At 38.6% G+C, this 133410-nt stretch overlaps 1 protein-coding gene, 1 non-coding gene and 1 pseudogene across 3 annotated transcripts; 1 reads left to right on the forward strand and 2 right to left on the reverse strand.

Annotated features, from left to right (window-relative positions):
* Window positions 1-8429: 8429 nt before the first annotated feature.
* On the reverse strand, window positions 8430-9158 carry LOC122240781 (annotated as a pseudogene).
* Window positions 9159-36503: 27345 nt separating this feature from the next.
* Window positions 36504-111543, forward strand: ABCD3 (ATP binding cassette subfamily D member 3). Of its 2 annotated transcripts, XM_042997937.1 has the most exons (23): window positions 36504-36694; window positions 61411-61447; window positions 68411-68509; window positions 72331-72419; window positions 79196-79265; window positions 80602-80699; window positions 81044-81167; window positions 81709-81765; window positions 83717-83859; window positions 87202-87271; window positions 89317-89386; window positions 89476-89573; window positions 89690-89781; window positions 91357-91448; window positions 91530-91605; window positions 91732-91795; window positions 97639-97716; window positions 97823-97888; window positions 97985-98074; window positions 98554-98673; window positions 104922-105026; window positions 107980-108036; window positions 109999-111543. In XM_042997937.1, exons 1-23 carry the CDS (start codon window positions 36585-36587, stop codon window positions 110074-110076), a joined length of 1983 nt encoding a protein of 660 aa, XP_042853871.1. In that variant the 5' UTR covers window positions 36504-36584; the 3' UTR covers window positions 110077-111543. The 2 variants fall into 2 exon arrangements, with proteins under 2 accessions (XP_042853871.1, XP_042853872.1); XM_042997938.1 differs by lacking the exons at window positions 36504-36694; window positions 61411-61447; window positions 72331-72419 and having other exon boundaries at window positions 68429-68509.
* On the reverse strand, window positions 52073-52183 carry LOC122241710. Its single transcript, XR_006221941.1, has one exon. It is a non-coding gene; the product is annotated as a U6 spliceosomal RNA (small nuclear RNA).
* Window positions 111544-133410: the final 21867 nt, after the last annotated feature.

Raw genomic sequence — 133410 nt, forward strand, 5'->3', positions numbered from 1 at the left:
TCAAGCCCTTGGGTAAGACAGTGTGGTCATGCTACTGATGCGACCGCTTACCACTGTCACCTTGGATGGGTCACTTACTTCATTTTTCTGAGCCTTTATTTAACAATAGGCCTTGAGTGGTTGCAATAGTGTATGTCATCTACTACTCATTGTTAGTTTGCCAGAGACTAGAAGAGGTGGTCTGCAAAAAAAAAAAAAAAAAAAAAAAAAAAAGACACTGAAAGTTAGTCATTTCTGTTCTTATAAGTTCTTGGAGCCTCTGTTCCACCAAGCATGACAGCAGGCTCTTATCTTGTCTCTCTTGCATTCTTGCTCCTCCTAGCTCTCCCTTTCACTCCACCCCTTCCCTTCAGGGTTCCCTGAAGATTTCCAAACTTTACCATTATGAAGAACAATTCCATTTCTTGAACCCTTTTCACAAACTCAGTTTTTGGTTTACTTTTGCAAAGCCTTACCAATTAAGATACTCAATTCACAATGCAAATATAGGATCAGGTATTCATCAAACGTTATAGGATAAAAAATAGCAACTTGTATTTTGCATGGATGAAGGTGTCAACTGGACATTGTCAAAGGTATGTGATATTCACTTTTTGTAGATAATCCATGTTCATACAAAGGTAGCTGCAAAATAATTTGTAAGCAATTTATTCTGGGTGTATGCTAAGTTTTTCTAAAGATGTTTTGCATTTTAAAATAATTTTTAGGGAAGAACTTATTAGTAAAATACTGATTTGTGAAGTATATGTTGGCATATTATATTTTTTACAAGATCTTCCTCAGATTTTTATAAAAAAAGAATGTGTGGAATGACTTTAACTTTCCGTCTTACAGCTCGTCATACTTTTGTTTTAAGATTTATTTATTTAGTTTGAGAGGGAGAGAGTGGGAGCATTAACGGGGGAGGGGCAGAGAGAGGCAGAGAGAATCCCCAGCAGGCTCCATGCTATCAGCTCACATGGGACTTGATCTCATGAACTGTGAGGTCATGACCTGAGCCAAAATCAAGAGGCAGATGCTTAACCAACTGAGCCACTTAGGCACCTCATCACCACGTTTATTTGAAAGTACAGTCCATGTACAGAGCAAGAATTTGATCTCAGGTGTTTACACAACCTACATTTCCTCATTTGATGATCTGGGGTTATTTATTCTAGTGACACAGTTTCGATTATATCTTCCACCTGAATCATGCACAAGTAGGTATTTCTGATTTATCCCCTAAAGGCAGCATCTGCTGGCTTCCTGCTGAACATTTTCCCTTGGTGTACATGCATCTCCAAACCAAACCATCCAGAGCAGAAGTCATCTTTTGACCCCAGACACCCCCACCTAGCGTTCCTATTCTACTCTGCCTCTTGTGGCCATCACCTTGAGTAATTACCATCCTCTCAGTCAATCAAACTTGAAATCTGTGTAATCTCCAGGTTTCTCTAAAATCTCTTGTCAACTTGTTGATTCCATCTCCAAAATGCCTTTTGAATTTTTTCCCTTCTTTCTACTCTTAACCACTATAGCAACTACCCTCACGCAGGCCTCATGCATAGATCTCCTTTCACCTTTGGTCCTCTCCCACACATGGTGCCTAGGAAAGTGTTTCCATAGATTCCACAGTATGGTTGTTCTCTTTGCAATCCTCATATGACTTCCTATCACATATAGAATGAAGTTCAAACCTTGTATTCAAAGCCCTTTAAATCTTTTTTTTAAATTTTTTTTAATTTTTTTTTTAACGTTTATTTATTTTTGAGACAGAGAGAGACAGAGCATGAACGGGGGAGGGTCAGAGAGAGGGAGACACAGAATCTGAAACAGGCTCCAGGCTCTGAGCTGTCAGCACAGAGCCCGACGCGGGGCTCGAACTCACAGACTGCGAAATCATGACCTGAGCCGAAGTTGGCCGCTTAACCAACTGAGCCACCCAGGCGCCCCCAAAGCCCTTTAAATCTTGACCTCAGCCATGTTTTCAGACTCATCTTCAATTTATTCAAAAATATTAAGTCCACTATGTGCAAGGTGCTCTGCTGGGCCCTAATGGTGAGCAACACCAGACATAATTGCTGGTTTCACTGGGCTTCCTCGGGAATATGTTCCCCTGCATCTCTGAATTCAGTAGCCCCGAATCACTCATCGCTAGCCAGGTATGCTTTAGGCTTTCCTCTCTATAGGCTTGTCCTCCACCTGGAATGTCTTTTCCTTCCCCATAGTCACCTGTTGAATTCTTCAAAGACCTAAATCTTGCTTCTTCCAAAATGCTTCCCGGATTTCCTCTTCTGTTTATTCATTATGGTACAGAGTAAAAACTACAAACCTTGTAGCCAAAAAACAGTAGGTTCAAGGCCTGTTTCTGCTACTTATTGACCATGTAAACTGGAGCAGATGACATAGTTCTGCAAAGCCTGTTTCTGCATCTATAAAATGGAGGCAACAGTATCTATCTCACATGGTTGTTCTATAGATTAAGTAATACAGATAAAATAATATAATGGCAGACAAGATGGTCTCAGTCTATCTTTTATGTTATACATGTGTAGAAATGAATGGTTATTCTATCCCCGTAGAGGTGTTAATAATAAACAGTCCAGATAGATCACAGTTTTTCACCATGGCAGTATCACTTTACCTGTTTTTTGAGTTGAATATTGCTATCATATATTTAATCCTTACTCTGACCCAGTCATTGTATGGAATCTCATTTAATTATCGCCAATCCTATGAAGTATGCATTATCCCCTGTGTTTGATATTGCTTATTAGCAAAACAACATCTATTTCCACCCTCTTCTGTGCTTTCCCTGGCATTAAAGGGACTGGAGATTACGAACTACATTTCTGGATGCAATTTAAATTCTGCCAATAAGATACACTCAAGATAATTTGGAAATGGTAGAGAAGGTTGAGGGAATTCACCCAAAAGAGAGGCAGATACGATGGCTTGGGCAAATGTGAGTTTTTGCAGATCTGGTCAGACTCTCTGTTCTACCAGTAGTGCCCAGCCTTGGAGGCTATTTTTTCCAATAGCTCCACATAAAGAAAATTTGGAGAAGCACTCTACTTGGCTCATTTTGTGTGCCTTAACTAACTACTTTGTTTATCCCATAACTGACCACTGTGGCCAAGGAAAGAAAGCTCCCTAAGAATATGCAGCTCCATTTGGATCAAGTGGCCATAGAAGATAGAGGTACAGTTCCTCTAAATAAGTGGAGTAACACAGATACGGCCACTGAAGAATCATCTTGGCCTGAGTTTCCGAAAAAACAGTCTTGCAAACAGGTTGTTTGTTTAAGAAGGGATCCTAAGGAGTAGGAGTGAGAGTCTGGAGGAATAAGACAGGGAAGGGGAAAAAAAATAACCCTAAAATTCCATGACGCATTATTGATTTGGCGATCACTGTGGGTAACTGGTACTCAATTCTACCAGCATGTATTATTACTTTGATTTGTTAACTTGGCTGAAGGAAGAAACCTAGAGATTCTTACTTCACAGGTTGGGGGACCAATGTGAAGGCACTGTCAGCTACTAAGTATATGTGTCCCAAATATACGCTCATAAATGAGAGAAATAACCACAGGGTGGATCCAACAGATCTGCTGAACCCATAGTGAGACATATTTGAGCTAGGACTCCATTTATCACTTGGCCTCCCTATGACCCCATTTTAAGCGGAGAATAACAAAGGTACTTCAGGTCTCTTGATTCAGTACGAACACATAGCCCTGGTCCCTATATTCAACAGTTCTTAAAAAGTCTGACAATTCCTTTTTGCCAGTGCATATTTACCCGATGAACAGTCTTATATCCCTCTGGGAAAGGATCATGGTAGTGTTTATCATATATACTTGCAGTAGCATTGCATTGTCTTTCCTCAAAGGGATCTGCCTCTCCCTCAATGAATGGGCTTTGGGTCTGGGAAGTGACATACTTAGAAACTGGGTAAAGGGCTCTTTTTCTCTGAAGTAAGAGCTGGTGAAGATTTCTGTTCTCTAGCTCTCAATTTTTCTGTTTTATTATATAAGTCAAGTAACATTCTGGTTGGCTCTCCATCTGGCTCACCCCTAGGAACACCATGGTTTGTTGGCTAATTCCTGAAGGTCAAAGTATACTGAGTACTACTTACTATAGCCTTGCTGCCCATTAGGACGTATGCCCCCTTTATTCTAACAGGTAAACACTGCCATTGGTCTCTGCCATTCCAGAATCCTACCATTTCCTCGATAGTAGGAATCTCAGTTTCATGGCAACATCTTCTGTCAACCCCAGCCTATACAAGACAGCTGTCACAGAGCTTCTCAAATTAACTGGTATCCCTTAGCAATGTGTTCCTCACCGCGTTAGTGAGAGAAGTGTCCTCTGGTTCCTCCTGGGGAACGCTATCAAGTATCGGTTTCTCTGATCACAGATAATAACCTCATTCTAATATTTTTATATCCCCCAATCTTCAGACCCCTTCCTCAGTACTATGCCAAGTCAGTTTCAGCACCTCCATCTCATTTATCCTAGGCTATCAGAGTGTGCAAGCTTCAAAGAGCCTTCTCAGCAGCATGTTGAACACATTACTGGTGTCCTTGACAGAACACTGAGCTCCAAGTCATGGAGAAGTACTCCCAATGTCAATAAGCTATAATCCACCCAGCTTTCTATTCCTGCCTCCCACCACCATCCTCAATCCAGTATGCTCAAGATCCCTGCACATGTGTCCCCCAGATTCCTAAAATATTCCTATTAACTAGGTCCTGCAATTTTGGGGGTGCATAAGCCCTTCTTCTTGGCACAAGAACAGTATTTCTGCTCAGGGGGTTATGAAGTCTTACTGTAGTAGTCAGCCTGAGGAAGAAAAGTATTATCTAGAGAAAAACCTGCCTCAGGTGTGATCTTTCAAATGTCTCCAGACCGGGAGAAGTTGCTCTCTTCTACAAAGGTCAAGAGCTAGTGAATAGAGAGCTGGTCTCAGTTGCCACTATGGAAGAAGGTAGTCCACTTCATTTATTGTAGATCTGTGAGAAGCTAGCTCTCCTCCAATGGACTGACATTGGCAGGGATGGTCTATATACCTTCTGGCCAGGTTTGTGCCATGTGGGAAGTTCATAAAAGGATATAAAATCCTGGGGCACATGGCTGGCTCAGTTGGTGAAGTGTGTGACTCTTGATCTTGGAGTAGTTGTGAGTTCAAGCCCACAACTACTGTGGGTGTAGAGATCATTTTAAAAAATAAAATCTTAGGGAAAAAAAAATATAAAATTCTAACATAAGAACAAAGGAAATATTTATATTCAAGTTTATTAAATACTCCCCCCAAAAAAGAGGATACCAAACTTATAGGACTAAGTACACCTTGAAGCAGAGTTCATACTGGTCACATTTTATTCAGAACACGTAGCCTGAAGTCAGGACACAATACAGGGAGACAAGGAGAAGGCCTTGAGTAAGCAGAGGAGCTTAGATGCATTTTTTTAGATTTTTGGCTAAGGAAAAAAGAAAACTTAGAAATGGATCTTTAGTGCTTTTCATTGAAATGATAGTCACAGTTGCCTTGCCTCCACTGTAGCACTGAAAAAGTCCTCCAACCTGTGGTAATTCCCAAACATGTGCAGACGCTGTGATTGGTCTGTGTATGTGAACAGGTGAGCGGCTATGAAAAAAATTTAGTGAATTTAGAATTCTGTGTGTGTGATGATTTTTTTGAAATCTTCTTATTTAAAATCTAGCTTAGGGAAGAAAACCATCATTTGTATTTTAATTGAAAATATTCAGGACTGAGGAATTTGCGGAATTTGCCCCAAAATATTCTTTTCAATAATTTAGTTGTACTGCAAGCAGTTTAAGCAAAGCTATTTGGATTTACTGTTTTGAGAACAGTTAGGCCCTCTACAGAAAGAATCCAGTAATTGTGACACCATCTTAAGCATTTTCCTGATGAGAGGGAATCAGATCCCTAAGGCTTGACCCTGGGCGAGAACTTACCCAGGTAGTTAAATTCTTTGCTTGGAATAGGGATGGGGTGAAATAACCCTTACCTTAAGAAATTTGGAACAAAGAGGGGACTGATACAGTATCTGGAACAAAGGTGGGCCTAAGATTCAAAGGAAAGACGTAAGTGTAATTACAGGGTAATATATAGTACAAAGTAAATATTGTCTTTTCTTTTAGTGAAAGCAGTTTAATAGGTGATCAATCATGGATCTAATCACTGGCATCTGCAAAGGGTGAGGAGTTCAAAGATAATCAGCATTTGCCTTATAATCTTGTGTATTTTTGTAATATGTTTTATATGCATTTTTCATGGTTCACAAATGTGAGGCCAGACACCTGCTTTCTTGACCTGCTTTGAAAACATAAGCAGAACTATAGTTGTATTAGTTGCATTATTAACTTAGCTCCACACACCATTTTGTTCCCAACTTATCTAGTATCTGATCTTATCAGGCCCCAAATAGCCTCATTGTCCAGAAGAATGCATACTTCCAGATTGTTTGAGGCCCTCCTTCTAAGGTTTCAAGAAGTCCTCTCATGTGGATAAGCTGTCCTTAAGCACAACAAAGCAAAGCAGCTTTGGCAATGATCCCCTGTCTTCTTATTGGGCTGCCTTTCTGATAATAAAGCTTCCTTTGGCTTCAAAACCAGTGTCTCAGCCATTGGCTTACTGCACATTGAGTGCCTGGACAAGTTTAAATTAGGCAACATACGCACAACGTTTTTCTCAGCTAAAAGGTAAGTCCTTCCAACGGGAGGCCGAAGTACTAATTATTCAATAAATAACACAATACCAATTACTATATCTTACAAAACAGTCAATGACTAAATGTTTTCCATAATTCAGAATACCATAACAATGTTCTGGTTTTGTTTTTAAAGTTGATCCCGTCTCTAAGAATTTTAACAGATACTCTGTTGAAATTAGTTTGCTTTATGTATTAGAAAGTGTGCCTTAACTTTGGAGCAGACAGATCCTGGTACTCTTATTAGGCATGTAAATTCAACCTCTATAAGATCATCTTACTCTGGAGGATGATCATGACTATTCAGTGAATTGAATTTTGATTATCAAGCACTTATTAAATGCCTATTATGTACTAATATTATCATGCTGGCCACTGGGGCTAGAATGAAGCAAATATTTTATAAGGCAATTCATGTTCCACAGTACAGGGATTTAGGACCCTTGTACCTCATGTGGCCTAAAGAATTTTGGAACTCAGAGGAAATGAAAAAGATCATCTTGATCAATATCTTCACTTCTCAGATGACTACACAAGGCCAAGGGAGGTTAAATGAATAAAACAAAATCCCAAACCAGTTAGCTGTAGAGTCAGAATTACAAACTAGGTCTCCTTGTTCTTGGCCCTCTGTTTGTCCTGCTATACCTGACAGAGGATGTCCTCTCCCTGGGGATAATAGATGGATGCTTTTCCAGAAATAAAGGTAGAGCTTGAAAATAACATTTCCTCCATACTTTCTGCCCTATTCTTTTCTTTTTTTTTAAGTTTATTTATTTATTTTGAGAGAGAGAAGGAGAGAGAGAGAGAGAGAGAAAGTGACAGAGCACACAAGTGAGGGAAGAGCAGAGAGAATCTTAAGCAGGCTCTGCACAGCCAGCACAGAACCCAACACGGGGCTCAAAACCCACAAACTGAGATCATGATCTGAGCCAAGATCAAGAGTCAGATGCTTAACTGACTGAGCAACCCATGCACCCTTATTTATTTTACATTTAAAAATAAAAAAGGGGCACCTGGCTGGCTCAGTCAGAGGAGCATGTGAAACTTTTTTAAATAAATAAATAAATAAATAAATAAATAAAAGCTGTGGAGTTTTAAAATTCATCAAAATACAGCCAGTCTAACATTAAAAAAAAATTTTTTTAATGTTTATTCATCCTTGAGAGAGAAAGAGACAGAACACAAGTGGGGGAGGGGCAGAGAGAGAGGGAGACACAGAACCCGAAGCAGGCTCCAGGCTCCGAGCTGTCAGCACAGAGCCCGATGTGGGGCTCGAACTCACAAACCGTGAGATCATGACCTGAGCTTACGTCAGATGCCCAACCAACTGAGCCACCCAGGCGCCCCCAGACAGTCTAACATTTTACCTATTTCTTTTGTCCCTGACCACAGATATATGTATCAACATAGATGCAATTGTATGTATTAATTTTTTCACTAAAAAATCATAAGCATCTTTTCTAAGTTATTATAGTCTCATAAACATACTTTACACAATTAAGTTTATTGGTGGTTTCCATTATAAAAGATGCTACTTGGTCACTCTAGGAAATTCACAAGTCAGAAAAGTAAAAAATTAGAAGAAAAGAAAAAAGCACCTATAGTTTCACTGTGTATAAATTCACCCCCTATGTGTATTTTGGAACCATCATTATAATATTTAATGACTGAATAATTTTTAATATTTTTTCCAACATCTACAATCAATTTTATTCTAATATAATCTAAACACATCCCATTTAGGAAATACCAAGAAAAATTTATGTACAAGAGTTGACGCTATTTCATTTGGATAAAGCTGACAAATTCTTGCTATGAGTATAGTCCAGGAAACATCTCCGAGGAAACCTAAAATATTGGAATAGATGCTGTGGCCCCCAGTTTGATAGCTCTCAGAGACAACTGAAGTCGTCAATGTTTGGTACTAGATGTAAAATTTCATTGGTTACCCTGCAACTGTTAAGGCTTCTTATGCATCTTATATCTAAATTCTTAAGCAGATTGTCATCTCATAAATCCAAGTCTTCTGGAATAGCCTGCAGTGCTAAACCTGCAAACCAAATACAAATCTCTATTCCATCAAAACACAGTTTGATGCTTCTTCAACAGCCTTTTGTATGTACTCAACCTGTGAGATCCCAATGTAACAATTTTTCCTCCAACATTTTCAATTACAGATTGTGGAAGATTCTTGCTTTCACTGATTCCTCGGATCCACCCTTTTACCAGATTATTTAATTTTCACAAATTAAAATCCTGCGCTGCAGTTCCTTTTCCTCTTCAAAAACCCCAAAGGGCTTCACAGTCTCAATTAATTTCTGAGTAAGTTGGCAGTCAGTCTCTTTGGGGGCTGCTAAGAGGTGATGTCACGGCGCCTCTGTGGTCCCTGTGTTTGCTGTGATTCCTGAGGTTTTATCTGGAAACAGCACACGGTCCAGCGGCCGCAGCTCCGGGTCACTTCTCCGCCCCACCCCGCTCCTCACCTCGCCCCGCCCCTCACCTCGCCCCGCCCCGCACCACCCTCCCACCGCGCAGCCCGCCGCTGCCGCCGCCCCCCAACTCAGGATCCTCCAGCTCCCAGGAGAGAGGGAGGTAGGGACGCCACAGGTCTGGGTCCAACTTCACTCCCGCAGGGCCCCCGCCGCTTTAAGTGTTTCTCCTTCCTCCCCCTTGTCCTAACACGGCAACGCGAGTAATGTTCTATCTTGACAGAAATATTTTTTATTATATTTAGGTGATTGCATTCAGAATCCTGGAGGGAAGTAGGGGCTGAATGGGTTGTTGAGTTGGTTTGTGATGTTGTGTAATGCTGTTGTACAATATTTCTCCTTCAAAACATATGGCAGAATTCTATTTCTCCACCCTCTTGAAGTCAACCATAGCTTTAACCAATGGGACAGGAGTGGAAATGACTTGTGTTTGTTGCAAGTGGAAGCCTTTAAAAGTCAGTGCACGGTTGGCTATGTCTCTTTCCTCCTGCCGCAGTGACATGCAAAGTACCAGATGGTGGAAGTTACATCAGCCTGAGTCTTTGTGTAAGGAGAACAGTGCCCACAGCAGGACAAAAAAAAAAAAAAAAAAAAAAAAAAAAAAGGACCTCAGCAAGAAATTATATTTGTTATTTTGAGACAGTGAGATCTTACTACTGCAGTCTATCCAGTTTAATGTTTTGCTTTAATCTCAGAAGCATTCTATCCATCTCACATTGAAAAGACTGCTGGTTTGTCATGTGATTGGACTTTGACATCTGCAACTCCCCTCATCACCTCATGTGATTGTACCTTCCCTCTGTTTCTGTTCCATATATATCTTTCCCAAAGACAAGATAATCTCAGATAGAAGAGGACCACTTTTTAATTGTGATAAAAATAGTTGCACTCTGGCCTAAAACCTGAAAACAAAGCAAATTTGGTTTTTATAAAGAGAATTGTGCTGCTTTGAGAAAAGAATCTGTCTCTAAGAGTCCAGATGGTTGTCATAATTCTTTGACTAAAGAACTTGAAGACTAGGAGCACCTGGGTCACTCAGTTGGCTGGGCAACCAACTCTTGATTTTGGCTCAGGTCATGATCTTAGGGTTCGTGGAATCAAGCCCCACCTCTGGGCTTGCACTGACAGCTCAGAGCCTGTGTAGGATTCTCTCTCTCTCTCTTTCTGCCCCTCCTCTGCTTGCTCTCTCTCAAAATAAATAAATAAACTTTTTAAAAAAAAGAACTTAAAGACTAGAATGCCTAGCACAATCTGATAGATGTTCAATATATACTTATTTGGAAAGACAGTCAAGTGAAAGAGGGAGAAGGAAGAGTATGTGGAGTTTTAAAATTCATAAAGTGTATCGACTATATATATATATATATATATATATATATATATAATCAGAATAGTTTAATTTGCAGAAAGAAAGTGTATCTATCTTAACCAGGAGGCTCCTTACAACATCCATCTGATAGAGACATTTCCAACACCGTTGGGCCTATGAGATCATAAGGTCCAAGTAGCCTGAACCTAATACGGAGCCTTTTCTTGATCTGGATGCCACTCAGGACTGGATGCCTCATGTGCTACTACTAAAAGAGTCAGAAAACCATGCTTAAATATGGTATGTCCAAAAAGGTCTTGTCCTTGTGGTGGGACATTCCAGGTACAACTTGTCTATAACATTTTGAGGTGATATCTTAACATTGGACCCACAGAAACTCACTGGTGTGCCAGAGCCCTGAACTCTCAGAATTTAGCTCCATCTTTAGCATCCATGTTTTTCATTAAAGCATCTATCTGTGATGCTTTATTTTTCTAATGCTTTCTTTTTCCCACTCACCAGGCACGATTAGCACAATGTAACCAATGTAATGGACCGATGTGATAATGTGTGAGATATTAAGATTGAAATTTTACTAATAGCGAATGAATAAAAGCATTTTCTAGGTCAGTATCTGCATGGTAGAGCCAGACTGCAAATGACATCATTACCTAATTAAGGCTTGCAAAATTCCACAGTTATCCTCTGAGACTTGGGTTTTGCCACCAACTAGATGGACAGTGAGTGGGAAACTGAAGCCATTGGTAGGTTTTTATGCAGGGGCAGTCTGGTTCCCTTGGAGCAAGGGGAGGTGATGTTGCTGCTGGCAGTGAAAACTCAGAGGCTATGGGGATTTGAAGTTCTCAGCCCCATCTCTTCTGCTTAAAAGTCTTAGGTTCCTACTCCTTTCCTATTAGTGTCTTAACTGAGCATAAGAGCCTTAATGGTATTGTGCATTTAACGGACACTGAAACTCTGCAACTTTTACAGTTAGGTTCTGTGTTTAATTCTCAGCTGCATCTGCCCCGTGCCTATAGGATCCAAGGGATTACTTTAAAAATGTGATGCTTTCTGATTATCCACCCATGCCCTGCATTGGGCTTTAAATGCCTTAAATTTTACCCTTTTTTTCTATATATGCTCTCCAGGGTTGTAAGACATGGCCATCCCAATCCACACAATCTTTGTACCTACCATTGCCACTAAATGCCATTCCCACTTGGTCTTCTAGTGCCTCGCTTTTAACCTTTCTGTCCCATGCTATGAGTGATCTGTGTCCCCATTTCTCCCTAGCAGGAAGGTTATTTATGTGTTCCATTTCCTGGAGCCATCCCACTCCCCTTTAATTGCTTGATCAGTCAGGGGCCTGGCAGGAAAGAGATGGAACCCTCAAAAAGATGACTAAAGAAAATTTAATGACATTACTACTTACAATGTGTGACAAGATATAGGGAAACTATACAGGCTGGAGGAGTTCTACAGGGCTGGCAACAGCAGGAAGCCTACGGTCTCTAAACTGGAGAAAGCAAGAAGAGGGAGGGATGGCTGAAACCAGTGAGAATGCAGTAGTAGCAGGGAGCGAGGGAGCTGTGGCCTTAGGTGTAGGAATGCATAACCTGTCACTTCACAAGCAGGCAGTCAAGGGAATCGACCCATCACACTTTCACTGCCCTCTCATTTTCTGGTCTCCGGCCCATCCCAGTTGGAAATCTGGTTAATGCTGTTGATAAAAGTCAGGGGCACAGAGCAGAGTGTGAAAAGATGGTGAATGGATATGAAAGAGCAAATAAAGACTCTGCCCTCAGTCAACCCTCTTCCCTTTTCCCCATCAGCATCCACCATTAGTCTTTTTTTTTTTTTTTTCTCCCCTAGGTGAAAAATTCATTTCCCCCAAACAGGGTGCATACCCAGAGTCCCATCAGCTAGTATAGCATTCCTGGGTGTTAACAATGCAGTCATATTCTCACCCGAAACCTAAGACATTGGCCACCACCAGCCATCGGTGCTCTTCATATAAAACTGTAGATCTTTTAGGGCACTTGGGTGGCTCAGTCGGTTGAGTGTCTGACTTTGGCTTGGGTCACGATCTCAAGGTTGGTGAGTTTGAGCCCTGCGCATTGGGCTCTGTGCTGACAGTTTGGAGTCTGAAGCCTGCTTCAGATTCTGTCTTCATCTCTCTCTGCCCCTCCCCTGCTTACATTCTGTCTCTCTCAAAAATAAATAAACATTAAAAAAATTGAAATTTATTTTTTTTGTAAATTTTTTAAAATGTTTTTATTTACTTCTGAGACACAAAGAGACAGAGCATGAGAGGGGGAGGGGCAGAGAGGGAGGGAGACACAGAATCCCAAGCAGGCTCCAGGCTCTGAGCTGTCAGCACAGAGCCCGACGCGGGGCTCGAACTCACAAACCGTGAGATCATGACCTGAGCTGAAGTTGGACACTCAACCAACTGAGCCACCCAGGCACCCCCAAAATTAAAATATTTAATAAAAAAACCCCTGTAGATCTTTTAAAAAGAAGAGAAATAACCAATTAGCATAGAACATTGTTGCTACCATCTAACATGGACAATATCCAGCATAGTATGGTCCTCTGGCCCCTTAGCATCTATGTGACTCATAACATGTGTGCTCTAAGAGGCAGTTGGAGCTCCTTGGAGGAAAATGGTTCTCAGGTAAGAGACAATTTGATACCAGGGTAGCAAGGGCAGAAGGACAAATCAAGAGCTTCTGAGCTGAGTTGTTTTCATCATCAGGATCCAATTATCAGTCTTGATCAGCATGCTTTGATCACCATTTTTAGAGGAAAGCAGGATCCACGTTCAGAGAAGGGACTTAGTAGAAAAGTAGTGAGGTGGTGGTAAGAACTTCAACCTGTTAGGCTGGTGTTCAGGACTGGGTACTACTTCTATCTGGTAACAGTACAGAAGGTGAAGGAGATGAGCCTCTTCCAGCCAATGGTTAGATAGACAGAAAGCAGCCCACTGCTCATGTAGCACACTGTCAATCCACAAATACTGAGCGTTACCATGTGTCAAGTATTGTCTTGAAAACTGGAGGTATGGTGTTTGAAAAAAAGAAAAAAAAAATCCCTGTCTTTACGGAGCTTGGGTAGAAGCGAGGAAGGCAGAGGTCAGATACATTCATTCAAATGGTTAATTAGTTAGGGGCGCCTGGGTGGCTCGGTAGGCTAAGCATCCACCTCTTGATCTCTGCTCAGGTCATGATCTTATGGGTAGTGAGATAAAGCCCCAGGTGGGGCTCTGTGCTGACAGTGTGGAGCCTGCTTGGGATTCTCTCTCCCTCGCTCTCTGTCCCTGCCCCACTCGCATGCATGCTCTCTCTCAAAATAAATAAATAAAAAGGGGCGCCTGGGTGGCTCAGTTGGTCAGGCGTCTGAATTTGGCTCAGGTCATGATCTCATGGTTCCCGAGTTCAAGCCCTGCGTCAGGCTCTGGGCTAACAGTTCAGAGCCTGGAGCCTGTATCAGATTCGGTGTCTCCCTCTCTGTCTCTGCCCCTCCCCAGCTCATGCTCTTCTCTCTCTCTCAAAAATAAATAAACATTAAGAAAATAAATAAATAAGCTTAAAAAAGAAAAACCAAACGGTTAATTAATTAATACAGTAAAATGTGCCATGGACAACTCTTTGGCAATATCAGAGCACATACCAGGGCCCTACCTAATCTGGAGAGGCGGGGAAGACTTCTCAGGGAAACAAATGTATCTCACGATCATTAGTGGGCAGGTGTGAGGGCAGCAGACCACTTCCAGATACCACACCTGTGAAAGGGCACCTAATCACTAGCCCACCAGCCTTGACTCTGCCGAGTTCTAGGCCCACACAGGATAGAGCTAGATGGAAAACCGGCCCCAGAAGAGTCCAGAAGAGACATAGCTGTGAGTGGTCACATGTAGTGGCTCCAATTCCATTTCCTCCGTGAGTCTAATATTTCTCTGTTTGTGTTTGTGTGGGTGTATGTGTGAGAGAGAGAGAGAGAGAGAGAGGGACAGAGAGAGGGAGAGAGAACACTTTCATGTCTTTGTCTCCATTGCTATTTCCTTGTTTGCTCCATTGTTGGGTCTTTAAACCTGGAAACCGACCCCAGCAACCATTAAAAGTGACTCTCAGGTACTTGAGGTAAATGCTAAGCTTTCTCACATTATCCCTGCCTTCCTTTCTCTCCGTGGTTCCTGCGTCTGCTCAGATTTTACTCTTTCTGTGTTGTGGCTAAGAACTCTGAAGTCCTATAAACCTGGGTCCCAATGCTGGCTTCGCCAGTCACCAGCTGTGAGACCTGGGACAAGTTCCTTAGTGTCCCTTAACTTCAATTTCCCCAGTTAGAATCGGAGGCTAGTAACAGTACCTCCCTCACAGAGCTCGTGTGAGAATAGAACGGGATATGCCACTGTAGGTGGAAGTTCTAGTTGTTAATTCAGTTTTTCCTTTTTCACCACTTGGACCTGACAGCAAAGTCTCGATACCGAACTTTGACACTCATCCTCCACTGGGACGCCGACTGCAGTTACTCTCAGGTGCTTCTCATGCTGGGCCGCTTCCCATGAACCCCTCATCCAGCCTCGTGCTCTAGGACGCCATGACAGGTTTAGCCATGAAGTCAATGGCCCCGCAGGAGTATCAGGCAGCTCCTCCTCATCTCGCTTCTCATCTTTAACCTCTCTCATTCCTTAAACTGTTCCAAATGAGGAAACAAATTTCTGTGGATTTTTCCCATATTTATGGAACAATTTTACGTAAATTCTTAATTTTAAAGTCACACAAATATAATGATACACATTTCACTATATGAAAAAAACTCCCAACAACTGAAATGGCATGAAGTTGCTTTGTACTAATGCTAATGTTTTCTATGTGTCTGTGAGCCTGGATGGGGAAGAAATGGTTCCCCAGCCCAGGACTAGATGATCTCTTGAGGTTCTTTTAGAGATATGAACAGGAAACTAATGACGAAATAATGAGTTCTAGTCTTACATGATGTGCAAGGTGTATGCCCGGGCTTTGTTGATAGGTTCAAGATGTTGTTGGCCGGTATTTCAAGAAAAAAAGAGTGTTGTGGTCTATAATTCTTTATTTACATTTTTTAAAAGGAGTTATTTGTTTATACTAGTTTCTTACTTGATCTCTGGATGCAACAATAAGGCTCCTGACTGGGCAAATATATTTTTAACTGCAACACTAAATGTATTAAAAAAATTTTTTTTTAATGTTTATTTATTTTTGAGAGAGAGAGAGACAGAGAGAGAGTAGGGAGGGGCAGAGAGAAAGGGGGACACAGAATCCAAAGCAGGCCCCAGGCTCTGTGCTGGGGCTCTGTTCTGTCAGCACAGAGCCTGATGCGGGGCTTGAACTCACGAACTCCAAGATCATGACCCGAGGCGAAGTCAGACGTTTAACTGACTGAGCGACCCAGGTGCCCCAACACTGAATGCATTGAATCCTAACATTTTTCTAAACTTTTTTTTTTTTTAAAACAATTTAGATTTACAGATGTTTCAAAGATACTACACTGTGCACTATTTGGGCACCTGGGTGGCTCAGTCGGTTGAGTATCCAAATCTTGACTTTGGCTTAGGTTATGATCTCATGGTTCCCAGGATCAAGCCCATGCTGGGCTCTGCACTGATGGAGTGGAGCCTGCCTGGGATTCTCTCTCTGCCTTTCTCTCAGCCTCTCCCTCCCTCACGTCTGTGCACATGCTTTTTTTCTCTCTCTCAAAATAAACATTAAAAAAAAGATAGTACAAAGATAAGTTAGAAAGATAGCACAGAGATGGGTTACAAAGATAGTTTAGAGAATTAATTCTTATATGTACATTTCTTGGAGATCCTGAGGGTTTGGTTCTGGATCTACCAAAATAAAGTGAATATCACAGTAAAGCAAGTCAAATGAATGTTTTGGTGTCCCAGTGCATGTAAAAGCTATGTTTATACTGTACTGCAGTCTATTAAGTGTATAATAGCATTACATATAAAAAAAAAAGAATGTATATACCTTGATTAAAAAATACTGCTAAAAAATGCTAACCAATCATCAGAGCTACCAGTGAGTTGTAATCTTCTTGCTGGTGGAGGGTCTTGCCTCGATGTTGATGGCTGCTGACTGATCAGGGAGGTGGTTGCTGAATGGTAGGTGGCAGTGGTAAAATACAACAGTGGGGCAACTGGGTGGCTCAGTCAGTTAAGCATCAAAGTCTTGAGATTGAGCCCCACCTTGAGCATTGGGCTTCCTGCTGGGAGTGGAGCCTGCTTAAGATTCTGTCTCCCCATCTCCTTCTGCCCCTCCCCCACTCATTAGCACACACACATAATCCACCCCCCCTCTCAAAAAAAGAGACAACAATGAAGTTTATTGCACCAGTCAACTCCTCCTTTCACAATTTGTCTGTAGCATGCGGTGCTGTTTGATAACACTTTACTGAAAGTAGAACTTCTTTCAAAATTTGAATCAATCATCTCAAACCTTGCCTTTGCTTAATCAGCTAAGTTGATATAACACAGAATCCTAAATCCTAAATCCTTTCTTAAATCCTTTGTTATTGTTTCAACTTCAAAAAGGTCTTCACAGCATCTTTGCCAGGAGTAGATGCCATCACAGGAAACTACTATGTTTGCTCATCCATAAGAAACAACTCCTCATCCGTGAAAGTTTTATCATGAGATTGCAGCCATTCAGTCACATATTCACCATGTTGTAAACATGGTTGTCATTCAGGCTTTATTGTTCCATTTACAGAGCACAGGAAGACCGAATTTAGCAAAATTCTTGAGGCCCTAGGACTTTCAGAATGGTAAGTGAGCAATGGCTTCAACTTAAAGTTAGCAGCTGCGTCAGCCCCTGACAAGAGAGTCAGCCTATCTTTTGAAGCTTTGAGGCCAGGCGTTGACATCTCCTCTCTGGTGATGAAAGTCCTACATGGCAGCTTCTTCCAATAGACAGCTGTTTCATGTACATTGAAAATATGTTGTGTAGTGTAGCCACCTTTACGAATTCTCTTAGCTGGATCTTCTGGATAACTTGCTTCAGCTTCTATATCAGCACTTGCTGCTTCACCTTGCACTTCTATGTTATGGAAATGGCTTCTTTCCTTAAGCCTCATGACAGAACCTCTACTAGCTTCAAATTCTTCTGCACCTTCCTCACCTCTCTCAGACTTCATAGAATTGAGGAGTTAGGGCCTTGCTCTAGATTAGGCTTTGGCTTAAGCGAATATTGTGGCTGGTTTGCTCTTCCATCCAGACCACTAAAACTGTCTCCAAATCAGTAATAAGGCTGTTTTGTTTTCTTATATTCATGTGTTCACTGGAGTAGCACTTTCAATTTCCTTCAAGAACTTTTCTTTTGCATTCAAACTTTGGCTACCAGTTTGGTGCAAGAGGCCTAGCTTTTGGCCTGTCTCAGCTTTTGACGTGCCTTCCTCACTAAGCCTAGTCATCATTAGCTTTTGATTTAAAGTGAGAGATGTGCAACTCTTTCCTTCACTTGAACACTTGGAGGCCACTGTAGGGTTATTAATTGGCCTAATTTCAATATTGTTGTGTGTTAGGGAATAGGGAGGCCTGAAGAGGGGAAGAAAGATGGGGGAATGGTCCATCGGTGGAGCAGTGAGAACACACACAAAATTTATCACTTAAGTCTGCTATCTTATATGGGTGCGGTTTGTGGCAGCCCGGAACAATTACAATAGTAACAGATCATTGCTTTGTTCATCAGAGATCATTGATCACAGATCACCATAACAAATGGAATAATAATGAAAAGTTTGAAATATTGTAAGAATTACCAAAATGTGACATAGAGACATGAAGTGAACAAATGCAGTTTGAAAAATGGTGCCAGTAGATTTGTTTAAAACAGGGTTGCCACAAGCCTCCAATTTGTAAAAACAAAAACAAAAGCAAAAACGCAAGATCTGTGAAGTATAAGGAAGTTAGATATACCTAGATAGTTTTCATGCATCTTCTTTTAATGTTATTACATTGCATGTAAGCAGGTACCTTTATCAAACCTAAGGAATCAACATTGGTACAGCACTATTAACTAAACTTCAGACTTCATTGAACTTTCACCAGTTTTTCACTTACTTTTTTTTTCTGCTCCAGGGTTCAGTAGGTTACCACATTGCATTTGATTACCATATCTCTCTTGTCTCCTCCAAACTGTGACAGTTTCTCAGTCTTTCCTTGTTTTTCATGAACTTGACACATTTGAGGAGCACTAGCCAGATATTTTGTAGAACGTCCCTCAATTTGGGTTTGTCTGATGTATTGTAATGACCAGACTGGAGTTATGGGTGTTTTAGAATGTCACAGAGATGAAATGCCTCTCTCATTTCATCATATGAGGGATATGTGATATCAACATGTGCTAATCAACTTATTACAGTGCTGTAAACCTTGACCACTTGGTTAAGATGGTATGTGTCTGTCAGTTTTCTCTACTGTAATATTACTGGGTTCCCCCCTCCCCCTTTTAATACTCTGTCCATTAGAAGTCACTTACTAAATCCAGTTAACACTCAAGAGCCGGGAAAATAAATGACTCCTCCTAGAGGTAGGATTATCAAAACATTTGTGAACATACATTAAAAACACCAAAACATTTAATAAATATTTTGGGGGAGATGCTTTGAGGCTATGCAACTATTCGGTTCCTCCTTAAAGTTTCACCCACTAATTTTAGCATTCATCCCAAATCTTGCCCATAATAATTATTGCCGTGGTGCTCAAATGGTAACTTTTCTATTTCCCTCATTCCTTCTATATTTATTATTCAGAACTTTGGAATTTTTCACCCACTAATTTTAGCATTCATCCCAAATCTTGCCCACAATAATTATTGCCGTGGTGCTCAAATGGTAACTTTTCTATTGCCCTCATTCTTTCTATATTTATTATTCAGAACTTTGGAATTTTTCTGTAAGGAAGGATTTTGCTTCTCCCCCATTTATTTGTTTCATCATTTGTTTATATCAGTTAAGGACTAATAGATACTTATTCTATTCTTGGGTCATAATCAAATACTATTGTCATTACTTTTTGTTGTTCAAATTGTTCCGAGTTTCGCCAATGAAAACTCCTTATTATTTCTGTACCATCCATCTATCTACATGGGTTCATACTGATATCTTTGACTCATTCAACTCCGCAGGGTTCTTTCTAGCCTTCCTGTCTTTACTTGTTTGTAATTTACTCTCCCTGACAGCAAGACATATGACTTCCATCATCTGTAATTTATTTACATATTTGTTCAACCCTGGTATCCTTGTAAAGCAGTATCAGAATTGCTAACCTGTCCTCTCGTGTGAAACATGGTTACTAAGTAGACTACAGTGTTTTTTGTCCATTCTTTTTGTCTTTAGTCTTACAGTTTCCAATAAAAATTACTTAGGTCAACTCTTCCTCCCCACTCCCATGCAGTTATGTCATACTTTCTCATATAGTTAGATTCATTTGTTGTGGTTGGTCTTCATTCTATCTTGGGATTCCCCAACAATCCTGTGTTAGCTTTTCAAACTGCATGCAGTAAAGTTTACTCTTTGTGGTGTATAGTTCAGTGGGTTTTACCAAACACAAAGGGTCATGTATTCACCACCACAGTACCACATAGAATAGTCTTGTCATCATAAAATTCCCTTGTGCTTCTCCTTGTACTGAACTCCTTTCCCCTGCCCTAACACCCTATGATAGTGTTTTCAAAAATAAGCATTTTTAAGTGATAAAGAATATTAGGAACCAACTTGTCCTAAACTTTTCCATTTTATAATTTTTGGTATTTAAAAAATTTATGAAAGTACTGTATACACATTTCTGTTTACAGGTAGAGAAAGCCACAATATAAAAAACAATCCTCCTTCAGTAGTTAGCATGTGTGAAGATGTAAGAGCTTGTCTATCGGTATGTTTTTGGCACAGTCTTGGACCTTTAAATCTGAAGTCTTTCATGGTAGTAATAGTTCCAAGCCCCAATCTCAGAAGTAACCAGTGTGAAGCCCTTTATTTCCCATATGAGAAAGTTGAGAACCAGAAATTAAGGTCATGCAGTTATTTATGACAACACATGAGGTGGAACTCACACTCAAGGCTCCCAGTCCATTGTTCTTTCCACATCCTGGTGTTTTTTCAAAGGCACGAGCTCGGATCAACCTGCCACCCAAATGCAGATGAATGTGAACCGGATAACTTGAAAACACCCATGAGGTAGTAAGTAGGCGGCTTTGACGTCAGTTGCTGCTGCTGTAGACAAAGGGACACTTGTGTGTGTGTCTAAATCCAGATGATTTTTATTTTCTAAGTTATGCCATGGAGGACTATAAAAAAAAATCTTTCCACTCTGGCCACAGCAGGTATGTGATAGGGATTTGTAGAGAAGCTCATAGACAGAAGGCATCGGCAAAGATTCTCTTATGGAAGTCCCTGTTTTGCAAAGATTTAAGCAGTAGCAATTAGAAGCACAGATTCTAGAACAATAAAAGAATCATTGATAAAATCTGTGCCCTTGAAACTGGACTTGGAGGAACTGAAGAGAATGAGAAACTCTGGAATATGTATAACTGTGAAAACGGAAGCACGCCCCTCCCCCACCCACCCCACCAAAGGACCAATGTGGCACTCTGGAGCGAAAGGAGTCAAGGAGTGAATGAGCAGAACCAACCTGACCAAAAACATAGAGCTGCTTGCCACAGGACCAGCACAGGACGTCAGTCACCCTAGTGCTACCTGGCTGAAGGCTCCACCAGCATCTAGAGCACGGGAGCTGTGCAACACTAAAATTATACTGTGATTATAATACGTGTACTTGAAATATGGCACAGCTATCTCAACTTACATTATTTCCATTGTGTAATTTAGTTGCCTTGAACTAATCCTTCTATTGCTTGAGTAAAGAGAACTCCTTAAAAAAAAAAGAGAGAACTCCTTTATTCTGTTGAAGATAGATGTCTGAACTGGGTGGAACTCACTAACGTGTGCTTACAGCCCTGATTGTTGCCCAGCGTCGGCAGACCAAGACAACACCCCCAGGAGAGGATGGTGCCCAAACAGGCCCCAGTTCCATGGAGATATGCCACTTCTTACATATATGAAACAAAAGCTCCAGGCAGCAAAATCCAGAAATCCTTCCAAGTGTAGAAATATATACATTTTTCAGGATTACAAATTTACTATTTTATGTGTGAAATTAACTGTACATCTCACAGGGCATTCTTAAATATTCTAAAGGTTATCTGAGTGAATGGCAAGATAAATTATTTCCCTTGAATGTTTTTAAACACCCTAGGTCTTCATAAAATAAATTATGTCCCATTCATATTTTTAGATATTCCACGTCTTTCTCAGGACACGACAGCCTTAACACTGGAACAAATTCCAAGGACATTTAAGTGGATGCAACTTCTCTTTCAACCTGAATTTACCTTTAGATATCTCCTTTAAAAAAATAGCTTGTTTGTTTATTCATCATTTAATTGGAGTTACAATTTAAGGCACAGATCTAAAATGTTCAGTTTGATGAGTTTTTGCATTTGTAAATATCCATGAAACCACCACCCCAAACAAAATATGGAACATTTTCATCATCAGAAATTTCCCTTATGCTATCTTCCAGTCAGTTTTACCCCACTTCTAAATCCAACCACTTTCTGACTTCCATCATAAATTTATTTTGCCTGTTCTTACATTTCATATTCATTCAATCAAGTAGTGTGTTGTGTGTGTGTGTGTGTGTGTGTGTGTGTGTATTCTTTCATTCAGTGTTTTTGAGATTCATCCATGTTGCTGTACTTACCAGAAGTTCTTCCTTTTTACTGCTGAATAGTGTCCCATCATGTGGCTATGCCATAATCTGTTTACACATTCTGTTGTTGACACTGGAGTTTTCCAGTTTAAGGCTGTTATGGGAAAGGCTGCTATAGATATTCTTGAATTAGTCTTTCTTTTTTCCTTTTTCTTTTTTAAGAGTTTATTTTTTAAAGTTTATTTATTTATTTTGAGAGAGAGAGAGAAAGAGTGAGGAAGTGTGTGTGTGTGTGTGTGTGTGTGTGAGAGAGAGAGGGGGGGGGGGGAGGGGCACAGAGAGAGGGAGAGAGAATCCCAAGCAGGCTCTGAGCTGTCAGCACAGAGACTGATGTGGGGCTCAAACTCATGAACTGTGAGATCATGACCTGAGTTGAAGTCAGAAGCTTAGCCAACTGAGCCACCCAGGAGCCCCTATATTTTTCTTTTTTAAAAAGTCTTATTTTGAAATAATTTCAAAATTATTCAAATAATTTCATAATTGAAATAATTTCAAAAATTATTTTTGCAACTACCAAAGTTACAAAAATTAAAATGACACAAAATCACACATATACCCTTTATCCAGATTTATTGATTGTAAATATCTAACTTTTGTTTTATCATTTGTGTGTGTGCTATTTTGTGTGTGTGTGTGTGTGTGTGTGTGTGTGTTCTTGAATCATGTGAAGGCCCTTTACCCCAAAATGATGGCCCTTTACTCCTACAAAGTTCAGTGTAGGTTTCCTTAAAATATGGATATTCTCTAATATAATCACAGTACAGATCTTCCTTGACTTATAATGGGGTTACATTCTGATAAGCCCATCAGAAGTAGAAAATATTGTAGGGGCATCTGGGTGGCTCAGTCGGTTAAGCGTCTGACTTCACCTCAGGTCATGATCTCATGGTTCGTGAGTTGGAGCCCCACGTCGGGGTCTGTGCTGACAGCTCGGAGCCTGGAGCCTGCTTCGGATTCTGTGTCTCCCTCTCTCTCTGCCCCTCCCCCACTCCTGCTCGCTCTCTCTCTCAAAAATAAATAAATCAAAAAAATTAAAAAACAAAAAAGAAGTTGAAAATATTGTAAATTGAAAATGCATTTAATACCCCATGACCTACTGAACACTATAGCTTAGCCTAGCCTACCTTGATCATGCTTAGAACACTCACATTAGCCCACAGCTGAGCAACATCATCTCACACACAAAGCCTATTTTATAATAAAGTGTTGAAAATCTTATGTAATTTATCGAGTACTGTACTGAAAGTGAAAACCAAAATGGTTGTATGGTTACAGAATGGTTGTCAGTGTATCTGTCGTTGCCCTTGTGATCGCATGGCTGATGAAACCTTGGTGGCCACTGCCCAGCCTCCCAAGAGAGGATTGTACCGCATATCACTAGGCCAGGAGAAGATCAAAATTCAAAACTCAAAGAACAGTTTCTACTGAATGTGTACTGCTTTTACATCATAAAGTTGAAGAATTGTAAGTCAAACCATCATAAGTCAGGGACCATTTACATAGTTAGCAATTTCGGTGAATTTTACATTGATATAATACTCTAAGCCATCAATCATATTCCAATTTTATCAGTTACTGACCCAATTATTGACCCAATAACATCTTTAAGGAAATCCTCTGCTGTCCCTCATCCCACCAACAACAAAATCCAGTTTAGGGTTAGCTACTGCTTTAATTGTCACCTCTTTTTAGCCTCCTTTAATCTGGAATGTTTTTAAAGCCTTTCTTTTTATGACACTGACATTTTTCACAACAACAGTACTCCTCTCTTGTTTAAAAAATGTTCTTCATTTTGGGTTGTTCTGATGTATCTTCATGGTTAGATTCACATTATGCATTCTAGACCAAAATACTGCATAGGGATGTTGTATCCTCAGAATAGCACATTTAGAGGCATAAGATATCTATCTGTCCCACCCTGGTGATGTTGATTTGAATTGCCTAGTCAAGGTGTTGTCCAATTTATTCACTAAAATCACCATTTTTTACTGTTGTAATTAATAGGTGGTCTATGGGAAGATAATTTAGGATTATGAAAATATCCTGTTCCTTATCAAAATTTCCTCCTGGATTCAGCATCCATTGGTGGTTTTTGCCTGATTCAATATTTACTATGATTATTGCAAAATAGTAATCTTTCAACTTGTGTACTCCTCCACATTTACCAGTTTGTCCTCAGCATTGAACTATAATTAAGAGCTCTCTCCTCTGCTTCCTTATTTATTTATTATAGATATGAACTCATTAATTTCTGTTTCTTCACTGGCTTATAATTCGTTACTGTGCTTATTTTGGTGCCCAAATTATCCCAGATTTGGCCAAGAGGAGTCTCTTCAAGAGGGCTCTTGTGTTTTTGTGACATGCTTCATCTTTTTTTTTAACCACTTCTTATTTTCTGGCATTAGTAGCGCTTTCAGACTTGTAGTCACTTTGTTCCATGCCTAGAATTAGCCATGTCTTTGAGGAGCCCTCGTTCATTTTAGTGAAGAATGATATTAAAGACCAAGATCTTTAATAGGTACTAGGCATGATCGTTGCTACCAGCGTCTTTGCTTCTTGGTCCTTTCAGTGGACAGAATTAAGAAATACACAAATGTATACACATATATACGAATGTACACCTGCAAAAACATACACATACATGTCGCGACCAGCGCAACAAACACCGAGATCAGGGTCCTGAGGGTAGGGGAATGTAAGAAAGAAAAGAAGAGAAGCCAGTTTGGGAACAGGAGGGTCCCCTGGGCTGATGGCCCAAGTGACGGCTTTATTGTTGCTGTACACAATCTTTTATATCAAGACTCTTATGGATCAGGTCATTCTAAGAATAAACAGGTTTCACATGATTGCTGCCAGCCAAAACATTTAGTTCTGTGTACCTTGTGAACTTTCTAAACAGGTCACAACAAGACCTTGTTGATAGATTGCTAGCAAAACACAGTTCCCATGTTTGTTTCTCTTTGACCCCGGGTAGAAAAAGGGGGGTAACATTACTGCCAACACCCACAGACCACAGGCTTCAGGAATTAGCTTTCTCAGCCTTGACAAGGCTTTCGTATGCCTTTGCAAGTGGGGGAATGAGAGGGGGAACCACCGGGTTGGCTGAGTCAACAGGGAGCCATTGCTTGACCCGGTCTCAGCCTGGCACCGGGGTCCGGCCTCCCACACATACATACTTATACACACACACCATATACATATTTTAGAAGTCATAAATTCATGCCTGAGATCTCCAATTCCAATCCATCCCCTCAGCATCCTTTTCTCGTTTTCTTCCATTCTTTATTTGTATGCTCCCTCTCTCCACAAGATATCTAGCTCCCAACAACATCTGTATGTTGCTCAGTCCTGTAATACACTCTAACATAACTTAGAATCACTAAGTTGATACTGATACTTAGAATCACTAAGCTGATACTACTATAATAAACGAATCTCTAAAAAGAGTCCAAGATTCACTTGTAATTCTTTTCTACTCCCCACCTTGCCCAAGACTAAGGGTGTACAGTCAAACATTTATCTGTAAGTTACTTGGCTTCCTTCCATCTTTCCTTCCTTGGTTCTTTTCTTCCTTAATCTTTTTCCTTCCAGTATGGTTATGGTATTCATTTGAAATACAGTTAGGTTCGTGTCTTTTCTTTTGCTTAGAGTTTTTTATTTTCCTCCCATTCTTAGCGTTTGAATTTAATTTTTGAATGTGTAGAACATAAATATGCTTTCAAGATCCAAAATTTTGCAAAAAGATATTCTCAGAAAAGTGATACTTCCTTCACATCCCTTCCCATCCTCTTTCTTCCCACCCTTTGTATGCCACCAATTTCATTGTTATCTGGTTTGCTGGTTAGCGTTTCTTTTTGTAAAGATAAGCAAATATACGTATATATCCCATTTTCTCTTCTTTTGTATGTAAAATGTAGGACCTGTTTAAGCTCTTATGCTTTATTTTTTTTTAAGCTTATTTATTTATTTTGGGGTGGGAGGGGCAGAGAGAGGGAGAGAGAGAGAGAATTCCAAGCAGACTCTGCACTGTCCGCATGGAGCCCAATGTGGGGCTCAAACCCATGAGCCATGCAATCATAACCCAAAACAAAACCAAGGGCTGCAATCATAACCCAATACAAAACCAAGGGCTGGATGCTTAATTGACTGAGCCACCTAGGCTCCTGTCTTATGCTTTTTTAAAATCTTAAGGGTACCTCCTGAAATAACTTCCTTGCAGTTTTTAGAGATCTGCTCTGTTATTTTTTACAGCTGCATAGAATTCATTGTGTGTCTGTGCCAAAGATTTTTCAATCCATATCCTATATTTGTCTTTGATTAGTTTCCATTATTTCATAACTTCAAATCATGCTTCAAGAAGAAGTAATCCTGTGCCTATATGTTTTTTTGTTTTGTTTTGTTTAAATTTCTGGAGTGTACCTACTTCCTTGTGTATCTAAATTCCTAGAAGTAAGATTGCTGGGTTGAGGCATATATGCATGTATGGTTTTGTATTTGTTTCCATATTGCCAAATTACCCATACTTTTTTCATTCTCACAGTGATGTATGAGGGTGTCTGTTTTCCCCATAGTCTTCTCACAGAGTAACATTGTCAAGCTTTTCAATTTTTGCCGATGTTACAGGTAAGAAATGTATATCAGTAGAGTTTTTCATTTATCTTATGAGTGAATTGAACATCTTTCAATATATCTAAAGGCCATTTTTTTATATCTCTTTTTGTGAATTGTCTTTTTTTGTCATTTGTCCATTTTTCTTTGTTTTTTTCCCCAAGTTTTATAAATTCTTTATAAATTAGGGAGATTAGCCCATTATCTGCAAAACAGTTTGCAAATATGTTCTGCTAGTTTGTCATTTATCTTTTGACATTGCTTACAGTGTTTTTTGACATATCAAAGCTTAAAAATTTTCATTACTTATATATATTTTTTTCTTTTACTGCATCAGGATTTGTTAGTCATAGTTAGAACACCTTTTCTGATACATAGGTTATAGAAGAATTCACCCACCTTTTCCTATAGATTCCCCATACACGTGTAGCAGGATAATTTCTTAAGATATCAGTTTTTGTTTTCTCTCATCAGTTTTCCCTTTCCCTTCTCCTACTCAGGGAGCAAGTTCTATGCATCATTGCCTCAGCTGGGCTCTGTACGAGGGCTGCATGACTTTTGATCATCAAAGCTTAAAGGGAGCCTGGGGTTTGAGGAGAATGAAAAGGTCCTGCCAGAGACTGCAGGAGACAGGGGTTCTTTAACTGTATAGTGTACCAGCTCCAGCTGGAGGCTAGGTCAGAACACCTAGCCTCATCCAAGATCTCCTGACTTGAAGGGAACTGTGCAGGCTGAGACAATGACACTCCAGTCACAGTGAGTGCAGACAGAGGACTGATAAATGGAGGGGCCTCTACAAAGCCTTTGTGAAGTGTTAGACTCCAGAACTTTGACACCCTCCATCCCAAAAGGAAAAAAGACTAAGCTTATCTATTTGTTTTATATTTCAATTTCATTTTAAAGATATAACAGTTTCAAAATAGTTCTGGGATAACTGGAGATCCACATGCAAATGAGACAAATGAAATGAGAATGAAATTAGACAAATACTTCACATCATATGCAAAAATTAACTGTAGGGGTGCCTGGGTGGCTCATTCAGTTAAGCGTCTGCCTTTGGCTCAGGTCATGATCTCAAGGTTTGTGAGTTTGAGCCCCTCATCAGGCTCTGTGCTGACAGCTCAGAGCCTAGAGCCTGCTTCGGATTCAGTGTCTCCCTCTCTCTATGCTCCACACTCCTGCTTGTGTTCTGTCTGTCTCTCAAAAATAAACAAAGGGGTGACTGGGTGGCTCAGTCGGTTGACTTCTGGCTTTGGCTCATGTCATGATCTTGTGGTTCATGGGTTTGAGCCCTGCATCGGACTCTGTGCTGACAGCTCAGAGCCTGGATCCCATTTTGGATTCTGTGTCTCCCTCTCTCTCTGTCCCTCCCTCGCGCTTAGTCTGTCTCTCTCTCTCTTAAAAATAAATATTTAAAAATTTTTTTAATTAAAAAAATTAAAAAACATTAACTCCAAATGGATCAAAGATCCAAATGTAAGAGCTAAAACTATAAAACACTTAGGAAGAAACACAGGGGATACATTTTCATAACCTTAGATTTGGCAGTGGATCCTTTGATATGTCATTAAAAGCACAAGCAACAAAGGAAAAAATAGATAAATTTGACTTGAACAAAATTAAAAACTTTTGTGCATTAAGGGACATTATCAAGAAAGTGAAAAGACAGCCTAAAGAATGGAAAAAACTATATGCAAATCATGTATCTGATAAGGATCTAATGACCAGAATACATAAAGAACTTTACTTGACTTGAAAAGACATTTCTCCAGAGAAGGTGCGCAAATGACCAGCAAGCACATGAAAAGATACTCAGCATTAGGGAGATGCCAATCATTACCACAATTCACATTCACTAAGATTGCTATAATAAAAACAAACGAACAAATAATAGGTGTTGATGAGAACAGGGAGAAGTTGAAACCCTCATTCACTGTTGGTGGGAATGTAAAATAATTCAGTTGATGTGAAAAGGAGTTTGGTGCCTCCTCAAAAAATTTAACATAGATAGGACATCTAGCTGGCTCAGTCAGTAGAGTATGTGACTCTTGATTTCTGGGTTGTGAGTTCAAGACTCACGTTACATGAAAAGCTTATGTAAAAAAAAAATTATCATAGAATTACCATATGTCCAAGTAATTATATTTCTAGGTATATATCCCAAAGAATTGAAAACAGGTGTTCAAGCAAATACTTCAACATATCTGTTAATAGCAGCACTATTAACAATGTCCAAATGTCCATTAGCTGATGAGTGGGTAAATAAAAAAAGTGGCTGATTCATAACATAGACTATTATTCAGCCATAAAAAGATTGAAGTACTAATAGATGCTACAATGTGGATAAACCTTGAAAACATTATGCTATGTAAAATAATCCAGACACAAAATGTCACACAATGGATGATTTCGTTTATTTGAAATGTCTGGAATAGATAAATCCATAGAGATGGAGAGCAGATTGGTAGTTGCTGGGGCTGGGATCAAGGGAGAGTGGGGAGCAACTGCTTAATAGGTATGGGGTTTTCTTTTGGAACGATGAAAATATTTTAGATCTAGGCAGAGGTGGTAGTTGCATAATCTCGTGAGTGTTCTAAATGCCGCTGAATTGTTGACTTTAAAAGACTTAATTTTAGGGGTGCTTGGGTGGCTCAGTTGGTTAAGTATCCGCCTTTGGCTCAGGTCATGATGTTCAAGCCCAGTGTTGGAATCTATGCTGACAGCTCAGAGCCTGGAGCCCGTTTTTGGATTCTGTGTCTCCCTCTTTCTCTGGCCCCTCCCTGCTTGAGCTCTCTCTCTTTTGTTCTCTCTCTTTCTGAAAAATAAACATTAAAAAAGTTTTTAAAAAGATTAAAATATTTAATTTTGTTATGTGAACTTCACCTCATTAGAATTTTTCTTAAATGTAATATATGATGTATTTACATGGTTAAAAGCTTAAAGATACAAATTTATTCAGTGTAAATATTTCTTTCTGCATCTTACCCCCACTCAGTTACCTTTCCTACAGTCAATATTATCAACCTCATGAATATCCTTCTAAAGATATTATATTTGCCCATAAGCAAATAAGTATATGTTATTTCCTTTCTACTCTTTTTATGAATGGTAACATATTTAACATACTTTTCTGCTCCTGGCTCTTTCTTCTGCTTAATGTTATATTTTGAGATCATTTCATATTAGTACATATAATCAATATTCCATCACATTCATCTAACCTGTCCTTCACTTGTGGGACTTAAAGAATGTTCCTAATTCTTTGCTTTTACAAAGGTACCTTATATCTATGATATTTCACTGCCTGAGAGTACATTTAAAGAGTCAATTCCCTGAAGTAATTTACTGAGTCATAGGATGTGTGCATTTCTAACTATTTTTAAGCTATTGATCAATTGTTCTACAATTTGTACTAATTTACATGCCTCCCAGAAATGTTAATAAAAAATTACATAATGTGTTATCAAACTTTGGATCTTTGTCATTTTGATAGGTGAGAGTAGTATCTAAGTGAGGCTTTATTTTCTCTATGTGTGAGAAAAACATCTTTTCCTATTAATTTTAATTTTTTATTATGTGAACTATATTTCTCATATTATTTACCCATTTTTTAAATTCAGATTATGGCCTTTTTCTTACAGATTTGAAGGTACTTTTAGGAAAATAACCACTGGTCTATGAAATGAAGTACAATTTTTTTTCCTACAGTTTTCTTTCTGCTCTGTTTGCAGTGTTTTTTGTCACGAAAAAAAAATTTTTAAAGTAGGCTTCATGCCAAGCATGGAGCCCAATGTGGGGCTGAACTCATGACCCTGAGATCAAGAGATGGACACTTAACCAACTGAGACACTCAGGTACCCCAAGAAATTATTTTTAAGAGGCCAAATTTATTAATTTTTTTCTTTGATAGCTTCTGGATTTTAATATTTGTGGTATGGTCTTCCCCATACCAAGATTATAAGATAATTATTTCATGAAGAATTCTTTCCTCTCTTTTTTTCTCATAGTTTTATGGTTTCTTTAACTTTTTTTTCTTTTTGTTCATTCTTTGAGCAATTTGGAAATTATTCTGTTTGGAGAATGAAGTATGTATGGATCATAGTCATTTTTCAGATGATTCGGGATTAGAGAAAAATAAGACTTGGTTTCTTCCCTTGTGATGGTTCCTTCCATTTAAATAAATAAGCATTATAGAAGCTGTGACAGAAATCTGAACAGAGTGCTTTGGGGACATCAAGGGAAGGAAAACAGAGTCCAGAAAAGGCTTCATAAAGAAATAGATATCCAATACTTACTGACAATCTCAATGACCATTCCTATACCCTTCTGGAAACTCTTCCATTGTGACTTCTGTGATCCTCATGACTCCAGATTCCCATATTGCCTCTTTAATTATTCTCACTGTCCTGGATTGTTTTCTTTCCTCCATTGATCAAATATATGTGTTCTACAGGATTATATTTCACTTCCCAACTGCCCATTCTTCTTTCTAATTCTTTTTCAGTTCCAAATATTCTCTTTTTTGTATATGAAGACCTCTAAGTCCATATACATTTTTTTCTGAGTGTATAACTAAAACTGTTTATTATATCTGGGATTTTATATTTGTGAGTATTTGATTAGTATGTATTCCCCTACTAGACTGTTCTGCATAAAGACTGTTTTGTTTTTATCACCACTGGTCCCAGTTCCTGGCATATAGTAAGTCGTTAATAAATATTTTCATATAAATAAATGTTTAGTACTGATCTTTTTTCCTAAAAACTAGTTCTTAATTTTTTGATTACTTGCTGAGCATTTCCACCAGGTATTCCTTTTAGCTCCTCAAAATCAATTTGCTCAGTGTAACAAACACTGAGATTCTGGCTAACACTGTATAGGACCTGAGGATATATTTACTCTAAATAACAGAAAACACAATAGTAAGTGCATATGGTTTTAATCCATGTGACTTAGGGCAGCACTCTGCTGTAAGTTAAGTTCTATTTTTAACTTTTTGTTGAAACTCCACACTGTTTTCCACAGTGGCTGCACCAGTTTGCATTCCTACAAACAATGCAACTTACCAACAAGTGATTCTTTTTTAAGCAAAGATGAAAATGATGAATTTTTCCTGGTGACTTGAGGTGTTTACCTTGTTAGAGAAATGAATGCTAGTTTCTCTTAAAAAACATGCAACCATTCATTAATAGAATTATATATGAGACAGAGGTAGCACAAAGGGAATGATTAACTTGCCAGGAGGTGGGGAGTTGGGGAATGTGGTCAGAAAAGACAGTTTGCAGGAGGAGACCATCAAAGCTTTATTTTAAAGGATGAACTGAGTGGGGAGTGAGGATATTAGGGGAGAAAGGGGTTGGTATTTCAGGTAGAAGGAATAGAATATTCTAAGGAAGACCACAGAGGGGGAATATCAGTGTGTATTTATCTCCTAGGGCAGAGGTGGAATATGTCTTTTCCAGGAGAGTGCCAGGGTAGGAATTCAGAGAGGTAGGCAGGGCTTATGTCATAACTAGCTTTGTGTAAGGTGCTTCACGGCGGATTTGGAATTTACCTTGGTGATTAGGAACTAGTGAGGAATCAGTCATCTGCATCTAATTATCTTCCCTGGCAAGAATGTTCCATTTCTGTGCTCCTGACTTCAGGTAACTAATGTCATCCTCTCAGGCACTCAACCAGGAAATATCGAAGTAAATTTAAAACTTTCCTTTCCATTAAATAACAATCTCACCATCCCCATCCAATTTGAACCCACAAAGTGTTTTCCTTCCTGTTTGCTCTGTGCTGCCTGACTCAGGTGCTTACAACCTTTCACCTAGATTATTTCAAGAGTGTTCAGACTGGATTCTCTGCTTGGTATTTCTTCCTGCAATCCATCCTACACGCTGCCACTGGCATAGTCTTTTTAAATGAAAGCTGAGATCATAACTCTTCCCCCAAACCTGGACTCCTCCCTCTTACATGCAGAATAAAATTCTACCTGGTTGAATGGGTGTTTTAGATCTTCCACCTTGACCTCCATTAAACATTTCAAGCTTTTTTCTTATTTCACACCCTTTCATGAACCTCCACCCAACACCAGACTTAATCATCTTGCTTTGTGCCTTCTTGTCTTGGTATCTTTGCTTCTGTTATATCTTCTCCTTTTTAAAAAAGTTTATTTATTTTGAGAGAGACGTAAGAGGGGCAGACAGAGAAGGAGAGAGAGAGAATCCCAAGCAGGCACTGTGCCATCAACGCAAAAGCCTGAGGCAAGGCTCAAACTTACAAACTGTGAAGTCATGACCTGAGCTGAAACCAAGAGTCGGACGCTTAATCCACTGAGCCACCCAGGCAGTTCTTCTCCTGAAGCCCCTTCCTTCCATCTGTTTTTCAAGGCTTGGCCCCAATCACATCAGCTGCATAACAAATTACCCCCAAACTTAGTGGCATAAAACAATGGTAAACATTTATTGTCTCTCACAGTTTTTATGGGTTATTTTGGAGCATCTTGGTGGAGCGTTCTGGCTCTGGATCGTTCATAAGGCTGCATTCACCCGTGGGGGTGGAAGATTCTGCTTCCAAGGCTGGTAAGCAGGTACTGGCTCTTGGTGGGAATCCATAATTCTTCTCTAGAGCTGTTTGAGTGTGCTTCGTAGTTTCCCTGAGAGCAAGCAATCCAAGAGACCAAGGTGGAAGCCACAATGCCTTTTATGATCTGGTCTCAGGAGTCACATGCTGTCATCTTCACCACATTCTTTCTGTCACAAAGACTAATCCTGATGTGAGGGAGATTACACAAGGGCATGAATACTGGAAAGCAAGGATCATTGGGGAGGATAATGGAGGATGGCTAACATAACAACTCTTCAAGAGGCTTTCCAGATTCTCTAACTCCCTGTGCCCTTCTTTTCTCTGTCTGCTATCCTGTGCATACCAAATTGCCTGATTGTTAACGGAGATGTAAAAATCAGAGCTCTTGGATAGCTTCCAATAAAGTCACATTTTTCTTAATTATTAACTATTATAAAGTGTGGACCTGAAAAATTGCTTTGGTTAATTATCAGAGGGCATGTACTGAGGAAATTTGTTCTGTAAAATCTTAAGTTGTCAGAAACTCTGTTGTTTCAAACTCATATTAGAGAGAGGGAGATGTAAACCATCGAAGTAAGTCACTTTGACTTGGAGAAGCTGCCTCTGAGTTTCAGAAAAGGGGTTTTTGGACACAACATTCTACATTGCTCTTAAATTTAAGTTACTAAGGGAATAGAACCCAGAGTAGACTTCTCAACTCAGGTCTAATTATTAACTCTACAGATCTGATTTGCTCTGAGTCTATTAAAAACTGTTTCATTTAGATTTTATCTAAACTCCTTTCTTCTAAAAGTATAATGACCCCCATTTCTTCCTTTTTTTTTTTTTGAGGCACACCCATAATTCCTCTGCTGTGTGGCATCCTCTCTGTAGCAAGTTAATAAACTTAACTTTGTTGGGTTACAGGTTTGTCCTTTGTGGTTTTACCTGATGGGCTTTATGAACAGCTAAAATTATTTGAACACACATTAACTAATTTCATTTTTTTAGAATCGCTTATGCTTTTTGAACAAGGGTACCTTTTAGAATATCTTGCCCAATGAGTCATTTTTATCTTTCCTCTGATCTGTAGTCTATTTCCTAAATATATCTTTCCTCTAAACTTGCATGCCCTTCCTTCATTGCTACAAACTTCAAGATAATATGTCACTTTCTCTCATGGTTCCTAACACTTTTATATTACTATGTAATTTATTGGTGAATTAATAATATTCCCTCTTGTCCTCTTGCATGGCTCTTTCTCTGGTCCTTTAGGATTCAGCTACAAAATCATTTTCTGTCAAGCCCTAATTGAAAGTCCTAGTCAAAACTAAACATTTTCCTTTTTCATGCTGTCATAGTGCTTTGTCCATATCTTTAATGTGACACTTACATATTTATAATTTTTTTTCAGGGGCACCTGGTGTCTCAGTCGGTTAAGCATCCAACATCAGCTCAGGTCATGATCTCACCATTTGTGGGTTCGAACCCCACGTCAGGCTCTGTGCTGACAGCTGAGGATCTAGAGCCTGCTTCTGATTCTGTCTCCAAATCTGTCTGCCCTCTCCTGTTCACACTCTGTCTCTCTCTCTCTCAAAAATAAATAAAACATTAAAAAAGATTAAAAAAATATTTTTTTTCATATTTTTTCCTCCTCTACCAGCCTTTGGAGAACAGGGATTGTGATCTGTTTATCTTTGTATCCTCTGTGCGTACCAAATTGCCTAATTGTTGAATGAGGTAATGAAAATGTCTACATGCCAAATGGAGAATTTAGTAGAAAGCTCCACCTTCGAAAAATGTAAACAGTTACCCCCCCCCCCCCCCCCCCGCATTGTGATTCTTGTAATCTGTATTAGGTTATCTCCCAGTTTATACTGGGAAAACACCTAGGAAAAGTTTTGTGGGCTACTTTAACACGTAGGCTACTTCAATATGTGTTTTTATTATGCAAGGTTTTATGCATTTATTTTCTGACTCCAGCTTCTTCAGCCGAAGACAAGGATTCACTAAGTTACTGTACATATGCCAGTCTAAATGCTAGGGATAATGATTTCTGCAGCATAGTGCCAGCCAGAAGAATGCTGTAATCTGTAATGCCCTTCTGATTCTGGGAGTAAGGCCAACGCTCCCACAACGCACGATTGTTATTTCTGAATGTCCCTTTGCAAAGAACAGTGTTTCTCAAACTTTTTGTTTGATCAGACCCACATTAAAGAAATACACTTTATCACTGCTTGGGACACATGGATACAAGACTGGAATAAAAATTTCTCAAAACAACTCGTTTACATGTGATGCACTATGAGATTTTTCTGTCGTCTATCCTTACCGATCTCTCTCTCCAACACACATAGACACACAGATGGTCTCAATCTACCAAACTGATTCCACAGTCCCCTAGAGATTATAACCCTTGGCTTAGAAAAACTGGCTTGTAAAAAGGTTCTTGATTTGTAGTCATTCTTCCCACATTTTCCTATATCTCTTCGGAGTTTCCGACGGTTATTTTCGTCTGAATAATTACGGTGACTTCGGTTTTGTGTAAATGTTCTGTGATGGGGCCATTCTTCTTCTTCCTGCGCTCCTTTAAGAGGGTGGTAACGGCCCTTCACAGTGCAGGGGGGGAAAAGGGGAGGTGGAGTGGCAGGTCCCACCAGGTTCGGTGCAGGGCAGGCTCGCTTTTCCAGTTCTTGGGAAAGGTCGGTGTGCGCGGAGGTGGGGGTAGAGGTGAGGCAAGGGAAGCAACCAGGCCGGGGAGAACTAACGAGCACCAGACCAAGGACCCACAGCGTCTCCGCGCCGGCAATCCCGGCGACTCTGCGGGGGTCCGCGCGTGCGCAGAAAGCATCCCAGGACTGTTCCGGCCTCCGTGGCGCCCGCGCGCGCTCCCGCCGAGCTGAAGTCAGTGGTGGGCTCCAGCGCGCGGACGACGCGGCGGCGCGCGCTAGGGGGCGGTCCTGCGCGGCCGGCACCGCCCTCCCTCCGCGCGCCCCTCTCCTCCCAGTCTGCCCCGCGCTTCCTGCACTAGGGTATCCGCTGCCGCCGCCGTCGCTGCCGCCGCGTCCCCGTTCCCGGCTCGCTTGCACTGGCGGTGCTATGGCGGCCTTCAGCAAGTACTTGACGGCGCGAAACTCCACGCTGGCCGGGGCCGCGCTCCTTTTGCTCTGCCTGCTTCACAAGAGGCGCCGCGCCCTCGGCCTGCACGGGTAAGAAGGCCCCTGGCCGCGCCGCCTTCCCGGGCCCGAGCGGGCGCGCCCCGCGCGCTCTCCCTTCTCTCCTGGCGCCGGGTGGCGGGTCCCTTTGCCCGGCGGGGTCAAGCGTAGAGGCCGGCCACGGCTGCTGCCAGGTTCCAATGTCAGGGTGTCTGGGTTTCCCTGCGGCGCCGTTGTCCCCAGTGTTCCCTGCGCCCCGCACTCTGCCTCCGGGATGTGACTCCCCACACCCTCTAGCAAACCTGTGCCTCTGCCCCGGGGCCTCGTTTCCAGTGCTCTCTGTGCCTTTTCACTGCCTCCAGGAGTGTGAATCTTTCTCCAGCGCCCGCTGGCATTCTTGTGCCCCGGCCGCGAGGCTGTTGCCCCCAGCCCACCTGCTGTGCCAACTTTCTGGGTATGTTCTAGTTTTGTCATCTCGTTTCCTGAGAGACCGTGGGTTTGCCTTGTGGACGTGTATGTATGATTTGAGACTGAGGATTGTACTCGCCAGGCTGGAGGCTGTTGTCTCAGTCACTTGGCTGGGGTTTGACACGATTCCCTAGTAGTTGTTGTTGAAAGTCGTGATGATGGTTCCTGCCAACTATCCTGGGTCCATTTGGCAAGATTGCTTTTGTAAAGTGGTTTCCCCATGGAGGTGGGTCAGTGAACTCCCTGGCATTTCATCCGGAAAGGCTCAAGTGGTTCCGTAGTTATTTGGAAAGCAAGTTTCCCTCCCCTGGCTCTTGAGGTGGAAGGTCAAAGTGTGATTTAGCTGAGGATCAAGATCCTTTTTGATTATATTCCGCTGCTTTCTCCTCGAGAGAATCTTAAGGTTTAGCTTTAACTTTGGGCGATTGTAAGTTAAGAGGAAGGAAAAGAGTATTGAGTTACTGTTGTGGGGTTACAGACATAATTTTTTATTAACTGGGAGACACTTGGCTTCAGCAAATGAATGAGGGAAGGTTACTTCCCAAGCTTTCTTGCCATTCATTGGATATTCCATGTTAAATCTTGGCATACCGCTTTCATGTATTTTATTTCATTCATCTCCCTGGGCAGGTACTGTTGCCTCTTGTTTTTGTTTTGCTTAAAATGTCTGACTAGTAGTAGACTTAGGACTAAATCACTAAGAAGTGACCTTCCTTTCATGAAGTGTTTACTAACGTTCTCCTAGAAGTCTTCCCTATCTTACTAAGGTTTGAAGTGATGGTCTTTCTTTTCCTTTCTAAATTTGATTAACAAAGTTGAAAATGATCTGCATCTTTGTCCAGACAATACAGCCCCAATTTACTTTTTTTCTATTCAATTTGCTTTTAAAATGATTTATTCTGGAAAATATAAACAGTTTTTTTTTTCTATTGGATTGTATGCTTTCTGAGCTCCCAGTTGGAAATGGAAGTTATTTGTTAACCTGGAATATGTCAAAATGTTAAATGCTATAAAATAGCGTTGAATTTTATTAGAGAAATGTTTCAGTGCATAGAACAGGTATTTTAGTGTCAGGTAAGGGATTTGAGGACAGCTCTAACAGATCTGGCTTACTTTGTTTTATCAGAGTATTACATGTGTAATGTGTTTGTCTGTAATATAGAAAAGTACACGTAAGTGGAGAGCTTCAAGATTTTTACAGATAGAAGTCACCCATGTAATCAGCCTTCAGATCTGTACCCAGATAAGAATATTATCAGCATCTCAGCATCTCTTCATGTCCTTTACAGTTACAGTTTAGGTGGCTCCTGATTTATAAGACCATAGATTATTAAGGAAAGTTTTATTTTATTTTATGTTATGTTATTTTATTTTACATTTACTTATTTTTTGAGACAGAGAGAGAGAGAGAGAGACAGAGGGAGACACAGAATCAGAAACAGGCTCCAGGCTCTGAGCTGTCAGCACAGAGCCTGAGGCGGGGCTTGAGCTCACGTGCAGTGAGATGATGACCTGAGCTGAAGTTGGAAGATTAACCGACTGAGCCACCCAGGGGCCCCGAGTAAGGAAAGTTTTAAATATAATCTCCTGGGAAATAGTAGCAAAACAATACAACAGAAATGGTTTTACTGAATTTTAGGTGTTTTTATCATTTACATTTTATTGTAAAATGCGTTAAAACTATCTTTTTTGAGAAACTTAGTAAACTTTTTGGGGGATTAAATTATGCAACAGTTATTTTACTGAACAGAAGATTGTTAACCTTGTGTATTGGCATGAGTAAGGAAAATCTTTATTTTCCACATTAAATATTTTGTGGGAGGAGAATGCAAATTAAGAGCAGATAAGCATGATGTTTAAATTACTGAGATAAAGTAAGTGAATTACTTTAAAACCATTAAGAATGGCATTGAGTCTATTTTTGTAGATGTTATATTTCCAGAAACTTTTGGAGATCTTTCAGATGCTATCTTTGGCTGCACAGTTTGAAGATTAGAAGATTAGAAGATTAGAAAATTCTGACTTTATATTTTACTGGCTTTTTGGGCATCGTTTGTAACAGGGCTAATTAATTTTCCTATCTGGTGCTTAATTAAGGAACCTGTGGCTGCTTGACCTTTTTTCATCTGTGCTTTTATTTTTTTTTTTATTTAAAAAAAAATTTTTTTTTTTATTTAAAAAAAAAAATTTTTTTTTTTTAACATTTATTTATTTTTGAGACAGAGAGAGACAGAGCATGAGCAGAGGAGGGTCAGAGAGAGAGGGAGACACAGAATCTGAAACAGGTTCCAGGCTCCGAGCTGTCAGCCCAGAGCCCGATGCGGGTCTCGAACTCAGGGACCGCGAGGTCATGACCTGAGCGGAAGTCGGACGCCCAACCGACTGAGCCACCCAGGCGTCCCTCATCTGTGCTTTTAATAATAAGTTTGTCTTAGAAGATATCCCTTAGAATCAAATAGATAATAGAGCTAGAAAAGCCACTTTAAAAGTTATAATGTCACATTATTCCAAACATTAGGAGAACAAGTAATTTAACTTCCTGAGTTATTTTTTAGTTTTGTTAATGCAGTTTTTTCAAAGTAAGCAGAATAACTACCTATATATACACTTCACTGAAGAAGTACCATCAACATTCTGCCATTCATGTTTCATCTATAGCCCCTTGCCTCCCACTCCTTATTTTTACAGATTTTTAGGTAAATTTATATATTGAACAGTATAAATCTTGCTTATACATTTTTTACGTAAATGCAGTACAACAATGTAACATACCCCTATCATAAATGAGAACATTTTCATCTTCCTAGAAAGTTGCCTTGTGTTCATTCCTCACTACAGTATGCTAACTTTTTTCACCTTAATTTTGCTTAGTCATACATTTTATTTTATTTATTATTTATGGGGAATAGTGGAATCTTTATTTATGGATAAAGGAGAATGCATGTTCAGTTGAAAGGAAGTTAATGGGTTTCAGAATGTTGTGGGATGGAGAGTGTGTGTGTGTGTGTGTATGTATTGCACACACATTAAAAAAATGTATGACAGGGATGCCTGGGTGGCTCAGTCTTGATTTTGATGCAGGTCATGATCCCATGGTTTGTGAATTCAAGTCTGGTGTCAGACTCTGTGCTGACAGTGTGGAGCCTGCTTGGGATTCTGTCTCTCCCTTTCTCTCTGCCCCTCCCCTGCTTGCACTCTCTCTTTCTCTCTCAAACTAAATAAATACATTTCAAAAAATACATGACATCTTAGAAAGGATACATTTTTGTTAGGGAGAAGAAATTTAAATGCAAGTTAGTTAAAAATGTAAGGTGGTTACAGAATGCATTGTACAGACAGATATGCCTTAGAAGTTCTGAGAAAGGGGAGATTAATGTGTTTGAGAAAAGTTAGGGAAGGTTTTATGAAGAATATGAGCTAAGCCCAGAAAGGGGGTAGGAATGGATAACTGCAGATAAATTGAACGTTAATAGCAGCCTTTATCAGATTTTTGTTGCATTTTGTGATATGAAGATGCTTTGTGGTTCCTTTTTAATCCAGCTTCCACTGCCACCAGAACTCTTTTTAAGAAACACAAATATGATCATGTTATTCCTTCATTAAAGTCTTTTGGCTCTTCTAAAATACAAAATTCTTTTTTAAAATTAAAAAAAAAATTTTTTATGTTTATTTTGAGAGAGAGAGAGAGAAAGAGAGAGAGAAAAAGAAAACGAGTGGGTGAGAGGCAGAGGGAGAGAGAGAATCCCAAGCAGGCTCCATGTGGTCAGTGCAGAGCCAAACTTGGGGCTCGAACCCACGAACTGTGAGATCATGGCCTGAGCTGAAGTTGGACGCTTAACCAACTGAGCCACCTAGGTGCCCCTCTAAAATGCAAAATTCTTATCATGAGAAAATCGTGTTCATGATCTGGTTCTTTCGTACTGCTTCTTATCCTCATCCAGCCAAATGGAATAGCAGTTCTGAGTAGGAGAGTTTGCTCAGCCTTTGCAGTTTGATTGCAATAACTGTCATCCCCACTACTTCTCCCCTACCCTTTGGTGTTTATTTTCTTTCAAAACTCAGTCCAGTTAACACTTTCTCTTAGGTGTTTTCTGTCTTTTCCTGATTTCCAAATTGATGTTGTCCTTTGCTCTAATGATACTCTAAGCATTTCTCGACTTTAGTAGTTAGCACTCTGTATTGTACTAGTTTGTTTTCTTGGCTTCTGCCTGCATCATATTGAGTCTCTTGAGGGCATGTACTGTGTCATTCTTAAATTCCTAGTTTGCATATGTTACAGGATAGACAATTAAGTGTTTTATGGGGTACACAAATTACATAGGGTAGTTGAAGAATTTTTAAGTGTAATTGTCTGATAGACAGTTGGAGATGTAGGACCAGTAAAAACATGAGTAGAAATTACATGAGTGGGAAATTATGAGCCAATTTTAGAGGGCAGACAACGACACCAGTCTGCACTGCTGTAGTATTTTATGATCTTAAAAACAACAACAACAAAAACACGAAAAACAAAAACAGAACAAAGCAGTTTCTTTCCCTTCCCATGAATGCTTGTCAAGTTCAGATTTCTCATCCTGAATTTCAGAGCCTTCCCTCACCTGGTCTCACCTTACCTGGCTAATCTTATCTGCCATTGCCTGCCAATGAGTACTCCGTGTTCCAAATGGGCAGTTTTGCACCGTTCTCTGAACAGGCCACACTCATTCTAAGTTTTGAAGCTTTATTCATATTAACCATCCTTGGAATATCTCTATATTTTCTGTTTTTCAGCTCTTATCCTTTAAGGTTTAGGTTAGAGTCACCCTTTTCGTGAAGTAGCATTCAACAACTCTGGATGATCTAAATAATGATTCTTTTAACTTTCTGAAGCATGAATTTAGCATACCTTTTCCTTTGGATCAAACCATTTTATTGAGGGGCTTCTGCAAAAGGTCATTAGGCTGGGAGCACAGTGAGATCTGACATCTGCAAGCCTGGCTGGGAATCTCTCCAGCTTCACCTGTGCAAAAGGTGAGGCATTTTTAATTGCTTGACTGGGTGTGAACTAGTTGTCAGCTATCAGGGTATAGCTAAGTAAACCAGCTTGTAGAGTGATCCTTTATCCTTTTCAGAGCCCAGTCTATATAGATGGTGGGAACACTGTTTCCTCCCCCAAATATTTTTGAGGAGTTTCAGGGAGATTGTGTTTTTCTTAATTACACCTTATTTCACTTTTTTGTCTCTGCTCTGTTTTATTTTATTATTTATTTTTTTAATTTTAAAATATATATTTTCATTTTTTTTTAATTTATTTTTTTTAAAGGTCTTATTTGTAATTAATCCCTATGCTCAATGAGGGGCTCAAACCCATGACTCTGAGATCAAGAGTCGCATGCTCTTCCAACTGAACCAGCCAGGCACCTCTAATATGTATATGTGTATACACACATATACATATACACATATACATATATATATTTTAACTCTAAGTATAGTTGACATACAGTGTTACATTAGTTACTGTTTTACAACATAGTGATTTTACAAGTTTATTAGTTATGCTTTGCATCACAAGTGTAGCTACTGTCACCGTACAATGCTGTTACAATACTGTTGACTATATTCCCTGTGCTGTACCTTTTGTCCCTGTGACTTATTCATCCCATAACTGGAAGCCTGTACTTTCCACTCCCCTTCACCCATTTTACCCATCCCCCGCCCTCCACTCCTATCCCTCTGGCTACCATCAGATCTCTCTGTGTATGAGTCTGTTTCTGCTTTTTGTTTATTTGTGTGGTTTTTTTTTTTGGATCCCACATATAAGTAAAATCATATGGTTTTTGTCTTTCCCTGATTTATTTCACTTAGCATACTGTTGTCTGAGTGCATCCATGTTGTCTCAAATGGCAAAATCTCCTTTTTTATGGCTGAGTAATACTCGTGTGTGTGTGTGTGTGTGTGTGTGTGTGTGTGTGTTTATCACAACTTTATCCATTCATCTATCAGTGGGTGCTTAGGTTGTGTTCATATCTGGCTGTTGTAAATAATGCTGCAATAAACATAGGGGTGCATGTATCCTTTTTTTTTTTTTTTTATGTTTATTTTTGAGAGAGAGCGCAAGTAGGGGAGGGGCAGAGAGAGAGGGAGACAGAATCTGAAGCAGGCTCCAAGCTCTGAACTGGACATGGGGCTTGAACCCACAAACCACAAGATCATGACCTGAGCCGAGTTGGACGCTTACCCAACTGAGCCACCCCGGCGTCCTGCATGTATATTTTTGAGTTAGTGTTTTTGTTTTCGTTGGGTAAATACTCAGTAGTGGAATTAATGGATCATATGGTATTTCTATTTCTAATATTTTGAGGAACCTCCATACTGTTTTCCACAGTGGTTATACCAATTTACATTCTACCAACAATGCATGAGGGTTCCCTTTTCTCCACATCCTTGACAACACTTGTTATTTTTTGTTGTTTTGATTTTAGCCATAGTGACAGGTATAAGGTGGTATTTCATTGTGGTTTGTTGTTGTTTTTTGTTTGTTTTAAATGTTTATCCATCTATTTTGAGAGAGAAAGAAGGAACCCCAAGCAGGCTCCACACCCCTAGCACAGAGTCAGATGTGGACCGGAACACATAAATTTTGAGACCATGACCTGAGCCGAAATCAAGAGTTGGACACTCAACTGACTGAGCCACCCAGGCGCCCCTCTTTGTGGTTTTGATTTGCATTTGCCTGATTAGTGATGTTGATCATCTTTTCATGTGTCTGTTGGCCATTTGTATGTCTTCTTTGGAAAAATGTCTATTCAGATCCTCTGCCCATTTTTAATTGGATTATTTGTTTTTTGTCTTTTTTTGTTTTTTTTTTTTGGTTGTTGAGTTGTAGTTTTTTTAAATTTTTTATTTATTTATCTTTTTAAATTTTTGTAATGTTTATTTATTTTTGAGAGAGAGAGAGAGACAGAGAGACAGAGTGCAAGTAGGGGAGGGGCAGAGAGAGAGAGGGAGAAACAGAATCCAAAGCAGGCTCCAGGCTCTGAGCTGTCAGCACAGAGCCCGATGCGGGGCTCGAACCCATGGACCGCGAGATCATGACCTGAGCTGAAGTCGGACGCTTAATCAACTGAGCCACCCAGGTGCCCCTGTAGTTTTTTTTTTTTTTTTTGATATATATTTTGGATATTATCAGATATATCATTTGCAAGTATCTTCTCCCATTCAGCAGGCTGCCTTTTTGTTTTGTTGATAGTTTCCTTCACTTTGCAAAAGCTGTTTTAGATCCCATTTACATTGTCTCTCTTTTTTATTTTTTCATCTTGTCTCTTGAACCTGTCTTTTTAGTATCTGCCTTGATTCCTATAAAGTGTCAGCCACAAAGCAGATAATTGTGATAGAGTTTTATTGAAAATTTGGGAGTGGTGGCAGGAATTATATCTCAGCATAGCGAACAGCTTAAAATGGAGACATTCTTTTATTTATAAATCCCTTTGATATTTCCACTGTTTTAAGTTTGTTGACTATTTTTTCCTGAGCCTCAGCCATGTGGCCTGTTGCTAGATCTTCTCTGTACCTTTTGGATATTCTCATATCTCTAGCTTCTACTCCCTGTACTCCCTCCCCACTAACTTTACAGCTTTCCTGCATACTTCAAATTCAGCTTTCTTTCCTTCCTGAGATCTGTTCCTTTCAAATCAAGCTCTAGAAGGGGCTGGCTTCCCTTTGCTCAGTTTGATAGGCCCACTAAATGTTTTGCAAAGTTCAAGTATGAGTCAGGTGAGGGGCTGGAGGTGCATAAGACTCTTGGGATGAACTATGAATGGAGTTTTTAGGCCCCATTTAGAGCCTCAGAATAAAAAGATGGTGGTTAAGCGAAAGACCTGAAGGAATTTGCCAAGAAAAGCATTTGTGTACTGAAACCAACTAATGCAGGTCAAGTCCAGAAGCAGTGTTCTCAGAACAGTAGAGCTGTCTGGGGTCTATTGGACAGGGACTGAGTACAAACTCTTTAATTAATTACACTTCTCAGTTTCTGGCACATTAGCATCACTGGCCAGGCATTCGTTTTCAAGAATTCGTTTTGTACTTGCTGTTGCCTTGCCTGATATGCTCTTTCCCCAGGTACCACACTGCTGACTCCCTCCCCTTTTTCAGTCTTTCTTCAGATAACTTCTCAGGGAGACCTTCCAATGCCATTCAGTTTACAAAAGCATTCTCGATACACACACTGCCCACTTCCCCAGATTTTCCTTATCAGTCAAATGTGATATTTATTTTACATATTTATCTTGTTTATTATATGTCTCTGCCTTTAGGATGTAAGCTCCATGAGGGCAGCAATTTTTGTCTGTTTTGTTTATTGATGCAACCTCAGTGGCTAGAACTATGTCTGGCATATAGTAGGCTCTCAGATAAAAATTGTTGAATGACTCTGTTTCTGAGATGCTCATTTCTTAGGGCTGTGGTTACTTTTATCTTAAATAACAAATTTTTCTTGCTATGAATGTTGTCTTTTTAAGTATATTATGAGCCATTTAGGAGCTGACCCCTTTTATATGCATTGGTAAAACAAGTCTTAGAAATTTATAAAAATGGTATTATTGTTTTATAATCTGTTTTTCACAGTTACAATACAGTGGAACAATACAGTGGAAACATTAAAGACAATTAAAAAAATTAAATTATCCATAATGTTATCACTATAACATACATATTGTTTTTATTACCTCTTATTTCTCATTTATATGCATATAGTTTACATAATTATAATGTATGTGTTTTGCTGTTTTCATTTAACATGTAGACATCTTCCCTATGTTTCATCATTAACTTCATAACTATAATTTTAAAGAAGTACATAAATACTCCTTCCTGTAACTGTATCATAATTTATTTTGGGCATCTAGTTTGCTTCTGTAATTTTTCTAGATAATACTAAATATATTTGCAGGTAAACATTTCTGTCTCTGCAGAATTATTTCCTTGGAATAAATTGCCAGAAATGCGATTATACAATTAAAGCTTATGAACTTTTCTTAGTGTTTACGGAAAGAGTGTGAACATTCTGGCGCTACACAAATTATAGGTGTTACTTTTCAAGAGTTGTGCCATAGAATACCATGGAATGAGTCCAAATTTAATTCTCTAATCATCATTAAAGGGTGTTTGAATTTGTTTTAGTACTTCAGAGGTGTAAAATAATGTCACAAGATTATTTTAATTTGCAAGAATGCACATTTGTACATGCAGCAACTTGATCTTTGTTATGGAGTCATTTTGGCTTAGTATAAAACGTGGTCTTTGGAGTTAGACACGGGTTCACGTTTTTATGCAGCTGTTTACTATATCTATAACCTTGTACGGTTTACTCAGCCTCTGAGCGTCAGTATTCTCACCTGCAGAACAGGGATAATAATAGTACTTAAATCAGTGGTTGTGAGGATTAAATCGGAAAATGTCTTTAACTTAGTAGTCTCTGGAACCCAACTGAATGCTGGAACCCAAGCATTAGTTCCCTATGCTTGCTAAAGGAAAACTAAAAGGACAGCAACACGTGCCACTATTGGGTTCTCAAAAACTGTCGAGCCTTCCTAAAAATTTCCTCAAAGGTGCCCCTGAAAATCTCCTCAAGAAGCCTTTTTGAATTGATAGAATCATTTACTCTCAGAGTTTGGAAGGTATTTAAGTTACCAGGCCTCTGTATTTTTTCCGTTGCTGCTTCCTGAAAATGTACTCATTTCTCCACCTCTTAAAGAAGAAGTCTAAAAGTCAGTTTATTATTTTAAGTGTGGTCTGACAGACACAGAGTGGAATGGCTTGTTATCTCCTTAGTGATCCTAAGCTTTGTTAAAATCAGGGGAATTACATTTATTTTTGTGACAGTCGTCAATACTCTTCACTCATATTTAGCTTTACACAGTTGTTTCCCCTCCATTTGCCTTCCTTAACCTGTTGTTGTATTTGTTTTTTTTTTTTTTTTAATTAAAACTGGGTGCAGGTATTTATGCTTATCTTTGGACATACCACTTACTCTAAATTTTTTTTTTGATCCTGCTCATTTAATTAATATTCCTTCTGTATATTTTCTCAATAAATTTAAGTTATTGGGTAGGACCAAGTATAGAACAGTGGATTTATACCTCTGTAACCTTTCTTTAATTGATACTCTTTGGGTGTTGGATTGGTTCTCATCTTCAACTTACCGAGCACTTTTCACACCTTTCCTTCCAGTAATGACCTGGCACTCTGACAGTAGGGCGAGGAATCTAATCCATACGGGGCCAGTTAAAGTCCTTTAAGTTGTTACTGCTGGAGGGTCTTTCTTTTCTGGTCATGGAGCTGTGAAAATGAGACCTTAGAGCTGTATGTGGCATTGGTTTCTTTTGCGTGGAAAAGGTGGAGAACTCCTGATTTGGGCCATCATCAAATGTTTTGTAGCATAGTAAACAAGGTTACAGAATTTTCATGATCCCTTCAGAGAAGGGAATGAATTTGGTTCCACATGACTTTTTGGTGAACTTGTGCTTGTTCTTAGAATTTACCATTTCTGATAACTGATACCATGTTGTCCATTTGGATAAATTGTAATTCCACCCCCCCCCCCCCCCCCCCCCCGATCATTGTCACTCTCATCCATGACCTGAAGAATATCATTACCTTCTAATCTATTACAATAAAATACAAGCTGGAATTATGAAGAAGAAAGATAGGCTCTTTACAGTTTTCTTTGCAATTATATATGCCAAATTGAATTTTATAAAAATGGGTACTGTATTTCTCTATTGTTATTTCTTTTGCAGTGATTTGCATGGAATGTTAGAGTTGTTTAAAAATGGCATTTCTAGTCATTTCTACAAAAAATTTCATATCAGGCCCTTGCTTAAGAACATTGCTCTCATTATGACAGTCTTTTTATGAAGAAATCACTTTTGTTTTAGGCATTTCTGTCAGTGATCCAGCCTTGCATAAATGCAAGGATAAAATTCTTTTACTAAGTGATGGTTGTGCTCTTCACTGGGAACTAATGTACATAGTAAGAGCATTTGAAGTCTTCTTAAGTAAAACCATAGTGAGTGTGTTTAAAAATGGTTTATTTTTATTTATTAAAGTTTATAAAATGTTTATTTTTGAGAGAGAGAGAGAGCATGCAAGTGGGGTATAGGCAGAGAGAGGGAGACACAGAATCTGAAGCAGGCTCTAGGCTCTGGCTGAAGGACAGAGCCCGACACGGGGCTTGAACTCATGAATCATGAGATCATGACCTGAGCCAAAGTCTGAGGCTTAACCGACTGAGCCACCCAGGGGCCCTTAAGTGTTTTTTTTTGTTTGTTTAGAAACATGCATTAGTAATCCTTTTGCTAGATTAACAGCCCTGAATGAATGCAATTAAATTAGTATAAAATTGAAAATAAAGCTCATCAAAGCATATTCAGCTAATTTGGTATCTGTTGTTACCTTGGGAGACTTCACATTTGAGTCTGACTTTAAGAGATTTTAGTGTTTTGCTAATGGGCGGGGCGGGGGGGGGTTAGGGGTAGAATGTCTTCTGTGTGGGGAAAACAGCATGAGCAAGGGCATGGAGTTAATGGAGTTATGATTTGAGAACAGACTGTGAAGACATGAAGCTGGAGGTATGACTATTAACTATTTATTGAGCACTTACCATATTTTAAGCATTGTTCTAAGTATTTTACATTTATTTCTTACAAATGGTCTTTTGGGATAGTTGTTTTACTATCTTCGTTTTACCAGTGATGAGTCAGGTAAAAATGGTACCTGATTATGAGAGTGTTTCAGTTTGAATTAGCCATGTGGAAGGTAAAAGACAAAATAAAGCATTTTTATCAGATCCTTCAGGTGGGCTTAGATTCAAAAGAATAGTCAGTAATCACTCAGGAGTTAAAAAAAAAAAGTCTGAGGTTAAATGCAAAATTAATTGTTAAAATTTTATGGCAAATGTTGATACTAAAATACTGGAATCATCACGAAATAGTCTAAGATTTCTAATGCCTTTTTATTGTATATTACCCTACAGATAAAGAAAACTGCATGAAAACACATACATAACTTAATGACTTTTTGCTTTTAAGATAAACACCCTTGTAACTACACACAGGTCTAGAAATAAATCTTTGCCAGCCACTCCAGAAGCCTTCCATGTGCCCCTTCCAATCACAGCCCATTCCTCTCCCTTGCTATATAATTGCTATCCTGACTTCTATAGTAATTGCATCTGTACGTCTCTTTTTTAATTTTATTGTCCAAAGGTGCATTCCTAAGCATTGTTGTGTGTTTTCTTGTCTCTCTTAATCTACATGTCCTGCTTGCTTTTTGTCTTGCCCCTTTCTTACAGTTTGTAGATTGCACTGATTGCATACATTTTTCTTCATTCTCTGTATTTCCTGTAAATTAGTAGTTGGATCTAAAAGCTTCATTAAAGTTTAGATTTTGTTTATTTTTTATTTTTTTGGACAAGAATACTTCTAGGTGTTGAGAGATACTCTCCATCAAGATGTATGTAGTGTCCGGTTGTTTCTCTTTTTGTGATTTTTAGCAGCCATCGTTGCCTGATGCCTTGATCAGTGCATTTATTATGGCTTGTAATATGGTGATATTTGAATTGTCATTCTTTATTTGTAAGGTGGAATGCTTCCATAATAAGAAACTTTTCTTTACTATTTGGTTACCCAGTGGTACAATTCAATTAGGAAAGGTAGGATAGATACATGCTTCTTAATTTACCAGTTTTCAAAATAATCCGTCAGTTCCCTTGTTCTCTGAAGGTGACCAATGAGTTGTTCTTAAGTGTCATCATGAACCTATTGATTTACCACAAGTAAATATTTAATGCTATTTTATAGATGCTTTGGTAGAACTCTATTTTATGAATGTAGTGGATCTTATAAATGAAATATAAAATGTGCCTCAGTTATCAACTCTTTCCACTATGTATTACTTCTATATAAATTTTAAGAGCAGCATGTTGGGATTTTGATGAAGATTGCTTCTAATCTGGATCAGTGTATGATTGCCTTTTTTTTTTTTTGATTAGTTTTGCCATAAGTTCGTAAAATGTGTGAAGTTTAAAAAATCCAGCTTTCGGTTTTGCTTTACCTCTATTTAGTGTCTGTTTCTTACTTCATTATTGTTTTCCTTTCTGTATTCTTTTATTCTTTACACTTTCTTCAGTTAATTTTATTTTTCTAATGTTCTGAGAGATACGAATTTCCAGACTTTGTTTTCCCTAGAGTGTGCAGTTAAGGTTATAAAGTCTTCTCTAAGCACTGCTTTCGTTGCAGCACACAGGTTTTTTGATGTATAAACTTTACCATTTTGTAAACGTATTTGATATGTCTATTATACATTTCAAAAATATTTTTATTTTGTTGACCCATGACTTTTCCCAAGTGTATCTCTTTATTTATGTCTTTATTTATGTTTATTTATTTATCTATTGTTGCATAAAAAACCACCCCACAACTTAATGGCTTTTTGCCACAATTCTGTGGGTGGCTCGTTTTGTCTGGGTTTGCTTGTGAGGCTGCATTCAACTAGAGGATTGGCTGCACAGGAAGATTCAAGATGGCTTTACTTCTTTCTGGCTGATGGTGCCAGCTGGTGGCTTGGGTAGTAGGTGCCTTGGTTCTCATCTAAGTAACTTTTTATTATCCAGTAGGCTTGACCAGTTTCCTCATGTGGTAGTCTCAGGTCAATATTCCAAGCGGCAAAAGTAAAAGAAAGGTTTTTGCCACATTCTTTTGGTTAGAGCAAGTCATAAGCTCGGCCCAGATTCAAGGATGAGAAAACAGATTCCTCCTTTTTAGGAGGAACACAAAGAATATGTCTCATATTTAATTTACCAGAATTTCAGGACATTTGGAAATTTTTCTTCTATTTTTTCTTTGTGTTATTGATTAACAGGATAATTGCTTTGTAGTTAGTATTTCTTTTTTCATTATTTTATTTTTATTCCTTATAGTAGTTTGGAAATTATTCTTTATTTTAATTTTTTCTTTTACTGGTGACCCTAGAAATTTTAACATATATTAAAATTTTCAAGGTTAAACATTAATAATACTTTGTCATCCTTGTAAGCAGTAAAATGACTTTAGAGCAGTGGCTCCTCTTAGTTTCCTCCTGATTTATATGTGTTTGGTGTGGTGTTGTTTTTCTTTTTTTTAAAGTACTAAAAGACATTATTATTGTTTTATGTAATTTTCATTTAGAGTTATGTTTACTACTCTTTAGTCTTCATTCATTTTTGCAATTTGCACCTTCCAACTAGAATCATTCTCCCCGCCACCAGCAATATGATCTTTAGTACAAATCTACTGATAATGAACTTTATGCATTTTGTCAGATAATATCTTTATTTGCTTTCATTCGTGGGAGTGTTTTTCCCCTGAATATTTAATTCTTTATTTATTTTGGGAGAGAGAAAGACAGCACAAGTAGGGGAGGGGCAGAGAGGGAGAATCCCAAGCAGGCTCTGCATTGTCAGCGAAGAGCCTGATGTAGGACTTGATCTCACAGACTGTGAGATCATGACCTGAGCCTACACCAAGAGTCAAACGCTTAACCGACTGAGCCACCCAGGTGCCCCTAGAATATTTAATTCTTGATTGGCAGTGATTGTCTTTCCACTGAAGATTTGATTCCACCATCTTCTGATTTCCATTATTATTGAGAAGTCAGCTATCAGTTTATAACTGTTGCCCCTTTGATGGTAATGGGTCTTTTTCTCCTCTAGCTCTAACTTTTAGGGATTTATCTTTATCTTTGACTTTTCCGGAGCTCAATATGATTTGGTTAGGTGTGGATGTTTTTATCTACCCTGCTTAGGATTCCCAGGGCCTTTTTGACTTTGTGGATTGGTTCATCTTCCATTTTGGAATATTCTCAGCCATATACCTTGTTCTCTTTCTTTATTCTTCCCGGACACCAACTAAGATAGTCTTGTTACGCAGTCTCTTACTTTTTTTTTTTTTTCTTTTAAAACACTTCATAAATTTGTGTTTCATTCTAGTGTGGGGACCATGCTGATCTTCCTTCTCAGTGTTATTCCAATTTTACTACATGTGCTGCTCACGTGAGCACTCTCTTGTTTTCCATTTTTTTTTTGTTTACTTTTTATTACACTCTGGATAGTAAATTCTGATTTAGCCTCGAGATTATTAACTAGTTTCTTCAGCTGTGTGAAATCTGCTAAAACTATTAAATATTTAATTTCATTTGTTTCTGTGTTATTTTTTTAAATGTCATTTGGTTCTCTTAGGTTTGTGTTGCTTTTTATAATTTACTTGGTTTGGTAGATATCTTTGTTTTATTTTGTGTATTTCTTTTTTTTTTTTTTTTAATGTTTTTTATTTTTGAGACAGAGAGACAGAGCATGAGCAGGGGAGGGGCAGAGAGAGAGGGAGACACAGAACCTGAAGTAGGCTCCAGGCTCTGAGCTGTCAGCACAGAGCACGACGCGGGGCTTGAACCACAAACTGTGAGATCATGACCTGAGCCGAAGTTGGACACTTAACCAACTGAGCCACCCAGGCGCCCCTTTGTGTATTTCTTTATATACAGTCTGGGGGAGGCTGGGTGGCTCAGTTGGTTAAGCAGCCAACTTCAGCTCAGGTCATGATCATACAGTTCGTGGATTTGAGCCCTGTGTCAGGCTCTGTGCTGACAGCACAGTCTGGAGCCTGTTTCAGATTCTCTGTCTCCCTCTCTCTTTGCCCCTCTCCAGCTCTCACTCTGTCTCTGTCTCTCTCAAAAATAAAATAAAAAACGTTAAAAAAATTTTTTTAAAGACAGTCTGCATTGTCTTTTAGGATGTGTTTGGCAGTTCCAACGTCTGAAATCTTTTTGGGTCTCCTTCTGTTTTCTTTAATTTCTTCTGGTTCCTGTTTATGGAGTCCGTTTGCTGTGTTCTTGGTTACTTTGATTATGGTCTGGACATTTTATTTCAAATTACTTACAGGGTTGTGCCTAGGTGGCTCAGTTGGTTAAAGAATCCAGCTCTTGACTTTGGCTTAGGTCATGATCTCACAGTTTGTGGGTTCAAGCCCTGTGTTGGGCTCTGTGCTGACAGTTTGGAACCTGCTTGGGATTCTCTCTCTCTGCCTCTCCCCCTACTCATGTGCTCTGTCTCTCTCACTCTCTCAAAATAAATAAATAAACTTAAAAAAAACTAAAATTACTTGTAGGAATAGTTTTGAGGCTTATAGTAAACATACTTTTCTTTTAAGAGGAAAGTTTGCTTTTTACAGTACCTGGAGGCATTATCATTCAGGTATCATTCACGTTCAACTTAAACCAAATAAGAGCACAGTCTAAAATTTTTTTTTTTTTAATGTTTATTTATTATTGAGACACAGGGAGAGACAGAGCATGAGCAGGGGAGGGGCTGAGAGAGAGGGAGGCACAGAATCTGAAGCAGGTTCCAGGCTCTGAGCTGTTAGCACAAAGCCCGATGCGGGGCCTGAACTCACAAACCGTGAGATCATGACCTGAGCCAAAGTCGGATGCTCAACCAACTGAGCCACCCAGGCGCCCCCAGTCTAAAATTTTTAGTACAGCATTTTAATAAACGCAAAACTGACATTTCAGAGTCCATATTTTTGTTTCCCAGAGGAGTCATATCATTATGTATCCACATTATTGTCATGTTAATAATGCCTTTCAAATCAATAACTCTACTCTTGAACTTCAAATGTAAAATTTTTAAAAATTGTCTTCTGGACAATTCCATATAGTTATGTTACGGGGACTTGAAATCGAACATGTTTACAGTGAGTCCAGTTATTTCCCTAACTGCTTTTTCTTTTTTTTTTTTTTTAATGTTTATTTTTGACAGAGAGAGAGAGAAGGGGGTGTGGAGACAGACTCTGGGGCATGAGTGTGGGAGGAGCAGAGAGAGAGAGAGGGAGATACAGAATCCGAAGCAGGCTCCAGGCTCTAAGCTGTCAACACACAGCCTGACGCAAGGCATGAACTCAGGAACTGAGAGATCATGACCTCAGCTGAAGTTGGATGCTTGACCGACTGAGCCACCCAGGCGCCCCTCTGAATGCTTTTTCTACCGTTATTTTTTTTTATGGCTAACAGAATCACTGTCCTCCAGTCACTCACGGTGTAATTGTTCGTGAAACCTGAGGAAAATGATCTTTGCCTTTCATGGCATCAGTTTGGAACTGATGGTTTCTACTATCTCCTCTATCTTTACACAGTTTTTAAAGTCTCTGTTCTTCTCCACTTTTTTCCATATTCATTCGAACCTTGAACAATGTAGCGATTAGGAGTACTGAACTCCCACGCATTTGACAATCTGTGTATAATTTTGGACTTCCCCCAAATTTAACTACTAATAGCCTATTATTAACTGACCAGAAGAAGCCTTACTGATAACATAAATATTGATGAACACATATTTAGTATATTATATGGATTATGTACTGTATTCTTATAGTGAAGTAAGCTAGAGAAAAGAAACTATTACTCAGAAAATCATAAGGAAGAGAAAAATGCATTTACAGTCTCGTATTGTAAAAAATCTGTGTATAAATGGTCCCGCACAGTTCAAACCTGTATTGTTAAGGGTTGGCTGTAGTCCCAGCTCTGATCTATTTCCTCACTCTGTCATTTCTAGCAGTTTCCCTATCTTTCTTTCCATTCTGATAGCCACCACCTATGTTCAGGTCTTCACCTTCGGGCCCTAATTAACCTCATTTGGGTGTATGCCATGTACGCGCACGCACATGCACACACATGCACACACACACACACACACACAATTTGATGTGGCTATGGAAATGAATTGAAAGAGCTTAGAGATGATAAGGAAACTATTTAGAAAGTAGGTAGGAAGAGTATAGTACTTCATGTGAGAAATTTTGATGGCCTGAATTGAAGTCCTGGAAGTACAGATGAAATGAAGAGCATAAGAGAGTGATTGGATATGAAGAGTATGAGAAAGGGAGAATACTTAAGAATAATTCCCAAGTTTGTGGTTTGGGTGGTAGCTTAGATGAAGGTACATTCACTGAGTTAGGGCCCAGGTTCAGTATGAGAAGATGAAAGACTAGATTTGGGGTAGAAAAGTAAGTTTAGAAGTATTCATTAAATATTATTTAATTTTTAGAATTTTATTTTGGAATATACTAATAAATTGATTATTCCATCAACACTAATGAAGCAGTGATTTAAAACCAATTCATTGTTTACAAAAGAAAAATAATATAAAATAATCTTGGACATTAACTGGAATAAATAATTCTTTATACTCTTTTACCCCCAGCACTGGTAATGAATTGTAGCAATATTATTTCACCTATCACTTTAAATGAATGTTGATTCCATTTTTATTGACCTTAAAATTTTTGCCTGTATTTAAATGGTAAATCTGTAGAAGAACTGTAAGAAAAAAAAGTAGTATATGCTTAATTTCATGCTTATACATATTTAAGGAAGCACCAGTTTCACTTAAGGCCAATGGTGGGATCTGTAAGAATTTGTTTTTTTCCTTCAAAAGAGGTTCATACATTATCCCAAGTCTGAGAAATACTGGCCTGGAAGAATTAACTAGGTGAGAAAAGCTTTAGGGACAACATTACTGTTCTGGTTAAATAAATTCTGATTAAGGTTTTCAGAATTGTTTTCTTCCTTTTTTAGTTTGAAAGCTCTTATCTAAAAACTTCTTTGTTTTAATTCTTGACAATTTCTTTTTCCTAGTCTTTAGTTGTCTCCTCCCATCTTTAGGGAACTTCCTGCCTGTTAATTTTATATGTTTTGCCGGCAGTATTAAGGAACAATTAACTCCATCTCCCCCTCCCTCACCTCTCCAAAAATAAAGAACAAACAAAATGCACTATTCTCTTATGTTCTTAGGAAAGAATCTTTTTTGGTATCTGTTAGTATTTTTTTTTTTTTTATGGCTTTATTGAAACATTATTGATAGTAAACTGCTGATATTTAAAGTATACAACTTGATGAGTTTTGGCATGTAACATCTCTGAAATAATTATTGTAATCAAGGTAATGAACATTTCCATCATCCCAAAGTTCCTTGTGACCCTTTGTAGTCAGTCTCCTCCTTGCCCTTAGCTTGAAGCAACCACTAATCTGCCTTCTGTAACTACAGATTGGTTTTAGTTGCTCTAGAATTTCCTAAGTGGAATCATACGTTATATACTTTTTTGTCTAACTACTTTCTGTCAGCATATTGCTTTCGAGATTCATCCATGTTGTGTGTATCAATAGTTTGTTTTTTTAATTGTTGAGTACATTTTATGGATATACCACTTGCTTGTTGATGGACATTTGGATTGTTTCCAGTTTTTGACCATTAAAAATAAAGCTGCTGTGAACATTTATGTAGAGTATATGTATGGATGTATGCTTTCATTTCTCATGAGCAAATAGGAATGGCTAGGTTGTATGGTAGGTGTATGTTTAACATTGAACATTTAACATTTTTTAAATTTTTTTTTTTAACGTTTATTTATTTTTGAGACAGAGAGAGACAGAGCATGAACGGGGGAGGGTCAGAGAGAGAGGGAGACACAGAATCCGAAACAGTCTCCAGGCTCTGAGCAGTCAGCACAGAGCCTGACACGGGGCTTGAACTCACGGACCGCGAGATCACGACCTGAGCCGAAGTCGGACGCTTAACCGACTGAGCCACCCAGGCGCCCCTAACATTTTTTTTTTTAATTTTTAAAAAAAATTTTTTTTGAGACAGAGCATGAGCGGGGGGGGGGGGGGGGGGTGGGGTGGGGGGTGGGGGGGGGAGGAGCAGAGAGAGAGAGAGAGAGAGAGAGAGAGAGAGAGAGGGAGACACAGAATCTGAAGCAGGCTCCAGGCTCTGAGCTGTCAGCAAAGAGCCCAACGCGGGCCTCGAACTCACAGAACGTGAGATCATGACCTGAGCCAAAGTCGGACCCTCAACCAGCTGAGCCACCCAGGCGCCCCTGTTTAACTTTTTAAGAAACTGTTTTCCAAAGTGATTGTATCATTTTATATTCCCATCAACAGTATATAGGAAGATTCCAGTTGTTCCACATCCTTGATAATTCTTGGTATGATCAGTCTTTTTAATCTGAGCCATTCTAGTGGATGAGTGTAGTGGTGTCTCACTGTGATCTTAATTTGCATTTCTCTAAGAACTAAGGGAATGTTTGAGCATTATTCATGTGTTTATTTTCCATCCATACATTTTCCTTGGCACAGTGTCTGTTTAAATCTTTAAAGGAATTGTCTTCTTATTTGACTTAAGATTATTATGTATTCTGAATATGCCTTTTTCTGGGATATGTTTTGTTTTGTTTTGTTTTTAAGTTTACTTATTCTGAGAGAGAGCACATGAGGTGGGGAGGAGCAGAGAGAGAATCCCAAGCAGGCTCTGCACTAGTAGCCTGAGATCACCACATGAGCCGAAATCAAGAGTTGCATGGTTAACTGAGCCATCCAGGTGCTTCTGGAAATATGCTTTATAAATATTTTCTTTATCTTTTGAAGAACAAACATTTAAAATTTTGATGAAATCCAAGTTATTGATTTTTTTTTTTTTTTTCTGGTACAGCTTGTATTTTGTGTGTCCTATTTAAGAAGTCTTTGTTTTAACTCAGGGTTACTAAGGTTTTTTTCCTGTTTTCTTCTAGAAGTTTCATAGTTTTAGCTCTTACATTTAGGTCTGTGTTCCACTTCCATTTCTTTTTTGTATATGGTGTGCAGTAAGTGGTAGGATTAATTTATTTTACATATGGCTGTCCAGTTGATCTGATACATTTGTTAAAAAGATTGTTCTTGGGGCACCTGGGTGGCTCAGTTGGTTAAGCGTCTGACTTTGGCTCAGGTCGTGACCTGGTGGTTTGTGAGTTTGAGTCCTGTGTTGGGCTCTGTGCTGACAGTTCAGAACCTGGAGCCTTTGTCTCCCTCTTTGTCCCTCCCCTACTTGTGTTCTATCTCTCTTTCTTTTTCTCTCAAAAATAAATAAACATTAAAAAATTTACATAAAAAAAGATTATTCTTTCCCCATTCAATTATCTTAGCACCTTTGTCTTAAATCAATTGGCCATAGGTGGAGCTGGATGCTGCACTTGATCCCGCAACCCTGGGATCATGACCTGAGCCAAAATGAAGAGTCAGATGCCAAGGGTGCCTGGGTGGCTCAGTCATTTGAGCATCTGACTCTTGATTTTGGCTTAGGTCATGATCCCATGGTCAAGGGATTGAGCCCCTGTGTCTGGCTCCGTGCTGAGCATGGAGCCTGGTTAAGATTCTCTCTCTCTCTCTCTCTCTCTCTCTCTCTCTCTCTCCCTCTCTCTCCCTCTCTCTCCCTCTCTCTCCCTCTCTCTCCCTCTCTCTCCCTCTCTCTCCCTCTCTCTCCCTCTCTCTCCCTCTCTCTCCCTCTCTGCCTCTGCCCCTCTGCCACTTGCACTTACCCTCTGTCTCTAAAATTAAAAAAAAAACAAAAAACTTTTCTGATGAGATTGGTGGCAGTATTAACAAATATAATTTTTAAAATATTGCATAATAAAATATATTACATTTGGAAGGTCTGCTACACAACTCAGTGAATCAGTATTTTCCAAAACTCAAATGCATATTACAAAATTTTGCATGGATAAAATATCCACCAAAAGTAATGTACTATAGACCAATGGATTTTATTGTATAGGGTACAAAGAGGTTCATTGATTTCATACTGCACTGTAACATTATAGTTATGAAAATTATGAAGTACTCCCATTTGACAACTATCTGTATCACAATAGAAAGAATGACTCTGATATGAGAACCCAGTTTTCTTCTATTAAGTCAGACATGAATAAGATTTTCCGAAATATAAGACAGTGCCACTTTCCTAACTAACTTTTTTGTTTGGGAAAATATAGCTATTTTTATAAAAAATTTATGTAACATTATCTTTAAATGAATTTTGTTGTACTCTGAAATGTAACAAGACAACTATTGACTAATGACTGTTGTAGTTATTACAGATACCTTGCCATTAGTGTAAAAATCAGCAATATATTTTGAACACGTTGACCTTTATTTTAATGCATTTCGCTGGTTAGTTGATCTTTTTGGTAGCCAAAGAATACACAAGAGTAGAAGACATGACTGTCGTAGAGCCTTTTTTAGTTTCATAAGATAAAAATCAAGAAAAGGTAAATACTTAATATTTGTTAGAATTGAATCTGCCTACTGGTAAGTAGATCATGTTTTGGAAGTAAATTAACTTCTCTCCAGGCTGTAGCATGACATTTCAAGTGAAAACATGTAACTCAATAATTAGGATTCTGGCATACTAATTCTAATAAATTCTAATTTATCATAAAATTTATCATAAAATTCTAATTTATCCTAAATGATCTACATATATTTATGTAGCTAGTGTCTTCAATATTGAGAACTTTCATGGAAAACATTAAATAATTCTTTTTTTTTAAGTTTATTTATTTATTTGGAGACCGAGAGTATGAGTGGGGGAGGGGCAGAGAAAGGGGGAGAATCTCAAGCAGGCTCCATGCTGTCAGCGCCTGACGGCCAGGCTAGAACTCGCAAAACTGAGATCGTGACCTGAGTCGAAATCCAGTGTGGGATGCTCAACCGACTGAGCCACCCAGACACCCCTTAAAGAATTGTTTTAAAAAGTGGAATTTAGGGGCGCCTGGGTGGCTCAGTCGGTTAAGCGTCCGACTTCAGCTCAGGTCATGATCTCGCGGTCCGTGAGTTCGAGCCCCGCGTCGGGCTCTGTGCTGACAGCTCAGAGCTTGGAGCCTGTTTCAGATTCTGTGTCTCCCTCTCTCTCTGACCCTCCACCGTTCATGCTCTGTCTCAAAAATAAATAAACGTTAAAAAAAAAAAATTAAAAAATTAAAAAGTGGAATTTAGAAAGCCTGTAAAAGAGAGCTCATAATTAATTGCACCTGCCTGAACATATATATAAAGGCATTTTCTAAAACAGTTTTACAATCTCATAAAAAATTTAAAACAGAAAAGCAATCCTGTAATACAATTGAAAATAGAAAAAATAATAAACCCAAGCACTCTTAGAATAAGAGCATTTACTAAACTGTAGTTAAGTTTGGCTTGCTAGCCTTGTTCAGTGATCTGGTATCTTATAACTGAAAGTGTTCATTTTAGATTGTTGGAGCCCCACTAAGTGTTGAACATAGAGGATTGAACAATATATGCCCCCTGTAGACACGGAGGTATGCTACCCACATTCCCCTCAAATAAGGGCTTACTGTCCAGCTATAAGGAGTTGGATAACCAAGTGACCCCTTCTGCCTGCATCTTAGAGTCTGCCTTTGTTACAGAGTCACCTTCCCCAAGTGATTGACCTTTCTGGACCAGCATGCATTTGTAGACTGAACAAGGAAAAGGTAAAAAGACCTGGCCTTTTCAACCTTTCACAGAGCACTCTTATGGACAGTACTTGCTACAGGGTTTCCTGCCTGGTTGGTTGAAATTTTATTGGGCCTGCATCACAGTTTGAGTTTTGTCTAGACTTGCTTTCCTTTCATAGGTATTGATCCCCAGTAAACATTTTGTACCCCAAACAGCACCTCATGTCTACTTTGGAGCGACCAACCTGCAGTAGCTCCTGATCTCATGGAACTGATTTATAGGGAGGAATTATCCATCAAAAGAGATTTAAAATGTGATCAGTGTTGTACAGAATTATAGGGTTCTATGATAGTGTGTTACAAAAAGAACCTAAGCCTGATTATTATGTTGTTTAGGGAGGTAACCTAAATTAGTGGTCAGACCTAGATGTAATTACCAGATTAATCGCTTTTGAATAGCATGAACCATGCCACTTATGTACCAAGTCAGTTTTCTATTTGTAACATGAATGGCACATGGTCCTTCCTCCTTTAGGCCACTAATCTGGGATTGCTCACATGGCTGGGAGAAGATTCCTAGCAGCAAGAGAGCCCAGTGCACAAATAGTTTGCAAGCCCTTGCTTGTGTTAATTTGCTAATATCCCATTGGTGGAAGCAGTTTGCATGGCCAAACCTTGATTCAAAGATGGAGAAATAGACTCTGCCTCTCCATGGGAAAATGAGTGTGTGTGTATTAAAAATTAATGATACAATGCTTGATATAGTAGTAGTTAACATATTGAGCATTTTCTCTAAATAATACTTAGTAAGGGGCAGCTGGAGTATTATATTTAATATGTTCTATCTTTGTGTGATATGAAAAAGAAGGAACTCACTTGGAGAATTTGGTATATTCTTCTGATGTCTTAAAATAATTTTTATGATGGGAACAGTTTGCAAATAAAGCTCTTTCTCTTTTCTTTTTTCCTCTGCAGTAAGAAAAATGGAAAACCACCATTACAGAACAATGAGGTAAAATTTTAAATAACCTACTCTTTGGGATTTCATGTATTTCATTTATTTTGTTACATAAATTTGAATTAGGATAAAATGATATTAGAATTAGAAGGGAACTTATTATTCAATCCACTGTTTATTATAGGAATTCTTTTTGAAATAGGATTCCTTGATAGGTGACTTCCAGTATTTACTTGAATCTGTTCATATGATGAGGAGTAGTAACACCTAGGAGGCAGCCATTACTGTATTAGTTCCAGCCCATAATGAGATTAATCTTCCCCTCTACCCTCTTAGTGATTGATTCTATTTTGTCTTTTGTAGCCATATAGGACAAGCCTGCTCTGTTTTCTCTAATAGACTTTCATATTGTTTGAAGATAGTTTATCTATCTTCTATCTATCTGTCATGGTTTCCAATCTTTTTCAATTCCATATACATTCTTCTGGACCTACACTGATTAGTTTCTCTAGACATTATTCTTAGTCTAGAACACTTGACTAGCATGGACTATATCAGCACTATTACCTCTCTTAATATGAAAGCCATATTGCTGAAATTCAGCCTAGAATTACATTTATATCTTTGCTCCTAACTGCTGTTTACATTGAATTGAGTTTTTGGTAGATTGTAACCTTCATTTATCCTTAAAAAAAATTATTTTAATGTTTGTTTATTTTTGAGAGAGAGACAGAGGGCGAGCGGGGGAGGAGCCACCCAGGCGTCCTTCCTTCAGTTACTTTCTGTTGAACAACTCTGTTGGCAGATTCCCTACATCTGTATTCATCAGTTGAATTTCTTCTTTAATAACAGCTTTATTGAGATATAATTTATAGACTATAAGATTTATCCATTCAAGGATACAGTTCAGTATATTCGCAGAGTTGTGTGGACTAATTTTAGGAAATTGTCTTCTCCCCAAAAAGAAATTCCATACCCATTAACAATCACTCCTCATTAACCTCTTCTTTTAGACCCCAGTAATCACTAATCTATTTTCTATTTCTGTGATTTGCCTGTTTCAGAAATTTTATGTAAAAAGAATCATATAATATGTGGTATGTTATGACTGCTTCTTTTATTTAGCATGACATTTTCAAGGTTCATTTGTGTTGTTGCATGTATCAGTATTTCATTCCTTTTTATTGCCAAATAATATTCTGTTGCATAGATTTACCACATTTTATTTATCCATTTATCAGTTGAGGGAAATTTAGGTTGTTTTCATTTTTAGGTTATAAGGAATAATGCTGCTATGAACATTCATGTGCAAATTTTTGTGTGAACCTGTGTTTTCATTTCTTTTGAGTAAATACCTAGAAGTGGAATTGCTGGATCATATGGTAACTTAGTTGATTTATTTTAAATAAATATTTATTTCTATACATGGCAGCTTATTGGATATGTGTTATTAGTCTATACTATAGTATGTCTGTACTGTTAGTGTAAGTTTGAATGTAATTCTGACGTCTAATAAGTCCGGTAGAAGGCATTCTCCATAATTAAAATTTTAGTTACTTATTTATTTATTTTAATATTTATTTATTTTTGAGAGAGAGAGACAGAGCATGAGCAGGGGAGGGGCAGAGAGAGAGGGAGACACAGAATCTGAAGCAGGCTCTAGGCGCTGAGCTGTCAGCAAAGAGCCTGACGTGGGACTCGAACTCACAAACTGTGAGATCATGACCTGAGCCGAAGTCAGATACTTCACTGACTGAGCCACCCAGGCGCCCTAAAATTTTTTGATGCTTGTTTATTTTTGAGAGAGATACAGAGAGCTCAAGTGGGGGAGGGGCAGAGAGAGAGGGAGACACAGAATCCAAAGCAGGCCCCAGGCTCTGAGCTGTCAGCACAGAGCCTGATGTGGGGCTCAAACCCATGACCCATGAGATCATGACCTGGACCACCCAGGTGCCCCATTTTCAGTAATTTAAATTGGCCTTCTCATTCTTCTTCAGAATTGCTGATATTATTGACTATGTAATTAGGACCAAGGAGGTTACTCCAGCATCTCTTAATCTTTATTTGTTTGCTTGTTTTCGGTTATGGTTTATTTGGCTATGACTATATCCAACTATAGCAAAATCAGTTTCATATTTCTTTATTAAGGGCCACAGTAATTTTCTAAGAACATCAATTCTTGATAAGTTTATTGATTCATTTATAAAGTCGATCTCTCAACAAATATTGATTGATCCCTTCATATATGTCTAGTTATTGGTCTTGTCTCTGGGTATACAGCAGATATGAATATAAGTCCTTACCCTTGTGGAGCTTACATTATACATGTCAGTTAATATACTAGTAAAATGTTCTTAACAAAGAAGAAAATGGGAAGAGTTAGACATGACTTATTCCTAGTAAACTCATGCTGGCTTCTAGTAATTAGTGTCTCTTAATGTACCCAGATCTTCCATATAATGTCTGTTCTCTGAATATTCCAGAGATTGATGTCAAAATTGCTGTTCTTTGGTTTCTGTGATCTTTTTCTCTGACTGTGAAGAATGGGACAAGGTTTGTTTATCTCAATGTCTGGCATATTTCCATCTTCATAATCTCATATCTAAATTATATCTGAGTAATCAAACCTTAATTATCTTAGTTATATCTACCATCTGCATCATATCATATCAAGTTCTAGGACATCATTAAAACTTGTCAGTACAGCTAAATTCATTCACTGATTCTTTAATTTCTATTTTTGTATAACTTTTTTTTAGCATATACTTATTTGCTCATTGTATAGTGTGAGCAAGATAACTTTATGTTAGATTAAATAGTTGACAAAGGGATATAATACAGTATGCACACTTATACCACATTTGTAAAATTTATAGGAAGTGAGCACATATACACATATATACATATATGCTGAAATGAAATCTGATGGGATATTTGCCTGGTAGTTGATGTCTCTAAATGATAGGTATAGGCTCCTTATTTTTGCTCTTCAGACTTTTTAATTTTTCTGTAGTTAATGTGTTACTTAGGAGGGAAAGCAGTTAAAAAGGGAATGTTTTTTTCATTGAAATTTTTTTATAATGTTTGGTGGGATGGTACAATTTTCACAAGACATGAGATTTAAGAAGAAGATTTAATAGAGTTACACAGTAGTATAAAGACATAGTTGAGTTGATTTAAAAATACTTATTTAATTTTGATGGCAGTATACATGACATAAAACTCAAAATATATAAAGGTAAACACAGTACTGTGTTTATGGGGAACCATAAATTCAAATGGAGAATTTAGCATTCCCATGCATGTTTTATACTGATGGGGTGTTTGTATGTATGTGTAGCTTCATAAACATTAGTGTAAGTAGAACTATTTTGCATATTAAAAATTCTATAAATTGAATCATGGATGTATCATTCTACTTTTTTTCAGCTTAATGTTTTTTAGTTTCAATGTTAATGTCTGTGTTGATAGCTGAAGATCTAGTTAATGTAACTGGTCTGTAGTATTTTGTTGTATAAATAGGAGCTGCTTCCTTTTTTACAGGTGTGTAGAATTTTCATTGCATAAATTTTCTATAATTTATATACTATATCATTATTGATGCATATTTAGGTTTTGATTTTATGATAATATACGGTGTGCAGATGTTTTTCATTTATGTGTTTAAGCATATGTGCCCGAATACCAATAGGATAAGTTCCTAAAAGTAAATATGCTGTGTTATTTTACATTTTACACCCCGTGTACATTTTACATTTTGTTAGTTGCTATTATAGGTATTACATGATAGTCGTATCAATTTGCACTTTCCCAACAATATACCGGAATGCTTACACTCTTGTCAGCGCCATATGACCTTTTATTTTATTTGCTGTTTCAAACATCTGTTTTAGTTCATTCTAGTTCATCTCACCTTTCTAAGTTGATTGGCACATCATTTGGAACTTCTTTTTGCCCTTTGACCTAGTTGCCTCCTGAGTGTTAGGTACATTATTTTCTGGTTGCATTTTTCTTTCATTATTTATTTTTTTTTATTTTTAAAAAAATTTTTTTTTTTCAACGTTTTTTATTTATTTGTGGGACAGAGAGAGACAGAGCATGAGCGGGGGAGGGGCAGAGAGAGAGGGAGACACAGAATCGGAAACAGGCTCCAGGCTCCGAGCCATCAGCCCAGAGCCTGACGCGGGGCTCGAACTCACGGACCGCGAGATCGTGACCTGGCTGAAGTCGGACGCTTAACCGACTGCGCCACCCAGGCGCCCCTCTTTCATTATTTAAATGGTCTTTATCTAATGGTTTGCTTTTTCTATAATTTAAGTTTTAAATTTGTAACATCAAGGTGTTTTTTTTGTATTTTTAAAGAAATAGTGGGAAGTTCCAGGTGGGGAAAGTCAATTGTGAAATTGAAGTGAATTCATAGGATGGTCTAGTAGTGCTTATGAAATGTACTGTCTCTGTAGATGCTCTCCTTTAGATTGGTTTCAGGTATGAGTTTTATTACGTGTCAAGACTGGTAGAGCATTTTGGTACGTCTTCAGCCTTTCTGAGCCAGCCTTCTAGTCCAGGGGTTTCTTTGCAAAACATGCGGTGATGACTTTAGGAAGTATATATGCAGTTCCTTCATGGCTTGAAATGAAATGCAAATCAAGTCAGGCTTTCAGAAAGCTTATGGGTTAGGAGTGGTGACAATAGGAGCAGTAATAAAAGAGGAGGAAGAATTATATACCAAGTAGCTGTTAATATTTTAAAGTGCTTCAATGTGACTTTCTTATAACTTTTCTAAAACTGTCCTCATTGTTTTCCCTAGATCGTTTTTTGAAAGCAACTAGAAATAGGTAATCCTCTGTTTAAGTCAGAAGATGGCCATTTAATTTATTACTACTCTGTTTATTCAAGGTATTGACTACATGTGCAGTGAGGTGTGGTAGGGAGGCAGTGACAGGAGGAAAAACTTGAAAGTAGAAGTTTTAACTTTTTTTTTAAAGGCAGTTGATATCTATTGCCTTGTCTTTATTTTTTTCTTCCTATATTTTGTCAGTTGGGGGAAGTAAAAGGGGAGATTTCAGTTGAAGTTGTAGGGTTTAGTTTGAGAAGAATAAGCTAGCTAAAGTAAATAGACTGGGGGCGCCTGAGTGGCTCAGTTGGTTAAGCATCCCACTTTGGCTCAGGTCATGATCTCACAGTTCATGAATTTGAGTCCCACGTTGGGCTTGCTGCTGTCCGTGCAGAGCCTGCTTCAGATTCTCTCTCAGTCTCCCGCCCCTAACCCATTCCTGCTCGCTCTCTCTCAAAAATAAATAAAAACATTAAAAAATATATTAAAAAAAACAAATAGACTGTAAGTAGCACTTTTGGTCTATTTTACTTACTGGTGTATCCACATCATTCAGAACAGTGCCTGGGACTGAGTGAGTATTTATTGAATGAATGCATGCATGTGTGAATGAAGTAGACTGGGCCTCTAATTCAGTAGAACGAGTTTTGCAACCTTCATAAGGTTTGAAAGACCTAAGCTCTGTTCTAGCAGTAACAGGGTAGGCTGATTGTTACCCATCTTAGTCTTCCTGATGTAACTGTACAAATACAGTGCCTTCAGACTTCCTTTCTTGGTTTACAGTTCTGTAATGCAGTCAGTGCCTGTTAAGATTATATAAATATAAGGCACTTAGCACAGTGTCTGACATACAGATGGAAGATTATTATTATTCTAATTCAGTATACAAACTATTCATTTCAGGTTCATCAGCTTAGATGAAACATATTTACACTAAAGTTTAACTATAGAATTTACTATACCATGGGTATTGTTTATCAAGAGCCTAGTAGTTAACAAATAAGTAACTTTGATTATGGGAAGTGGGGAAGGGTCTAGGGAGGGGATGGGATCCTTCTGGTGTGTGTTGCCTACTGCAGGAAGTTTCTCCTGTATATTCTTCCAAACAGTCCAGGGGTAATAAAGTAAATAGCCTCTACCATACCCAGTTCATCTTACATTTTCTTTATCCTTGCGAACACTTAAAAGAAGAAATGTCTGAGGATGGTAAGATTAATCACTGCTCTTAAGTTTCTTCAGTGGTTTCCCACTACACTGGCAATAAACTCTAAGTCCTTACTGTGGCCTCAAGGGTCTGTCTTTTGCAGGCCATGTCAACCTCTTCAGCTTTTCTCATTTTTATTCTCTTTGCTTTAGCATTTCTATACTCTTGCTCTTCGGTGTACGCACTAATTTTAATTCTCAACGCTGGGTTTTTGTGTTTGGTGTTCCCTGTGCTTGACTACCCTCCTGTCCCAAAGTTATCACATGGCTTCACTTTATGTCGCAGCTTGAATGTCACCTCCCCAAAGAGCTCTTGCTTTCATCCTAGCTGAATCCGTCTTTTTCTTCTGGTCCTGCCTAGTGTACCTGTAACAATTTATTGGTTTATTTTTATCTGTATTTCTCCTGTTAGAATGTGAGCTGTAGGAGTAAAGGTACCTTGTCTTAGAGTTTACGAGGAAGAGAGAGTGAGTTGGTAGATTGCATGTTGGAAATGCTAAATGATAAATATAGGAAACTAAAAGTTCCCGGTAATTAATACCAGGAAAATTCCTGTTCAGGATTTTAAAAACATTCTACTGTTAATCAGGAAGTGGATAATAGTAAGTACTTGACCATTTCTTAGCTGTCTCTCTGATCTCATCTTCTGCTTCTATCCTTTGCTTCTATGCTTCTAGTTCCAGCCAGATTGCCATTTCGTTGTTCCTCAAGCAACTAAATGAGCTTTCACCTTGGCATTTTACACTTGCTGTTTCTTCTGCTTGCAGTGTTCTCCCGGATATTCCCGTGGCCCAGAACTTCTCACTTCTTCAGTTTCTGATAACATTTTATTTTCTTGAAAGCATGTTTGAAGAGCAGTGCAAGTTTGCACTCTCTGAATGCAATATCCATTTTGATAATTGTTATTACTGACTTCGATGAAATGTGGTTCTTTAATCTTATTTGTTATAAATATCTTAACTTTTTTTGTTTTAATGTAGAAAGAGGGGAAAAAAGAGCGAGCTGTGGTGGACAAGGTGTTTCTTTTAAGACTCACACGGATTCTGAAAATCATGGTCCCTAGAACATTTTGTAAAGAGGTAAGTCTTATGAAATTATATTGTTTAACTTTTGAGGTTACATGAGATCAGACCAATAGCTTTTGTTATTCTACAGGTCAGATGTTTTCTGTGTAGGTAATGAAGACTCCTACTAAGTTTTAATTTTTTTTTAATCATCTCCTGTCATGTAAGTACTCTTGTTGTTTGGTGCCAATTTTTAAATAGTTTTCTCTTGTTTATGAAATATTCATTATATTTTGTGTGACATGCTAGATAGAGTACTTCACTGCAGCTACCTTAAATGGTGTTGTATTTTTTAATTAATTAATTTGAGGGAGAAAGAGAGGGTGTGTGTGCACTTGAGCTGGGGAGGGGCAGGGAGAGGGGAGGGGAGAGAGAGAGAGAGAGAGAGAGAGGGAGAAAGAAAGAGAGAAAGAGAAAGAGAAAGAATGAATATCCTAAACAATCTTGGAGGAGCCTGGTATGGGGCTTAATCCCATGACCGTGAGACCATGAGCTGTGCTGAAGTTGAGTCAGATGCTTAACCAACTGAGCCACCCAAGTGCCCCCGTATTGTTTTCTTATAGCTAAATTCTGTTAATAAAAACAAGATTAAATTTAGAAAGACAAACATTTTTATATCATTGAGATATTAACAAGTCACATTGATTTATGGATGGAATATGTTTGAGGGTTATGCTTTTGTATTTGATTAAATATGTTTTTGAGATGCCCAAAATGATATATGAATTTTCCCAGTAGTTTCAGTAAGTGAGCTGGTTCTAGGAATAAATTTTTATTATCTTTTCCTTTGCCCTTTTAATCAGTATTACCTTTATCATTATTTGAGGAGTATTTTTAATGATTAAAAAATAAGATAATGCTGTGTTCTCCATCTTTAGTCACCGTCTGTACCACTAGAAATATCATTACCTTTCACTCTCTTTCCCATAATTCATCTTTTCAGTCACTGGGATTGGATCATTTTTCATTCTGAATATTCTTAACCTGGATATTGTAGTGTTCTTTAGTTAGTTTCACTTCAAAGAAGCTCCCCTTTTTATCTTCTCTGCCAAATTTATTTTCTCGAAATGTGTTTTCCATTGTTCACATTTTAAAAACCATTAGCCTTATAATCTGTGAATAGCAAGAAAAAGATAGGAAGTTCCCAGTGCACTGTAATCCCCAAAGAGAATGCACATTCCTTCGTCACACTGGACTTGCTCTCTTTCTACTTCACTTTGGCATGGTGGCTTGTGGATTCCACCGTTATGCAACTGTAAAAAATAATTTAGTAGCATTTTTTCCCCCAAATAAGATAGAGATAATGCATGTTCCTTGAAGAAAAATTGGAAAATGCAGGTAGATTTTTTTCTTCTTGGTACCTATTAGCCTCTCAGAACTTCTGTTGTTATTTTGGTGTATAGTACATATTTTAATAAAAATGAGATCACACTGACACTTTTTAAATCTGCTCCTTTCTTTATTTTTAAATGTTTTGTAGGGTAAGTCACAACCTGACTTTGACCTGTCTTTCAGTATCATCTGCTTAGAATATTCTTTGCTATTTTGTAGTCAGGCTCTGTGCTCTTGTGCTTTCATGACCTCATGTCTACGACATCCTGCCCTCTACCCCAGCAAAAACAGATATTGATAAAAAGTAGCTTAATGCTCAGTATCTTCTTGTGAAGTTTTCTCATTCTCCAACCACCTGACTGAAGAATTCTTATTTAAAATACAAACTTCTCTGGAAAGATTTGTATATTCCCCTCTTATGAGTTAGCAGTTCAGTACTTATTTGACCTTTTAGCAAGGGTTTGCTGAGCATAAAATGAATGTGAGACATTGGATGGGTCTCCGGGAATTAGTAAGGAAGATAAGAAGGGCCTAAATTGGCCAACCTCGCAGCTTTGTCTAGGCCTAGCCATGCTGCAGAGTCATTTTGCACACTATCTTTGAGAAATATAAAAATCCAAGTTTAACCCCAGTTCACCAAAGTGAAGTAAACTCCCATAGAAATCACAGGAGATTGGAAGTAGGGATAGAGAGACTAACTGATTTAGGAAATAGAGAAATGATAATACTGCATATGGATATATGGAAGTTGATCTATATCATGAGGTAAAGGACTGCCTAAATCAGTGCAGATCTTTAGTTTATGACATGTTCACAGACCCATTAACCGTGGGAATAGTAGTGATTCTAAGGACTTCTTTGTAGAAAGGTGCTTCAGGAGTGTCAGTAATCAAAGTTTGCCAGATTTTGCTAAAGTGAGCCAAGTCAGGTGGGTACTTATTTCAGGGAAAAATTAAGCCAAGAACATAAAATGAAGGAAAAAAGAAACTATCTTTGTCTAGTGTTTCCTTTATATGTCAGTGATTAATTTAGGATTGAAATTGTGTTTAAGATCTGAATTGAAAGTTAGCATTACAGTTAAAGTGACATCTGCCCATAGTGTTTATTGAAATGAAGAGATTCTTCTGTTGCCAGTTGCATACCTAACTTTCAGATGGTGGCGAGTGTAGGAAGATGGTATCTTTGCTTTCTGGCAGATGTTGGGGTAGCAGCTTTCACTGCTCAGTTACACAGACTTTCTTTGACATTGTCTTTTCTTGTGGTTTCGTTGTTCTGTGTTTATGACTCCCTGCCTCGTCTTCATGGAAAGTGCTGTATTTTGAGTACCTTCACCTTTTTAAAAAACTATTTGTTTTGTAAAAGTTACATAAATAATAGTTGCAGTTCCCACTCGACTCCATATCTTTAACTTTAAATACATTATCCAACAAATGTCCCTGCTGCCACATGTCCTCTTCCCTGACTTGAGCTTCTATGTTACTGTCATTATTCCTCCAGTTTAGAAGATTTAAGTGGGGTCAGCTTTGAATGGTGTGTGTGTTGGAGGTTGGAGGGTAGGCTCTCATCTCGCAGAGAGAGTTGACTCCTCACTCAGTCTCTCATCTTTTCCCCTCGGTGATCTGTTTTCCACAGCATTGTTTAAGTAATGTCCCCTAAATGACACTTTTTCACATTTTGTTCTACTTAGAGGCTTACAGTAGCTTAATTCTGGTAAATTCTGCTGGATATGCAATACCATTATTCATACGGTTTTAATCTATTTTCTGTTTCCCATTAAATCCTTCATCTTTCTTTACTCATAATCCTCATTCTCTCCTTTGTTTTCCTTGGTCTGTTTGATTTGTTCCTAATGTCATAACCCTCTTTTGCCACCCCAGGCCTTCCTGTCCTGCCACTTATCACATGAAGCGATGGAAATATACTTGTCTCCTATGCTCTGTTTTCTTATTTTTTATTTCTTATTTTATATGTAAATCTTATTTTATTTCTTATTTTATGTGTAAATAACTAAATTGAGGGCAGGGGCAGTATTAGAGATTTTTCTAACAAATTGAACCAAATTTATTCCATTAGGCAAACTTTTAGCCTTTAATATGTGTTAGTTATTTAACTGTACATTAACAGTTACTGTCCTTTTTCTTTATTACACTTGTATATTCACAGTACAGGACAATCATAATACACTGTGCCTCAGGTAATTTAAGTTCTACTGCTACCTTCTGTTATTGGCTAATTGTATGAAGGGAAGTCGTTTGACCTGCCTGGGATTCACTTTGAATTCTGGATGACAGAGTTAGATTAAATGATTTTAAGGCTTTTTTCATTTGTATTTTTAAATTCTTTTAAAATTATATTTAAAAATTACCTGTAGGTAAAATGTCAGCTACTGTATTAAAGCTAGAATAAAGATTTGAATTTAGAAATCAAAAATCTTTACCAAAATAATGTTTCTTTTAATCTTTAAAAATGCATTTATTTAATTTACTGTGACTGGTTTATTTTAGACAGGTTACTTGATACTTATTGCTGTTATGCTGGTGTCTCGAACATACTGTGATGTTTGGATGATTCAAAATGGGACACTCATTGAAAGGTACTTTTCTATTCACCTTCCTCCTATATGTATAAAATACTAATTTGTCTCCTATATAACATTATCTTAAGCAAGAAATAGATTCTAAATTACATATAAATATTTAACTCAGGTGATGTATTTGTTCATTTACTTAAATGAGTGTTTCCCATGTGCCAGGCACCACGCTACTCTGTGATAGGGATATATTGGTGAACAGGAGAGACCCTGTACCAAGCCCTGCAGAGCTGACAGTTTATACAGGGCTCGGGACAAATAAACAAATTAAAAGGCAGTGTATTAAATGCTGTAATAGGGGTTTAAAAAAGTCACCAAGTTGGATATTTGAAATTAATCAGATAATTTGGAGGAAAAGATCAGAGCATTTCAGGGAATCACACTGAGAATGTTTACTGGAAAGAAGAAAACAATTCTTAGACATTTTCTTCAATTTTTGAAGTTAGTGCTTTATTATGTTTTTTTCAATATAGTCTTTCTGTATATTATCACTACATGTGATCATTTTGAATTTAAAAACAGTAACAGCTGGGATATTAACATTTATCTTAATAAAGATTTTACTCCTTATGATACCAATTTGAACATCAGAGTAAAATATTTTTCTTGGAATTCTATTTCCTAGTGTGCAATATTTTATCGGAGAATTTCTTAAAGTACTTAATTAATCTAAATTAATTCGTTCATTTGAATGACAGTACTTAAAATTTTTTAATGTTCCCAAATTTTGAAATAAGGGTTGATTTTTTTTTTTTTTCTTTCTCGATTTGTTTCTCAGGATTTATAGGATGAGAAAGAATGCTTTGTGCTCTTGTTTTGACTCATCTCTCTAGGAGAATACAGAAAGTCATTTGCAAAGGACTAAAGCCCCAACTACACGCCTTAGAACATGCGTAATTGTGTGGGCTCTTGTAGTCGACACAGGCCTCCCTGAAACCTGTGGTCAGTCCCCTGTCTTTTTCTTTTAATCAGAGTAGTACGTGAACAGCTTAAAAAGGAGTACATGAACTGGACTTAGTCATGAACACACTAGTCCTGTGCCCCATTCTTCCACTTTAACTGTCGCTCCCAGAGTCAGTTCTTTTCTTTTCTTTTGTTTTTACCATTTCATCTCTGTCTCTGCGTTTCAATGTAACTTACGTTACTGTCCTAGGTTTTTCAGTGTTAGAGAACATGCATTTATTTCCTACTTTGGAAGATGAGAATTTGCTCTTTTATACTCCTACCCGTGCTCACCCTCTCATGTTCTACCTTATTTATTGTTAAGTTAGAATTTATTGTTTACGTGATTTTGACTGTTTACCGCTGAGCTACATGCTGCACTTTGGTAGTTTCTTTTATGTACAACTTTTTGTTTTTCCTGGCATTTAAAAATCACAAGTTTTTGTTTGTTTGCCTTAGTTCTTTGCCTACTTCTTACTAATTCGGCTCAGACTTCCTGACAAACTGTAAAATCTTTACAGTGTTGTAATATGGTCCTGCACACCAGGATTTGATTTTTATCTCTATTTCCACTGCGCCTCATACCTCTTGTCAATTTCTTGTCTTCCTGCTCTACTCAGTATTGATTGCACTTTAGGCTCACTAAATAGCAGTCCTTTTTGAATTTGCTTTTATCATGATCTTGGGAATTTCCTTTATCTTTCTCTTTTGTATTAAATAACCTGTTTTCTGAATCCTTTGTCTCCCTCTTCCTTAGTTTACTTTCTCATTTTGGCAGGTGCAGTCTTTTTCTGAGAAAGGATACCAGGGAAGTAAATTTTTGAGGCCTTCCTTGTAGATCTGATAGTCTTTTCTTCTCTTAAACTTGACTGATAATTTAGCTATTAATGCATTCCAACTTGGAATTCATTTTTTGTTAGAATTTTGAAAACATCACCTGTTTGTTGTCTTCTGTAGAGCTTGGCAGTTCTCAACCTTGGTTGCAGGATGATTTGAATCATCTGGGGAATTTTGAGAAGGAATAATATCTGGGCTCACCCCTACACATTCTGATTCAATTAGTCATTACTTTTTGAAACATCCCAGTGATTCTAATTTGCAGCCATGGTTAAACACTGCTTGTCTAGCTGCCATGTTGGGTGTGGAGGCCCATTCTTGTGCAGATTGCCCTTCCTTGGCAGTACATCTATTTTAAGTCCCTATGGAAGCTTTTATTATCATTTTTTTATTGTTCATGTATTGCTGGTATTTGGGAATTTTACTGAATATTGCTGTGAATTTTTTTTTTTTCATTGTTCTGGGCACTAGATGGGCCTTTTTCTCCCCTCCCCTCCCCAGGTAGGCTTCATGCCCAGCGCAGAGTCTAACGGTGGGGCTTGAACTCACAACCCTGAGATCAAGACCTGAGCTGATATCTAGTCAGATGCTTAAGTGACTGAGCCACCCAGGTGTCCCACTAGGTGGGTTCTTTTCTTTCTTTCTTTAAAATGTATTTATTTATTTTTGAAAGAGACAGAGCGAGCAGGCAAAGGGCAGAGAGAGAGGGAGAATTCCAAGCAGGTCCCAAGCGCTGTCAGCACAGAGCCTGATGCAGGGTTCGAACTCACAAACTGTGAGATCATGACCTGAGCTGAAACCAAGAGCCAGATGCTTAATTGACTGAGCCACCCACGCACCCCGTAGGTGAGCTTTTTTTTCAATTTGAGGAACTCATTCTGCATTCTGAGATATTTTCTTGTGCTTTTGAAAAATTTTTTTCTCTCCCTTTTTTCTGGAATCCTTATTACTTGAGTGTTGGAACCCTAGACTGATCATCTGATTCTTATAATTTCTCTACTGTTTTCATCTCTGACATTTTCAAGGAAATTTCCTTTTACTGTATCATCCAGTGAATCTGTATTTGTCATAATTTTATTTCCAAGAGTTATCTTTTTGTATGGATGTTCATTTTTAGAGCAGTCATTCTTTCAAGTGTGTGACTTTCTTTCCTTCTTTCTTTCCTCCCTTCTTCCTTTCTTTCCTTCCTTTTCTTTCTCTTTCTCTCTCTCTCTCTCTCTCTCTCTCTCTCTCTCTCTCTCTCTGTCTGTCTGTCTTTTCTCTCTCACTGTCACTCTCACTCTCTTCCTGTCTCCCTGCATTGTTTCTGTTTCCTTCTTGGCCCTTTGTTCTCATCTTTGTTGTTTATGTTAGCAACTCTGTCACTCTTGCCTCTCTATTCACATTTAAAAGTGAGGGCTGAAGGAAGCCAAGTTGAGGGCTTATTGACGGTCTGGTCTTCCTGAATAGTGTTTTAAACAGACAGTCTGGTCATTTTTGTGTGTGTACCCTAGTGAGGAATTCACTAAAAAATTGTAAGAAGTTTGTCATAAACCTAAGTGTTTATTCATTGCTGCTAGCATATCAGCTTTGGAGGATCAATTTTATTGCTAAGTTCTGTTTACATGGGCTGTGTGCCTAAGTAATTTGAGTCTTTTGTATAACGTAGAGAAGAGATTTATACCCTTTTACATGATTGTAGAATTTATAGTTTTTCCTTTGATGACTTTATTATCTAAATGCCATATCTATTAATAAAAATACAGTCTCACCAATTACAGCATTGTTAAATACTTACAGCAAAAAATGTGCAGGTTATATACACTATGAATTTATTAGCTATCTGTGTAGAAAGTTACATATTATATATAAATAACCTTGCACAACCTTGGTATAGTATAGGAGAAGTAGTTTATTTCGTAAACTTTTTTCCCCTTTTATTTACATTTTGTGATTTCACGTTTTGTAATCTAAAATAATATTTGCTCTTATAAACTATGGATTTCCAACTTTAACTGAATAGACACTGATACTAGTTTTCTCACAGACTTAATGCCCTGGAGAAAATGCATTGCCAAGAGTAGGTGGTACATTATTTGGTGATGATGGACAGGAGGAAGGTTATTATCTGGCATAAGCCAGCTTATAATTCTGTTAGATAGAGTAATCAATTTGTTGGGTACTCAGTTTTAAAATGTAGTTTTGAGATGTAGAAAAAAAATGAAAAACAAAACTACTTAAGGGTTTCTAAATAACATATTATTTTGATACTATTTAAACGTACAGAAGAGTTGCAAGAACAGTGCAAGGAGCTTCCTTACACTCTTAACCCATATTCATCAATTGTGAAATGGCCATTTTAAAGTTAATTGTTAATTTTCTCCTTGATAAATATTTTTGAGCTTCTATGTATGAGATCTTTGATCTTTGGTTAAATTTAACATCTTTAAATGTGAATTCATAATATGAAAGTTTTATTTGAAAAATAACACATTCCTCTAACTCGGTACTAATGCCACATTGTAGATTGGTTTATCTGTCTTTTCCTTTTTGCCTCTGCCACGGAGGTTTAGATTCATGTATTTCTCCTAAAAAAAAAAAAAAAGAGTCTCAAAAAGACTCATGATGGTCCTTAATGTACATTTTAATATCCCTTACATGTTTATTTGTTAGCAGTGGCTAAAAGCTTTGGAGTATGGGCACATTTTAACAGGACAGACTCCTTCTTTAAGGTAGAGACTGGTAATTCCATGATTTGAAGGAGAATCCTTCATACCTTGTTGCTGCTATAGTGGAATCATAAAGATATATTTTATTTTCACCCAGGCTACAGGCAGCATTTTAAAATCACCAAATCATCATTTATAAAAGGCTTAAATGTTTTGGAAGTAATAATGATGTAAATAAACTGTAAAATTATTCTTTATTATTATTTTTCCTTTGCAGTGGAATAATAAGCAGAAATAAGGCTTTATTCAAGAAACCATTTTTTAAATTTATAGCTGCTACTCCAATGGTAAACCATTGCTGAATGATAGCATGTGCTTTACCAAGTTTTATAATCTTGTGTGTTTCACAGCTTGGGCTAAAGCTAAAGCACTTTGGTTTTATGTAAAGTTTGGTTCAAGTCATTTTAATTTAAACCTCTAAACTTTTTGTACTGTCTTAATTGCTTCTTGTTTTTAATATTCTTTTAAAAAAATTTTTTTAATGTTTATTTTTGAGAGAGAGAGAGAGACAGAGACAGAGCATGAGTGGGGGAGGAGCAGAGAGAGAGGGAGACACAAAACAGGCTCCAGGCTCAGAGCTGTCAGCACGGAGCCCGACGCAGGGCTCGAACTCACGAACGGTCAGATCATGACCTGAGCTGAAGTCGGATGCTTAACTGACTAAGCCACCCAGACGCCCCTTTAATTTTCTTGTTTCTACAAACATTTTTATATGATTCTATTTTAGCTTTTTCTAGTTCAACATAAAATTAAAAAACAAATTGTTTAGCACTTCTATCAAATTTGGACTATTAATTTTTTATCAGTCTAAAGGAGCATTTCCCTAAGTATGTCCTGTCTATGTATGACAGAGGAGATGCTACACGCTATAGAACTGTCTTAAAAGAGTTTCAGTGCAACACGTCATACTGTAAGAGCTTTGAGAAGACCTTTTGTAAAGACATTTGCTAGCTTTGTTTAGCTCAGATTTTCCAAATTTATTTGACCATACAACTTTTTTGCTCTAAAAGACCAGTTAACATTACATGGCATTATTCACCTATTCCCTCATAAAAATAAAATTATTACCATATCATTTTTTTGTGGTGTGGAGCTAGGTTTTGTTTTGTTTTGTTTTTCCGGTTATTTTGAAAGAGCAGAAGAGGGGCAGAGAGAGAGAGAATCCCAAGCAGACCCTGTGCTGTCAGCATGGAACCCAACTCTGGGCTTGATTCCACAAACTGAGATCATGACCTAAGCCAAAATCAAGAGTCAGATGCTTAACTGACTGAGCCACCCAGGTCCCCGTGGAGCTAGGTTAAATCATTTAGTGCATTGTTTTTCAAAATATATTTTACTTATATTTGAATATTAATAAATACTATTTGAGAAAAGAGTGTGTGACCAAAGAAGTTCTATCATTTTAGTAGATCACAGACATAAGGTACTCAGAGATCCTTTACTTATATGATAGTTTTCAAAAAAGTAGTGGAACCCTTACTTTGAATAAGTTCTTAATGGATATTTTTAGAACAGATAAATATGTAAAACAAATGAACGTAAAAGAAGAGTTGGTTTACTTTAAGTGTGTTAACACCTCTGAAGCCTCTGCAAAACCATCCTGAGGCTCTGAGGAACCCCACTAATCTACTTTCTGATTTATCATTTAGTCCTGGGGTCAGCAAACAAGCCTCCACAGGACAAATCCCACTGCCATCTGCTTTGGAAAATTTTATTAGGACACAGCCAGTCTCATTCTTGGCTGTTTTTGCTTCTGCAATTGCAGAATTGAGTAGTTGGAACAGAGACCTTCCTGCCCACGAAAGCTTAAAATATTTACTCTTGACCTTTTGCAGTGAGTTTGCTGATCTGTCATTAGTCTGTCTCTGCAATTAGTTCATACAAATGAGAATCATGGTATTAAAATATTTAAAAACAAAGAAATACTAGCTTATTTCATCCATAATAACCCATTCCTGACTCTATAAAGTTAATTGTTTTGCCATCTAAGCTCCTTTTGTGGCAGTTTAAGCCTTTTTTTAAATTGCCATTTTTACTAAGGAAAGAACTAAGGAAATTATTCGTATTTGATTTTGCCATTTATAGAGGGATTTCAGGCAGCCTATGTAAAATGATTAAATTTCAAAAGTTAGAAACATGTTTTTGCAAGAAAATGTTTTTCAGCACCTTTTTTCTTAATTGATTCTTTTGAGTCAATAAAAATTTCCAAGAGTAATTTTAGAGCTTTACAGGGTTTTTAGTGTGAAATATTGCTTCTTTTGCAACTAATGCATTGCATGTGGTGGTTTGCAGTGGTATCATTGGTCGTAGCAGGAAAGATTTCAAGAGATACTTATTCAACTTCATCGCTGCCATGCCTCTCGTAAGTGTAATTCTTTAAAAATCTTTACATACGGACAAATTTGTATCTTACTAAAATCTTCAAAGATTTGTGTGTACTTCTTAACTTTAAAGATTTATGGCAAGTTCCTATTCCGAGTTTAGTTTTGTAACTTACAGCAGAATCTTTCAATGTAAACCTTTATCCTAGATAGAAAAATAAATTGGATTGATGTGTGTGTGTGTGTGTGTGTGTTTTTTTTTTTTTTAACCTTTAGGCCAGGGTATCTCTGATGTTTAGTAGCATTGCACTTGATGGTAGTAGTGCCCCTCCCCCAGTTTTGAGGACCAAGTATGTCTCTAGGACATTGCCATATGTTCCATAGAGGCTGGGGTGGGGGTAGGCACGGTGGCAAAATCACCCTGGTTGAGAACCATTGCTTTAGGCCATTTATAGTAACTTGAACCACTGATGTAGTTTAAGTTAAATTGGATTTATTTATTTATTTGTTTGTTTGTTTAAAATGGGAATTTATTATCTATATATTAAAAATAAAGGTCAGTGTTTGGTTTAAATCATAAGTGATTTTCTTAGCTTGGTTCTTTATTGTCACTATAAGAATTTTAATGTAAATATATCAGTGAAAAAAACTTGATTGTAAAATCCAGTTAATCAGAAAATATGTCAGAGATTTAATAAAGCTTGAGGAATATACATACATGGCTTTTAGACCTTTAAGAAATTGAGATAAGTAGTATAGATATCAGTAAAAGGTTGAGATTCAGTAGGCGGCCAGTGTTTTCTTGAGAAAATGTTCATGTAAATGAGTTTGGAACTGTGGAAGAATTAACTTATTAATTTTAATATAATGATGGAAAAGAGAAATAAAGATGACTCTAGAAATACTCTGGAAATGGTATTAGTTGGTGTGAAACTTAGAGTACTTTTTTTTAACAAATGCAAATGAAAATAGAATTTCATTGTCTAGGGTTGTCAGTGCTTGTAGTAGGAAACAAAATATAAACGCAAATGTCAGGACTCCTTTACATTGGATACAAAGGTGACAGATTAGGCTTTTTGTTTGTTTACAAAAAAAGTAGCAAGGTGCTTCTCATAATTGATGATACTAACATATTCTAAAATTGAGTGTCAAGTTAGGTTTTAATAATATATCACGATAGTATAGCCAATTGCATTTGGTTTAGCATATTGTCTTTGTATCTTTGTAAACTCTAAGTAAAACAGAACTGAAGTACATCAGTTTGGACTGTTGGTAATAAAAAATCATAGGATTTAGGGACATACCCAGTGAAAGAGAAATAAATTGTAATTTTATAAGTAGAAATGTAGTGAAACCAGTCATATCTGTTTGTTTCAGATCTCTCTGGTTAATAACTTCTTGAAGTTTGGGTTAAATGAGCTCAAACTGTGCTTCCGCGTAAGACTAACTAAATACCTCTATGAGGAGTATCTCCAGTAAGTGATAACCTATTTTTGTATTAAAAATGCTTAAATTGAATAGAAATGCTTATGATATTGAGATATAGAGGTTTTTCCTTTGTATTGAATATATTTTTCAAGGGAATTGCTCTTGGACCCAGAAGCATACAGGGAAAGCCCTCAGTAATTTAGACTCTCCTACGGGCCTTTCCGTTAATCGACAAGTCATCCCTCTCTGGATGTTCTTCCTTGTTTCTAAAATCAGTTAGGACAATCTTTAGGGACTCTTCCAGCTCCTGACTTTTCTGTTTCTATGAATTTACACTATGTGCTAAAATGTGATTGTTTGTTTTAATGTCATTTTTTTACTGCTATTATAGAGCTTTCACATATTATAAAATGGGAAATCTGGACAACAGAATAGCCAATCCAGACCAGCTGCTTACACAAGATGTAGAAAAGTTTTGTAACAGTGTAGTTGATCTGTATTCAAATCTTAGTAAGGTAAGTTTCTTTATTTTCTTTTTTTAAACTATCAGAAAATTATAGGTTCATTCAATTATTTCAACACATGGATGTTTTGATAAAGTAATAGAATTAAACAATATTACAAGTAGAAAGAGCCTTTTGTTTTATAGGTGCAGATATATAGAAACCAGAAAAGGTGGTACTAGATTTGGGGTTCCATCTTAGGTCCTTGTATTCAGTGTCTTTACACTACATTGAGAAACTACTGGGTTACTAATGGTTAATTATCACAGTAGAGCTTCCTTAGTTGTTGGAAGGTGATACATGTTTTTCCCACTTGATGGTCAGTAGACATTGGTCATGCTGTCTCTATTTTAAGTTTTCAAGAACTGTTTCTTTTATGTATTTGTTGATCTATATACTGTTATAGTACATTATATATATAGTGGGAACTCTACGTGTTGACAAATATGTGTTAAATGTTGAATAGTATTTTATATTTGTTGTGTTGTGTTAGCTATATATCTATGCATTCCAGTTCTTTTTAATTCCTTACCTTCTAATATTTACGTTACAGCCATTTTTAGACATAGTTTTGTATATCTTCAAGTTAACAAGTGCAATAGGAGCTCAGGTGAGTTTAATCTCTTTTAAATTGCTCTAATATGGTGTTGTAAATAGCTGGAGTGTTTGTAGGAGTTTTTATATATCTCAAAGAATGTGCTTTTATGACATGTACCTAATAAAGTCTAGTTTATAAACTCATACTGTACTAGAGACTTAGAAAGTATTCTAATTTGGTGTTTTAATTTTCCTTAAGGCAGATACTTGGAAAGTTTCTGTGGCATTTATAACCAGAAGTGCTTTAACAATGACATACATGTACTTACTGTTGTAAAGTAATGGCTAAATAAGAAGAGATTTGGAGGCAGCCATTTTAATATGAAACTTGAATGTTAAAATGTCAGAAATACCTTTAGAGTGGCTGTAACTGTTTATTACATCATATATAATTTTATAAAAATGTAAATGGTTGACTATCTCATGAGCCTTATTACCCTGTCTTTCTGATACTCATGTTGGTAAGAATGACCTTTAGATTTTCTCTGAGTATTCTCATTGAAGTATTACTTTAGGCATTTAATACATTATTGTTACATATTTATCACACAACCATGTAATAATGTGGCCGTTGTATATATATATGTGCATGTGTATGTGTACACATTTTGTAGTTGAGAATATATGATTTCTATAGTGGATTTAGCTTTTTTTCCAGAATACTGGGAAAGTAGTTTTTTATTTGAATTCTCTTATCTACCTTACTAACTTTTTGCTACGCTGTGATCCAAGTTTAATCATTCTTCTAGTTTGTTTTTACTATAAGCAAGTGAATAGGCCTAATGCCTCTCATCTGTGTGCTCCAATATTTTTATGGTACTTAGTACATTTTTATACTTAAATAATCTTTCCATGTATCCCTGTTATCCAATTCTGATTCTCAAAGGTAGAAACTATGTTTTAGTTCTTTCCTTTGCCCATTCTTGCAGTAATTGTTGAACTGCATTGAATCAATCATATTTAATTAAAAAAATATTGAATACACATTATAGTCCACACATCTTGTGTTAGGTGGTAAGGATAAAAAGATGAATAAGACACAGTTCCTGCTGAAGAAGGTTTACAATCTAATAACAGAATAGATATTCAGATTATTATAAGGTCAAGTGCTAAGTTCAGTAACAGAAGTTTGAATAAAATCTTTAGTGTCCGGAAGAATTGGAGGTGATATTTGAGCTGCTCTGAGGAGGATGAGTAGGCATCCATTAGATATGTCAGGTTTGCCAGGCATAAGAACAACTTCATTGAATGGCGTGTTCAGGAAGTTGTTTTTTCAGCATGGCGGAACATGCGATATAGGTGGGAGTGAGGGAGTACCTGTGATGAACTTGGAGAGGTGAGCTTAAAGCTTCTCCCTTGGGTTGGTCAGTGGGTGATGTGGTGACTCACCAAGTTACAAGCTGTGGCAGCTGCAGGCAAGATGTAGAGGGAAGGGCAATTAGAGCTGCCTTGGGGGACTTTGCTTGAGGCCCTACAGAGTAGTGAGGTGTTAAGTGTATGGTACTTACTTGGAGATATTGTCTTGGATTCTTAAGAGTGATGGGGGTAGAGATAAAAATTTGGGAGAAGAGATCTAAGGAAGAAACCTCAGGGAATATTAACATTCCAGGAGAAGGCAAAAAAAAGAGGTCTGAGACTTTCTGTGGAATCTTAAGGGAATATCAGGAAGAGTTTCATCAGAAGAGTTTTAGATGCTATAGGAAGAGTGTAGACTGCAATTAGGAATTTTTGGGTGAACAAATTCAGGAGAGCGTACAGTGTTGGAGGAAGAGTTGATGAGTAGTTAAAAGGATGAAATGCCCAGTGTGTCCTTTCTCAAAAAAGAGTTAAGGGGAAAAAATTAACCAAAAGAGCAGTTTTTCTCAAAGCCACTGGAGCTAATTATAGAAATTGTACATGTTGCATCCGGTGAATGTATTATGATATCCTTAAACTTTGTATATTCTCTCTTCCAATAATAATAGGGCCCAGCAAGTATGATGGCCTACTTGATTGTTTCCGGGCTATTCCTAACTCGACTTAGAAGACCCGTTGGTAAGATGACAATAACTGAGCAAAAGTATGAAGGAGAGTATAGATACGTTAATTCCCGGCTCATCACCAACAGGTAAGGAGCAATGTGTTAAAGGAATTTAGCTGTGAAGCACCTGGGTGACCCAGTCAGTTAAGCGTCCGACTTTGGCTCAGGTCATGATCTCATGGTTCGTGAGTTCGAATCCCACATCAGGCTCTGTGCTGTCAGCACAGAGGCTGCTTTAGATCTCTGTCCCCCTCTCTTTCTGCCCTTCCTCTGCTCCCGCTCTCTCTCTCTCTCAAAAATAAACAAACATTAAAAAATAATAATAATCATTAAAAAATGAAGGAATTTAGCTGTATTAAAAATGTGTTTTTATGAATATTGATGTCATATAAGTTAACTCCAAAAAGTGTGGTAGACAGTGTTACTAAAATGGTGTTTGTGAATTTCCCTCTTTTGAAAATATACATTATGAAAGATAACCAGTTTTATACAAGAGTAATCTTCCACATTTCTAACTCTTTTTCTTAACTGTGTAGTATCCTTGGTTCACCTCTTCATAATTTTCTGTTCATTTCACTTTAAACATGCTCAAAATATAATTCAAATTCTGATTTACTTACAATACTTCTTCAAGGAAAGTTCTATCTCAGCTTATCCACAAATACTTTTGAGACTGTTTGGAATTCTTAGTAATTCAGTCTTCCTGCATCTGTCTCTATTTTCCTATTTTCCAGATAGTTTCCAAAATAGGAAGAAAAAGTATTAGGCTTTGGAGCCAGCCTGACTAGTTTCAAAATCTGCCTCCTCCATTTACCAGTTATATATTATACAACTTTCGGCAAGTTAGTTATAGCTTCACTTTTCTTGTTTATGATAGATAATATAGGGCTGTTGTGAGGATTAAATATGAAATATATACAAAGCTTCCAGCACAGGTTTTGATATGTAGTTTGTACTCAGTAAATTTTCTCATGTATTAATGTATGTATGTATTAAACTGTCAACCTTACCTCATTTTGAGAATCCTCATCTTTATTTAGTACCCCATAAGCATTTACAGACTTATTCAGAATACTTTTTTTAGGGGCACCTGGGTGGCTCAGTTGGTTAAGCGTCTGACTCTTGACTTCAGTTCAGGTTATGATCTCACGGTTCGTGGGCTTGAGCCCTGGTCAGGCTCTGCGCTGACAGTGTGGAGCCTGCTTGGGATTCTCTCTTTGTCCCTCTCTTTCTCTGCCCCTCCTCTGCTTTCTCTCTCTCTCTCTCTCTCTCTCTCTCTCTCTCAAAATAAATAAAAAATATTTTAAAAATATTACTCTTTTAATAATTCCCTCTTCCTTTATTTCCTTGCATCGCTAAAATGGTAGCAATGTTAAATAGAATTTTGTGCTGTAGGGAGGCTGAGGAATAGATGATTGGTTGAGTAGAGAGGTGATTTACCAAGTGAATGGAAGATGGTATCAGCTAGAATGCTTTCTTTTACAAGAAACAGAAAACCCTGATTCTGGCTGTAACAATAAGGACATTTACTACTTGACATAAGAACTCATAAGATGCCTGTTCCAGGCACAGCATGATCAGGGCTCTGGCTCTTCTTTTATATTCTCTTGGCTCAGCCTTCCTTTGTACGTTCCTCTTTTCCTCAGCCTAAGTTTTCTTGTGATTACAAGATGACGAAGCAGTTCCAGATGTCACCAGCACTCCTCCCCTGTAAAAAGTCCAGAAATCAGAACAGGCCATCTCTTCATGAGAGCAGGAAAACTTTCCCGGAAGTCCCATGGCTGACTTTGTTTCACCTCTCATTGACCAGAATTATCACTTACCCATGTCTGAAGCAGTCACAGTAAAGTGATTGCCTGAGACCAAATGGAACTCATTCCTTGTAGATAGGTAACTAAGAAAATTGGAGTTCTCTTAGGAAGAAGGATGTGGAAGAGAATTAATGGTAGATGCCCAGCCATAGTATTCTAGGATGTTTTTGCCCTTTCAGGTTTTAGATTGGGGCTAAAATGATTCAGTGGAATGTTTACTTTATCTTCCTCCATGGGCTTAAATGTGCAGAGGAGGTAGAAGGAAGCGAGAAACTAATTATAGGTATAGAATTGTTTTTAAACTGGAACTCTGATACCCTGGGGCTCTATATGATTGTGTCAAGGAAATGGTGAAACACAGGTCAAACGTGATTCATTTTTATACGAAGTTAATTTTACTTGAAGGGGCTGAGGCAAGAGCTACCTTGTTTTTATAATGGGAAGAATGCAGGTACATTTTGGAGTAGAATATGCAATTCACATAAATTTTTAAGGGAAAAAGAGACTTTAAGGAAATATTGGGTGTTTATTGAAGGCTTTTCAACTCTGCCCTTAGACTCCTATGTAAATCTTTACTTTTCTCTGCTGTAAGAGCTACTTTTCTGGGAATGTTTACATCATACTGATGTATGGGAAGACTAGACTTGAGGGTCAGGTATGGTTTACAATCTTATCTGCTTGACTTGCTAGCTGTGTGACAACAGATTTTCTTAACTGCACTTTACCTTTCTTCATCCGTAAGAATGCCTTTTTTCTTCTAGTCAAGATTCTTGTGGCCCTTATGGACCCATTCAGTCCAGCTCAAGAAAAGGAGAGTTGTTGTGAGGAAATGGTGGGGTTCCCAGAATAAGAATGACTGTTCAGCTGGGCCTCCTGGAAGCTGGCACTGTGAAATCATTTGGAGTTGGTTTGCTTTTCAGTCTTTCAAAGGCTGTATGTCATGGCATCGCTCAGTAGCTTCTTCTACCTGTTATTTATCCTCTCCCTCCTGTGTGTAGGGTCTATACTCCATTTGTCATCTATAATGGCTGTCCCAGCCCTGCTTTCCTATATATCATAGCAGCTTCCTTCTTATTTTTTATTAAAGAAATTAATTAAATTTCTGAGGACTCACCCGGCACATCTTTTCCAACCAGGCTACGGGTGGCATATGCAACATATGGCTGCAGTTCAGTCTGTGATCCGGTTAGGTGTGTGTTCCTGTGCTCTCTGGTCAGCTGAGCTTGGAGCAGGATCTCCAGCACAGAACTGTGGCAAGACACACCCATTAAGCCTATAGTCTTAAGTGTCCACTGAAGTTTTTTTTTTTAATGTTTATTTATATTTGAGAGACAGAGACAGAGCATGAGTGGGGAAGGGGTAGAGAGAGGGAGCTACAGAATCTGAAGCAGGCTCCAGGCTCTGAGCCATCAGCATGGAGCCCAACGCGGGTCTCGAACCCACAAACCATGAGGAGATCATGACCTGAGCCGAAGTCATATACTTAACCTGCTGAGCCACCCAGGCACCCCCTAAATGTCCATATCAATAAAATATTCAGTCATCAATTACTCTATTTCAGTTGTTTTTCAGGCATAGATAATGTTAAAATTAATTACTAAATTATTTTCTTTAATAGTGAAGAAATTGCCTTTTACAATGGAAATAAGAGAGAAAAGCAGACAATCCACTCAGTCTTCCGAAAACTGGTAAGATAACATGCTTGAGGCTCGTGTATTAATGGAAAGATTATTTTTGGCCCTTGACTATCTGAATCTATAGGTATATATCTTTAATCCTTAAGCTATTCATTTTTAAACAGCTATGAAGTATTTTTATGCTGTATTTTCATAAAAAATATAAGAATAAAAACTATCCTATTAGTGTATTAAGCCTCCCGTTACAAACATTATTTATTCATTAAAATAATTGTCAGTGTATTTTTAGAGATGCACAGGCGTCTTATTTAAAGATAAATTCTTTGCTTTCTGTAGCATTCTTGAAGATATTATTATGATGATGATTATTTAGAATAGGGGTCGGCAAACTGTTTCTGTAAAAGACAAGATAGTAGATCTGTAGCTTAGGCTTCTTAGACCGTATGGTCTGTGTTGTACCTATTCAGCTCTGCCCTTCAAAAGTAACTCTACACTCTATGTAAATGAGTGAGTGTGACTGTGTTCCAATAATACTTTATTTACAAAAATACGTGGCAGGCTGCATTTGTACTTTGGGCCATATAGTTGGTTGACCCTTGATTTAGGGTTCCAAACATTGTTTCTTGTGAAAACTGTACATACATCGGTTCTTTTCTTGCCATTTGGAAAATTTGAATTCAAGGAATTTTATTCATTCATTTAAAAGATACTGAGTGCCATCTAGGTGCCCATGCTTGTTCCAGGTGCTGGTAATTTTGTGGATGTGACATACAAAATCCTGCCTGTAAGGAGCTTACATTTAAGTGGAAGTTTGTGAAATTAAGTGTATATTTGAAGTGATTTAAAAAGGTTAAGGAAAGTCATTTTAAATTCCTTATTTCAGAAATTGGATTTTTGCCTTACTTATATTTAATGTGACTGAACTTTGATAGTGCTTACTGATAAAATGCATTTAGGGTAATTTTCCAGGGAACTGCTGCTGTTCACCAGCTCACTCTTTACCTGGGTTGCTTATTCTTATCCTTAGATTTTAGCCCCAAAGTTAACAGCTTATTGTGGCTTTGCCTTCTCTGGTTAGTCTATGTGAAATGGCCTTCCCGATTTAACGATCTGTTTCTTTAAAAGCATATATTGCAATTTATATTTATCTTACTTGTTTTCTAGTTTGTCTCTTTCATGAGGATGTAAACTCCATGAGCTCAGGGACCTTGTCTGTTTTATTCACTGTTGTATCTCCAGCATTGAGCATAGCATATAACACATGGCATTTGGTGAATAAATGTTCCAGTCATTGTACTTTCACAAGAGGTAGTAAGAGTAAGCCACCCTGACATGCATGGAGTGAGCAAGTTAGTCACAGAATAGAAATATCAAGGAAGATGGTATTCCTGGCCAAGAGAACAACAGAAGGAAAGCCTTAAGACAGGAACATGTTTGAGGAACCAGTATTTCTGGAACTCAGAGAGGAGGAGCAGCTTAGATTAAATTTAGGATAGAGCCCAGTGCCAGATCATGCAGGGCCTTGAATAATCTGATAAAAAGGCAGAATACAAAACATTTTTAGATTTGTTATTTTAAGGTACTGCATTTAACTGAGATTAAAGCTACAGACTAGGGCTGCGCAGCATTGATTACATTAGCACTTGGTTCAGATGCAGTGTAATATGATTCTTAGAGAAAGCATAGACCAGATGTCTCCAACTAAAGCAAAGCACTGAGTGCCAATCTAAGCAGCTAGTGTTTTACCTAAATTAGCTCATCCTTCTGTTTTGTTGTCGTTGTTTTAGTTATTGATCATTTTCAGCATATATGTATCTGACCATATTCTGAATACAATATTATGTGCAAATAATACCACATTATCATTTATATGTGATTTCCATTCTGTTTGCATAAAAATGGTTTCATAGAGTATTTTTGTGGCATCTACTCTGATCAGCACTGTGCTCAAGAAAATGTGATGTACAGTGTAATCAGAGATTGTAGGCATTCTAAATATTCATGGAATAAATCTTATAATTTTTTTATTTTTAGGGTAGATTCATATTTTTATATACGTACAATATATATGTATATTTTGTTTTTGCTTCTGCCAGGTGGAGCACCTACATAATTTCATTTTGTTTCGGTTTTCTATGGGCTTCATTGATAGCATAATTGCCAAATGTAAGTATGCTTTGAAATGGATAGTGGAATGAGATTTGTGGAAAAAGTGAAGTGTTATTAATGTTTCAATCCTAACTGTTTTGTGTCAGATCTTGCCACTGTTGTTGGTTACCTGGTTGTCAGTCGTCCTTTCCTAGATTTGTCTCATCCTCGACATGTCAAGAGTACACATTCAGAACTTCTAGAGGTAAAGTATTAGTAACCGTTGTCATAATAAATGGAAAATTTCAATATAAAAACAAATAAAAGCTGCTTTTTAGTCTTAGAAACATAAGTGAAAACCAGTATTTATTTCTTTTTAAGGATTACTACCAAAGTGGAAGAATGCTTTTGCGAATGTCTCAAGCTCTGGGTCGGATAGTTTTGGCTGGCCGTGAGATGACGAGATTGGCCGGGTAAGTAAGATTAGTAATGATGAACAAACAGTTGCAGAGAAGTTTTAAAACTATGTAATACTTAATGATTGTGCCCAGTTGAGGTTAAGATAAGGGGCAACTGAAGTCCCGTTTCCTACTCCTGGAAGCTGATTTAGGACCTTTAGAGAAGATTTTTCTCTGATCGTAAACTTTTCATGTTTGCTTAAGACAGCTGTTTTGAGCCTTCAACCAGGTTAGTGGTTCTTAAGCTGTCTGCTCTACGGACACTAGTATTCGATAAGTTGGGAAATGTTAAGTCATGGCAATCTTTTCTTAATTTACAGAAAATTAAGTTAATGAAGAGAATTTTTGCATTTGAACTTTTTTGTCCTCCTCTGTACTTTTTTTCCCCATAGGTCTTGTTACTGGCAACCTAGCAAAGGATAAACACAGATGAAGTTGATTTTAATGTGTAAAAAGTAAAAAGTCACTTCGTGGTGTCTGTGGCTGCAGTTGTAAATATGGTCATACTGTTAGGTGAAATTGTTCTTAGACCATAAAATGGAATTAAATATTTCAGTATTTTCAGCTCTAATATAAAGGGCTTGGTATGGTGTAAAAAACACCATCATGTAAAAAGTACTTCTGAAGAAACTGGATCACATCGGATCCTTCCCAGACTTGTGACCCATCCGCATGTTTCTTCTTTATTCTTCCTTATCTTCTATGGCAGTTTAGGGCTTCATTGCAAGATAGAGGAGATTGTCTACTGCTATGAGGAGTCTGTTTCTCTTGAGAATGCGGACACTCTTCCTGCTTGTTAATAACTTTTCTCATGTCTTTATGGTTCATGGTAGATGGGGTGCTTCTGTTCCTTTGGAAGGTTTCTGCTTGATTTTCACTCTTTTGATTCTTTGATGCAGATTGCTTTCTCTTTGACCATCGTGTTATTTTTATTTCCTCAATGTCTTGGCATTAGCTTTGATTTCTCTCTATTGCCACAGTGATTTCCAGCTAATATTAACACTTCATCTTTTCTCCCTTTTGAAGTAGGAAAGAGAGGAATCTTCCGTATTTGTCCATGTTTATAGGAAGGTAGCAGGCATTTTGGCATACTTGTAATAAATGCCTTCCTCAGACGGAGAAGCTAACTATACTTGGCATTGTAGCTCATTCTAGCAGGAACTCGGTCCATACTTCCTATGTCTAAGGAATGCACTAGTACTAGTCCTTAGTCTACTAGTCTAGTATCTACTACAAACTTCCTTAAAATTCTAGTGGCATACAACTTTCTTGTCTCACCTGTTAAAAGAAGTAACTGTGTTGAGGTGGGGATCCTATGAAACCTCTCTTATCCTGTTCCTGTTGTCCTACTGAAACATAATAAAGCATGCATACACTATTAGCGCTCATACTTTCTGATGATAAGACTTCTTCTTTTAGGTTATTTCATTTAAACTAAATTATAATTTTGGAAACGAGTTCAGTTTGAATAAGTTTTGAACTTACACAATGTCATATGTCGTTACATCTCAAATAAATAACAAAAATAATAGAGATATGATGGCCTTTGGAGTTTTCATTAGGACTTTTTTTTGTGTGTTTTTTTTTTAGTTTTACTGCTCGGATTACAGAATTAATGCAAGTACTGAAGGATTTAAATCAAGGCAAATATGAACGCACCATGGTCTCACAACAGGAAAGGGGTAAATATGAATGCACTGGGCCATGTAGTTTAAATTTTGGCTGACATAATGTGGTGCTTTAATACTTATTTTCCACTTAAGGTATTGAAGAAGGAGCACAAGTCATTCCCTTGATACCTGGTGCTGGAGAGATCTTCAATGCTGATAACATTATAAAGTATGTATTGAAAAGTTCTTTAGCACCATAAACATTTGCTAACTGCATAATAGCCTTTCTCTTTCAGCTGCATTTGCTTAGTATTTAATGTAAAATTTTAATTTTTTCTATCAATTTCCTCTGTAGATTTGATCATGTTCCTTTAGCAACGCCAAACGGAGATATCTTGATTCAAGACCTTAATTTTGAAGTAAGTTTTTAAATGATTGTATAAAAGCTTAGATCAGATTCAGAAAGTGAAATGGAAAACTGTTTTCTGAATATTTAAAATAACTGTAAGGCTTGTCTTAGTCTCTGAATCCGCAAAATTGTTTTAAAAAGTAAGTCTTTGAAACACTTAGAAATCTATTTTTCTTAATTGTCAGAACTTTAAAGTTTCCTATATTACTATGAAAAAATCTTTTGCAAATGAAGTCTGTCTCAAGAAAGCGATAGAAGGTATAGTTACTTGTAATCTCTGGTGAGGAATGAGTATTTAAACATGCAATATAATTTTATTCTAAGTTAAAAAAAACTATGGTTTGGTATTGTTTTGACCGTGCAGGAGGGTCTATACCTATACAAACAAAATACAGAATTTGTTATAACTGAAAACATGGAAGAACAGCACAGTAGCACTGCAGTAACATCTCATGCCAAGTGAATAGTGCTGCTGAGTCAGTGTGGTCTGTTAATCAAATGGGGATATAGCAGACGCCATTAAAAAGAAGCAGCAAAGATGCGTAGTTTTGTGATTTATAAGACATTCCCAGACTTGAGGAACTATAACTATTAGGTTATATGTCTGTTACGACTTTATGAATAGTTCAGATCTGAAAATCTTGTTGATTAGTAACAAATTCCTATCATGGAGGCTGTCTCCCCAGGTCTAGATATCATTTTTCTAGAACAACACTGTCCCGTTGAACCGTCTGCAGTGATGGAAATGTGCCATGTTTGCTTTGTCCAATATAGTAGCCACACTTAAAATTTAATTTTAGTAAGTTAGATCTTAAAAAGCTACACGTGACTGACCTAGTGGCTACCATATTGGACAGCACAGCTCTAGAATTCTTCTCCACATGCCTACATGAGTGGCCTTCTATAATTTGTTTTATGTGGAGCGTCTTTTCAACTACTTTCACTTTAGAAATGTCTGATAGTTGGGGCCCCTGGGTGGCTCAGTCGGTTAAGTGTCTGACTGCGGCTCAGGTCATGATCTCATGGTTCGTGAGTTCAAGCCCTGCGTTGGGCTCTGAGCTGTCAGCTCAGAGCCTGGAACCTGCTTCAGATTCTGTGTCTCCCTCTCTCTGCCCCTCCCCGCCCCTCACTTTCTCTCTCTGTCTCCCTCTCAAAAATAAATAAACATTAAAATAGTAATAAAAAAGAAATGTCTGATAGTTGATAAAATAAGTATCATTACTGGATTTGTTTTGCAATTGTTATAATCTTCAGCAAGTCTTCGATTTTGTTCCTGTTAGTAATGTATATTTTTTAAGTACGTCCCCACTTTCTTTTTAAGGAACTATAAAAATGAAAAATGTTAGCTATGCAAAGTACTTTGAACTTATTTGACAATGAGTATTATATATTACCATATTTATTTTCAAGCCAGGAAACACAAGAATACATAGGGAAAGTGTAAATATAATTGGTAAATAATGAATGACTCCCAAGTATCCCAGAAGTGTCTCATTTAATTCTCGGTGTGCCAGTCATTGTGGTGTGCTCCCTTGGCATAGTAGGTAGCCACCTACCTGGCTTGATTTCAGGGATAAAGAAGAGCTCAGAACCCCATTTTTGTTACACCAGGGTGAAGGAGGGCCATAGGATTTCTCCAGTGAAGAATCCTCTTGGCCCTTTCTCCCACTTTCCCTCACTTTGTCTTGATGCAGAAATAGATTACACCAACAATACAGATGTATACTTGATTAAGCATAGTGAGAATGGATTTGGGATCTATACGTACAGATACACGGAATAGAAAAGATCCCGATTATTGTCTGAGGTATTGCCTACTTTGTCACATGGGTATCATGCTAAAGGTGTCACTCTCCTTTTAGTCCTGAAGCCCTTCTTTTTAAAGTCCCTATGTTTGGATTTAATAAACTTCTGGCTAGTGCCTATAGCTTCACTTTTATAGTCTCAGAAAGACCGTTACTTTTTGCTCTTATTTTGGTTTCACTTGGAAAGTCTTTTGAGTCCCTAGTTATGCCCCTGCTTGTGTGTTACTTTGTGACCATGTTTCGTAGGATCTGTGATCTCTCCTGTTGATTCTTATTTTGTTTTCTCTTCCAATGGAAACTGTTTCTTTGACTTGTGCTCTTTGGGCCTAGTGTAATATATTCCTCTTCTGTCTTTCTCTGAGTTAGGTGTTTTAAGTTAGACTTGGCTTTTTCTCCTTTATTTCTGTCATTTTCCTTAATGTAGCCTTCCTTTATTTAACAAACATCCTTTACTTCTTTGTAACCTTTAGTTATTTTCTACCCATTTGGCTTACTTGAAAATAAGGATTCCTTTCTCCTGAAAAGAGGCATAATAAAACAGACTTGGCCACCAAAAAATAAATGTTTAATGCTTTATGATTATTTTGTCTTTTGGGTCACCTAATAACAAGATAATATACACCTCTTTAGGATAGGAGATTTTATCCCTCATTCCTTTATAAACTCCCCCACCACAGATGTATTTATCCATTCAGATGTAGACTGAAGAGACCCTCAGAGATTAAAGACTTGTGGATTATAATGTAGGCATTAAAATAGTACTTTGTAAGTTACTCAGATTTTTACTTTTTTAGTAAGGCACATTTATAATGTTTGAAGAAGCCTGTGAATCTTCATAAGCAGCATACTTTTGTATATTCTCTTTTTTACTTAAATCATATTTATGTGTATAACTGTTTTTGATGAAGTCTTATATCTGGGGGAATATTTTATTGGTAAAAATATAGTGGTACAGAGCACTTGTTGACCCCTTAAACTGATCCCGGAACCTCAGTAATTATAGTGTTATTAAGAACTTCGTAACTATAAAAGGCCATAAGTGAAAGTTACCCTTGTCTTTTAGTCTTCATTTAAGCTGGGGTGGGGGGACATTTTTATAAATCTTTACCATGGAAAAATTATCGCTGGCTTATTATGACTGAGTCATAATCAGAAGTTTGCCCACCATTACCAAAAGCCATGGGGGTAAAGTTATGGCTGAATCCAAGACATTTGAGCATAAGAGAGTGCTTACAGATGTCTGTAAGTCTAATTATTATTTTTACATGTCATTATAAATTTGGTTTTTGGATTTCCTGGCATATTGCACCAAATAGAGTGGAGAAGTATTGGATATCAGTGAAAACCACAATGAACAGTTAGGAACAGAAGAAGGTCTATATGATTGATATGACTCAAAGCATAGTAGTGGGGAACCATTTAATTAACAGCCCTGAACTTTAGGAGCTCCTAAGGAATCACCATTATAGTAAAGTAAAATTATTATATATAATCAGAAATATTCACTATATTCAGTTTCACAGGAAAAGGTAATAGGTAATTCCTTAGAAGTCCATCAAAAAGATTCTTTAAAAATAATTTCTCGGAAAATGGGATAGTTCATTTTTCTGGAAAAATCATTCAGTATAGTTCATTCTCTAACACTGAAGTACATAAGATGTGGTATTTTTTTGTAGATCAGTTATGTGGTAGGCTAGTCATTCTCAACCATTTTTTTTTTCAATATATGAAATTTATTGTCAAATTGGTTTCCATACAACACCCAGTGCTCATCCCAAAAGGTGCCCTCCTCAATACCCATCACCCACCCTCCCCTCCCTCCCATCCCCCATCAACCCTCAGTTTGTTCTCAGTTTTTAAGAGTCTCTTATGCTTTGGCTCACTCCCACTCTAACCTCTTTTTTTTTTTTTTTTTCCTTCCCCTCCTCCATGGGTTTCTGTTGAGTTTCTCAGGATCCACATAAGAGTGAAAACATATGGTATCTGTCTTTCTCTGTATGGCTTACTTCACTTAGCATCACACTCTCCAGTTCCATCCACGTTGCTACAAAGGGCCATATTTCGTTCTTTCTCATTGCCATGTAGTACTCCATTGTGTATATAAACCACAATTTCTTTATCCATTCATCAGATTCTCAACCATTTTTAAAAAGAAGCTCATTCTTTTGTTACTGTGGTAAAATATACATAACGTACAATTTATCCCTTTCTACCATTAAATTTTTTTATTGTGGCAAAATGCACATAACATAAAATTGACTCTTTTAACCATTTTTTAGTAAACAGTTCAGTGCCATTAAGTTCATTTATAGTGTTGTGCAGCCATCACCAACTAACCATCTCCACAAATTTTTATCGTAACCAACAGAAACTCTGGACCCATTAAACAATAATTCCTGATTTCCCACTCTCCCCAACCCCTGGTAACTACTATTCTACTTTATAGATATGACTATTCTAGGGACCTCATATAAGTGGAATCATACAGCAGTTGTCCTTTTGTGTCTAGCTTATTTCTTGAAGTTTCATCCATGTTGTAGCACGTGTCAGAATGTCCTTCCTTTTCAAGGCTGAATCCTATTCCATTGTACGTATAGTCTACATTTTGTTTATCCCTTCATCCTTCTGGGTTGCTGCCACCTTTGGCTGTTGTGGCTAATGCTGATGGCTCTGTGTTTCATTAGAGTAAAAGGCAGTCCTTTCAGTGGCTCCCAGTGCCCTGTAGGATTTGCCTGCACTGCTTTCCACCAACCTCTTACTTCTCTCAGCTCTTTTCCTACTACTCCTTCCTCTCTCTCAGTTTTCTCAACCTCTTTTCTGTTTTTTGACAAGGATACGTACATTCCTGCTTCAGTGCCTTCGAACCAGCTTTTTGTGGGTAGGGTTAGGCTAGAGCAGTCTTCCTCTAGATAAACTCCTAATTTACTCCTTTCAAAGTTGCCCAGTTGTCATTTCCAATGAGTCCTGGTCTGGCCACCTTCAAAACGTAACCTCCCCTAACCGCTTCCAAATTTCCTTACCTTGGTATATATTTTTTTCCATAGCACTTATTTTCTAAGATACTATTTAGTTTACTCATTTCTTGTGTGTATTCTTTATGTCTCTCCCACTAGAATGTAAACTGGTACGGGCAGGTTTTGTTTTTTTTTTATTCATTAGTATAGCTCCATTACCTAAAGCAGAACCTGACACTGAGCATTCCAAAAGTATTCATTCAATTAAGTAATAAGAACATAAGGCCTCAACAGTTAAAAAAATTTGTCAAAGGCAGGTTCCACAGCTAGAGTAACTCATACCTTTGTTGTCTCCTTTCCTGCTGTGATACATTGCTCTGTAATGTTGTGAGCTGAAATTCTAACCCAGGTTTCTGATTTTTCACAGGGTTGATTAACACTTATATGAGACCATAAGCTCAGAACTTAACCACTCTTGATTACGTTTTTTTCATTTAACTTTACATCATTGCAGAGCGATTTGGTGGCACTTGTAAATATTAATAATGCATATATACTTCTAAGAATCTGATCTGTATAGACACATTTCTCACCAATGCATAAATTCACTCACTGATTCCAGTTCATTGCAGTATTATCTAAAAGAGCAAAGCAAAATGCAAAAGACCTAACAAAAAGGAGGTAGTTAAATAAATTAGGGTGCATTCTTAGAATGGAATACACTGTAGGCCTTTAAAAATAGAATGGGAGGAATCTGAGTATACTGACTTAGAAGAATATTTGTGATATATTATTAAATAACATATAGAACATACATAGTATGATTCCATTTTTTTTTTGAAAACATATACACACATACTTGTTTTCAAGAATTCTCAAAATTTATAAGCTGCAGTCATTGACTTTTAAATGAAAAAAGTGAGTAAATATTGAAAGTAAACAAAAATGAAAGGTCAACCAAACCCTCCACTGCTTCTACCTATTATCACAGTTATAGACAAACTAGAAAGCTTATCGTTAGCAAAGAACAATTTGACTCAAAAGAAATGTTCACTGAGTATATATTCCCTATTAATTCATGGACTGATTTTCAGGTTCGATCTGGGGCCAATGTTTTAATTTGTGGTCCAAATGGCTGTGGGAAGAGTTCACTTTTCCGTGTTCTTGGTGAAGTAAGTACAAATTGGCCTCAAGATATTGTAATCTTGTTTTGCCATACAATCTACTACATGGTGAAATTTATAATTGCTCCTCTCCCCCTTCCTTTTCCTTTTATAGTTATGGCCTCTTTTTGGAGGGCGTCTAACTAAACCTGAGAGAGGAAAGTTATTCTATGTTCCTCAGGTAAGACCTTGTTTATTTTGTAATCTTTGATTTAAAGATCTTTTCATTTATTTTTAAAGAATTCACTTATAATAATTTTTGCTCTGCCACTATCAGAGACCTTATATGACCCTTGGAACACTTCGAGACCAAGTGATATATCCAGATGGAAGAGAAGATCAGAAAAGGAAGGGGATATCTGACCTAGTAAGGAAATGCTTATGGACTAGACCTACTGGAAATCCTCCATATCAGATTCTTTATCTTAATCAGTTAAGCATTTTAACTGCCAGGTAGTTTATCCTAGCCTGAAAAGCCTTCTAAAACCTTGTCATTAATTACAACTTTCCAAGTTGAGGTAAGATGTTATCTACTTTGCTTAAATATGGTTTGGTGAATTTAACCTGTCTTTACACTATTACTTTTTTTTTTTTTTTTTCATTGCCCTTATCTTTTAATTATATGCAATAGTGTTATTCTCTTTAAGCTACCACATATGTCAAAGTTAGCATAGATAGGAAGTAAAGGATTTAGGGCTATCTTTGTGCCACATTCTTTTGTGAAATGTGCCCCTGTAAGTAATATTGGCAGTAGAATTACAGCGATTCTAGTTTAAAAAATAAAGCAAGCTAGAGAATGTTGGTTTACATTACGTGTGATTTAATCTTTAATCATTTTGCTGAAAGGTACTAAAGGAATACTTAGATAATGTCCAGTTGGGTCATATCCTTGAACGTGAAGGAGGCTGGGACAGTGTTCAGGATTGGATGGATGTCCTCAGTGGTGGAGAGAAACAAAGAATGGCGGTAAGTTATTCTTGGACTATATTGCATGACAGGGCAACTGATTGCTTAGGGTCACTCTTACAGTCCAGTATTTTGATTAATCAAGGCACACAGTTTTATTTTAATCTTTTTATTTAGCAAGTATTGTTGAATGGATTAGTTTAAATGATAATAGAAATGCTTGAAAATATATAACTTGCATGTACATTTAGAAGTCTGAAAAATCCATAAATTTTCTAATTATATTACTATTAATTCATTGGGGATTAATTAAAGTTGGGGAAACTTTCCATCACATTGATCCTGGGTTATATGGTAGTCCAAGATGTCTTATATCTTTTTCCTGTTGACCTCTCACTGAAGCTTTTCTTTCTGAAATATCAGAAGGTAGTAGAAATCATCCACTCTAACTTTGTTCCCACTTTATTCTGTTCCTGCCCTTCCCTCTACCATTATGTGTGTCCTGGTTTCAGGGCTTAGTATCTGCTACCCAAAATTATTTAGATTTCTTACATTTTCCTAATATGAAGAAGGGTTTGCAAGGAACTGTTTTAATTTTATGATTGTCTAAACTTATTCCTGATCAAACTTGACTACAGGACACTGCATATTAAGAGTGATACCTTGAGTACTCTGTTAAGAGGGATAACTTTTAAAGAGTCATTTTCTAACCCTGCATACCATAGTTTGCGCAGATCCAGAGGAATTTTTTTTCCAGTGTGTTAACCTTGTGGAAATTAGAACTGTGGCTAAGGAAAAACAGTAAAAGAAATGGCTTATTGCTGAATTGCTTACTCATTATCTTTGGATTCTATTCTCCCTTTTCTGTTGCCTCCTATTCCCTGATACTGCATATTATTTTTCCCAAAACATACCCATTCTATATGAACTTAATAGTGATTTGTCTGGCTGGTGCTATAGCATAAGATTAATTGATAGAGTGAAGAATGAGTCATAAACAAAAGAAAAGAGATGTCAGCCATACTCAAAATGGAAATTGGGTGGTAGGAGTGAGAATTTGAAGTGATTGGGGTTTCTGGAATCAATTTAGTAGATGACTATAGAAATAACTACAAGTCAGTAGAGCAAATTTAAATTCTTGTTACCATGACTTCAAAGAAGATGGAGGGATAAGTCAAGATTCACAAATGGACACAGTATAAATCCAGAGAAAGAAAAATAAATGTGCTGAACTAAGAACTCTATGTGTAGGGTACAGAAGGGATAGTTCTTCTTTGAAGATAAGAAGTTCAAGGTCTGGAGGAGTGAGAGAATGTGTTAGGGAGAGGACAAGGGCCAAAGAAGGAGCCTTGTAAAACCAGATGAGCCACTCTGGAGCGCCTGGGTGGCCCAGTCGGCTAAGCGTCGGACTTCACCTCAGGTCATGATCTCACAGTCTGTGAGTTCGAGCCCTGCGTCGGGCTCTGTGCTGACAGTTCAGAGCCTGGAGCCTGTTTCAGATTCTGTGTCTCCCTCTCTCTCTGCCCCTCCCCCATTCATGCTCTGTCTCTCTCTGTCTCAAAAATAAATAAACGTTAGAAAAAAAAATTAAAAAATAAAATAAAACCAGATGAACCACTCTAGAGTTGGTTGGGAAATGGAGGAGCTTACCCATGACAGGGCTGCACGACCAAGCCATTGGCAGGTGTGTTCTGTGTAGACCAGTGTTTGCAGAACTGACTGAAATTTAAAACCAAGCATATTGCTTTGCTACCTTCAAAAGGTTTGTGGGGAGAGAGAGAAGGCTAATGCAACAGATGTTGATGTTGGTGAAATTGGGCGAAGAGTTTTTGTGTGGTCACTTTACTGTTCCTACAGTTCTGGGTAGGCTTGAAAATTTTCAAAGTAAACAATTGAGGGAAGAGAGGACATAATTTTTATAAGTTATAAAAATTATAATTTTTTAAGAGTAATAAGCTTGAAAGGTCTAACCACCCCAAACAGTGAATCTGTAAGAGTGATGGTTGGTATAAACAGATGAACCAAAGGAACTTTTGGGTAAGGAAAGTCACATTTAAATTTGAGGGAATGGAATAATACCTTTGAATAAAGGGAGGTCTGGTGAACAGATTTCTAAAAGTTCCTTGAAAAACGTCAGTATAAATGTAGGGAAATGAGATTATTATTCCATGATCTTAGTGAAAAAAACCTTAATTATGGTATAATTTTCACAGAGTTCATTATTAGCTGGGAATCTACTCTGTGCAGGCACTGAGATAGGTGCCTGCCCTTGATAATTGAGTGAGGAGATACAGATATTCTCAGCTATCTCACACACAAGGCAGTCTTCAGTTACAGCTGTAAGGAAGGTGCACTGGGATAACACGAGGGAAGGATTGGTTTTGCGTGGCAAACTCTATCTAACTCTCCTGGCAACCCTGTCAATTAAGGTATAGACAAGGGAAAGCCTTGCAGGCTACTGAGTGGCAGAATGGAGATTCAAGTGCAGGTGGGTCTGACACCAGAATTCTTGCTCTTTTTTTTTTTTTTTTAAAGTTTATTCATTTATTTTTGAGAGAGAGAGTGGGAGAGGGGCAGAGAAAGAATCCCAAACAGGCTCCACACTGTCCTTGTGGAACCTGATATGGGGCTGAAACCTATGAACTGTGAGATCATGACCTGAGCTGAAGTCAGATGCTTAACTGACTGAGCCTCCCAGGCACCCCCAGAATTCTTGCTCTTGACCAATATGTGATACAGCCTCCAGTGTCCAGGTGGACTGTCTGTCCAGTTCCCTTCTCTCACTGTCTGTTACAGTCTCAAGTAACATCTTCCTTACCTCCCCTGCACTTGTTTGGGCCCAGCCATTACCAGCCAGGGTTGCTCTACCCAGTATCGTAAGTTGCAATATCTTACTTCTCTGATTGATAGTTATCTTTCCTACTCCTCTATTCTTGTTCTTCCTATTTAGGAAAGTTTTTTTTTTTTTAATTATGAAAAAGTATGTATGATAGAAAAGTTGGAATATTTTTAAAAGTATAAAGAAGGGCCAAAACCCCCCTTACCAGAGATACCATTGTCATAAAATTTTTAGTGTTTTTTAAATCCATTTTTGCAATTCTTTTTCTTTTACCTAATTGGCAACTGTCTCCTTGCTTCAGACACCCTGATATTTTGAATATTGACCCATCCCTTTTCTTATAATTGATAAGTCCCCTTCTGACTCTGCCTCCTTTCTGTCCAGTACAAACTTAATAATCCAGGTCCTGGCACATAGAAGGTACTCAGGTAGTATTTCTTAAAGCAATGAACAAATGATTCCTTCCCTTTAACTTCCTTTCCCACTTTTTGTTTCCTCTTATTACCTCAGCCTCAGCCCAAGAGCAGTTGTTTGCCTTGGCGTTTGTGTATATAGGCTCCTGAGCACAGCTGAAAGATCAGGGTGACGGGGGTTGGTACCGTCACGCTTTCATGGTTTCCAGTCTTCCAGGGGCTCACAGCACGGTCAGGTGGTCATTTACTTACTTTTGCCCCTCTCTCTTATTTTCCACGAGTATCATTTATAAACTACCAATCTCAGGCTTTCTACCTCATTGCCTACTCCATGTCTCTCTGCAGAACAGCTCAACTTCTCCTCAGAGGAGAAAGAGAAGCTGTTATGTCAGTGAGATGACAGCTCATTTTTATTGAGTGCTTAATAGGTGATAGGCGGTAGGCTAAGCCCTCTCCATTCAATTCTCACAAGTCCCCTGGGGCAGGAACTGCGGAGTACCCCGTGTATGGAGGAAGGTGAGCAATAGCACAGTGAAGTGTGCTGCCACACAAGGCTGGGGGTGAAGGTGACCACCGAGGCGTAGGCGGTGGCGTGTCCAGCTCAGGTGGCAGTACAGCTGCAGGGGTCATGGACTTATTCACGTCACGATCTCGTACTGTGGGATCAAGTACTGACGGCGGAGTGGGAGAGAGACATGTGAGAAAATCGCTACACGATGTGCTGGGTGTGGTGAGGTAGGTATGCAGAGACTTCCATGGGGACACAGAGGAGGGGCATTTGTGGAATGCCTTTAGATAACCAATCCTCTTCATTGAGCTTGCACTAGGCTGCCCTGACCTCCCTCATTCTGTCTGTGGAGGCTATGTCATCCTTCCTCTTGAGAAAAGCTCAGTGTCTCCATGTTTTTGGACCCTCTCTCCTCTGACTTTATCATATTCTTTCCTTCGGTTATGCACATGTGCAGACACACACCCTGTGTTCAATCTCTTCTGGTCCTTCTCTTTCAGAAAGACATTCCAGGTCTCCCTGATCTAAAAGGCAAACTCAGCCTTAACCTCTGTCGTCTGTACCTTTCATTCTCTGCACAGCTGAACTTCTTCATAGTCTATACTTAATGCTTCCCCTTCCTCACCTCATCAAATAGATACAAACCCCAAGAGAACTGCTTATGTTCTGGCCATTAATTTATCAAATATTTAAATGTTTCCTTCATGCAAATATCGAGTGTACAGTAGTGATTAAAATAATCTCTGCTTATGCAAATATACTAGCCTAGAGGAGTAGACAAAGAAACAAGACAACACACAGTTCAAAACCTATGAAGCACTGCAGAGGTGTTAAGGAGTGACCCGCTTAGATTGTGGGACAGGGGTCAGGGTAGGTTTGAGGAGGTGGTCTAAACAGAAATTTCAAAGATGTGAGAAGCAGAGTACGGTGCGGTGTTTGAGACCTAAGAAAAATGACATGTGCTAAGCCTCTCTGGCCTTAGATACCTTGTGTCCTGGTCATGTTGAGGTTAGAAATATTGAGGTTAGAAAGTAAGTAGGAATCCGATTATGCAGGGTCTGTGGGCCATGCTAAGGAGTTTGGGTTTTGTTCTTAGTGAAGTGAGAAGTTGTTGAAGGGGTTTAAGCAGAAGAGTGAAATTCTCGGATTTACATTTCTGAAGAATCCTTCTAGTTACAGGGAAAATGGATTGGAGAGGAGTGAAAGAAGAAATAGGCCATTTGTGGTCCTCTAGGCAGGAGAGGATTGTATTCTGGGCTGAGGGCATGATTTTGGAGATGCAGTAAAGTGAGTGGACTACAAAAGACTGAAGGACTTACTCGAATGGACTAAAAAAAATGAGGAGTAGGAATGTGGAAGGAAGGAGAAGAAGGGAAAGATCAAGGAGGACTCATGGCCTTCTAGGTTGAGCAGCTGTTTGATAGTGTGATTTGCTGAAATGTTTAAGATGGGGGTGGAGTACATGAATGGATTTTAAGGGGAAAATCAGATAACTAAGTAGAAATATCAAAGAGGAATATTTATATATCAGTCTTGTAATTAGAAGAGAAGGATGGGCAAGAGATACATATTGAGAGTTTACAAATGTAAATAATACTTGAGATAATGAGATTCAATGAGATCACTCAGACAATGTAGGAAAAAGAGGAGAGGACTTAGGAATTGGCCCTGAGGAACCCCAACATTTAGTGGTCCAGCAGAAAAGAAAATGCTGGAAAAGAAACTGAGGAAGCAGCCTAAGAAGTGAGAAGAAACGTTAAGACTATGGTTTCACTGTTACTTTCTCAAGAAGGAGGAAGTGGTCATCTGAGTTGCATGTAGCAGAGAAGATAAATTGGGTAAGGATGGAAAAGTGTCCATTGGTCTTGCAACATGGCGATCGTTGTTGGGGGCTGATGACCAATTGGAATATCTGTTAGACAAAGGATCAGGGTAAATAATTCCCAGAAAATAAAATACGTATGGAAAATAAATGAGCAAATGTTCAGCATTTGTGCCAATCAAAGAAATGGAAGCTGTAACGATCTTGATGTTAATTTTTACTTACAAAATTTGCAGAGCCTTTAAAAAATGAGCACACCCAGTACTGACCTCAGGGATATAAAACAGGGGCACTCAAAAATAATTGGTGGAAATATTAATCGGCAGCTTAATATTAATTGCCATGACTGAGGTAACAGAATATTTAGAAGTAAACACATATTTGCACTTGAGCCATCTAGAGTCTGAATTCCAAGATTTGGTTACAATATATACCCTCTAATCTTGTTTAGAGAACTTTCTCTGATAGTTTGAAACTCAGCTTCATTTCACATCACATCTTAAATGTTTTGATGAACTCTTAACAGTATTTCCCATGTGTTACATTTTCCCCATTGTTTGGGAAGACAGTAAAAACAGGTTTTTTGATATTGTTTCTGTTTTGGGAAAACATTTTTTAAGTTAAAATAATTTTTGTACTTCTTTTACAAGACTAAGTGTAAATCTAGTTGAGCTTACTAGTTTTTGCATGTTGTGATTACACAAAATATTTCTTTTTGTGCTTCAGATGGCAAGGTTATTTTATCATAAACCCCAGTTTGCCATTTTGGACGAATGCACAAGTGCTGTGAGTGTGGATGTGGAAGGCTACATTTACAGTCATTGTCGAAAGGTAAGCACTTCAGGTTCTCAGTTTTAGGGTTTGTGTCATTCTTCTCTGTGTACTCTGTGTCCAGCGAAATATCTGTCCAAAGAGAAGATTTCAAGTTACTAAGTAATGAAATTACTATCAAAGAAGGATGTATCGACTTTAATAAAGATTTCAAATGATAATTAGTAGATATGAATAAAAGAAAAAGAATTGTAAATGATTTCTGTATATAATTCTTTAGCCGTATCTTAGATTTGAAACAAATAGTATATTTAAACTTACTTCCAACTTTCTTACCAAAGTTTCTTTTGGTAGCCTTTTCTTTAAGTAACTATTGAGTGGTTACTAGCAGTATATCCTAACCATTCGCAGCTCTGTGTAAGTAAACGAAGTACAGGAGTCTTTTAACAACTTGTAGCTGTTCTTTGGGGGTTTATAGTACACATAAAAGGTCATATCGCATATTTACAGTGTGAATTCCTACCCATCAGTGTTGGTACTAGCAGCAGCAGCAGCAGCAGCAGCATCTCCTGGGAACTTGTTAGGATGCGGACTCTGGCCCTACCAAGTCAGAGTCCACATTTTAACAAAATTCTCAAATGCACATTAAGGTTTGAGAAGCATTGGCATGATGACAAAGGAATGCATGTGCTACATTCATCTTTGTAGGAAGATTTTCGTTACTGATTTTATTTCTGTAATGGTTTGTTTTCTATTCTTGAATCCGTTTCAGTCATTTATAATTTCTCTATGTATTTGTTCATATAAACTTTCAGATTTATAGGTATTGGAGGTATTTATAGGTATAGTCCATTTGATCAATGATTTAGAGGCTGGTAGTTTTGACCATGCGACTTCCTCTTACATCTAGTTGTAGGCTGTGAGTCCCCACATAAGATGTGATTCTCCTATAAAGCATAGATTCCATTTAAAAGAAAAAAATTCTTATGGGACTCCCAGTTGATAATTTAGCTTATACTACTATAACAGCAATTGAATATGTATAAGTATGAAATCAAGTATGAGCTCCTTGAACTTAGAGCTGATTTACAGCCACAGAACTAGTAAATTCACAAATTAAGTACAGACAAAACAGAGTTTCAATTTGGTAACATTAAAGAGACCTGTAAATACTGTTTTGCTGAAACCAAACCACTGGTTTAGGATTTAATTATGGAAAGATACAGTCTGAGGTCCAGATCTTATATTTTGAATTTTGTTTATGTATCTTCAGCAATTCTAACAAAAAGAATGCTTTCATTAAGTTGAGATCTGATCCAATTATTGTGGAATCATAAGAATAAATAATTTCTGAAGTGAGCTCTCAAAGATTAAATAAGTGTTGTACCACTGAAATGTATTTTATTAGTAACTTATTTTGTCATGCAGTTTCTGACCAATTTGAGAACCTTTCCACGTGACATCCAAAGTCACGGCGCATTAAAAGTTTTAAGTGCTGTCACTTTAAGTAATCACTTGGTACCAGCAGAAGTATAAATCCAGACTTGGGCACTTAAATCTCATGTCGAAATGATCCGGAATGTACTTAGGCTAATTTTTAAAAAATTATCAAAATGAAAATAAAATTAGAACTCATGATGGAATTTTCTGGATATTCTGGCATTTATCTCTGTCAGCCTTGAGAGATCCATTTTAAGAAACCATGATCTAGAGCAGAGTTTCTCAGTCACCGCTCTTCTGACATTTTGGGCTGGATAATCCTTAGTTGTGGGGGGCTCTCCTTTGCGTTATAGGATATTTGGCAGCATCTCTGACCTCCATTCATTAGATGCCAGTAGCTCTCAGTTGTGACAATCAAGAATGTCTCCACGACATTGCCAAGTGTCCTCTAAGGGATAAAAATCCTCCCATCCCCAGTTGAGAACTACTGATCCACAGCATCTGTAGTTATATTGATTAGTGTTTTGTTTTTAATCTTTATTACAGTCTAAATCTTTATATACAGTTTAAAAACCAATAAGCTTTTTGGGGCTTCTGGGTGGCTCAGTTGGTTAAGCATCTGACTCTTGATTTTAGCTCAGGTCATGATCCCAGGGTCGTGGGATTGAGCCTCCCCCCGCCCCGCTCCCATGTTGGTCTCCGAGCTGGATGTGGAGCCTGCTTAAGATATTCTCTCTCTCTTTCTCTTGTTCTCTCTCTCTCTCCCTCCCTCACTCCCTCTCTCCCTCCCCTTCTACCTCTCCCCCACTCATGCTCAGACTTGCTCTGCTCTCTTGCTCCCTCTCTCTCAAAAAAAATTAAAAACAAAATAAAAAAATGAAAACCAATAAGCTTTTAAAACCACAAGATTTTTCATTATTTTGCAGCAAGCTCAACTGGGTAGCCAAACCTTGCCTGAACTAACAAAAGATATTTAAACTCTTAGACGTCTCAATGTCAGTGTTCTTACATGCTGCCACAGAAACATTCATGTGTTTAATTACAGAATTCTTTCCCAGAACCCTCCGGTGATGATACTACTACTTTTCCAAAATCTGAATTCCAAGACCTATTCCAAAACAGGGGTTCCAATAAAGGATTATGATCCTGTATTTGAAAAACAGATGTACTGTAGACAACACTATATTATATAGATTTAATTTTCCTGATTTTGACCTTTTGCTATTTTTACTGTTCTTGTACTCTTTTCATATATTTTTCACAGTAAAATAGGAAATGTGTTGGGATGTATATTTTCTGCTCCATACAAAATAGTATACTTAATGCTAGTACCTGTTAGTTTTTTTTATTTTTTAAGACTTTATTGATACTTGTTTGTTTTTGTTATGTGGTCAATGGTCAGTACTTTGCATTACCTTGAACATCGGGGCGTCCATTGTAATTTTTTCTCTTTCACATTGATTTTTAACTATAGCTTCTGAAGACAGTCATTTTAATAGCTTAAAAATATATACTAGTTTAATTTGTGATTCTGTGTTGTTGATGTAAACCTAAATCATTTTCTTTCTCTTAGGTCGGCATCACCCTCTTTACTGTGTCACATAGAAAGTCTCTTTGGAAACACCATGAGGTTTGTATTTCTTAACATTGAATGGTATAGGGGAATTTTATCTTATTTAAATATGTGCATTCAGGTGGTTATATGCTTTTAGATTTCTTGGTGTATGTTCCCTTTTAAATACATACCTTGAAGTACAAAAGGTGATTCTATTTCAGGTATATAAAATAAAATCGGTTTTTCTTAAATATTATTGTAGTTGTCAGTTTTGAAAGTTCTAATACATATAAACAAGCCTTCGTTGTATTTGAGAGATACTAGAAAACCACTTGTGGTTCTCTGTTTTTATAAATGACTGTTGTATAACTGACTAAAATTTACACAACCTTATCACAGCTATTGCTAAGTAAAGTTTTTCTCACCACCCAGTATTGGCAGGAGGGGAAAGAGTCTTGAGGATTAGATGGCAGAAGGTTTAGGGACATTTTTAGTGAGATCATGGCTATGAAGGGGAAACTGAATAATGTCGGCTATGTTTACCATTGCACTGTAACAAAATAGAATCATTAAGTAGTCGTTATAATTTACACAGAGATTGCGTGAGGTTTGCACTAGTACAATACCCTATTTATTCTGGTGCTTAAGCAGAGCCATTCTCGGTGTGGCAGTTCTTTTCAGCTCTTGATGTAAGGTGATCACACCCCCAAACTAAACCCTGTTGATTCATTTTCCCTCCCTCCCTACTTTCTTTTTCTCTTTCTTCCTTCTTTTTCTTCCTAAATGATACATTTTAGGTAGAAGAACGGGTTTGAGAAAAATTAGAACAATAGTATAGGGTATCTTGTGCCTTAAAATACATACCTCATGGAGCAGCGTTTTCACCAAGTACTGGGCTACGTAAATGTCCTTGAGGGATACAGAGTACTGTCTTTACCCCCAAGAACCTTATGGTTTATGTGATCGTGTACAAATGATCAAATGAAGAGATGGGATTTAAAGTCAGAAAACCTGGGTTTAAGCACCACTGTTTCTGGCATCAGTTGCTTCCTTCATTAATAAAGTTTCTTATCGTTGCCTTCCTGTCTCCTAGATTACCATGAGGATCAGAGAGATAGCCTCTATGAAAGTGTTTTGTGAAAAATAATGGAATTCTGTATAGCTGCTTGACTTTTAAAGATTCTTTTTATGATCTTATGACATAATTTGACCATTTTTTCATGAATGAAGTGAGAAAGTGAATAACAAAGCAGTTTGAAAAGTGTCCAGGCCTTTGTGTTTTCTCAGGGGTTCATAAACATTACAGCCAGAGAGGGCTGTGAGAGGACTTGGGCTTGATGTCCCCTCTTTTTCTGGTGGTGCACACAAGCAAAACATCAAGAAGTGATTATGTGAAGGAGGGGTGACACGTTACAATGTCAGAGGCCACAATAGCTAAGAAATAACAACATAGAAGATGGAAAAACAAGTCCTTTCTGTAAATAAAAAGCCACTAAATAAAACAGAAGCCTTTGTAACTGCCGTCCTAAGTGTCTTCAGTGGATAGGGTATATAGGAACTCTGTACAGCTCTTTTCCTCCTCTGCTAAGACCAAGAACTAACAAAAGCCTTAAGTTAGAGGTCCCACACTGATCCAGGAAACCAGATAAAGGAAGTATTCAAGACTGCCCTGTTGGTCAGTGTGTTTTTACACAACCAAGATCAGATCCTTGTTTTTGTGGAGTTACAGAAGCATTCTGATTTGTAGGAGGCTTATACATTTGGTTCCTTCAAGATAATAAGGAATTCTGGTATTTTAGTTCTCATAAAGGAAAGTACTATATCCACTCCAAGCAGAATTATATTGTTGCTATTTTTAAAAAGATAAGACGTCTTCATTTAGTCTTATTACCTTTCTGTGTATAAAACTTTTGAAGGTTTTAGTAAAGCTTAAAGTAATTCCCAATTGTACTCTTGCATAATAATCTCTACATAAATTGCTGACAAAAAGGAAATTCTCTTAGTCATTGATTTTTCTCCCCTGCTTCTTTCCTACAGTACTACCTGCATATGGATGGGAGAGGCAATTATGAATTCAAACAGATAACAGAAGATACAGTTGAGTTTGGCTCTTAGAATCCAGAGAGCTGTACTGCTTCAATGAATTCATTACAGAACACACTTAGAAATATACAGTACATTGTAAAATAAAGTTGAGCTTGTTTGTTTTTAAACAAAGCAACAAATTAGCTATGAAATGATTGAGAACAAGTTGTTACAATTAATATTATATAGGAGATTGCTAATTGTGTATATGTTGGTTTAATTATTAATATGTACTAAGAATGTCCTTATTCTTGTGGTTAAAAACCTGCCTAAATTAAATTGGGCTTAAATCAGTGTAACCTGATTCATCCTGGGATGTAAACCATTTGAAGTCAGCTGATTTGACTTTGATGGCTCTATCTTTTCCTTCAGTGAAGAACCCTATTAAAAACTGGGGTCATCATTTATCCTGTTCTAACAAGATAGTTTTGAGTTTCATTTTCTTGTGCTCCATGATAGTGGGAAACAAATCAGTGTATTATCAAAATGTACAACATCAATGCATAATAGCATTTATTACACGGTGGCAGATTTCTTTAGCTGCCACCACTACACTCATTCCTTGTATATGTCTTGGGGTACATTTGACTCCAGGAAAGCCATTTGAATTTTCTTTGGCTAAATCATAAATGTGCCCCTCTCGATCTGCAGTATTGAGTTGTTTTGAGGGTTCTTTGTGGTGATATAACAAAAATTTATGTGCAGTCTTGCTTACAAGGGGTGGTTACTATGTTTCACACCTGATCTTCCCAATGTTTGGGATATTAAAACACAAAGTCCTTATATATCAAGCTCAAGGTCTTTAAGAGTGTTAGATTTTTAAAAAGAATCGGATGGATTTGTGTATGGTAGAAACCCATTCATTAGAAGTATGGTGGTTACACGGCATTAAACTCCGGATGAGCCATAGGAATGCACTACAGGAAGTAATGCACTGAGTATGCAATGTTATCACTGTCTTTGACCGTGATTTTATGTTGGAGAAATATGTTATAAATGATTATGCACATGGGTGAATTATGTTTCTTAGGCACTGGTTTATCTCTGTGAATCTTGAATAGCTTTTTTATATTTGGGTTATTATGTTGAACTATCCTAAGAGAAATTGATTTCAGCTCACCAAACCACATTAATGACTTGTATTATTTGCACAGGGAAAACTGAAACTGAATATTCTCAATAAGCTAGATATGAAATCAGTTTTATCAAACTAGGGTTTAGAAAGGGGCGTTTTATATTCTTATTTCTGTATAACTGATTTTGGTTTTTTGCAGAATTAACTGAGAATCACCGGCTACCAAAGTAAAACTTGATGTACTGATTCCATAATACATAACTTTCAGTTTTTACCACTCTCTTTGGCAAACTTGTATACTTACTTATTTTCTGTTCAGATTAAAAAGAATCAGATATCCTGTACAACCTTTGCTTGTTCTTTTTATTCTGCTATCTAAAAACTGGGTAGTTCATACATAGTTCATATAATCTTGACTTGAAAAACACAAAAATAAATTGACATTCAGAAATCTCTTTTAGCACCCAATGTCTCTTTTAAAAAAGTTTTGTTAAATTTGATTTTAACAGAATGAATTTCTCTTTTAGAAAAACCACCATAACACCTTCAGTGTATCAGGGCACCTGGCTGGCTCAGTTAGTAGAGCATGTGACTCTTGATCCTCGGGGTCATGAGTTTGAACCCCACGTTGGATGTAGAGATTACTTAAAAAAAAAAAAAAAAGTTAAACTACAAACTTCAGTGTACCTCACAAATGCTGCCAAATAACCAGGAGACCTTAAAAGATATCAGTCCTGGGAAAGATTTTAAGTTACGGAGGAAATTTTAGATTTTCAGATTTCAAGATTACCCTAAACCTACTAATATCTGCCTCCTAATCCCTTCTGTAATGGATGTTTACCATCAAAAAACCATTTTGGGTTTTTTTAAAATTTTGTCTTCCTTTTAAAATTTAACAAACATTAAAGCACCTCACCATTTGAAGCATAGAGGAATATCCTTCTCCTGGAGAATCACCATTACATTAACGTAATGATGGTTCTGAGAAGATCTACAATAAAGAAACCAAACATTCCTAAAACATGATTGAACAGGGAACATCTTTTTCATCATAGTTCCTTGTAACATCGACTATAGGCTGCACTGGGAAATAGCAGTTTAATCTGAAAAATAAGCCAAAGGATAAGTTTTATCCAGGAGCAACATACTATTGCGTACCAAGCGTATCACTCTGTTCTAACACCAAGCTTCTAGTTTTCATACAACAGAAAATAGGGGCGTAAACAACTAAGGTTGTTTGCTATGCATTAATGGAATAAACATGTATCTAGGGTTTGCCTCTGCAGGGCAGGAAAAATGTTACCTTCCCCTTCTTTGGGTTTTTGGCTGGCTGGGCCTGAGAATTAAGTTGACCCAAGACGGACGAACAGGAAAGAAACATTTATTTAATACAAGTTTTCGGTGGCACAGAAGCCCTCATAAGGAGATGACCCAAAGACGTGGCATAACCTAAAGGCTTTGATACTGGGTTGAACAAAGAGAGGCAGCTGTGGAAAAGCAGATAAGGTATGTGAGGAAGCCAAGAAAAAAGGTTTTGTATAGAATTCTCTCAGTCTCAACATCCTGCCCTTGAATGAGGATGGTACTTTCCTTCTGGTTGAGGGAGGACATCTTCAGAATGAGGAGGACAAGTATTAGCTTGTTTTCAGAAAGAAAAAGGGCGGAGTCAAAGTGCCCTTCTTGTACCTGTTTTTTTTCTGTGTCTTTAGATCGCAACTGTCGTTATGCCGAAGTAAGCATGTCTTGGAGCGGCATATTTTGCCACCCTTCACCTTTTTCCTCCTCTCCTAACGATTAGCATTTGACTTAAAACTGTAGTGATACTATAGGTTGTATCATTTCCTTATGTAATTTTCACACTTTTAAAATTGGTGTTTAAAAGTGTAGTTTGCCTAAAGGCGGAGTGAATTGTCTTCTGTCAGATGGACTTGAGCATTGTTAGTTGTAGGAAACTGTTTACATTTTTACCTACACCAGTTATTTTTCCTTTGCAAGTCATTGAAATGTTCTGACCTATAAACATATGCATGTCACTTGGAAAAAATCTACCAAAAATTACTGAAAAACAGTCCCCTCCTCACCCCTAGAGGCAACCATTTTTAATTGTTTTGTGGTAATTCTTATTTTTAAAATAATATGCTCTACAGCTATTTCTAGATTTATCAATTTTAAAACACTTCCTATTGCCCATTTGTCACTGGCCCTGAACTCAGGACTGACCCCCTGAACTCAAACTCCTAGAAGCTTCTGCCTCAGTCATACTTTTTGAAAACTAACTTAAATGCTGGAACAGAAAAAAGAAAAATCTGAAGAAGACACCTGAGCAGATGAATCAAAAAATGCTTCAGCCTCATTATAATGGTAAAATCCCCTGAATGTTCATCCCAATCCCTACTAACAGGAGCCTGTCTTCTCTTGTTTAGGGAGTCACTGCTCTGGAAATTACACCCTGTGATCTCATTGTTTGTGCACATGAGGACCTTGTGAGGCAACTCCCATCTGGTGCAGTCTGTCTATAGGTCACCAAGAAGCGGACCAACTTTGGACCTGTAACAGATTTGGTGACCCAGATGACACTCTCGTCCTTCTGAGGTTCTATATTTCAGTTCCCTGGTTTCCCACGGGCAGAGCAGTGGGTAACAGCAGCTGCCCAGGCTATTGGGGCCAAGCGAGGATTCCTTGGGGGGACTCTCCCTTGTTGGTGCCTGTGTTACCCTACAGCATAAGAGACGAGGCTGGACCCAAAAGTCAAAGGCTCCTGCAAGGTTTTAACAGGTGTTACAGGTCTAGCTGAAGGGAGGTACCTTATAAAGAGGGAGGCTTACATAAAGTTCCCGCTCCAATCCAATCTGCTAATAAGAGAAAAAAAAGCCACCTCATCCTGATTGGTTGGAAGGGCCGTGTCCCTACTGGTCGAAATTGGCAGGCAATTCAGTTTGGCACTTTTGGGAGCGAGAGTCTTCTGTGTTAAGCCAGACTTGTATATGGGGCTACGTCGTGGTCACAGTCTCCTTCTGCTCTGTAACAGAAGCAGTTTAACAATAACAGCCCCCGGTGCATAAGGTTTTTTACTTGGAGCCTGTTCCATAGTCCCTAACTGTCTCAACCTGTGTTGCTGGAGCGGCCTCAGTGCCCCATTGGGAGACCCAGCAGCTACACTGAGCCTTCTGTTCAGAAGATCCTTCCACGGAGGTAAGTGGTGCTGATCCCACAGCACAGCTAGAAGAGTTACTCTTCAAGTTGTCTCACAAAATGTGGGTAATTCGGCAAAAAAAAAAAAAAAAAAAAAAAAAAAAATCTCGTTAGTCAAGCATACTTTGTTCAAGTCAAGCTGGGGGATTGAATGCTCCTTTAAATCCAGCCTAATCATCCCTGGGTTGAAGGATTGCAGCAGCCGGCTGTTTAGGGACTCGGAAGCACCGGCCCAGCAAAGCGGGAACAATCTATTGAGGGCTCATTTAGGGCCTGGATACCTGGTTGGTCTATTTGTCTCAGATACCTGACATTGTTGTGTTGTTTAAAAACCCATCAGTCTTCCCAGAGAGGCTGTGAGATTGTGTAAAAATGCATACAAATTGGGACCCTGAGGCCCAAGGTAGTCAAGTGGTCCTTAATACCCGTTTCTTCCTTTTTTTTAATATATTTTTTTAATTTTTAAATTTTTTTTTAAAATTAATGTTTATTTTTGACAGAGAGACACACAGTGTGAGTGGAGGAGGGGTTAGAGAGAGAGAGAATCTGAAGCAGGCTCTAGGCTCTGAGGTGTCAGCACAGAGTCTGACACGGGGCTTGAACCCACAAACTGTGAGATTATGACCTGAGCTGAAGTCAGACACTTAACCGACTGAACCACCCAGGCACCCCTAAATGTTTATTTTTGAGAGAGAGACAGAGTGCGAGCAGGGGAGGGACAAAGAGAGGGAGACAGAATCCTAAGCAGGCTTCAGGCTCCAAGCTGTCCAAAGCCCGTCTTGGGGCTTGAACTCAAGGACCATGAGACCGTGACCTGAGCTGAAGTTGGCCGCTTAACCGACCGAACCACCCAGGCGCCCCTTAATACCTATTGCATATCTCAAAGTGCTCCAGATATCTGCAGAAAACTTCAAAAATTGGCCATAGGTCCCAACACTAACTCCACTCAGTGGACAGAGACAGCTTTTAGGGTATTCAATAACTGATATGTGACAGAGGGTGAAGAAGAAGACAAGAAAATGAAGACAGACTGCCGTTGTGGCAGTGGCTCCAGTCTGCATGAGGTAACTCAGGGGAAGAAAGGAAGGCCCCATGGGTGAGTGTCCCTAGTCCCAATCGTGGGACCAAGATACCAAAGACAAGATAGGGTTACAGTCAGTGTGCGTATTGTAAGCACGAGGAGCGCTGGGAATGGGATTGCCCATATTGCCCCGGGGAAGGAGAGGGGATGGGCAAAACCAAATCATTCCAGGTGTCCCTCATAGAAAATCAGATCCTCATCTCCACGAGGAGCACCTGTGGCCCTAGTAGAAGAGCCAGTTGGCTTTTCCCTTGATACTGGGGCTGCCTTCTTTCTGTGGATCACCCAGGACAATAGCCTTTCCAGTAAAAATATAAGAAGAGTCTTGGGAAAAAGAGACCAAAAGATTTCTGGAGCTTTTGACCTATGAAACAGGGCCCAAATTACTAAAGCACCCCTGTTCAAACCTGGCCCGCGGCTTCCATAGACTTACTGGTCATCAAGGATAAGTACAAATCTTAATAAGGTTTTTGTGTCTAAGTGTGCTATGTTTGACCTCCGGATGGTTGTTAAAAGTAATTTGTAAAAGAACTCCATTTGATTTAAAGGCAAGTGCTTGTAAGAATTGGGCATTGTTGGGGTGCCTGGGTGGCTCAGTCATTTAAGTGACCTGCTCTCTATTTTGGTTCAGGTCATGATCTCACGGTTTGTGAGATCGAGCCTTGTCTTGGGCTCTGTGCTGGCAGCGAGGAGCCTGCTTGGGATTCTCTCCCTCTCGCCTGATTGTTCTTCTCTCTCAAAAATAAACAAATAAACTTAAAAAAATTGGGCACTCTAGAACTCCAAAATATAAACTAATCCAAATGCTTTTCAAGTTCACATGATCTGTGATAATCTCTTGTAAATTAAAATCCAAGTTTGTTGAGCATCAGCATATCTTTTGGAGTTATCAACATCAAACTTATTACAGTAATCAGCTTTTATTCTACCTGAATTTATGGTGCATCTGTTGCACCTTGTCAATAAAAATGGCTTAAAGTGATGGTTGATTTTTGTCTGTGAAATCATTAAGAACAAGTAGGTTGAATAGATAAAAAGGCCTGTAGGTAAACTTGTGAGTGGCTTCCAAAATCTGTGGTAACCTAAAACTTTAAATCTTTGCTGGATTAGATGATAAACTGGGTTGAACTCACTGGATATATAAGTTGGATAAAATATGGAAACGTTGATCACTAAAAATAAGCTTATTCACTTTTGTCCTATTACAGAGAAACTAACAATAACTTGGGTCTGTTAGTAATCATATTTTATGCTTTATGAAAAATGGTATTGTGAAAAGTAATGTTTTTAGGAATGATGAAATATATCCAGAAATTTGCTGACCTAAATAGTTCTGGTGTAACAGCTCACAACTGCTTTACTACTTAGTTTTTACTAGAAATTAAAGTCTCTAAGCATTTAGAATTCTAATAATTGTAACTAAGACTACTGGAAATAATATGGGAAATAACTCTGTATGCAAGGAAAGTAAGATATGTGTTTTTGGTAAGAAAGGTATGAGGAATGGAAATACATTTTTGTTGAGGAGAAAGAAAGTAACTTGTCCTAAAATGAGACTGGTTGTATAGGAGAGGGAAAATTCAGGATAAAATCTGAAGTTAAAAAGAAAATTGTAGAAAGCCTGTGAAAAAGGAATCTCTGGAAAGGAGTTTTATGGGTGATCAGGACTGAGATGGGAATGAATGAGATTTATTGATTTGTTGATTTATTGATTTATTGATTTATTTATAACTCTACCATTTAATCATTTATTTATTCAGTCACTACCATTGAAGACTCTGTGGGCCGGTTACTGGGCATTCCTGGATTTATTCAATATTTATTCATTCAATATACATTATTTTAGTGCTTACCACATGCTCTTTACTATTCCAGACTCCTTACTGTATTCTCTCCCTAGGACTATAATCTTGGGAGGTTCTAAAGATGGTCAGCCATGGGAAACTGTGCATGGCCATGGAGTCCAAATTGAACATTTTTAAAAATATAATTTATTGTCAAATTAGTTTCCATACAACACCCGCTGCTCATCCCAACTGCCCTCCTCAATGCCCATCACCCACTTTCCCCTCTCCCCCACCCCCATCAACCCTCAGTTTGTTCTCAGCATCCAAGAGTCTCTTATGGTTTGCCTCCCTCCCTCTCTGTAACTTTTTTTCCCCCTCCTCTTCCCCCACGGTCTTCTGTTAAGTTTCTCAAGATCTACATATGAGTGAAAACATAGGTTGTCTGTCTTTCTCTGACTGACTTATTTCACTTAGCATAATACCCTCCAGTTCCATCCACATTGCTGCAAATAGCCAGATTTCATTCTTTCTCATTGCCAAGTAGTATTCCATTGTGTATATAAATCATATCTTCTTTATCCATTAGTCAGTTGTTGGACGTTTAGGCTCTTTCCATAATTTGGCTATTGTTGAGAGTGCTGCTATAAACATTGGGGTACAAGTGCCCCTATGCATCAGCACTCCTGTATCCCTTGGGTGAATTCCTAGTAGGGCTATCTCTGGGTCATAGGGTAGTTCTATTTTTAATTTTTTGAGGAACCTCCACACTGTTTTCCAGAGTGGCTGCACCAGTTTGCATCCCACCAACAGTGCAAGAGGGTTCCCATTTCTTCACATCCTCACCAGCATCTATAGTTTCCTGATTTGTTCATTTTAGCCACTCTGACCGGCATGAGGTGGTATCTCAGTGTGGTTTTGATTTGTATTTCCCTGATAATGAGTGACATTGAGCATCTTTTCATGTGTCTGTTAGCCATCTGGATGTCTTCTTTGGAAAAGTATCTATTCATGTCTTCTGCCCATTTCTTCACTGGATTATTTGTTTTTCAGATGTGGAGTTTGGTGAGCTTTTTATAGATTTTGGATACTAGCCCTTTGTCCAATATGTCATTTGCAAATATCTTTTCCCATGGAATGAGTGAGTTTTAAAAGTACACTGGTATAGGGGCACCTGGCCTAGCTCAGTCAGAGGAACGTGTGACTCTTGATCTTGGCTTGGGGTCATGGGTTTGAGCCCCACATTGGGCGTAGAGATTACTAAAAAAAATAGAATAAACTTAAAAATATATACTGGCATAGGTTGGAATTTGATTCACTCTTGATAAAAAATTATAAACAAAGTTTTTTCTTGGGGCGCCTGGGTGGCTCAGCTGGTTGAGCATCCAACTCTTGATTTCAGCTCAGGTCATGATCATGGGATTGAGGCCTGCGTTGGACTCTGCACTGAGCGTGGAACTTGCTTAAGATTCTCTCTTTCCCTTTGCCCCTCTCCCTTCTCGTGTTCTCTCTCTCTCTCTCAAATCAGTCAATCAATAAATAAGTAAAGATTTTTCTTTATCTACCCAGGAAAAATGGTTTCTATGCTTTGTTTTTATCAGGTCTTTGATTATTTAAGAAAACAGAATCTTCTTAATAACCTCCTGTTGAATCTCTTATTACCAGCTTGGGCAAAAGTTTCATAATGATCTGTGATCCCACTTAGACATGGGCTTTAGAACCTTCCAATATTTTTTTTTTACAAACTTCCCCAAATTCAAAATCTAAATGAAGTCTTTGACTAATTAGGCTTGTTTATTTGGTTTGGGAAGCATTATCAACTAAGCAATGATAAACCTTCTTAGGTTATCTTGTATGGGTAAATGCTATGGCTGTTCTAGAAATTAAATGAAATCCCTCAAGTTCTAGTAGGTCCTGGTATAATATCATCACTGGTAATTCTGATTATTGAGGTGTTGTATATCACAAAAATACTATAGCCAGCAAGGGATATATAAGGTATTGAAAGGAAAGGCCCAAATTTTGAAGGAAGCTGTAAAGTACTTGGGGTTTATGATGTCTGAGGGGCAGTGAGGTCTTCCTCAAGAAAGGAAAATAGTATTATGTCAGCTGGCCCACCAAGGACCCACAAACAGTTGTGTGGGTATTTGGGAATGGCTGGTTTTGCCGCATCTGGATTCCTAATTTTGCCAATTGCAAAACCCCTTTAGGATAATCTTTAAAAAAATTTTTTTTAATATTTATTTATTTTTCTTTAATTTTTTATGTTTTATTTATTTTTGAGACAGAGAGAGACAGAGCATGAATGGGGGAGGGTCAGAGAGAGGGAGACACAGAATCGGAAACAGGCTCCAGGCTCTGAGCGGTCAGCACAGAGCCTGATGCGGGGCTCGAACTCACGGACTGCGAGATCATGACCTGAGCCGAAGTCGGACGCTCAACCGACAGAACCACCCAGGCGCCCCTTAATATTTATTTTTGACAGAGAGAGAGAGACAGAGCATGAGCAGGGGAGTGGCAGAGAGAGAGGGAGACACAGAATCCAAAGCAGGCTCCAGGCTCTGAGCTGTCAGCACAGAGCCTGCCGTGGGGCTTGAGCCCACAGACCGCGGGATCATGACCTGAGCCAAAGTTGGACACTCAACCGACTGAGCCACCCAGACGCCCCCCTTTAGGATAATCTTAAAAACAGACCTGTTTTTAAGAGACAGACCTGTTTGAGTGGGATTCAAGCATGTGATTAGGTTTGCTCTGGTCACAAAGGTCTCAAAAGTGAACCTTGTGTTCAATGCAGAAGTATAGGTATTTGTTTCCATTTTAGATGGTGGGGAGGGCAGATGGTCCTCACTGTAAAGATAAATATATTTTTTAGTGTTTATTTATTTTTGGGGGGTGGAGAGAGAGAGTGAGCATGAGCAGGGGAAGGGCAGAGGGGGGGTGGAGAGAGAGAGAGAGAGAGAGAGAGAGAGAGAGAATCCCAAGCAGGCTCTGTGCTGTCAGCACAGAGTCTGATGTGGGGCTCGATCTCACAAACTGTGGGATCATGACCTGAGCTGAAATCAAGAGTCGGATGCTTAACTGACTGAGCCGCCCAGGCATCCCAAAGATAATATTTAAAAAGATGTAAAGGAAGTGAGGGAGCTGGCCATATGGACATCGGGAGAAGAACATTTTAAACAGAAGGAAGTGGTAAGTGTGAAGGTCATGAGGCAGCCATGCCTGGCCTGTTAAAGTGTGATAGGCAGCCTCCCTATTCTCACCCCCTGGTGTTCATACCTTTATATAATTGGCTGTCACACTGAGTTAGTGCTGGCCCAGTATGATGAAAGAGCACAACAGAAGTGACCATGTATGACTTCTTTTTTTTTAATTTTTTTTTTTTTAACGTTTATTTATTTTCTTGAGACAGAGAGAGAGACAGAGCATCTGAGCTGTCAGCACAGAGCCCGACGTGGGGCTCAAACTCACGGACTGTGAGATCATGACCTGAGCTGAAGTCGGACGCTTAACCGACTGAGCCACCCAGGTGCCCCGACCATGTGTGATTTCTGAGGCCAAGTCAGCAAAGGCATTGTGGTTTTGCCTTGATTGCTTGGATCACTCACCCTGAGGGAAACCAACTGCTGTGATGTTGAGGACACCCAGGCAGTGTGAGGAAAGGTCCCAGGCTATAGCCAGTGCTGATGTGCCAGTGTGTAAGTGGGCCATCACAGAAGCAGGTCTAATCCCAGCTCCAGTCTAGCCTTCAGACAGCTGTAGCTCCAGATAATATCTTGAGTGCAGGCCTCTTGAATACCCTGATTGAGAAGTGCTTCTGATCCCTTCCTGAAGTCTTGACCAAAGGAAAACATGACTTTTGATGTTTTCTTTTCATTAAAAAAAATTTGTTTTAAGTTTACTTATTTTGTGCGAGAGAGAGTATACAAGTGAGGAAGGGTCAGAGAGAGGGAGAGTAAGAGAGTCCCAAGCAGACTCTGCACCATCAGCACAGAGCCTGATGTGGGGCTTGATCTCCCAATCTGTGAGATCATGACCTGAGCCGAAACTGAGAGGCAGACACTAACCTAACCTGAGCCACCCATGTGCCCTGCTTTTGTTGTTTTTAACTGCCAGACTTGGGGATGCTTTGTTATGCAGCACTGGATTACTAACGCCTGATGAAACATTAAAGAGGCAAAAGTAATAAGACAGTGGGTCAAGGGTTCAGAGAAGCAATGAGGGCCTAGATTATGTGGGACTTTTTGGTCACAGAAAGCACTTTGACTTTCTTGTCTGATGGGAAGTCATTGGGGTGACATGATATGACTTAGGTTTGAATAGGCTCCCTCGGGCCGCTGTGTTGAGGCATGGACTGCACACACAGGGGTAGAGGCAGAGGAGTGGGTGAGGAGGTCCTCACAATAATCGCATAAGAGGCCGTGAGGACCTGAGGACTGGGGCAGGGTAGTGGTAGTGAGTGTGGTGAGCAGTGGTAAAATTCTGGATGTATTTTGAAGGTAGAACTGATAAGACTTGCTGAAAATAAGTTAAAAGCCTGGGCAGAATATAAAGAAGCAACCTCTTAAAAACATCCTAGATCCAGCATATAGTGAAGAATTACCTAGCCGAGATCAAGGAAAGGCCTAGAGCTCAGAAGGATAAGCTAGAGATGCTCTGTCCTGGAGGTAATTGCAGAGCCCAGAGCAGGAAGCTGAGAGCTAGAGTGAGTCTTTGAATTGGGCTCATAAGTGTCAGTCAGCTGCTGCCGAGAATGGGAACCACTGCACGCTCTGAGCAGCTATCCTGGAAAGACAGAACAGGCTAAAAAACCCTGAAAAAGATCCTGGCTAGTTTGTGCCAAGAAACACAGGAAAATTGGTTGAGACTATTATTACCAATATCCCTTTCTAGGATAAGGGCTGCCTCAAGAGGTAAACTAAAACTTAGCTTATTCAAGATGACTTATGGGAAGGGCGCCTGGGTGACTCAGTGGGTTGAGAGTCCAACTCTTGATTTTGGCTCAGGTCATGATCTCATGGTTCATGAGATCGAGCCCCATGTCAGGCCCTGCGTTGACAGTGTAGAGCCTTCTTGGGATTTTCTCTCTCTGTCTCTCTCTGCCCCTCCTCCACTTTCTCTCTCTTTCACTCTCTTTCTTTCTCTCTCTGCTCATCCCTCAAAATAAATAAATAAACTAAAAAAAAAAAAAATGACGTATGGGAGGCCCTTTCCTACAAACTACTCCTCCTCACTGCCAGACCCAGAGGGTTCTCTGGCTATTAAGCATATAATTAACCTTTGACAAGTGGTGGAGACACTCAACGAGTATGGAAGCTTTTACCTCCCCCTACTTACTGAAATTGGACTTCACCCAATGGACCTGGGGAGAAGGTGTACCTCAAAAGTTGGAAAAATGGGTTGCTGCAGGACCAGTTACGCCCAACTAGACAGGGCTCCACCTAGTAGTATTAGCCACACATTCTTCCTTAATATTAGAGGGAGGGGCTCAGTTGGGTAGCTCAGTTGGTTAAGCGTCTGACTTTGGCTCAGTTCATGATCTCACGGTTCATGAGTTTGAGCCCCGCGTTGGGCTCTGTGCTGACAGCTCAGAGCCTGGAGCCTGCTTCACATTCTGCGTCTCCCTCTCTCTCTGCCCCTCCCCTGCTTGCTCTTTCTCTCTCCCTCTCTCTCAAACATAAAAATAGACATTTAAAAAAATAAATAAATAAAATAAAATTAGAGGGAGTCATGGCCTGGATCCACCACTCCAGAGTGAAAAAGGCACCGGCACCAGAAACTCAGGAGGAGGCGCTCCTAAAACAAATGACCACAAGTACAGGTATGAGTCACTTACAGGCCTGTAACTTCTGTTCTGCATCCACGAGGTAAGTGAAGCCCCCATGGATAGAGGTTCTCAGGTTTGAACTCTGAGAGTTTCAATCTGAACGATACTGGCTCTGCTGATGTGGTTTCTTCAGTCTTGTCTCACCCCTTGAGTGGGTGAAATCATTTTCTCTGCGACTGTTCAATAACGAGTGCCACAGATCGTAGTTAGCACAGTAAATGGATAGTTTTCTGGTTCTCTTTGTCCATTGGGTTCTAGAGACTGGGTGCGATGTTTTAGCCTTACGATCTCAAAATGAATGCTTTTCCTGATAGTAGTTTTTGTCACAGTCGTTCTAGGGATATCTAAAACTATCAACACAGCAGGGCACTCTTGGGAATTAAATTCTCTGGTGAATTTAAGTAAGAGATACTAGACTGGCTGTGGACTACCTGTTAGTGGGAGGAAGGTCTGTGCAGTAATTAATACTTCATGTAGTACCTGGATTAATACCTCAGCTGTAGTAGAAGTAAATATTAAGAAAATCTTTGATCAGGCAGCTTGCCTACCTACCTTCAACCAAAGAGGAGGACCCTCCAGAATGTGCAGAATGGCACTACCCACCCAGGATCACATGGTTCCTCTCTTCTCTGGGGTCACTAATAATCCTGCTATTCTTATCAGTTTTTGGACCCTGCATACCCAACTCTTGGGTAGTTTGGGGTCAAGCATATGGAGGCTGCAAAACTGCAGATAGTACTAACACAAGGGTGTGAACAGCTACAGGTTAAACCCAGTGACACACAAACATGTCTCAGACTAGCCGGGAAAACAGTTCTGCTCCTCTACTAACCCCTGTGACGTCACACACGTCAGGCAGGAAGTAGCTGCGGGAGATGGCCCTTTGGCCTGTGCCCCTGAAGGATGAGGAGCAGAGTAAAACTAGAGGACGGGTTTTGTCACCAGCCTGACCTCCTGAACTCAGGAAACTCCTAGAAGCTTCTGCCTGTCCATCTTAACTTTTAGAAACTAACAAACGGCTGGAACAGAAAAAGAAACATTTGAGGAAAACACCTGAGCAGATGAATCAGAAAGTGCCAGAAAGTGTCTCAGCCTCCTTATAATGTTACGTTGACCTTCTGAATCTTCATCCCAAGTGCTTATAAAAGGAGCCTGCTCTGCCTTGTTCAGGGGGTCATGGCTTGGAGAATCAGCATTCCCTGTGGTCTCCTTTCTTGTACAAATAACATGACCTTGTGAGGCAATTCCACATGGAACTGGTGTCTGTAGCTCACGCAGGAGTGGCACCCCCTTTGGTCTGCCACATCCTCCACTGAGAGTTAAATCATTTAAACCATTTAAATTCATTTAAAATGAATTTTAAACACTCTATTGAAGCATAATACATAGGCAGCAAAGTCCATCAGTCTTAAGCTCCATGAGTTTTTGGAAAGTGTGCATACTCATTATCACCCTCCAAATCAAGAAATAGAACGTTTTTACGTCTCAAAGGTCACCCTCCTGTTGCCTTCTAATTCTCAGCCCCTAAGAGCCACTATTCTCAGTTCTGTCACATAAATTACTTGGTCTATTTTTGATATGTATTAGATATGATATCTAATATATATCATATATATTAGATACCCTTCTGTGTACAACTTCTGTTCTTCAACCTTATGAAACTGATCCATTGTAGATGTGGCAAGAGGTCCCTCATTTTTATTGCTGTATAATATTTAATCATATGAATAGACCATACTTTATTCACTTTCCCATTGGTGGGCATTGGGTTTTCTGTTTGGGGCTATTACAAATAGCCCTAATAAACATTCTTATGCACATCTTTTGGTGCCCATGTGTGTGCAATTTTGGGGTGGAATGTGTTCAGCTTTGTTATGTTTTGCAGACTGTTCTCTGAAGCAGTTGTACCGTTTTTACACTCCCACCGTTAAGTATATGAGAATTCCAGTTTTCCCAGTCCTTGCCAATATTTGATATTGCTAGTGGGTTTTTTTTTTACTTTTTTCTTTTTACTTACGTATTTTTAGCCATCAGCAGCAAATCTTGTGGTTTCATTCTGCATTTCCCTGATCAGTAATGAGGCTGAACTTCCGTTGCATGTTTATCGCCCATTTGGATATCCTCTTTTTTGAAGTGGCCATATAAATCTTTGGGCCAGCTTTTATAAATTGTCCTAGTGATATTATAGATTTTTATATATTCTGGGTATAAGTCCCTTATTACCTAAATGTTCTAAGATCAGACAACACAGACTTTAGGACAATGAGCATTTCTCAAAAAATAGACAAACAAAAACCCACATAAATGCTTAAACACAATTAACCAACTTGACCTAACTGGCCTATGTAAATGGCAACTGTAGATTTCTTCCAATCCTTGAATATGATAGATCTGTCCATTTAAGACTTCTTTAATGTTTGTCAGTAACATTTGGTAGTTTTCTGTGTAGAGGTCTTACACATCTTCCATTAGCTTTGTTGCTAGACATCTGATGTTTGTCGTGTCCTGGTATAAATTGTATCTATTTAATACTCCTAACTGTTGCTACTGAATAGAAATGCAGTTAATTTTTGTATATGGATCTTAGTGACAGATTGTATTTTTCCAAGAATGGTTCCCTGAATATATATCCCATCCCACATACTCTTTACAGTGTGGAGAGGTGAAGTCTATATTGCCTCCTCTTGAACGGGAAACGTTTGTAATTTGTTATGATAAGTTGGGAGATTTGGGCGTCAATCCAGGAGACAGGATCAGGAGAGGCAGTAACACGCAAACCTTATTTGGGTGGTGCTTGAACACAATTGCCTGAGAGGGAAGTTCCTCCCAGTAGCAGGGTCAAAACCCATAAGAACTGACAGAACTAAGGAGAAATTAGTTCCAGAGATGGTGGTGTAGGACCAGCACCCATGAGGGGAACAGGACAAGGGGACCACCGGTGGGGGAGGGGCGGGGGGAGAGAAAATCAAATGGACTCCTCTGTCTAGGTAATGCCGTTCAGCAGCAACTGCTCCAAAGGGCAGCAGGAGTTTGGGTCTCTTACAGCTGTAGTGTTGTCTCGTCTGTGGTTGGCAGAAGTTCAAGGCAGTTTCATGGGCTATGTACAGTAAGTATGCTCTAATTGGCTAAAAATATGGGAGGGTTTTTTTTGTTGTTGTTGGTTTTTTTTACTATATTTAAAGCAAATGGATGTGTGAAGATTTGAGTTTGGCACTGGTGGGCTTTGGGCTGATGGTCCTAGACTGCTGTGAAGAAAGAAACAGCAGGCCATTATAGGCTAATTTACAGGGACCGTCTTGAGTCCATTTATAGAACACTTCTGCAACGAATAGAACGTAGCACAAATTCCAGTTAAATCATTTTATGTTTTTTTAAAGTTTATTTTATTTTTAAGAGAGGCAGGGGGGCGGGGCAGGCAAGGAGAATCCCAAGCAGGCTCTGCACTATCAGCACAGAGCCCAGTGTGGGGCTTGAACTCAGGAACCGCGAGACCATGATTTGAGCTGAAATCAAGAGTCAGAGGCTCAACCGACTGAGCCACCCAGGTGGCCCCCAGTTAAATCATTTTGAATTCATAATCAGCATTTGCTTTCTGATGAATGTATAATATAGTTCATTGCAGAGCCAAGCAGAGAGCTGTGTTTGTTTCTTACTGTCTTTTCTCTCTAGTGTCCCATAGCCTTTTTTTTTTTTAACCTTGCTCTATCTGCCGCAATTATCATAACAGATAATCTTTAATTACTTCCCGCTGTGCCACCATATCAATGTTTTATTACTTTCCAGAGGTGTTCTTCCTGGGGTCTTCTGGCTTCTCCTTCCCTCTGGTTCTGGAGACCGGCTGAGCTGCTAGCCTGACACTGGGTTCTCCTGCATTGAATCCCATGTCCTCCTCTACTTTGGGTTTACTCCTTTAGAGTGGAACATGTCCTGCTGTGGCTTTCTGGGACAGGGTGCATGGGAGGAAAATTCTTTGAAGTCTTTCATGTCTGAAAATATCCTTATTCTGTTATACTGGTGGGATGTTCAGCTGGAATGCTGAATTTAAGCTGAAGATCATTATCCCTTAAAATTTTTGTATATTCATCAGCCTCTTATATTTGTTTTCTTAATATCCAGTTTGCTGTCGAGACTTTTTCTCCTATCCCCCCGCCCCAACACCCGTCCCGCTCCAGATACTCCCCTGCCATATCTGGCAAGTCCTAGTGTCTGAGTTTCTTCAGATCTCTTTGTCAAACACACTTTATTTTTGGTATTATCTGATGCCCAAGATACGGTTTTAATGATGCAAGCATTCCCCCTTCCTGGAGGACTTCTGCTACTCTCCCGTCTCCCTTTCCCCCTTTGCCTGATTAACTCTGTATCCTTTCCTGGAGATTTTACTTACTTATTTATATTTTATTTATATTTTGAGGGGGAAAGAGAGAGTGTGAGCGGGGAAGAGGGGCAGAGAGAAAGGGAGAGCAAGAATCCCAAGCAGGCTCTGTGCTGTCAGCACAGAGCCCAATGACGGACTCAAAATCACAAACTGTGAGATCATGACCTGAGCTGAAACCAAGAGTCAGAAACTTAACCGACTGAGCCACCCAGGCGTCTCTTTAGCTGAGATTTTTAAGTAGTTCTTCCAAGTCTAAGTTAGATGGCCCCCAAACACCCTATTCTTGACCCACATATTGTTATCGATTACCTATTATTCTGTTATCATTATTTGACATTTTACTCTACAAATATATGAGCTCTATAAGTGCTGGGATTGTGCCCGTTGTATTTTAATCAAATGCATAATGCCTGGCACATAGTAGGTGCTTAGAATTAGAATAAATTAATGAATTCAAATGCATAATCATGGCTCTTTTTTTCAAGGCAATTATGATTGAAAAAAGGAGCCAAGGCAAGTAAAGAATTATTTTGTACAACACTAAGGGTCCTGAGAAAGAGCGTAAGGGTGTAGAGGGGTAGTGGGGAGAGTGTTCTGGGAATCCAGGGGAGGAAAGCTTCTGGCTGACATCCAGGAGACATTATGAACTACCTTGAAGGGGGAGCTCGGTCGAAGCAAGGCACATGAATCAGTGGAATTGAGGCAGGAAAGCTTTCGGTCTTTAGACAGCTGCGGATGAGGCAGAGGTCCTCAAAGTACTGTCTTTGGAAAATAACAGAGTGCGTCTTTGGAAAATGTAATATTTGTAATATCATGGCTCTGCTTTTACTCTTGGCATGGGTTAATAACTTGCTGATATTTAATGTTAATGAACGGCATCCTCTCATCAAGTCTGTGCAGTTCTATCCGTTGGTGAGGTGTGTTTTCCTTCTCCACCCTATGTCCCCTAACCTGCTTTTGTGAAATCGGGAATAGTGGCCTCAGTCATTGGGAAAGCACACAGAACAGAGCTTCTCAGACCTTGGTGAGGGTACACATCACCTGGAAACTGAAGATTCTGATCGAGTAGATCTGGAGTGGGGCTTGAGAATTTCCATCTCTCACTAGATCTCAAAGCATGCCCAAGCCGCTGTCCCCCCGACCGCACTTGAGGTAGCAGGATCTGGGGTAGAGCTCTAGCTCTGGACCGCAGAGACCATCACAGGTAGAGTTGCAGCAGCTTGGAGAAGGTACTGTGGTTCCACGACTCTGGCCACTCCTGCACTTACAGGTGTTTGGTTTTACCACGACTCCCTTCTTTTCTAACCCAGTCTACAAGCAGTCTGGTCATGCTGTCGATCCTCCTCAGGACCTGAAGATGGCGCCACGATCTTAGTTATCAAGCACTCTTCCATCTGCAGTTAGGCGAGGGAAAAGCATTTCCTGCCCCTCCGAATGTTCCGGTTCTCATTCTCTGGTTTGATACGTGCTCGGAGAACAAAAGTAACTTTGCAGATGAAGCATCGTCTTTTGGTGGTGTTTGAAAATCAAGTTGGAGAAAGAATTTTAGGTCAGGAACCTTTTCCTTAAAGCGTTGTTTTAGAACCCTATTTAAAAGTTTATTTAATTTTGCGTGTTCAAGATGAATTGCAGTTTTTCGGTTTCAAAATTCTTGGGTTTTTTTTTTTTTTTTTTTGTATTTTCATTTCCCCAGAGGAAGAGTGTTATTCTTAGTTGTTAATTATTGATGGTCTAATAACGTGTTATAATGTAATTTAGGCTAAAAGGAGCTGAAGAGCTTTAGGTCAATTAGTGCACTTGACAAAAGAGAAAACAGGCTTCCCAATTTCATTTAAGTTCTCTTGAAAGAGTTTCTGTTCCTTGCAACAGGTTAAATCCTAAGAGATTCCTACATGACAAATGTTCTCCAAGGCAGTATAGTCTATAGTTGGAGAATCTTATCATGCTGTATGTGTTAATTTGATTGTGGCTCTACAGCAGGCTGCATTCTGACCTTTGCAAGGGCTAGGAATGCCCCGTTTGGGTCTATAGCTACTCTTACTGCAGTAAATAATAGATTAAGCCAGTGGTTCTCAAACTTGATTGGGCATTAGAATAACTTGGAGAGTTTCTTGTTACAACACAGATTGCTGACTCCTGTTCTTATCCCACTCGCAAAAATTAACTCAGAGTGGATTACAAACTTAAATGTAAGATTTGAAACCATGAAACTCCTAGAAGAAAACATAGGAACGAAGCTCCTTCGTAATGAATTTTTGGAAATGACACCTAAAGCACAGGCAACAGAATAAAAAATAAACTTGTGGGACTACATCAAAATATAAAGTTTCTCCACAGCAAAGGAAGTCATCAACAAAATGAAAAGACAACCTATGGAATGGGAAAAAATATTTGCAAACTATATATCTGATGAGGAATTAATATCCAAAATATATACAGTACTCATATAATGTAACATCAAAAACCAAAAACTAAAAGTAAAAAATGAGCAAAGGACCTGAATAGACATTTTCCCAAAGAAGACATACAAATGGTCAACAGGTACATGAGAAGATGCTCAACATCGCCGGTCATTAGGGAAATGCGAATCAAAACCACGACGAGATATCACCTCACAGCTGTCAGAATGGCCATGGTCGAAAAGACAGGAGATAACAAAAGCTGGTGAGGATGTTGGTGAAAGGGAGCTCCTGTGCACTGTTGGTGGGAATGTAATTGTGCAGCCACTGTGGAAACAGTATGGAGGATTCTCTAAAAATTAAAAATAGAAATACCATACAATCCAGCAATTCCACTTCTGGGAATATATCTAAAGGAAATAAAAACACTAACTCGAAAAGATGCCTGTACCGCCTCATTCATAGCGGTATTATTCACAACAGCCAAGACATGGAAACAACCTAAGTGTCCATCGATGGATGCGTGGATAAAGAAGTTGTCGTGCAATGAAATACTCTCCAGCCATAAAAAATACAGCTAAGACAGTTCTACCATTTGCAACAACATGGATGTACCTTGAAGGCATTATGTTCAATGGAATAAGTCAGGGAAACACAGATACTGTATGATCTCACTTAGAGGTGGAGTCTAACAAGAACACCACCACCAGTATCACAGAAAGAGGTCAGACTTGCAGTTACCAGAGTGAGGGTTGTTGGCCAGAAAGGGGAATTGGAGGGAGGTGGTCGAAAGCATAACGGTCCAGTTAGAAAATAAAGCTGCACTAGGTCGGGCTGGAAAGTACAATAGACGACTAGCCAGTGCGGCTGTGAGATGCGCAGGAAAGCTGTTACGGGAGTCGGTCTTAAGAGTTGGCAGCACAAGGCGAATTTTTTTTTTCTTTTTATCCTATCTGTGTGAGATGATGGATGTTAACTAAACCTGTTGTGATCATCATTTCACAATATGTGAAAATCAAACCATCATGCTGTGTACAGCATGTATACCTTAAATGTATACAGTGATGTATACCAATCATTTCTCAATAAAACTGTGAAAAAACCCACAGATTTCCAGTTCTGTAAGTCTGAGGTCAGGGTTATAAATTTGCTTTGCTTTTTTGTTTTTTAACGTTTATTTTTGAGACAGAGAGAGACAGAGCATGAACAGGGGAGGGGCAGAGAGAGAGGGAGACACAGAATCTGAAACAGGCTCCAGGCTCTGAGCTGTGAGCACAGAACCCGATGCGGTGCTCGAACTCACGGACCGTGAGATCATGACCTGAGCCGAAGTCGGATGCCCAACCGACCAAGCCACCCAGGTGCCCCTAAATTTGCTTTTCTAACGAGTTCTGGAGTGATGGTAATGCCGCTAGTTTGGGGATCCTCACACTTGCAGAACCATTGGATTAAGCTAACGCTGGACCACAGCAATGGTTTGGAAGTATCCAGGAAACAATACAATTTCTTTCAGGGAATCAGATATGCACACAAGATTTAATCTTTGCCAACACGCAGACAGCTTCCCTTTAAAAGGAAACAGTGTGGTTTAGCTGTTGGTCAGGGGAGGATATTAAAAATGTGAACAAGTGGGAACCCAGGCATGGAGCAAAGTGTAAGCAGTATTTTTTTAAATGTTTATTTATTTATTGAGAGAGAGAGAGAATCCCAAGCAGGCTCTGCACTGTCAGCACACGGCCCGACATGGGGTTCGACCCCACAAACCCGTGAGATCATGACGTGAGTTGAAATCAAGAGTCCGACGCTTAACCGACTAAGCCACCCAGGTGCCCCAAAGTATAAGCCGTATCATGGGCGGATGCCGGAAGGGCCAGGGATCTGTCCTACAGAGTGGCAGACCTGCATGTGCTCTGATTTAGGACAGAGAAAACTCTTCTTCTGTCTCCACAACAGCTGATGAGTGAAATCCCACCAGCACTCTCTCATTCTTCTTCAAAGTGTGACTCTAGGTAAAATACTGTGATGAGTCACTGACCCCTTACTGTAAGTGATTTTCAAATGCTTTTTTTTTTTAGTTGGGACAGTGGGATGATGTGCTCTGAAATACCCTTGACCCTTCTCCCTGTTCAGTCAGTCCGCAGTCCTGTGCTCCTTGTTCGGGAGAGATAACAGGAGCCGAAAGCAGAGAAGAGTGGAGTTTCCTCTGGTTCTGGACAGTCTGGACAGACAGGACTAGTGCACAGACAGCAGATTGAAAGAGGACATGGCCGTGAGTACTAGCGAGGCTCCTGCCACCTCCAGCCCACCACGCCCGCCTAGAAAAGATTTCCTTGAGCAGGGGGGAGAGACTAGACACGGGAAGTGGAGGGACCCAAGGCAGGAACAGTGGCAGTGGACACAAGTCCAGGGAAAAAGCGGACGTCCCAGGGAAACGCCACATTACTCGGGATGGTTTCTACCAGCTGGTGCAAAGAGAGCCTAAATGAAAATTAAGTCAAGTGTTAAGAAAATGAAGAACAATCCTCCACTATAAGCTTCTGAATGAAAGTCACATTGCAACAGTGATGAACCTCAGGCAACCCTTGGAGAAGAAATAACACGCTAAATACACATGTCCTAGAACAGGTAAAAATTGCATTTGGGAACGAGTTTATTTCCTATTTGATGGACAGAGATCATTGTTCATTTATATAAGAGATGGATATTTGGATTATAAGCCATCAGTTGTAACTAGGGTAAAATGTCTTTGGATTTCACAAGTCAAACTTCATCAGTATTTTAAGATCATAATTTAAGGTCATAGAAATCCCTTTTCAAAGCTTGGAAGTTGACTTTAGTAACAATCAGCTTTATGATACTTTAAGGGCCAGGCTAAGTAACGAAGTATACTCTGGCCCCCTGGAGGGCAGTAGTCTCTGGATGCCCGCCAGCCAGGACTCTAGGCTTTTTCTGCTCCCAGCGCTAACTGCTGTGTTGATTTTAGAGGCAGCTGTTTAGTCTCAGCCATAAGGACAGGTGGGGAAACCTGAGGCGCAGCGACAATGTGCGGTATGAAGCCTCCCAAACGTGGCCTCGTCGGGATGTGTAATGAATTCCTTCCCTGTGAACAGCCAGCCACCTCATTAGCACCTGACCTGCTTTCACTCGGCCTGTGCTCTCTTTAATGGGACCATTCAAATTCCTTAGATTAGGAGGCCGCACGGTCACGTATCGCTGAGATTATGCCTGGCAGGGAACAAGCAGCCTGATGGAAAGGCTCCGTCAGATGCCCTCTCTGGGAAGTGTTCTTCACCCCCCCCCCCCCCCCCCCCCCCCACGTCTAGTGCACTAAGCTCTTTGTCCTGGCCAGCGCCGCATGAGCAGGACTTCCAGGTACTGGCCCAAGCACACCTACCTCAGGACATGCGCCCCTGACAAGCTCTCTGTTGTTGACACTGCTGCACACGCACACGCACCCCGTCCGTTCTCTGGCACGCTGCAACAGGGTAGACAGAAACGCTGCAACAGGGTACGATTCAGCCTCTCCCGCGTCGGTACGGATCGTCCAAGGCAAGCGCGCCAACAAAACTAGCCCAATAAACCAACATGTTCTCCTTGACGTCTCCAAAGTTTCGACCATGTATTCGCCTTTCAG

This window comes from Panthera tigris, chromosome C1 (genome assembly GCF_018350195.1).
Source record: "Panthera tigris isolate Pti1 chromosome C1, P.tigris_Pti1_mat1.1, whole genome shotgun sequence".
In the NCBI taxonomy this organism is placed as follows: Eukaryota; Metazoa; Chordata; class Mammalia; order Carnivora; family Felidae; genus Panthera; species Panthera tigris.

What these genes read in the sequence shown, in the direction of transcription:
- ABCD3 (XM_042997937.1), top strand. Translation starts at nt 36,585, where the DNA reads ATGGCGGCCTTCAGCAAGTACTTGACGGCGCGAAACTCCACGCTGGCC. An exon ending in TGATAGCATAATTGCCAAAT is followed by an intron (nt 89,387 to 89,475) that starts GTAAGTATGCTT and finishes GTTTTGTGTCAG; the next exon opens with ATCTTGCCACTGTTGTTGGT. An exon ending in GGAAGGGGATATCTGACCTA is followed by an intron (nt 98,075 to 98,553) that starts GTAAGGAAATGC and finishes TTTTGCTGAAAG; the next exon opens with GTACTAAAGGAATACTTAGA.